General features: G+C 39.4%; 1 protein-coding gene across 2 annotated transcripts; it reads right to left on the bottom strand.

Annotated features, from left to right (window-relative positions):
• Positions 1–45,140: 45,140 nt before the first annotated feature.
• Positions 45,141–126,749, bottom strand: LOC126248645 (cysteine protease ATG4C). Of its 2 annotated transcripts, XM_049949828.1 has the most exons (8): positions 126,408–126,545; positions 117,933–118,150; positions 99,524–99,817; positions 91,937–92,141; positions 73,388–73,464; positions 62,492–62,698; positions 48,610–48,806; positions 45,141–46,254 (listed from the first exon to the last, which is right to left on the bottom strand). In XM_049949828.1, exons 3-8 carry the CDS (start codon positions 99,801–99,803, stop codon positions 46,078–46,080), a joined length of 1,143 nt encoding a protein of 380 aa, XP_049805785.1. In that variant the 5' UTR covers positions 99,804–99,817; positions 117,933–118,150; positions 126,408–126,545; the 3' UTR covers positions 45,141–46,077. The 2 variants fall into 2 exon arrangements, with proteins under 2 accessions (XP_049805785.1, XP_049805784.1); XM_049949827.1 differs by lacking the exon at positions 117,933–118,150 and having other exon boundaries at positions 126,408–126,749.
• Between the last annotated feature and the right edge of the window lie 17,430 nt (positions 126,750–144,179).

The following is a 144,179-nucleotide window of genomic DNA, read 5'->3' as shown; positions in this document are numbered from 1 at the left end:
AGCATAAGGGAACAATTGCCAGGAATGGGGGAAAGAAATACAGTAGAAGAAGAATCGGTAGCTTTGATGGATGAAATAGTGAAGGCAGCAGACGATCAAGTAGGTAAAAAGACGAGGGCTGGTAGAAATCCTTGGGTAACAGAAGAAATATTGAATTTAATTGATGAAAGGAGAAAATATAAAAATGCAGTAAATGAAGCAGGCAAAAAGGAATACAAACGTCCCAAAAATTAGATCGACAGGAAGTGCAAAACTGCTAAGCAGGGATGGCTAGAGGACAAATGTAAGGATGTAGAGGCTTCTCTCACTAGGGGTAAGATAGATACTGCCTACAGGAAAATTAAAGAGACCTTTGGAGAAAAGACAACCACTTGTATGAATATCAAGAGCCCAGATGGAAACCCAGTTCTAAGCACAGAAGGGGAAGCAAACAGGTGGAAGGATTATATAGAGGGTCTATACAGGGGCGATGTACTTGAGGACAATATTATGGAAATGGAAGAGGATGTAGATAAAGATGAAATGGGAGATATGATATTGCGTGAAGAGTTTGACAGAGCACTGAAAGACCTGAGTCGAAACAAGGCCCTGGGAGTAGACAACATTCCATTAGAACTACTGACGGCCTTGGGAGAGGCAGTCCTGACAAAACTCTACCATCTAGTGAGCAAGATGTATGAGACAGGCGAAATACCTGCAGACTTCAAGAAGAATATAATAATTCCAATCCCAAAGAAAGCAGGTGTTGGCAGATGTGAAAATTACCGAACTATCAGTTTAATAAGTCACAGCTGCAAAATACTAACGCGAATTCTTTACAGACGAATGGAAAAAGTGGTAGAAGTCGACCTCGGGGAAGATGAGTTTGGATTCCGTAGAAATGTTGGAACACGTGAGGCAATACTGACCTTACGACTTATCTTAGACGAAAGATTAAGGAAAGGCAAACCTACGTTTCTAGGATTTGTAGACTTAGAGAAAACTTTTGACAATGTTGACTGGAATACTCTCTTTCAAATTCTAAAGGTTTCAGGGGTAAAATACAGGGAGCGAAAGGCTATTTACAATTTGTACAGAAACAAGATGGCAGTTATAAGAGTCGAGGGGCATGAAAGGGAAGCAGTGGTTGGGAAGGGAGTGAGACAGGGTTGTAGCCTCTCCCCGATGTTATTCAATTTGTATATTGAGCTAACAGTAAAGGAAACGAAAGAAAAATTCAGAGTAGGTATTAAAATCCATGGAGTAGAAATAAAAACTTTGAGGTTCGCCGATGACATTGTAATTCTGTCAGAGACAGCAAAGGACTTGGAAGAGCAGTTGAATGGAATGGATAGTGTCTTGAAAGGAGGATATAAGATGAACATCAACAAAAGCAAAACGAGCATAATAGAATGTAGTCGAATTAAGTCGGGTGATGCTGAGGGAATTAGATTAGGGAATGAGACACTTAAAGTAGTAAAGGAGTTCTGCTATTTAGGGAGCAAAATAACTGATGATGGTCGAAGTAGAGAGGATATAAAATGTAGACTGGCAATGGCAAGGAAAGAGTTTCTGAAGAAGAGAAATTTGTTAACATCAAGTATAGATTTAAGTGTCAGGAAGTCGTTTCTGAAAGTATTTGTATGAAGTATAGCCATGTATGGAAGTGAAACATGGACGATAAATAGTTTAGACAAGAAGAGAATAGAAGCTTTCGAAATGTGGTACTACAGAAGAATGCTGAGGATTAGATGGGTAGATCACGTAACTAATGAGGAAGTATTGAATAGAATAGGGGATAAAAGGAGTTTGTGGCACAGCTTGACATGAAGAAGGGACCGGTTGGTGGGGCATGTTCTGAGGCATCAAGGGATCACAAATTTAGCATTGGAGGGCAGCGTGGAGGGTAGAAATTGTAGAGGGAGACCAAGAGATGAATACACTAAGCAGATTCAGAAGGATGTAGGTTGCAGTAAGTACTGGGAGATAAAGAAGCTTGCACAGGATAGAGTAGCATGGAGAGCTGTATCAAACCAGTCTCTGGACTGAAGACCACAACAACAACAACAACAAGAGGCTGAGCAGAGGGCACTTGTATTTTTGATGGGGTTACTAGTGAATATGTCTAGAAAGGCGTGTGAAGAGATCCTGGGCCGGCTGGAGTGTCCAAGCGGTTCTAGGCGCTACAGTCTGGAACCGCGCGACCGCTACGGTCGCAAGTTCGAATCCTGCCTCAGGCATGGATGTGTGTGATGTCCTTAGGTTAGTTAGGTTTAAGTAGTTCTAAGTTCTACGGGACTGATGACCTCAGAAGTTAAGTCCCATAGTGCTCAGAGCCATTTGAACCATTTGAAGAGATCCTGAGGAATCTGTACTCTGCTATTCTGTTGGCAATTCAGTATGAGGAAATAGACACAGCAATGGGGGTATGTGGTAAGCGGACAGTGTTTTCAACTAGCATAAGGTGTTGTAAGTGTGGTTTGTGACGTCTGCGTCTCCTTAGAGTTGACAGAACTCAGCGGTGATGGTTGTCTCAGTCGGTATAATGTAGAACCGCGTCTGTCGCTCACGACAATGCCACCCCGTAACTAGTACGAAAACACAAACTCCTTGCGTGGTTTGGATATATTTCAGACACTGTCTTTCGTGATTAATGTCAATACTTGATAGAGCAGTGCATCAGAATGTGTTAGCCGCTCTTGCTTCTTCTTTGTATTATGCCCGGTCAGATAATGGATGTTGAATATTAATAATATAAAGTCTTGAATCATCAATCCATCACCCAAGTCGTGGCCACATTATGGAATTGCGAGGATGTTAAGTTGATAAATTGTTATTCCGTCGTCAAGACGTCGCTACGTCATGTGTTCAATAACTACATGACATAATTCCAGAGATAACATATACTTAAGCAATGTTCAGAATGCGTCGTAATCCTGGGGAAAATCGATGACTGTTCGCTGTTAAATTATCATGAATTCACTTTTCACTTCATAATATTCCCACAGTCAATTAATTTTCACTAATACGCACGATAATGTCTATTCAGTTATGTAGGCGAAACAAAGAATTAAAGTTTGAATCCAATTTTATTGTACCTTGTAATAAATTATCCCTACGCTGAGCACACACACCGATTTCTCACTCAGGGAATTGCTTCCATTTGCATCAGTAATCCTGTCATTGACGACAACTTCTGACAACTCGGAGCAATTTCACATTCTTCGTGTTGGCTTGTACCTCGTAATCTTTCTTGAGGACTTAACTAAATAAAACTTAATTGTTGCAAGAATTACTTAGCACTAATTCATTGTCCACTAGTTCTATATAGAAAAATTCATAAACACTGTTGTAATGTCTTCCTGTTTTATGACTTATCCTAGTTTGCATACTTAAATCTAAACTTTTAATCAACTAAAATATTTCTTTGACTCTAGATGAGGGTACACCCCCTTTATCTTCTTGGTATCTTCATCTTCCGGCAGATAACTTCCTTCATGTGGAATGTTAATAGGTGTATATGGTCATTTATACAAATTACCATTTTCGATTTAATTTTCTTATGTACAACGATTTAGGATGATTTTTTAATAAAACACTATCACAAATTTTATACTGTACTCTTTTTGTCAAATTGACGTTTTCTAAGATTTGCTTTATGTTGTAATTTTAAATATACCTTTTTTATAACTTCATTACGATCTTTCGGTTTATTATGCAGCCGTGGTAAAGTACCAAGCCAATTATTATTTTTATTATTAAATAAGATCTCATTCAGCGAATACCCAGTTGATATATGAGGTACATCTCTTCAAAATCTTCGACTAATTCGATCCACCTATGGTGTTGATTAGGTACATAAGTTCTTATAAATCTATTCAATGCTATAAAAACTCTTTCTATTGGGATTCCTGACGGATTAAAGCAGACAATGAATACATGAGGAATCCCACGTGTCTTCATTGTATCCTTCCACTCTTTACTTCGAAAATATGATGCATTATCTGAAATCATAATTTCAGGGTTCCCTACTTTCACTAAATAATCATCTGTAATCTTTCTTACCATGGGTTTTACATTAGTTGTTCGCATGGTGTACAGCTTCACATATTTTGTGAACAGATCATACATGGCAAATATATATTTAAAATTTCCTTTAGCTATGGGAAATGCCCCGCACGTATCACATGACGCTACAATCAGTGGTTTCCTTGGTATTATGGGATGTAATACACATTTGACGCAGTAATTGACTGGCTTTGCTCTTTGACAAATTCTGCATCTCTTGAGTATCTCCTGAGCTCTTTTCAATAAACCTGGATAGAATCATAGTTGTTGCAATTTTTTTACACATTTGTGAGCTCCAAAATATCCCCATCTTACATGTGTGTGAACCATAATAAGGTCTCAATACACCATGAGGGAATACATATCTTCCACTCATCCTTCTTAGTTCTACGATGAAATAATACACCTGCTTGCACTTGGTAATGATTATTAACTTTATTATGAGTTCCTTCTTTTAAGTCACTTCTAATTTTTTTTCCATTTGTCATCTGATTTCTGCATTTGTCCCATTTGCGAACACATTTTGTTAACTTCTTTCCTATACGGAAGTGTTCCGAACATCATCACTTTAAAATCTATTACCCGTTCTTCTCCCACCTCATCTACATTTGTAGTTGGTAACACTGACAATGCGTCAGTGACAACATTATCCCTTTCTTTAACAGGCTTACAGTTATGTCACATTCTTGGAGCAATAACGCCCAACGTGTTAGTCGGCCATGTAGTATTCTACTTGTCATCAAAAACATCAGTGCTTTATGGTCACAATAGATTACAATTCGTTTTCCATATACAGAATATTGGAACCTATTAAGTGCCCAGATAATTTCTAGCATTTCCAACTCAGTTGTTCTGTACGATCGTTTGCAGCGTGATAAGGTTCGGCTAGCAAAGTTGATAATTTTTATAGTTTCTACATTATTCTCATCTTCCATTTGGAATAGGGTACCACCTTTTCCTGTCTCCGCTGCAGCTGTCGCTATGTAAAAGTCTTTATCCATTTGTGGAAGATGCAACAATGGAGCATTAATCAGAGCATTATGAATGTCGTCAAAAGCTTTACTGCAAGATTCTGTCCATTGCCAAGGATCATTTTTCCTTTACAACTGCAACAGATAATTCTTATTTAATAATTGTTGCGACATAAACTTTATAAAGAAAGATGCAAAACCCAAAAATGACTTTAATTGTTTTTTATTTTGCAGATACGAACAATTTTTTATTGCATCCAACTTTTTAGGGTTCGGTATAATGCCTTCTTGAGTCACAATATTCCCTAAGAGTTTTATTTGATTCCTACCAAATTTGTATTTTGATAAATTAATCGTGACCCCATGCTCAAGGAATTTATTAAATACACGATTGATTAATTCGATATGTTCGTCCCAGGTCTCTGTGGCGATAAGTAAGTCGTCTACATATACAGTGACACGTTCTAGTAAATCAGGTCTGAGCACTGTATCTAACGCAGTTATGAAAAAACCACCGCTAATATTAAGATCAAACGGCATTACCTTAAATTGGTAACTCCATCCCAGAAAAATGAATGCCGTATACTTTTTGGATTCCTTTGATGTTTTAATTTGTCAGTAAGAAGTTCAGAGGTCGAGGGAGGTCAAGATTTTCACGTCGTGAAATTTCTGCAATAGTACTCCTAAGTTCTCAGGACGAGTTCTTACAGGTTTGATAATCTTATTAATGTCGCGAGCGTCAAGAACTAGTCGAATGTCGCCGTTCGGTTTAGTCACCGCTAACAATGGACTTGAGTATTCGGAAGTTTAAGTCTCAATTATTCCCCAATCTATCACCTTTTTTATTTCTTTGGTCACAGCTTCTCTTTTTGACCAGGGGACTGAATAAGTAGTTTTACAAAACATCAAGTGGGGGTATGTTTGACAACAATAATCAAAATCCTTAATTACTCCTGGTTTCTTATTAAATACAGGCAAGTATCGATGCAATACTTCTCCCAATTCATCCTGTTGTTCTGTTGATAGGCATTCTGATTTGCATATTTTTTCTACGATGCTTGATACATCTATCTCAACATCAGTTTCTCTAACACAAGCAGTACCCTTCAAACGCAAAGCAATCACAGGCAGACAATTAACTGTTATATTTTGGCAATACTTTGCCAAAATAATCTTTTTATTTAATAAGGTTATCCTTAATGGTTTGCCTTTAACTATAAAAGTACGTACACTCTCCTTAATGTCAATTACTGCACCATAGTGGCATAAAAAATCTATTCCCCAAATACATGGCGTTGACATTCGCGATACTACCAGAAAGTGCATTCAATGGCTACTCCTTGTAGTTCTACAGTCATGATGCGTTGCGCTCTTGAGCTAAACGCCCCTGACACCGTGCAGCATGTTACTGTTAAGGTGAGTATTTTTCGTTGCCGACTAACCATATTCAAGCAACTCATCGTCATCACACTAAGTGTCGTCCCTGTATCTATAAGTACATTAATTGGTGTGTCATTAATTTTTATTTCGCCAATTGCTTGCAACGTATACCCACTCTCATTCATTTCCTGTTTTGGTTCCAACATAAGAGCTTCCCGAATATCAGTTTCCTTACTATATTCCAGGATATTTATTAACTCTCGACGTTTGCATCCCTTGTCAATACCAGCCACCCGAGGAAGGTCTAAAATGACTGGCATTAGTTTGACCGTCCACCTTTTAGGTCCCTCGACTGTTCATGCAGATCAACTACACTACTGGCCATTAAAATTGCTACACCAACAAGAAATGCAGATGATAAATGGGTATTCATTGGACAAATATATTATACTAGAACTGACATGTGATTACTTTTTCATGCAGTTTGGGTGCAGAGATCCTGAGAAATCAGTACCCAGAGCAACCACCTCTGGCCGTAATGACGGCCTTGGTACGCCTGGGCATTGAGTCAAACAGAGCTTGGATGGCGTGTACAGGTACAGCTGCCCATGCAGCTTCAACACGATACCACAGTTCATCAAGAGCAGTGACTGGCGTATTGTGACGAGCCAGTTGCTCGGCCACTATTGACCAGACGTTTTCAATTGGTGAGAGATCTGGAGAATGTGCTGGCTAGGGCAGCAGTCGAACAAATGGTTCAAATGGCTCTGAGCACTATGCGACTTGAGGTCAACAGTCGCCTAGAACTTAGAACTAATTGAACCTAACTAACCCAAGGGCATCACACACATCCATGCCCGAGGCAGGATTCGAACCTGCGACCGTAGCGGTCGCACGGCTCAAGACTGTAGTGCCTACACAGTAGTGCCACTCCGTCCGGCGTAGTCGAACATTTTCTGTATCCAGAAAGGCCCGTACAGGACCTGCAACATCTGAAATGTAACGTTCGCTGTTCAAAGTGCCGTCAATGCAAACAAGACATGTAACCAATGGCACCCCATACCATCACGCCGGGTGATACGCCAGTATAGCGATGACAAATACACGCTTCCAACGTGCTTTCACAGCGATGTCGCCAAACACGGATGCGACCATCGTGATGCTGTAAACAGAACCTGGATTCATCCGAAAAAAATGACGTTTTGCCATTCTTGCACCCTGGTTCGTCATTGAGTACACCATCGCAGGCGCTCCTGTCTGTGATGCAGCGTCAAAGGTAACTGCAGCTATGGTCTCCGAGCTGATAGTCCATGCTGCTGCAAACGTCGAATTGTTCGTGCAGATGGTGTTGTCTTGCAGATGTTCCCATCTGTTGAGTCAGGGATCGAGACGTGGCTGAACGATCCGTTACAGCCATGCGGATAAGATGCCTGTCATCTCGACTGCTAGTGATACGAGGCTATTGGGATCTAGCATGGCGTTCCGTATTACCCTCCTGAACCCACCGATTCCATATTCTGCTAACAGTCATTGGATCTCGACCAATGCGAGTAGCAATGTCGCCATACGATAAACCGCAATCGCGATGGGCTACAATCCGACCTTTATCAAAGTCGGAAACGTGATGGTACGCATTTCTCCTCCTTACACGAGGCATCACAACAACGTTTCATCAGGCAACGCCTGTCAACTCCTGTTTGTGTATGAGAAATCGGTTGGAAACTTTCCTCATGTCAGCACGCTGTAGGAGTCGCTACCGGCGCCAACGTTGTGTGAATGCTCTGAAAAGTTAATCATTTGCATATCACCGCATCTTCTTCCTGTCGGTTAAATTTCGCGTCTGTAGCAAGTCATCTTCGCGGTGTAGCAATTTTAATGGCCAGTAGTGTATATGAATTTCGTTTCCTGTTTGTGGATATGGATTGTCCACAACTACACCTCTTCCGTCTGATAACGGTATGGGTCTGTTGGACCCAGAAGATGCACCTGTATTATTAGAGTTTCCCCAACTTACATTGTGCATTGGACAATTTCCCCAATTCGATTTTTTCTGTGGCTCCATAGGAACGCAATTATTCATGCTGCCATCTTCACAACATTGATTGTTCGACGATTGCTGCCCCCCATACTTTCTTATCCTGTTGGTAATTACGACGTTAACTCGTTGCTCCCGCTCCAGGCACTTGGTTATTATTTCCTACAAAATTCCCTTTTGCATATTGGTAATTCATTATCCAATTATGATTTTTCTTTTGTCCGTGATCTAAATGATCATTACTGCTCTTAGAATTACCGTTATATCGGTTAAATTCTGGAAGATGACTGTTAATTTGATTGTCAGTGTTTCAGTTGTTATTACTAGCGTTATTTCTAGAATAATAAAAGTTATTGTTATTACTATGCCATTGTTTAGCATCCTCCATCAGCATGTCGATAGAATCGATTACTGATAGGAATTGCTCTATGTCAGAGTCGGGAACATGAATTAGTTTCTCTCGAATACTAAAAGGTAGTCCGCCCTTCGATATTCGAATCCCTATCTACTCGAAATCGGTTCGGTCCAATAACACGTCTTAATCAAATAGCGTTCGAAATACTGCCTAAGTGTTTCCTCTTTCGAGTTGTAAAATTCTGGTTGGTATACTTCCTTCCGCAGTTTCTCTTGTTTACTTAAGGGCCAATATTTAGCTAGAAATAATCTTTCAAACGGAGAACACGTTTTGCAGGTCTCGCTGACTTCAGCGGCCCATAACGCTACTTCTTCTACAATTTTCGATTCTGTAAACTATAATTTTTCATACTCCGTCCAGCTAGGGGGAAATATTCTCTTAAAGGAATTGATAAATACTCTGGGGTTGATGTAACTCTTTTCATTTGAAAATGTCGGAAACTGGTGGCTTTTCAGAATACTATGTTCTACTTTTAATGACGAAATGCATCCTCTCTGAACGTAAGGATCATCCTCCTCGTCTGATTGGCTGTTCGTTTCCCACTGTTCATACGTGCTATGTTGCACTCGCGGGCGTTTTCTCTCGCAGTTAGATTTCATATTGTTACGTATTTGTTCATTTTCCTCCTTGGAATTGCTTCCTGACGGTTGCCCGGAAGACTGAGTGATACTAATGGTTGATTGACAGCCTTTAGCACATTCCTCGACAGTATTTTGTCTTTAATTTGCTGACATTCTGATACAAAGGTCTCTTTCAGAGAATTATCAGTCGTCACCTGTCCCCAAACTTGCTTTTGGGCGCTCTCAATAGCTGAACGCACCTTTCTGTCAACTTCTATTGTTTTGTTTTCTGTCCATTCGGATAGATCTTATTCTAGTTTCCTAGTTTGATCTAGCATATATGTATCCAATTAACGATTTTTTCTCTAAATCATTCAAACGCCCAGTTAATCCCTCTATTCTTTCTGTGATACAGCTGTTATTCTCAGCTAAGGCATCAACGTTTAGACACACAGCCCCGGACTGTTCTGAAAAAGTATTGACACTTTCATTGATTTTATCTACATGGTCAATAATTCTGATCTCCTCCTTCTCTCGATTTGCTAACCTTGACTCTAGATTTTCAAACTTATGATCAACTTTACCCTGTTGTTCCACATATTTACTTTCTAATGCCTCTTGTTGATCACTAAATTTAGCATTAATAGATACTTGCTGCTCCATTAACCTAGTATCGATGTCAGATAACTTATTCTCTAACATCGCCTGCTGTTCCGCAAACTTACTATTCATGTGAGAGAACTTAACATTTAAAGTCTCTTGCTGTTCAGCGAACTTATTGTTAATATCAGAGAATTTAATATTTAAACCATCCAACATAGTCAATTTTGCTAATATAGGACTAAGGACATCTACATTTCCTGACCCCATTGGTGTAACATTTGTCATGTATTCATTGACTGCTTGCTCCTTCGGATCGGAATTATTACCATCAGATTCAAAAATTGGTTCAAATGGCTCTGAGCACTATGGGACTTAACATCTGTGGTCATCAGTCTCCTAGAACTTAGAACTACTTAAACCTAACTAACCTAAGGACATCACACACATCCATGCCCGAGGCAGGATTCGAACCTGCAACCGTAGCGGTCGCGCGGTTCCAGACTGAAGCGCCTAGAACCGCACGGCCACACCGGCCGGCTACCATCAGATTCGATTTCCTTACTTTCTAACCCAGAGCCAGATGCACTAGGGATGTTAATTGTGTCTGACTCGGCAAAAGATTCTATTCCCACATTGACAATCGTTCTATTGATTTCCTCATGGTCTGATACTTCACTCAATTCGTCACAGGATTTTGGAACAGTTTTGTCGAAATTGCTACGCAACTTTCTACCTCTTCTTGACATGACGTAAATTTTGTTAATTACTTTTTACTAATACCCACGCTAACTATAACCACAATTATCACACAATACTAAACTTACTATATACTTGACACCAGTACAATGAAATTTACACAATTACCAATTTGGTAAAGTAACGAATTCTATCGTACCTGAATATCACTTATTTTGAGTAGTGATTATACTTTGTATTCTGCTTGCGTGTTGTTGCAGCCTTGCTCACGTACTACCAGCAGCCGATGTCGCCGTCACGGCCGACGTTCTGCTCTATTCCTGTTCTCCGTCTGCAAATGTCTCGTCGCCGCGAAGCATCGACCCTCACGTTGGAGTCGTGATGGCGTCGAGCACCGCACGTAGTTTTTGGCGTCGTCAAGCCCAGCGTTGTAGACGCCAAATAATGTGCCGTCTGCGTCTCCTTAGAGTTGACGCGACACAGTGGTGACGGTTGTACCAGTCGGTATAACGTGGAACGGCGTCCGTCGCTCAAGACAACGCCACCCTGTAACTAGTACGAAAACACAAACTCCTCGGATGGTTTGGTCATATTTCAGATAGCGTCTTTCGTGATTAATGACAATATTCGATAGAGAAGAACGTCAGAATGTGTAAGCCGCTCTTGCTTCTTCTTTTTATTATGCCCAGTTAGATAATGGATGTTGAATATTAATGATATGAAGTCTTGAATCTTCAACCCATCACCCAAGTCGTGGCCACATTATGGAATTGCGAGGATGTTAAGTTGATAAATTGTTATTCCGTCGTCAAGACGTCGCTACGTCGTGTGTTCAATAACTACATGACGTAATTCCAGAGATAACATATACTTAAGCAATGTTCAGAATGCGTCGTAATCTTGGGACAAATCGATGACTGTTCGCTGTTAAATTATCATTAATTCACTTTTCACTTCATAATATTCCCATAGTCAATTAATTTTCACTAATACGCATGATAATGTCTATTCAGTTATGTAGGCGAAACGAAGAATTAAAGTTTGAATCCAATTTTATTATTCCTTGTAACTAATTGTCGCTACGCTGAGCACACACGCCGATTTCTCACTCAGGGAATTGCTTCCGTTTGCACCAGTAATCCTGTCATTGGCGACAACTTCTGACAACTTGGCGCAATTGTACGTTCTTCGTGTTGGCGTCTGTATGTTACCTATTCAAGGCTAATAATTATTATTCTGTCAGTGATCTTTCTTTTTCAATGCCCTTGAATGTTCGTGCTTATTCAGTATCACTAAGGGAAGTCCTATCAAAAATCTCTCACAATTTAACTTCGTTGCGAATCTCCGTATCCCTTTATCTTGCTAACGGTAAAGATGACTTTGCTTTAGTATGACTTCTGAATAATGCTTCAGTCTATACTGCAAACTTTCAAACTTGCGATTAGCTTAAAACAATTTAGTAGCGCTTACATGCATGCTACTATCGCAATAGTACTAGAGAAAGACTAGATAGCAACTGAAGCTAACATTTCCATTTCCGAGTTACATTGTAGTCACATCGAACTTCCTTTTCGGCTATAACTCTCTTCTATGGTAAATGTTATCTTTGGCCAGTTTACCATCTTGGCTTTAACCTTCGACATTAATTATTTTGCAATTCTTTCTTTCATGTTTTTGTTGCGCATCCTATCATTTTCTTTCTTTCAGTCTCTATTTAATGATAAATATTATTATTCACGTGACATTCCTGTTGATCAATTTATCAGAAGTGTAAATTTTGTCGTCAGTAGCTGCGGTCACTGTCAGGATGACTGATTTTCCTACTTCTTTTACAACAAAGGGTTGTTTATTTTGGTTTCTGTAATTGGGGTGTTACAGGTTGTATAGGATCTATCCTGAAGCAGTATTGACAGCCACCAGAGAATAGGGGTAGAGGTGGTAATCAGCAATGTGGAGGATGGAGGGATGGACGAGGTAATGTTAAGCAGCCATTTAACAGTAGAGGGAGTCCAAGGTCCACATAAAGGAGATCTGTTTAATTTGAGTGCTACAAATATGTATGCAGGGGTGGAATGTTCAGTCGTAAGATTAGTAGGAACTAGGAAATTTAAGTTTTTGTTGGACGCAGAGGTGCATATGTCCATGGCTGGTAAGAGTCTTGTAAGTCAAAGGAAGTTGAACCCACTATGTTATAGGTAGTGTGGAGTAGGCGATGGGAAGTTCACACCGTTGGGGTCAGTGCACACGGATTTTCAAATAGTGGGGGTTCAATTTGATCAGTGCATGGTGGCTATGCTACTTGTGAGTGAAGATTATGACATGGCTGTAGGGGCAGATTTCTTGTTTCAGCATTATGTCAAAACTGACCTTGGACAGTGAACTGTGGAGCTTAGTGGAATTTTATTTCAGTTAGAGGAAACTGTTATCAATGCGGAACTGTCACAAGGGGATTCAACATAATGAACAAACCAACTGAACAGCTTGCATTAGCACTAAGGCTCAGTTTACATGGTTGTGTGAGTAGTGGCACTGTGAAGTTACTTTGGGTGAATCTGGAGTACCCATGAACGAGGATAATTATAGTGCTATAGAAGTGAATCCAAGGAAAGGGATTTTGATAGAGAATTTAAGTGTAAACCACAAGCCACCAAGAGCATGGCATTATGCAAGAAAACTGAGCATTTGAAAGGAGTGGAGAAGGCGGAGACGGAAATATCGTTATGGGAATCTGAGGATTTGTTTTTTTGACAAGGGCCATTGCCAGCAACTACGATAGTTCAGCACAGAACGCCAATGGGGAACAAAGCACATAAACCCTCCTGTATACCCTGGTATTTTCAACAAATAGTGGAGTATTTTATTTACTAGCAGCTAGCTGATGGCATAACAGAACATAACAACAATGCTTGGGGAGCCAAGATCCTTGTTGTGCCATAAAAGTCGAAGGATATTTCAAATATATCTGAGACTTTAGATCACATAGATCACTTGAGATGGTGCCAATACTTTTTCACCATGGATACTGATGAGCTGTTATCATAAGGTTCTGGAGGATCATCCACAAACTGCATTTGCCCTGCCCAGAGATCACTGCCAATATAGAAGGATGTCATTCAGTCTAAAGAATGCTCCCACGCTCATCCCCAACTTCTTTACATTCAGTAACTGACAAAGTTCCTTCAATAAAGCTGACATAAAATTGGTGCCCTGGTTGGTAATTACCACTTCAGGTGCACCAAACTTCAGAATCCAGTTGTTCACCAACACCTCTGTGAACATCATTGCCTGCTGATTTGACACGGCTACCATTTCTATGTACCTTGAAAAATGGTCTGTTATTGTCAGAATGAATCTGTACCCTGCTGGCGTTTGAATGAATGGTCCCATGATGTCAATCCATGACACAGAAAATGAGTTGTATCTGCTTCCAACAGAAATTGTCCCTTTGTGCACACTGTATACAACTCCTCATACTGTGGTCTACATCATTCTTCCTTCCTTTCCGCCAGTACCTCTCCACCTCTCTGCTACTCATTGACCTACATCCACCATGACCAGACAACACATGATCATGTGCTTCCCTTAATACTTTCTCTAACTTTGCTGACACCTCTCATGGTCCTAACCTCATTTCTCTGCACAGAAGACCATCATATGTAGATAGTGTATTGAAAGGTTTGAAACCACCTAAACATCATCATAGTAGTTTCGAATCGCATGGAACAGCATAGACAGCATCTAAAGGAAGTGTTTAAAGGATGCAAGCAGCATGTTTGACATTGTGCCTGGAGAAGTGTCATTTTGAATTGGAAGAGGTGAGATATTTGGGCCATATTATTAGTAACAATGGAGTGCAGATTGATCTGAGGTTGGTACAGGCAGTGCAGAATCTTTCAGAACTGAAAACAATTAAAGAAGTTGAGTCCTTTCTCAGGATCTCGAATTTCTATGGAAAATTTGTGAAGGGATTTGCCACTGAAACAATTGTTATGAAAAGGTGTGAAGTTTGAGTGGACGGGGGGAGTGTCATGAAGCATTTGACAAATTAAAGATGGTTTTGCCAATGAGTCCAGTTCTTGTTTTCCCTGATTCTGAAGAGGAGTTTATTCTGACATGTGACACATCTAATCAGGTACTGTGGTGTGTTCTTAAGCAGGAAGTTGATGGGAAGGAGGTGGCATATGCATCAAGACAATTGAATGCAGCAGAAAGGGATCACTTGATGATAGAGAGGGAAATGCTTAATGGGTCTTCATATTTTAAGTGTTATTTGTACAAGAAAAAGTTTTGTGTGGTAACAGCCTACATCACTTTGAAATGGTTACTGGGACTAAAAGATCCATCTGATGGACCCACAAGGTGATCTTTAGGGCTTAGTGGATTTAACTACAAAGCCATACACAAGCCAGTGAAAAAGCAAGGTAATGCAGACACACTAAGTAGAAAAGTGGCAATGGTGAAAGTCTTGGGTCACGGTCTTGTAGTATGGCACGAAATGCGGGACACAGATGGTGACTGTAAGCAGTACCAGAGACAGCCACAGTTTAGCATGTACGATGATCTTCTATGCAGAGAAATAACGTTAGGACCGTGAGTGGTGCCAGCAAAGTTAAAGGAGAAAGTATTAAGGGAAGCACATGATCATGTATTGTCTGGTCATGGTGAATGTAAGTCAATGAGTAGGAGAGAGGTGGAGAGGTACTGGTGCATTGGAAGGAAGAATGACGTAGACCACAGTGTGAGTAGTTGTATACAGTATGCACAAAGGGACAATTTGTGTTGGAAGCAGATACAACAGCAGAGATTACCAGAAGCATCAATCTCATTTTCTGTGTCGAGGAGTGACATCATGGGACCATTCAGTCAAACACCAGCAGGGAACAGATTCATCCTGATGATAACAGACCATTTTTCAAGGTACGTAGAAATGGTAGTCATATCAAATCAGAAGGCAACGATGTTAACAGAAGTGTTGGTGAACAACTGGATTCTGAAGTTTGGTGTACATAAAGTGATAATTACCAACCAGGGTACCAATTTTCGTCAGCTTTATTGAAGGAACTTCATCAGCTGCTGAACATAAAGAGGTTGAGAATGAGCATGCTGCATCTGTAGGCAAATGAGATGCTGGAACTTGTGCACAGGACAGCTGGTAAGATGCTGGGTTACTATGTAAACTCACATCATCAGGATTGGGATGAATATCTGGGGTATGTTGTCTGCACTGACAACTCAAAAGTCCACTAGAATACTGGGTTGCCTACATTTGAGACAGCGTACAGACAGAAAATGCCACCTCCATTGGCCTGATAAAGTTAGGAAGGGCAGAAATGGGGAATCAGTGCGTGAGTTCAGAAAAGTGGTTTGGGAGGTGTGGAAGCAAGTGCAAAAGACAAATACAAGGGCTTCGGAAATGCAGGAGGAGGCAGTGAGATGAACAATGAGTTTGCCATAGGACAAAGTGGTGGCAGTCGATGATGCTGTCCAGCCCCTATACTACAAAAGAGAAGACCAAGAAATTCATCAACAGGTATCAAGGGCTGTATCAAGTAGATGGTCAACGTTGAACTTCAGTTGCCCACCAGAATGACAAATATGTGCATTGGGCATCTGTGGCCATTTAAGGGTGTTCAGATGTAATTCCAGCTATTTATTAAGTGGAAAAAGGAGAAGAAGAAAAAAGTAGAGAAAGGAGAAACAGAAAGACATGATTGGGCTAGAACATGAGGTGACATATGTGTTGAGATCCAGGAAATAGTAGGAAATATGTGTAATTTTTCCTATTAGTTATTAGTGAATGACCATTCCATTTTGTTGTAATTTAGTTATGTTGTTTGATTTTATGTATATTACAGAGCTTACTGGGTGCAGCAGTCTTTTGAAATGGGAGGAAGGGTGATAGTGATCCCTGTTCTCAGGTTACAAAAATGGGAATCTTGGCAGTGACACATCTTGTGGATGCCGTGCAGGTCCAGCACTTGGACAGAGGAGTGCTACACTCGAGGCAGGAGGTGTGGTGTTGAAGAGTCACCAGTGGGTGTGAAGGTTAGCATTGAACACATGGGAGATGCAGAATGTAGTGAGGAGATTGTAGGAGACACAGGTTGCAGGAAGCAAAGGACTGCTTGGGAAAGTAGCAGGGAATATTAGGAATTGCATTAGGTGTAAGGTATGCTAGAGGAACATATGGACAAATGGTGGAAGCTATACTGCATGCAAGGCAAAAAAGGGGTTGGTCAGATGCAGGTGGGAAAAGTTTGAAGACAGTGTTTGGAATGGCAGATGAAAGCAATGTTATGGAACAGAGCAGCATGGTTGAAACTATAAAGAAATTGGCAGAGGACAGTAAAGCAACAGGTGCATGACACATGACACAGATAAGAGTTTGTGGGGGGGGGGGGGGCTGTCCTGGCCTGAACAACACATAACAACTTCATAAGTTGGTGCAAAAGGTGATGGAATATGCTGAAACATTAGAAGATATCATGAACCAAAATCTAGGAGTTTTGCAGAGATGTTTGGAAGTGCTGGATATCAGGATTGTGTTGAAGAGACTTTTGCAAGGAGTAACTGACAGTGTATGGGATGTGCAGTGAGTAATGACAACCCTACATGAAGCTTTGTATCACACCTTACACAGGCAGCTGAGTACTAATTTGTTACCACCAGGCTGGTACTTGGTGGGATTACATAAAGTGAAAAAAGAACTGCTACCAGGGTTAAGTTTGGTAATGGTACCTAGCAAGAAAAACCTACTATTTTACTATCACGTGGCATCGGTGGAAGTAAAGACTGACCAAGCACAAGTATACATTCTTGTTTGATCTCCAGTAATGGGGAAGCCTGTGAAATTCCAGTGCTATACCATCCATCAACACCTAGTAAGTTGTGGAGCTTTGAGGAAGTCCAAGGAAGTAAGGACTGAGGGAATGTTAGTAATCTCAGCAGGTAGAGGCAGGTACCACAAAATTTCAAGGGAAGAATTTCAAAATTGCCACAGATGAGGGATAACTGTGTATCCATCCAGTGATACACAGCAATCCAAATTCATGTGCAGTGCAGATGTTTCTAGCTCGGTAAAAGGAGATGGATTGCCCAAGGAGTATAGTGAAACCCAAGCTGAGTCTACAGTGAATCAGGCAGCATTGGGTTTATCCCACCTACGGAAGTCTGGTGGAGTGGCAAGCTGCTATGAGCAGGGTGGATTCATGGAAGTTAGGCACATAGAACTTGGAGGAATTGGAATAGTGACTAATGGGCTGTGTGCAACATCAGAGGACCAACTTTTCATCTTCCAGCATCAATTTCAGGGGTCACACAATTGGACATCACGCAGCCACATCTGTACTGACTGGAGGCAATGTTAGGATTTTTACCTGAAAAAAATTTAATCTTTCTGACTCAGACTTGGAGCCAGGCCTAATACAGTCCATGGATCAATTCATTGCCAAGCAAGAGGAGTCCATCTCAGCTGAGCAACTGATGCAACATGTCACGTGTTACAGAGAAGGACAGCTGCGAGTAACAATCCTCCTGAGTGCCACTGTAACGAGGGACATAGTAACCCTGATTCTGTTATGCATTGCTTTCATTCTTATAAGGCAGAAAGTCAGAAAACAAAAGAAACCATCAATGTTACAAATCCTAATGGATTGGATACTTAGGGCATGAGAGGAGAAGAGAACTCCAAAATTCTTGGTGCCTAGTGCTTAAGTAACTGGGTAACTTTAGGATTCATGTGTGTGTGGGTGGAGCAAAATACCTCGAGTGTCACAAAATAACATATGTTATTATGAACACTTGTAGAAGCCATTGTTGTTGTTGTGGTCTTCAGTCCTGAGACTGGTTTGATGCAGCTCTCCATGCAACTCTATCCTGTGCAAGCTTCTTCATCTCCCAGTACCTACTGCAACCTACATCCTTCTGAATCTGCTTAGTGTATTGATCTCTTGGTCTCCCTCTACGATTTTTACCCTCCACGCTGCCCTCCAATGCTAAATTTGTGATCCCTTGATGCCTCAAAACATGTCCTACCAACCGATCCCTTCTTCTAGTCAAGTTGTGCCACAAACTTCTCTTCTCCCCAATCCTATTCAATACCTCCTCATTAGTTACGTGATCTACCCACCTTATCTTCAGCATTCTTCTGTAGCACCACATTTCGAAAGCTTCTATTCTCTTCTTGTCCAAACTAGTTATCGTCCATGTCTCACTTCCATACATGGCTACACTCCATACAAATACTTTCAGAAACGACTTCCTGACACCTAAATCTATACTCGATGTTAACAAATTTTTCTTCTTGAGAAACGCTTTCCTTGCCATTGCCAGTCTACATTTTATATCCTCTCTGCTTCGACCATCATCAGTTATTTTACTCCCTAAATAGCAAAACTCCTTTACTACTTTAAGTGTCTCATTTCCTAATCTAATTCCCTCAGCATCACCCGACTTAATTTGACTACATTCCATTATCCTCGTTTTGCTTTTGTTGATGTTCATCTTATATCCTCCTTTCAAGACACTGTCCATTCCGTTCAACTGCTCTTCCAAGTCCTTTGCTGTCTCTGACAGAATTACAATGTCATCGGCGAACCTCAAAGTTTTTACTTCTTCTCCATGAATTTTAATACCGACTCCGAATTTTTCTTTTGTTTCCTTTACTGCTTGCTCAATATACAGATTGAATAACATCGGAGAGAGGCTACAACCCTGTCTCACTCCTTTCCCAACCACTGCTTCCCTTTCATGCCCCTCGACTCTTATAACTGCCATCTGGTTTCTGTACAAATTGTAAATAGCCTTTCGCTCCCTGTATTTTACCCCTGCCACCTTCAGAATTTGAAAGAGAGTATTCCAGTTAACGTTGTCAAAAGCTTTCTCTAAGTCTACAAATGCTAGAAACGTAGGTTTGCCTTTTCTTAATCTTTCTTCTAAGATAAGCCGTAAGGTTAGTATTGCCTCACGTGTTCCAACATTTCCACGGAATCCAAACTGATCTTCCCCGAGGCCAGCTTCTACCAGTTTTTCCATTCGTCTGTAAAGAATTCGCGTTAGTATTTTGCAGCTGTGACTTATTAAATTGTGCTTAAGAGAAACCCATGTAACTAAAGAGTATGTAACGGCAGTTAGAGGTTGACACAAGGATCCGGTCTTCCCAAGGGGCAAAATAATGTAGTGACATCACCACGTAAACTAGTTTTACTGTGAATTTGTGGCAGTGGGTTGCAGCCATACCTGTGAGTTAGATGCAGGCTTGTTGATAATAACTTTGCGCAACGTGAAATAGCAAAGTATGTCGAGCTGACGAGGGCACAAAAGTTACCAAAACAGCATGTACATTGGAATTGAAAGTAGCTCTCACCACAAGATGCCATCAAAACCAGTGCACTGGCACTAATCTAATGTGTGTCAGTATGTGACTCGAAGAGCTACATTCACAAAACAAATGCTCACTACCAAGTATAAATAGGGGGTAGTCAAGTAATACCAGTGTCTTTCCATGTCACAGGTCTCTTGGACAACAGTGCTGTGCTACACAGGTGGCCCCATGAAGCTTTTGATGGAAGACCACAGCTCCAGTCTGTGGCAGGGCTACGGTTTGACCTTCTGTATTCACAAGGGACACGGAGCCAGCCAGCAGTGGGCCAGACCACGCCTTTCAGCAGCATGGTCGATTCCTGCCCAGAGACAGGGGTTGCATCCCACCTGCTGTAGAGGACTTCCTCCCACCAGCATCTGCCTTCCACCATCACAGGGAGTGCATTGGCATGGCTGAGTGCCACTTACCACCCGAGGATGTCATGCAACTGTCACTGAAGAGTTTGCTGCCCAAAATACATAAGAAATAGCTGTTTATGAAAGCAAGTTTGTATGATTCCTTTATTTTACATCCATTCATGAGACTATTATACCATAATTTAGGTGAAGTTGAATATAGGCATAGTAGGCACTCATAATTCTTTCCATATTAGCACAAGGTTTAGGAGCTCTCTTGACGCAACAACTTCTGCTATGCTTGCCATTAACATTAACACTACACTTATCCATTTTATGTCACCTTGCATCCATATAGCTAAGAATTTTATTTCTGTGCTATTCATCACTGGTTTATTCTTAATTGTAACAGCAGGTTTATGTGGATCTGTATTTTGATGTGTGTGAAAATTGAATATGAAAGTCTTGTTATCTGATAACATATGTCCAACTGCTAATTTGTTTTATGGTTCAGTTTTCTGATTGATAGGAGATAGCCTGGACAGTCCTCACTTTTTAGTGCTGTCTGGGGTAATGTCTGGGTTTAGAAAAATGTATGAGATTTTAGAATTTTATGACTGGTTAGGATTTGTTTTACTTTTAGACCTATAGACATCATGTTTTAAGCATTCTCTTACGGCTGTTCCCCTCTCACGTGACCTTGGAACAAATGCAAACGTCGATGGGGAGGAGTGCCTACTGGTTTTGCCACAACTTTTGAATTTTGGCAACATAACAGGGGCGCTGTGTTTAGATTGTTTTCATGTGTGAAATAACTCATCTACAGGTTTTTGAGCATTTTATCTCTATTTATTTTTTGTCTGAGCATTTAGCAACAGGCAAAAGAAAGTGTGTTTTTAATGTTAACCTGCAACAGGAATACAAATTTTGGAAAATGTGTAATGACAGTAACAACAAATGTGTTTATGTACTGAAGAATTTTCTGTTGCACATAAAGGAAAGGATGATATTAAAGACCTTGTGTAAATAGCTAAACATGGGAGTACTGTTAATTCTAGTGAGTCACCAATCATAAGAGGTGTTTTTTTTAAGAGCAAAACATGGAAAAAACAATGATCTCGAGTGTGCTGCTAAAGAGGCTGCATTTATATACTACAATGCGAGACATGAACTGAGTTTCAAAACATCAGACTGCAGATGTGAAGCAATTAAAAAAATTACATGACCTAGAATTTTCATTGACTAGAACCAAAACCCAGGCAATTAGAAGGGGAATGAAAATATGTTCAGAAAAGTTCAGTGATTTAGATAGACCTATTTTAGGAATTAGCTGTTCGCCTACAATGTGCACAGCTTGATACAAACATCATGTGATTCTGTATGCCTAGAAGTTATTGTTATACACTGAAGCACCAAACAAACTGATATAGGCATGCATATTCAAATACAGAGATATGTAGACTGGCAGAAGATGGTGCTGCAGTTGACAATGCCTATATCAGACAACAAGTGTCTGGTGCAACTGTTAGATCGGTAACTGCTGCTAAATGGCAGGTTATCAAGATTTAAGTGAGTTTCAACATGGTGCTATTGTCAGCGCATGAGTTATGGGACACAGCATCTCTGAGGTAGCGATGAAGTGGGGATTTTCCCGTATGACCATTTCATGAGTGTACCATGAATATCAGGAATCCAGTAAAACATCAAATCTCTGACATTGCTGTGACCGGAAAAAAATCCTGCAACAACAGGACCAATGACAACTGAAGAGAATAGTTCAATGTGACAGAAGTGCAGTCTCCTGCAAATTGCTGCAGATTTCAATGCTGGGCCATCAACAGGTATCAGCATGCGAACCATTAAAGGAAACAGTATTGATATGGGCTTTCAGAGCTGAAAGCCCACTCGTGTACCCATAATGACTGCATGACACAAACCTTTACACCTCACCTGGGCCTGTCAATACTGACATTGGACTGTTGATGACTGGAAACATGTTGCCTGGTCAGGCGCGTCTCATTTGAAATTGTATTGAGCGGATGTATGTGTACGGGTATGGAGACAACCTCATAAATCCATGGACCCTCCATGTCAGCAGGGGACTGTTCAAGCAGGTGGAGGCTCTGTAATGGTGTTGGGTATGTGGATTAGGAGTGATATTGGACCACAGATATATCTAGATATGTCTCTGATAGGTGACATTTACATAAGCATCCTGTCTGATCACCTGCACCCATTCATGTCTATTGTAAATTCCGACAGACTTGGACAATTCCAGCAGGACAATGCTACAGAGTGACTCCAGCAACACTCTTCTGAGTTTAAACACTTCTGCTGTCCACCAAACTCCCCAGAGACGAACGTTGTTGAGCATTTCTGGGATGCCTTATGGATTTTATGGACAACCCTGCAGGATTCATGGTGTCAATTCCCTCCAGCACTACTTCAGATATTAGTCGAGTCCATGCCATGTCGTGTTGTGGCACTTCTGCGTGCTCGTGGGAGCCGTAGATGATAGGCAGGTGTAGCAATTTGTTTGGCTCTTCAGTGTAAGAATTTATAAATATTTTCACAAAGAGTAATGAAAATTAAAGAGTTCTGTGAATTTGTGGAAACAGTTTATTAAAAAGTATTATCTCATAGCAGCATAAGGTTCCTTAGTTTGTTAGCTGCAATAGAAATAATTCTTTCCATTTTTATGGCCTAAAATCATACTTCTTATCTTATGACAAGTGCCCAAAGTTATTATTCAGTCGTTTTGAAAATCTACAAAGTGAAATGTTTTTCATATTTTTATATGGTACTCTAGATTTATTTAATAATGTAGTTCTGAAATTGGAAGGTAAATCTATTAAGCAACAGAAGCATTTCAGAGATAACCAGAAAGAAAAAAAAAACACAAATTTGTACCATCTTCTGCCAAAGAATTGCCTTGCACTCTAGGAGAAAATGATGAAATTCAAGAACAAAAATTCTTCTCAAACATAGCCAGTTCATATAATTCTAGTATCCAGTACTAGGAGTTGTGGAAAATGAGTTTTGATAAACTTAGTAAGTTTTAGTGCATAAATTTATGAAGTGAAATTGCCTGGTCTTATTTAGAAAAAAAAGTGCACTGGTTATTAATGAAATTATAAAAGATTTCATAAGTAATGGTGATTTATTTGATGAACAGCCACTAGTGAACCATGTAATTCAATACCAAAGGGTAGGTTGGGGTCCAAGTTCTGAAAAAGTACCAGATAGTACTGACGAGAAGTCTAAAGCAATTTTTGAGGGATTTCATGGTGTTTCGGAATTGCAGCTGGATGACATCAGCTTCTTGCCATGATATTTCAGGTGACAACCATTCATCCATCTTCAGATGAGTGTTTTAGATTGGAGATTACTAGTTCATGTCACTAATAACTTTATACCAAAAATTGGTGCAGGGACACATGCACAGAGGTAAACACTACATGAGTGCCCTCTGTCAAGTTTAGCACCATCTTTGAATACTGCTCCACCTATGGCATGCAGGCACACATGTAATGGTGATACCATATGCATACCCTGTGTCAGAATGTGAGCTTGCAGAGTTAAAATTCAGATATCACATAAATAAAAAAAATTAGTTGTCACTAGATGTGTCATTAGACATAATTTTTTTTCTTTCTGAAGATGTTAAAGAAATCACCCAGTCCCATGCCTTATCCATATGATTGCTGCTATTGGATTAAGAAACTCTTCAGCCAAACATGTTTTGACAGATGCCTTAATAGCTGAATCCCAGAAGGACCTCATCGAGGCCAAGACTTACTGAGCTGCAAAAGGCAAGTGTGGCGATCTTGTTCAATGCACGTTTCATGTACTGTGCGTGTAGTCTGACCAACACAATCTTTACCGTAATGGCAAGGTATTCTATAGATTCCAGCCTCCCACTATCCCAGATCATCCTTTGTCAAATCGAGAAGAGCAAAAGCTTTGTAGGTGGCCGAAAGATAACTTTAAGATAATGTTTCCTTAGACTTGTATCTGATTTCAACGAAATATTGCTGACGTATGGAAGAAATACCCTGGACTTGAACAGCTCCTTCTCCTCTTGATCCTGTGGGTGCTCATGTTACTTCCACCTTATAACTGTGCTTATCTGAGATAGGGAATATCGATCATCTTTGAACAGAGATTGTAGGTGTTCCAGGCCCTTCACAATGCTGACTCTGTCAGACACAACATGTGCCCAGTGCATAAATGTTTGAAGGATGCCTATAGTTTATGAAGGTTGGTGACAGCTAGATTCCTGCAAATATGGGTCAGTATGTATGGGCTTACAGTCAGGTTAAAAAGTGAATGAATCATTGGGGCATTCCATTTGCCATAAGTTTTAAATAATTTCAAAAATATGTCCTGGGTTGAACCCAAAAAATTATGGTAAGCATACAGATTTCTGTAATTTCTCACAATTCTTGCCATTAAGTAGAGCTGTTGTATCATCAGCAAATGACAGCTTTGACCATCCACATCAAGATAGTATATCTGACAGGGGTAGGAACAGAAGTAAAAGAATCATACCTTTTCTGAAGTGATCAGAGATAATTTTACAGTGCAGTTTGTAGACTTTTATTGGAGGGAAGCCCATTAAATTGATAGGGGTAAGGAATATCACTGTCTACTAGAGTAATGAATCTTTGAAAAATAGTGCAACTGATATTATTTTCTATGCACCCTCCTGGACAGTCTAACACGTTAAAGAGCCTGCTCCCAGGATGTGGGAAAGAGCACCTGATCCAGATTGAATCTGCCTGGTGGATCAACAAGATGGGCCAGTGTGAAAGCCAGCCTGAATGGAGTTTATAAGGGGTTTTTCCACATCCAATGAGGTAAATACCACCTGGCTCCTAAGTCCTGTCTCAATTACATGGCTCACAAACACTGAAACACATTGTCACATATGACCACACAAAGTACACTAGATGCAGACAGTTGGGATACACTCTCATGGGGAGAGATTTTGCAGTAGCTTTAAAATGCCTTTAGGAGTGGTGACCCCATGATAATAATAGCCTATATACAGGTATAACTGGTTCTCCGCATAACTGGAGAAGTACTATAGCAGTCTCAATATGGCATTAGCTGGATAAGGGCACCAGAATGCATGTATGGAATATCTTCTATGCAAATCTGCCAGAATGCAGACATTATGAAGAACATTATCAATGTGTTATGATCCAGGAAACATGATGGATATGGAATACTCTGTCAATACAAGATGTATAGCTTTCATGCAGTTGATACAAATCATGGAAAACACTAAATTAGCATTTCTGTTTACCCATTTAGACAGCTAATTCATTTTATGCATTTCACAACACTTAGAATCCAGTATTTAATTTTTTTAAAAAATTATGACTAATATAAGCAGAAAACCAATAGTGACCATTATATTCACCAACAGTGTTGGTTTCAGTGTACAGTAAAGGATTATTAAAAATCTAGCCATTGTGCAGAACACTATGACAATATACTAATTGCTTGTTCTCACATATTACTAAAGACTGGCAATGTGTTGAAAACAGTTCAGTGGGATTGCAGTTGGCTCAATTATTTAAATCAGGAATTTACTGAATAATGTACAGTAAATGCTACTGATATTTCCCATTCTGTTTGTATAGGGATGGATAAAAACAATGCTCAAACAGTTTCAATGAAACAGCTTTCAGGGACAGGTTTGCACAGTTTTGAAGTATCATACTGTGATGTCATCATTTTTTGAGCATCACTATACCAGATCCAAATAATCCTATTTTTTCTAAGCTGTATTTGTTGCATTGTGCTAAAGTGTACTCATAAAAACGAATGTGAATTTGATATCCATGTTCTGCTTAAATGATTTGCTGTTCACATGCACTTTTTTGTTAAGTGACTTCCGTTCACAGGCAGTGACTTGTGGCAACATACAACTTCAATAATCCCCCAAAAAACCCTAATAAAAAACCAATATGTTAGGAGAGTAGTGACCAACTATGTGCTAGTAAAGATTATAAAATTAATAACTGTAAGTGCAAATAACAACAAAAAATATGTATTTCATTGTGAGCCACTAACACTATGTTTCTGTTGACTACTTCCAAGACCTGCTTAACAATGATCCACCAAAAGAAACATTACCCTTAAAAAACCCACACCAAATTTAAATTCAGTAATCCTGACAATACACAAAACAGCAAATAACATCAGATTGTTAAAAAAACAATAAAGCCCCTAGTGAACAGTATTACTGCTGATATGTGGACATGAAGAGAAGGTAAACTCTTAAAGAGAATGCACACATAGTAAACAGAGGTCTGATGAACTGGAATGATTCCATATGATTGGAAATGTGCATTCATAAATCCGCTGCATAAGTCAGATGATAAGGCAGATCCAGATATTTACAGAGATTATCACTTTTGTTGATCAGATACAAAATTCTAAGTACTCTATATTACTAAGCGACTATCTCAGAACCCAGTACCATTTGCAGACTGTCTATGTAACAGCTTCCAGGGGCAAAAAAATAGTTTTAAATATTTCACATAATTACTCACCAAATTTAAAAAGCTGCCATAATCTACTCATTAAGAGGTACAATATTATGTTGAAAGTTTAACACAATGAGAAAAGCATTACAGTGAGTACTGTGTGTTTGCCTTGAGACAGCATAATAGACAGTGTGTAAATACATGGGCTTTATTCCAGTGTTTGAGAATGAGAGCACTTAGCAACTTCCAACAAACTTTGCACATAATTTTAAACCTCTTTTTCTTGCGGACAAGGTAGACACAAACCCAGCACCCTCCATAATTATTCAGATAGTTACAGACAAAAATTTAATTGTGGTGGGAGGCTGGAATTGAATAGTAGGAAAAAGAAGAGAAGAAAAAGTAATCGAACTTGTAGTGGGGGAAAGAAATGAAAGAAGCAGCCACCTACCATAATTTTACACTAAGCATAACTTAATCATCTCAAGCTATTGAATCATGACATAAAGTTGATAAGTGGAAGGCTTCAGATAGATTATACAGGGTGAACATTAATAAACCTGACAAACTGAAAGAAGGAAAAAAGGTCCAATGAACATGTGTCCAGAAATCCATTGTTTCCGCGGTAGATGGCAATGATGAATGAAAGTTCCTCCGGCCACGTGTCATGTGTCCATTGCGTGTTTCAGGCTGGGTGATTTACACAGCATAAGCAGCAGAATGGTCTAGTATTCATGTTGGGAACAAACTGAGATGGTAGTTTGTGTATGGACAAGCAGGTGGATATGGTTGAGAGGCAGCATGGCTATACCAAAACAAGTATCCTCACAGGCACCAGTCACATCCCACAACATTTCAAGCCCTTTTTGGGTGTTTGTGTGATTATGAGTCCTTTCAGATAGGTGAAAATGCTGGGAGGTGGCAGACTGTGTGTACACCAGGTTTGGAGGACCAAGTTCTATAGGATATTGAGACAAACCCTAGTGGCAGCTCCAAGCAAGTGTCATGCTAACATGGTGTAAGCCAAAGTATGATTACGTGTATCCTGCATTACAAATGTTACTATCCCTATCACCTGCTATGAGTGCAAGTATTATCAGGAGCAGACTTCCCTCTACAGGAAGGGGAGAGAGTATTGCACATTAAATGGGTAGATCAAATAACACATGAAGAGGTACTGAATTGAATTGGGGGGAAAAAAGAAATTTATGGCACAATTTGACTAAAAGAATGGATCAGTTGACAAGTCACATTCTGAGACATCGAGGGATCATCAGTTTAGCATTGGAGGGAAGTGTGGGGGTTATAAATTGTAGAGGGGAGCCAAGGCTTCAATACAGCAAGCAGATTCAAATGTATGTAGGTTGCAGTAGTTATGCAAAGATGAAGGGAGTTCTACAGAACAGAAAAGAATGAGAGTTGCATCAAACCAATCTCCAGCCTGTGAAACACAAAGACAGGAGCTTTCAGTAGCAATTTTAAAACTTGTGGAATATATATATTATATTTTAATAAACATAGTCTCTATTGTATTATTTTCAGGTCATTTGAGATTCATTTAACAAACTTGCAAACACTTTTTATGCTTAATTGCCAGGTTTCTTTTTACAAATTTTAAGCTCACGCTCAGTGATAGAGTTGTTCTTATCGGATCGACAGCAAATCAACACATACAACGATATACAAGCCGATGTCACAAGCTGAAGACGGAGAGAGTGAGAAAGTATATGAGGATATTGAAAGGGTAATACAGCATGTGAAGGGAGATGGAAATCTAATAGCTATGAGGGACTGGAATGCAGTTGTAGGGGAAAGAGTAGAAGAAAAGGTTACAGGAGAATATAGGCTTGGAATAAGGAATGAGAGAGAAGAAAGACTAATTGAGTTCTGTAATAAATTTCAGCTAGTGATAGTGAATACTATGTTCAAGAATCACAAGAGGAAGAAGTATACTTGGAAAAGGCCAGGTGATACAGGAAGATTTCAGTTAGATTATATCATGGTCAGACAGGGATTCCAAAATCAGATGCTGGATTGTAAGGTGTACCCAGGAGCAGATACAGATTGAGCTCACAATGTATAGTGATGAAGAGTAGGCTGAAGGTTGAGAGATTAGGCAGGAAGAATCAGTATGCAAAGAAGTGCGATATGCAATAACTAAGGAATGACAAGATATGCTTGAAGTAATCTAAGGCTATAGATACAGCGATAAGGAATAACTCAGTAGGCAGTACAATTGAAGAGGAATGGGCATATCTAAAAACGGCAATCACAGAAGCTGAAAAGAAAAACATAGGTATCTAGAAGGTAACTGTGATGAAACCACGGGTAACAAGAAATACTTCAGGTGATCGATGAAAGGAGGAAGTACAAAAATGTGCAGGGAAATTCAGGAATATGGAAATACAAATTGCTGAGGAATGAAATAGATAAGAAGTGTAGGGAAGCTAAGACAAAATGGCTGCATGAAAAATGTGAAGAAATTGAAAACGAAATGATTGTTGGAAGGACTGACTCAGCATATAGGAAAGTCAAAATAACATTAGGAGGGAGCAGATAGGTGGGAAGAGTACATTGAAGGCCTCTATGAGGGGGAAGATTTGTCTGATGTGACAGAAGAAGAAACAGGCATCAATTTAGAAGACATAGGGGATCCAGCATTAGAATCAGGATCTAAGAGAGCTTTGGAGGACTTAAGATCGAATAAGGCAGAAGGGATGGATAACATTCCAACAGAATTTCTAAAATCATTTGGGGAAGTGGCAACAAAACGACTATTCATGTTGCTGTGTAGAGTGTATGAGAGTGGCAACATAGCACCTCACTTTCAGAAAAATATCATTCGTGCAATTCTGAAGACTGCAAGAGCTGACAAGTGGGAGAATTATTACACAGTCCACTTAACAGCTCATGCTTCCAAGTTGTTGACAAGAATAATATACAGAAGAATGGAAAAGAGAAGGGAAGATGTGTTTTGGATTTAGAAAAGGTAAAGGCACCAGGGAGACAATTCTGACGTTGTGGTTGTGGGAAAAAAAAAAAGAGAGAGAGAAAAAAAAAAAAGAGAGAAAAAAAACGAGGCACATTTATAGGATTTGTTTGACCTGGAAAAAGTATTCAACAATCTAAAATGGTGCAAGATGTTTGAAACTCTGAGAAAGCTAGGGGTAAGCTATAGGGAGAGACATGTAATATACAATATGTACAAGGGCCAAGAGGGAATAATAAGAGTGGATGACCAAGAAAAAAGTGCTCAGATTAAAAATGGTTTAAGACAGGGATGTAGTCTTTCACCCTTATTGTTCAATATGTATGTCAAAGAAGCAATGATGGAAGTAAAAGAATGGTTCAGGAGTGGAAAGGATATCAATGATATGATTTGCTGATGACATTGCTACCCTGAATGGAAGAAAAGAAGAATTGCATGATCTGCTGATTGAAATGAACAGTCTAATGAGTACAAAATATGGATTGAGAGTAAATCAAAGAAAGATGAAAGTAATGGGAAATATCAGAAATGAGAACTGCAAGAAAATTAACATCAGGACTTTGGACATCTTGGGTTGTCAGGTGTTCTGCCGGATATCAGCGTCGTACTTGCACGACATTTCGGTCAAGTAGCTCGTAACCTTCATCAGGTGTGACCTGAGTCTCAGGTCGCACCTGATGAAGGTTACGAGCTACGTGACCGAAATATCGTGCAAGTACGACGCTGATATCCGGCAGAACACCCGACAACCCAAGATGTCATTAGATCGCCGGGAAAGCCTGAAGAGTTACATCAGGACTTTTGGTCACAAAGTAGATGAAATTAAGGAATTTTACTACCTAGGCAGCAAAATAACCAATAATGGACAGAACAAGGAGGACATCAAAAGTAGACTAGCACTGACAAAAAGGGCATTCCTGGCCAAGAGAAGTCTACTAGTATCAAACATAGGCCTTAATTCGAGGAAGAAATTTCTGAGAATGTACGTCTGGAGCACAGCATAGTATGGAAGTGAAACATGGACTACGGGAAATCTGGAACAGAAAAGAATCAAAGCAGATGAGATGTGGTGCTACAGACGGATGCTGAAAATTAGGTCGACTTATAAGGTAAGAAATGAGGAGATTCTGCACAGAATCGGAGAGGAAAGGAATATATGGAAAACACTGACGAGGAGAAGGGAAAGGATGATAGGACATCTGTTAAGACTTGAGGGAATGTCTTCCATGGTACTAGAGGGAGCTGTAGAGGGCAAAAACTGTAGAAGAAGACAGAGATTGCAATACATCCAGCAAATAATTGAGGATGAAGGTTGCAAGTGGTGCTCTGAGATGAAGAGGGTGGCACAGAAGAGGAGTTCGTGGGCGGCCCACATCAAACCAGTCAGAAGACTGATGACAAAAAAAGAGCAAGTTTGTCATAATTCAATTTATGCTTCATTCTGTTCCAAATTTATTGATCATTTAGAAATAGTAGCAGATAATAAAACTTGAGAGACTATTAAGTAAAACATATTTGCAATGACGACACTGTATAGCTTCATATTAGAGCTGTATCCACTAATGCTGTTGTGATGTAAATTAACATTACTTAGCTGGTTATCTGTTTTTGTTGTACGAAAAATGTATTGACTCTATGCTTTAAATAAGTACATTTAATACAAACAATTTATTTAAAAAAAAGGGGGGGGGGTTGATACTGTGATATCAATAATAGTGATGGATCCTCTAAATGAGACTTGGAATTGCAGACACCACATTCAGACACCTGCAAGAATAAAATGAAAATAATCATAAATTGTTATTCTATCATTGAAGGAGAATGTTATAACTACTAACAATTTGTCATTACATTATTACAATCATTAAATCTATTGACATCAACAAAAAATTTTAAAAAAATGTCATCAATCTATAGGTTTGTTAGATACACTACTTTTTCTAGAAATGGTCCTATTGGAGTGGTGTGACCTTGACTCCCTCTAGCCCACGAACTGTTTTCCCCAGCCAGTTACAGGGAGTTGTAGAATTCAATGTGAACTACTTGAACTTGTTGCATGCATACCAAAATACCATCAGAGGTGCAAGATGTGTTAACTGAGAGTTACAGCATAACCTTTGAGTAAAAACACAATAGAGGCCCACAATTTGGATAGCACTTATGGACATTCCATTCAGAAAAACAATGCTCAGATTTGCAAAAATCACACTATGTTTTTAAAATTTTGGACTTTTGTGTGAGCACTTCATGAACATGATGGTAAAAACTCATAATGCCCACAAATTTTCTAGTATCTTATAAATTTCACTGTTGTATTTCTTGTTGTTCATAATAGCTATTTTTCCATGGCTCCTATTTTCAGAGGTACTTTGAAACACTTTCAATATGACTATTCAGACTTTCCCAGTAGATATGTTCAATATAGCTTGGGATCTGCCACCGGATAACAATGTGTGTACCCCACATTTCCTCAAGGCAGCTGCTCAACATTGTCAGGTGGTTGTTGCTTATTACTCATTGCTGCTGGCTAGTAGCATATAAAGCAGCCCAACAAGTCAACAGTTGCAAAACATTATCTTTTGGAAATATGTGGCATGGAGTATGACCTCAACAGAGTCCTGACTCCAACATCACATTATTGGGCCTGTTATCAAGGAATCTATTGAGATATGCACCAGGGACTAATCGCTTTGATGCTGGGTACAACCATAGCAACGCTTGGGATCACATACTTGGTTTCATTAGGACAAAGAATGAGACTTTCACCACGGGGTGTATGAAGCTGCTGATGCCATCACATCACCACGGGGAGGGGATGGCATAAGAACCGGATGACGGCAACGGAATTGACCACTAAAAGAATGTGCCCTTTTGTCACTGACAGTTAGCAGCACACTTATGGACTGTTTTGTTACAAGACTTGATAATTAAACTGTTTCACTGTTTGTTGTGGTTAACATGTATGTTTTGTGAGCATGTGAACCAATGAACTCATGAACAAGCTGCAAAAACTTCAGCATGTTCATTAAACTACATTATACACTCCTGGAAATGGAAAAAAGAACACATTGACACCGGTGTGTCAGACCCACCATACTTGCTCCGGACACTGCGAGAGGGCTGTACAAGCAATGATCACACGCACGGCACAGCGGACACACCAGGAACCGCGGTGTTGGCCGTTGAATGGCGCTAGCTGCGCAACATTTGTGCACCGCCGCCGTCAGTGTCAGCCAGTTTGCCGTGGCATACGGAGCTCCATTGCAGTCTTTAACACTGGTAGCATGCCGCGACAGTGTGGACGTGAACCGTATGTGCAGTTGACGGACTTTGAGCGAGGGCGTATAGTGGGCATGCGGGAGGCCGGGTGGACGTACCGCCGAATTGCTCAACACATCGGGATGTTGTCGCCAGTGGTCGGCGGAAGGTGCACGTGCCCGTCGACCTGGGACCGGACCGCAGCGATGCACGGATGCACGCCAAGACCGTAGGATCCTACACAGTGCCGTAGGGGACCGCACCGCCACTTCCCAGCAAATTAGGGACACTGTTGCTCCTGGGGTATCGGCGAGGACCATTCGCAACCGTCTCCATGAAGCTGGGCTACGGTCCCGCACACCGTTAGGCCGTCTTCCGCTCACGCCCCAACATCGTGCAGCCCGCCTCCAGTGGTGTCGCGACAGGCGTGAATGGAGGGACGAATGGAGACGTGTCGTCTTCAGCGATGAGAGTCGCTTCTGCCTTGGTGCCAATGATGGTCGTATGCGTGTTTGGCGCCGTGCAGGTGAGCGCCACAATCAGGACTGCATACGACCGAGGCACACAGGGCCAACACCTGGCATCATGGTGTGGGGAGCGATCTCCTACACTGGCCGTACACCACTGGTGATCGTCGAGGGGACACTGAATAGTGCACGGTACATCCAAACCGTCATCGAACCCATCGTTCTACCATTCCTAGACCGGCAAGGGATCTTGCTGTTCCAACAGGACAATGCACATCCGCATGTATCCCGTGCCACCCAACGTGCTCTAGAAGGTGTAAGTCAACTACCCTGGCCAGCAAGGTCTCCGGATCTGTCCCCCATTGAGCATGTTTGGGACTGGATGAAGCGTCGTCTCACGCGGTCTGCACGTCCAGCACGAACGCTGGTCCAACTGAGGCGCCAGGTGGAAATGGCATGGCAAGCCGTTCCACAGGACTACATCCAGCATCTCTACGATCGTCTCCATGGGAGAATAGCAGCCTGCATTGCTGCGAAAGGTGGATATACACTGTACTAGTGCCGACATTGTGCATGCTCTGTTGCCTGTGTCTATGTGCCTGTGGTTCTGTCAGTGTGATCATGTGATGTATCTGACCCCAGGAATGTGTCAATAAAGTTTCCCCTTCCTGGGACAATGAATTCACGGTGTTCTTATTTCAATTTCCAGGAGTGTATGTTGTAGATAATACACATGAAGTTATTTCTCTCACCACATCCTGTGAAAACACACAGAAAATGAATTTGGAAATGGTTACTGTGAAAGAAATTTGTGTGAGAATTCTCTTTCAGGTTGTTCAATATTAACAGATTATAGACACCTCATCAATGCCAATATATTCATTCAGTTCTGAGAAGTTTGTTCATCAAGCAAGTCAAATCTTGCAAATATCGCTGGAGACGAATTTCAAAATACAGACCCTCCTGGAATGCACTTAATTGAAAACAAGGCCTCAAATATTTTACACAAAGATAGAACTCTCACTTGAAAAATTTGATGAGCCTTTTAGTGGAAATCTTAAGCCTCTGGAAGTGGGTTATATGCTAAAAGTAATATTCTTCACAGGCCACTGAAAACAGGATGAGGAGGATTTTTAAGCAAGCATTTAGCATGAGGTAAGTGTAGTTCTATACAGTATTTTGAGATTTATTCAATTATAGCAGTTTGAATTTTTCAGTGTACCAGTTCTCACGGAATATCTCCACATAACAACGCTATTTATTGTCAAGTTTGTGTCAATATTCACAGGCAGTTTTCTGATAAAAATAATTAAAAAAGAAATTAAGAACACAAGAATGTCCTAGATAAAGGATGGCTTAATATAAAAACTTACACACTTGCAAGTGTTAATAATTATTTATCAAGTGTGGCGTCAATAACTGTCTAAAGAAATACAATAGAAAAATCAACAGTGAGTGTTAAAAAAAGAAATAACTATCATATGAAAAGAAGGAATGAAATAGGAACCTGGTCTATATGCCAATAATAAAATTAATAAAGAAACATAGTTTTTCAAAAATAATACTCAGATTGGGTTCATATTGAGAAATTGTCATTTGTACGTTCAAGGTGATTATAATTAAACTTTCGCTACTTGAGATGGCCCCAGTGAAAAATAAGTGATCGTAGGATAATGGAACTTTGTGGAAACATTTGTAAGGACATGCAGAACAGAAATAACAAATAAACCATTGAAAGAAACATTTTAATTTCCACATCAGAGGTTAGAAATCTGATGATTTTGTTGGTTATGTAGTTTGGAACAATCGGTCAATGATTTGATTTTCTCCACGTGTTACAGCATAACTGATTGATCTCCCAGACAATGTGATTTGGATCTCCATTGTGCATCAAAATCGATGAGTCCAAAGCCCCTCTCTCTTGCAACACTTGATCACTTGTTGGTGAAGCAGATCACAGTAATGTGCGCTGTTCACGCTGCATGTTCTAGGTCCTTGTGGCTCAAGTTACTCAAAGAAAAATGGACCCAATATGAACTGCACCATTAAACTATACCACACAGTGACTCATTCACTATGCAGGTGAACTTCATGCATGTTTGTTGGCGATGACGATTCCCAAATGCAACAGTTGTAAGTGTTTACTGGCTCAGTGAGCAGAAAGTGTGCTTTGTCACTCCACAAAAGGTTTGAAGGGCACACTTCACCAACTTCAATTCTTACAAGAAATGCAAGAGAAAAGTCTGCTAGAATGTCTGCATCATGTGACAAAAGCTGGTGATTAATGTGAAGTTTGCAAGGATACCATTTCACAATTGTTCACAGCACTCTTTGAATGGTGGATCAGAGAATATTCCGCTGCTGTAACAGCTCGTGCACTGCTTGGATATCACACATTCCATCCAACATTCTCACCCACGGCAACAGTAACTCCTTCAACAACCTGTGGTGCAATTTACCATCGGCCTCTCCCATGAGCAAACCGAATCATTGGCTGATTGTTCTAAACTGCACAACCACCGAGATCACCAGATTTGAAGCCTGTCATGTGGAAATAAAAATGTGTTTCCTTCAATGGTTTACCCATTACCCTTCTCCCGCATGTCCTTACAAATGTTTCCACAAAATTTCAGTGTCCTATGACCACTTGTTTTTCATGGGGTCCTATCAAGCAGTGAAAGTTTAATTATAACTACCCATTATTACTAAATTAAAGTCCCCTGTTGAGTTTTTCTCTCTACCTGGGGAGGCTAATATCACGAATATTGTAGGGATTTTGATACGGTTTCCATTAATAGATACACTAATTGTTGAGGAAAGTTTGTGTATATAATTTATTACTGCTACTTGGGTGAAGCACGGGTTATGTAAAACACACACACACACATACACACACACATATCACATCACATCCACTAGGTAAAAACAGGCAGCACAGTGGCAGAGCTGTCATTTCCACGCAGGTGATTCACGTGAAAAGGTTTAAAATGTAGTTATGGTCACAGACTTTGAATGCGGAATGGTAGCTGGAACTAGATGCATTGGACATTCCACTTTGGAAATCGTTAGGGAATTCAATATTCGAAGATCCACAGTGTCAAGAGTGTGACGAGATTATCAAATTTCAGGCATTACCTCTCATCATAAGCGATGCAGGGGCCAATGACCTTCATGCTAACGATCGAGAGCAGCAGCCTTTGTATAGAGTTGTCAGTGCTAATAGACAAAGAACACAGCGTGAAACAACTACAGAATTCAATGTAGGACGTATGACAAACATATCCGTTAGACAGTCCGGCGAAATTTGGAATTAATGGGCTATAGTAGCAGATGAACGACATAAGTGTTTATGCCAACAGCATAATATTGCTTGCATTGCCTCTCCTGGGTTTGTGACCATATCAGTTTGACCCCAGAAGACTGAAAAACCATGGCCTGGTCAGGTGAGTCAGTTGGTAATAGCTGACGGTAAGGATTGAGTGTGGCGCAGACCCCACGAAGCCATGGACCCAAGTTGTAAACAAGGCATGGTGCAAGCTGGTGGTGGCTCCATAATGGTGAGGGCTGTGTTTATGTGGAATGGACAGGGTTCTCTGGTCCAACTGAATCAATCATTGGCTGGAAACAGTTATGTTTGGCTACTTGGAGACCATTTGCAGCCATTCATGGACTACCTTGTTCCCAGATGACGATGGCATTTTTATGGACAACAATGCACCATGTCACCAGGCCACAACTGGTTTGAAGAATGTTCTGGACACTTTGTGTTAATGATTTGGACACCCAGATCACCAGACGTGAATCCCACCAAACATTTATGGGACGTAATCGAGACTTCAGTTCACGCACAAAATTCTGCACAAGCAACACTTTTGCAATTATGGATGTTTATAAGCAACATGGCTCAGTATTTCTGCAGGGGACTTCCAACAACTTGTTGAGTCCATGCTACCTACATCCAGTTGCTGCACTATGCTGAGCAAAGGAGGTCCAACACAATATTGGGAGGTACTTCATGACTTCTGTAACTTCAGTGTATATGCAGCTCTTTCATAAAAAGAAATAAGTAGATGGAACATAGGTAGAATGGAAAATGTAGTTTCCACACGATCACACTAAACACACACACACACACACACACACACACACACACACACACACTGTGTGTGTGTTTTTATATAGTTCATTTTCATGCTATCATGTAAGAAATATTAAAGAACAGTTACTGGATGCCACTGTTCAGTCTGCAGTCCACAGCAGTGAGCACAAAATGCAGATAGTTATTGAACATAAAACTGTGACTACACATCTATACATTTAAAATTAGTTCAATAGAAGTTACAATAAATCAAACAACATGCAACAGTACTGACGCAGCCAAATATTCACCTGAAGAAATTCTAGAGAAACAGCTGTAGTCCTCCAACAGCTGCAGCAGCAGCAGCAGCACACACAGTTCTGTATAAGGTCCATAACCAATGTACGAGTACATTTTAGGTTACCATGGGAGCATAGTCAGAAATGCATCGAATGTGATGTAGGTAAATGCTGTAGGTGAAATTAAGTGGTTCGGCAGCCTTTATTCTATGACAATACAAGTATGATTTGATGCAAGTTTGGGGGCAGAGACAGGCGAGCTGCAGTGGTACCATCAGCAGCAGTTGTTCTGCTCCTACTACCTCCAGTATATCATTAATATCAATAACCTCAGGTATTACAGTCATTGCTCAGTTTCAAGTAAAGAACTTGAGAATAACTGCATGATTTTACACTTACAATATCTCAGCTTGTCTTCCAGAAGAGTTTCATTAATATTACACACACCTTCACCAAATAACACTCCTTAATTTCAGTTTTCTGCCTGCATCAATATTTGAGAAATAATGAGATGCAAAGTTTGCATTTTGTGTAATAGTCAATCCTGGGCCTATACGAATCTGTAAACTGACATGTTAGCCTATATTTGTAGCTTATTATTCTGGAGCAACTCATCCCTTCAGTAAAGTCTGTTTCGTACCAATAATGCAATATGCCATTCCATCATTATCTTTTAGAAATCTTTGACCAAAACCTTTCAACTGGGAAGCCACAATGATGGGTAACTCCTAGCTGAATTCCAGTGAGACTGTGAATGTAACTAGAATGAATCGTTCAATCTGCAGCAGATCGTACACTTTTTGAATCTTACTGGTATATTAAAACTGTATGACAGGCTGGAACTTATGACTGGGTCAAGGCTGACCCTAGTACAAAGTTTTAGCCTGCAAGGAAGTTTTTGTAAACATGACCACTCTCAGACTTCTGAACTATCTGTGAAGGCTGGCAGCATAGTAACTGTGGTTAATTGCACTCTGTTTAAATGAAAAGTTCAGAAATCCAGACTCTTCATTCCATCATCTTTCCGTGCCACATTTCATCGATATGCTAGACATATGTGCCTAATGGAAGCACTTTGCGTTCCACTGTTCATCCTAGATGCAGTGGGCCTACAGTGCTCAAACATTGGAAATGCAAATGTGCCATTAGAGGTCGATTTCTGCATAGCCAATAGCATGCAAAAAAGAGAATGCTTAACACTACATTAGCTTAGTGGTAATGTACACCTGATGTGAAGGAAGGGGGGGGGGCAGGTAAAAAACCTGTAATATCCTACTCATTGATAAAGCGAGAGAAATTTCCTCTTATGAAATAAATCTTTCTTCACTTACTCAATGACATGAATTAACTTATACATGCCAAAACAACTTAGACAAAGGACGAGTAAAGTTTATCATTCTGTTGGCAACACGGTCATTAGAACAAAAGCTTGGATGGGGAAGGAAATTGGCTGTGCCCTTCTGAAGGAACCATCCAGAATTTGCCTTACACTGATTTCAGAAAATGAAGGAAAATCTAAATTTGGATGGGAACTAACTGCTGTCCCCCTGGAATATGAGTCCGGAGTCTCACCCCTTCATGAACTTGCTTGGTAGTAATCTTTGGGTTGATGACTTCATTACAAGATGTTATATTGATATCAAATTATTGCTGTAATGTTGTAATTTTAAAATATATTCTGATTTTTTGCTAGATATTAATCCCTGTGATAGTGAATCAGTTGTTATTCAATTGTGTAAGGTGGTCAAAAAAACATTCACATTTCTCTCATAAAAGTATCAGAATTTAGCATATACTTATAGATAATATTTCCCGTTACATTCCTGAGTGGCAGTCGTGCCACAATAAAAAAAAAAGGATTCTTTTTTAATACACACATAGCAACTGCAAAGACCTGCACCTTTGGCATAGGAGATACGTGTTATGTAGAATACACACTAACAAAATGTTACACAGGAAACAGCACATTTCATGTACATTGTAATCAACTACAGTATAACTCCGCTTTTACATTCCCGGAATTAACATTTTCCTGCCGTTTACAACATTTTTTATCAGTCCCGTCAAATTTCCTATGCCCACAATGTTAATTTGCACCTCATTTTGCGTCAACATATTTATAATTTTCCTGTGATTTACAAATTATGAAAAAATGTTTTGAGGAGAAAATATGATGCTGGCATAATGTTGGCCGTCCACAAGTGTTTACAAATATTAAGTGGTTATGTTTCCTGACACCAGTGCACTCTATTCAGTGGATTTGAACGGGTCAACGAGTAAAAGTTGTAACAATTCGTGCTGTATCTCCTGCCGCTGCCAAGCTTTACTTGGCATGGTGGCTGATGGGAGTAACAAGGTTCGTTAAAATGAAGATATCATGGCCAATCACAACAATTTCCAAACTGTCTCTACTGTGCAAATGCAGTTTCGTGATTGTTGTGATCATTGTGATACCTTTGTCAAACTATATTTAGCGTATGGCCACGTGGAGCACTAATTGACACTGTCATTCACTTTGTGTTGCTCAAATGTTTTTAGTGTAAACACAGCGCCGGTTACGTATTGTATTCATGCTGAGCAAAACGTGTTTCGAGGTTCTCTTTGTAACGTGCAGTATTTACGTATGTATTTTTTGTAATGGTACACAAAACAAACAATGTGAGTGATAGTTTGCGTGTGTGTGTCTGTGTGTGTGTTTGTTTCTACATAAATGATGAGGCACAGTACTTGATAATCTCAAAAAGATGAGTACAGTGCAAGAGACGCAGAATAACACATTTTCAAACACCATACAACATACTTATTTACATATTTGCACTTGACAATGAGAAAAAGTTCTCAGAATGTATCGTGCTAAGCATGAAAAAATACGTAACTGGTGCAGTATTTCATTACTTAAATAATGAATGACAGCTGCTAGCTTTCCAAAACCATCGATTATGAAGTTTGAAATTAAAAATTCTCAAAACACATCATTAAGCATGAAAAAAATACGTAACTAGTGCAGTATTTCATTATATGTGTTGATGGCCATGTCAGCTGTCTTCAGGCTGCTGCCTCGGAGTGTAGCGGCAGTGGGGAGTCTGGTGCGTCGCATGGTACACCCCAGGTGTTACATGCTTCACCAATTGTCCCTGCTGTCGAGACATCTTCGCGGGTACCGGGTGCGGTTGTGCCACCCTCTCCCCAAGGGGAGTGGCAGGTTCAGCGGCGTTCAAGGCGCACGAGGCGGAGGGTCAATGTGGAGGCTGGTCGTGTGGCATCGCCCGCTCTGCCTGTGAGTGGACATGTGTCCGCTCCTTCAGCAAGGTCCGAGCAGGCACACTGGGGGACGGGTTTATTAGTAATTGGGAGCTCCAACATTAGGTGGGTGATGGAGCCCCTTAGGGAAATAGCGAAAAGGTCGGGGAAGATGGCCAGTGTTCACTCTGTCTGCTTGCCGGGGGGTCTCATCCAAGATGTGGAGGAGGCCCTGCCGGCGGCGATAGAGAGCACTGGGTGCACCCGACTGCAAATTGTTGCTCATGTCGGCACCAATGACTCCTGCCATCTGGGTTCAGAGGTCATCCTCAGTTCATACAGGCGGTTGGCGGAGTTGGTGAAGGCGGAAAGCCTCGCTCACGGGGTGGAATCTGAGCTAACTATTTGTAGTCCCAGTGGAAGGCTTAAACCAGAGGCTCAGACGATTCTGCGGAGATCTGGGGTGCAAATTTCTCGACCTCCGCTATCGGGTGGAGAAATGCAGGGTCCCCCTGAATAGGTCAGGCGTGCACTACACGCAGGAAGTGGCTAGAAGGGTAGTGGAGTACGTGTGGAGTGTACATGTGGGTTTTTTAGGTTAGAGAATTCCCTCCCTAGGCCCGACAAGACGCCTCCTGAGATGCGGCAAGGTAGGATTAGGCAAAATGCAACAGGGAATAACAATATTAATGTGCTAATAGTAAACTGCAGGAGCGGCTATAGAAAGGTCCCAGAACTGCTCTCATTAATAAATAGTGACAATGCCCACATGGTACTAGGGACAGAAAGTTGGCTGAAACCAGATGTAAACAGTAATGAAATTCTAAACTCAGATTGGAATGTATACCGCAGAGACAGGATGGACAGTGAAGGGGGAGGCGTGTTCATAGTGATAAGAAGTGCAATAGTATCGAAGCAAATTGACGGAGATCCGAAATGTGAAATAATTTGGGTGAAGGTCTCAGTTAAAGCAGGCTCAGACATGGTAATTGTATGACTCTATAGGCCCCCTGGCTCAGCAGCTGTTGTGGCTGAGCACCTGAAGGATAATTTGGAAAATATTGCGAGTAGATTTCCCCACCATGTTATAGTTATGAGTGGAGATTTTAATTTGGCGGATATAGACTGGGAGACTCAAACGTTCATAACGGGTGGCAGGGACAAAGAATCCAGTGAAATTTTTGAAAGTGCATTATCGGAAAACTACCTTGAGCAGTTAAACAGAGAACTGACTCGTGGCAATAATATATTAGACCTTCTGGTGACAAACAGACCCGAACTATTTAAAACAGTTAACGCAGAACAGGGAATCAGCAATCATAAAGCGGTTACTGCATCGATGATTCCAGCCGTAAATAGAAATATTAAAAAAGGTAGGAAGATTTTTCTGTTTAGCAAAAGTGACAAAAAGCAGATTACAGAGTACCTGACGGCTCAACACAAAAGTTTTGTCTCAAGTACAGATAGTGTTATGGATCAGTGGACAAAGTTCAAAATCATCGTACAATATGCGTTAGATGAGTATGTGCCAAGCAAGATCGTAAGAGATGGGAAAGAGCCACCGTGGTACAACAACCGAGTTAGAAAACTGCTGCGGAAGCAAAGGGAACTTCACAGCAAAGATAAACATACCCAAAGCCTTGCAGACAAACAAAAATTACGCGAAGCGAAATGTAGTGAGAGGAGGGCTATGCGAGAGGCGTTCAATGAATTCGAAAGTAAAGTTCTATGTACTGACTTGGCAGAAAATCCTAAGAAATTTTGAACTTATGTCAAAGCGGTAGGTGGATCAAAACAAAATGTCCAGACACACTGTGACCAAAATGGTACTGAAACAGAGGATGACAGACTAATGGCCAAAATACTAAATGTCTTTTTCAAAAGCTGTTTCACAGAGGATGACTGCACTGTAGTTCCTTCTCTAGATTGTCGCGCAGATGAGAAAATGGTAGATATCGAAATAGACGACAGAGGGATAGAGAAACAATTAAAATTGCTCAAAAGAGGAAAGGCCGCTGGACCTGATGGGATACCAGTTCGATTTTACACAGAGTACGTGAAGGAACTTGCCCCACTTCTTGCAGTGGTGTACCGTAGGTCTCAAGAAGGGCGTAGCGTTCCAAAGGATTGGAAAAGGGCACAGGTCATTCCCGTTTTCAAGAAGGGATGTCGAACAGATGTGCAGAACTATAGACCTATATCTCTAACGTCGATCAGTTGTAGAATTTTGGAACATGTATGATGTTCGAGTATAATGACTTTTCTGGAGACTAGAAATATACTCTGTAGGAATCAGCATGGGTTTCGAAAAAGACGATCGTGTGAAACCCAGCTCGCGCAAGACGATCGTGTGAAACCCAGCTCGCGCTATTCGTCCACAAGACTCAGAGGGCCATAGACACAGGTTCACAGGTATATGCCGTGTTTCTTGACTTCCACAAGGCGTTCGATACAGCATATGGACTATCAGACCAATTGTGTGATTGGATTGAAGAGTTCCTAGATAACAGAACGCAGCATGTCATTCTCAATGGAGAGAAGTCTTCCGAAGTAAGAGTGATTTCAGGTGTGCCGCAGGGGAGTGTCGTGGGACCATTGCTATTCACAGTATACATAAATGACCTTGTGGATGACATCGGAAGTTCAGCGAGGCTTTTTGCGGATGATGCTGTGGTATATCGAGAGGTTGTAACAATGGAAAATTGTACTGAAATGCAGGAGGATCTGCAGCGAATGGCAATTGAATCTCAATGTAGATAAGTGTAATGTGCTGTGAATACACAGAAAGAAAGATCCCTTATCATTTAGCTATAATATAGCAGGTCAGCAACTGGAAGCAGTTTTTTATTATTCTTTTGAGCTTTTCCTCATTACAGAGGCTTATCTCCAACATAATAATTTACTTGGAAATTACAATACAAACAATAAACATTCTTAAACTATATTTTCAAAATATTCCTCCAGATGTTCCGATCTTGTGTGTCCTCTTCCTCTGCGCCCATTTTCCTCATTGTGTGCTGTACATTTTGGAGCCAGGTGGTCATAGGTCATCGTCTTCTTCTTCTCCCCTCCGGTTCCCACTCCAGTATCAATTTCGGTATTCTGGTTTTTTCCATAAATTATCTGGGAGTACGCATTAGGAGTGATTTAAAATGGAATGATCACATAAAGTTGATCGTCGGTAAAGCAGATGCCAGACTGAGATTCATTGGAAGAATCCTAAGGAAATACAATACGAAAACAAAGGAAGTAGGTTACAGTACGCTTGTTCGCCCACTGCTTGAATACTGCTCAGCAGTGTGGGATCCGTACCAGATAGGGTTGATAGAAGAGATAGACAAAATCCAATGGAGAGCAGTGCGCTTCGTTACAGGATCATTTAGTAATCGTGAAAGCGTTACGGAGATGATAGATAAACTCCAGTGGAAGACTCTGCAGGAGAGACGTTCAAGTAGCTCGGTACGGGCTTTTGTTGAAGTTTCAAGAACATACCTTCACCGAGGAGTCAAGCGGTATATTGCTCCCTCCTACGTATATCTCGCGAAGAGACCATGAGGATAAAATCAGAGAGATTAGAGCCCACACAGAGGCATACCGACAATCCTCCTTTCCACAAACAGTACAAGACTGGAATAGAAGGGAGAACCAGTAGAGGTACTCAAGGTACCCTCCGCCACACACCGTCAGGTGGCTTGCGAAGTATGGATGTAGATGTAGATGTCGATGGCGATTTAAATAATGAATGACAGCTGCAGGCTTTCCAAAAACATCAATTATGGCATTTGAAATTAAGTCAAACATTTCCACTTCCCAGACAGTTATCAATTCCAGTTACATCAGCGGTTTTTGTTAGATAATTAACCTTTATTAGATGATAAAGTCCCTGACAAGTCTTTTGATGCCTGTTATGTACATATATCATACATGAAGTGCCATGGTGGTATACTATACGTAACTTTTACAGCTTAAAATGTTATTTCCCACATTTTACATTTTCCAGTGTTTTACACCATTTTTTTGAAGTCCCTTGAAAAGTGTAAAAGTGGGGTTTCACTAACAGAGATATGTAATACAAATGTTGCTGGTATTAAAAATTTATACAACAAATAAAAGAGATAAATAGATTATAAGCTTTACTTTCATTCAAAAAATGTAATACTGATAAATTACAAATAAATTAACTTGCATTTTTGTCTTAGGAGACAGACACACACACACACACAGAGAGAGAGAGAGAGAGAGAGAGAGAGAGAGAGAGAGAGAGAGAGAGAGACTAAAATATTAAAATATATACCTTCAGATTCTCTGTAGTTACAAATAGTAAGTGTAAAAATAACAATTATAGGCCTAACACAAAAGATCACATCATATGGATTCAATTACTAGCACTAAAGTAAGTACATATATCACACTTATCTTTTTAAGTATCTGCAACAATCACATGAAATGAACAGGTCACTGTATTAAGTTGTTAAGTTATATCTATGTAATAGCCTACACAATCAACTTTTTACAACAATGTATCAACTTCCAATTGTCACAAAATAAAACATACTTTATCTAAGCAAAGACATTTGCTTTTAAACTGCAGTCTTATAGATTACACAGTAAGTAACACATTTAGTAACTTGGAAGCTGAGCAATACAGATAATTTTATCACTTTTTCTTATCCATTATGGTATTACCACATAATGTGAACCATAAAAAATGATGGGATTTATATCAATTCAGCGAGCTTGCAGCACAGTTGATAATTTTAGCAAACTTACAATGGTAGATTAAATAAATACAATCACATATAAATAGCACACCAGTGAAATATCACAGAACTTCAAACTCTTCACTTTCAAAATCATCTTCACTGTCATGTACAGAATCTGTGAGTCTAATGCTGTCATCTGGGATGCAAAATTTTGGAGCTGACATGACGTCTCTACTTCTTCCACTGCAGAATATAAACATGGGGTATTCAGCCTTTTCATGAGGAGGAATTAAGCACTGTGAACAAAAAAACAAGTAATAGACTTTTGAAGTTGAACGTACATTGAAACATTTTATTTTCAGATATTCATCAAGCTTATATTGAACAACAGAAAAAAATGGCCAATCACTAACAGTAAGGTAAAAACAAATTTCAGAAATGAAAATTCCTCAAACATGAGCTAGTAAAACGGGTATGATAGCTGAACCCAAAGGGAGAGACACAATGGAAACTTTGTTTCGCTTTATATTTACATATTTATCCACTCATCTTTCGTGTCTGGCAATAACTTGAATTTTGATTTCTATAGATAACTTTTTTCTTTTCCCAACAAAGCAGCTAACTCCTTTCTCTGCAATATTATTTGTTCTGGAATTTACCTATCTATTACAAGACTATCACTGAAATTTCACCTTAGCTGCATCTCTTACTACTTCTTACCACTTCTCCAACACACACTACATGTTTCTATACACTTGACTTCTATCAGACATGAATGCTGTCAATATTCCATATTAGTCATTGCATGGGCAAAATTGATTCCACATGCATTCACAAGAGTGCGAGATACAAAAACTTGCCACTTTATCCCAACATAAGCTTCCACCACGGCAGTCAGTTTGAGTATCTCACGTGAGTGACTATGTCAGTTACCTTGAATATACCTATATAAACTGTTCTTGATTTCATAATGGAGTGGAAACAAGGTGGAGTGCCCAAAACTCAAGAGAGCCCAAGCCAACCCACAGTCTGACCTGTATCAATTGTTGAGTGCTCAGTACGTCATCCAGACAAATTGGCAATCTTACACTGCCATGCTCTCAAAAGAATTTCCCACTATATGAGCAGTTATTTCAAGTATTTGGTGCAGGTGGTGTAAATTAAATTTACATAAAAATGTAGCTTTAAATTGGCTGCACAAGGTATTGATAAAGGTTAGATTCTGTTTTATGTGGTACTTGAAGAGATGTTATAGAACTGTGAAACCATGGGAATTGTGTGTGCAGTGATGAATCATAGTTTCTCATGCGGTATTTTAATACAAATACATGGGTTTGTAGGTGGTCTTAATATCATCTATTGCTCATTTGGTACCTACAATTAAATTTACAAGTTGTAGAGTTAGATTCTGTTCTTGTTGGTTGTGGAGAGGGCTTTAGGGGCTTCTTTTGCCTCTGTAACAGTGCCATAGCAGAGTGTTACAAGACTACTCACACCAGCGAACCAAGTGGTACACATATCACTATGAAAGATAACTCACTGAGATAGCATGATTAACTAACTAATTTCAGGGTAAACTGTCAATTGCAGAATGAACTGTGCTCAATGCTGATTTAAGCTTAGGAGTATGGAACCACCACCTTATCACCAGACCAAAAGCCTCACACATGGCATGTTCCCTACTGATGTTCATTAAAACTCTAGCAAATATTACTAAGTGAAACAGTGTAGTGAGGAAGTTGGCTACAGAACCATGATTGTACTCGGGCATGCACCTCTTTGCCTGAAGCAAATTGACAGTCATAAATGTTTCCAGGGCACCAAAAATATCGAAATTGCTTGGGAAGATATCAGGACAACATTTTATTGTGAAAATTCAGGTCTTTGTTTTCAACTAATTTCTTTTCTTGTTAGACCTGCCACATTGTCACAAAGACAGTTACTGCTAACATTCAACTATGCTGAGATTGGATTTCATCTTTAAATTGTGTAAACTGATAAAAGCAATAAAATAACTAACTAAACTTTTGTATAATAAAGAACAAAACTGCAACAATTTCTTTGGCTAAAGAAATTATAAAAGAGTCGAATGAAAATGATACAGCCGGAAAAAAGTAAGTAAACTGTTTTTTATTTCAAAAGTTATTACCACAACTGTTAATACAATTATCCCACTGAGAGAATCGACAGTACCTTAATGGAAATTTTTTTTGTGTTTCCTACAAAACCATGATTGTAGCCAAATGTGCACTTCTTTGTCTGAAGCAAATCAAAGGGCAGATGTTGCCAAAGTTGTTTTGATTATTGCTGCAAAAGTTTCATTGAGAAGCCCTTGCACATCTTTCACACAGTTCCAATCTCTTCAAACATGATTCCCATATTTTTGGAGTCCTGAAGTCATTCACGACTGTCAATTTGCTTTGGACAAAGAGGTGCACATCTGGGTAAAATCATGGTTCCTTAGGTAACTGCAAACATTTTTCCATGAAGGCACTGACTATCTTGTAACATAGTTAAATAAGTGTATCAACAGTTACAGCAATTACTTCTGAAATAATGAAAAGTTTACTTAATTTTTCCATCAGTCTTGTTTCCATTTGACTGCCCATTATGCTACTTAGAAAATAATATGTAAACTATATTGGCCTCACCGTCTGCACATTCTGAACAAACTTTTCAAGGTCATCTTTAGTTTGGCAGTAAAATCCTATGCAACACGATGGATCCATTTTGGAGAGATTCAGTTTCCTTGGTGACCTACAGTGAAAACTAGAGAGAGGAAACTCAGCTTTCCATACATCAACCATTTCTTGACAATAGTGTGGATCTAGATGAATCAATTTGTCATCTAGAAAGATCAAAATACAACATTACTATTACTGTTATTATAATAAGAGAAAGTATCTCTAGTTTTAATAAAAGTTGCAGATCATTAAAACTCAGAAAAACTTTACTACTTTTTCCAATTCAGAGAGTAACATAATGGAAAGTAAGTTGTATAGGGCCAAGGAATATGATAATACAAGTAATTTCAAGAAGACAGTTCTGACTGATAAAGAAACTGCAGGGAGCAGTGTGGACAAGTTTTATCACAGGTATCAGCTTCTAACGAGTCTAATAAAACATGTTAAAAAGAGGGTGAAAACATTTTACACGGCAGCCGCACTAGACACAACAAAGAGGTTAGAGTTTAATGCATCATCTACAATTAGGTCACAGAACAGAACATTAGATCAGTTGAGCAGGAGTATCTCTCAATGATGTTGAAGCAGTAGCATAAAGCAATTTAATGAAACTACAGAATTTGGTTAAGATCAATTAGAAATGAAAGGTATACCGTTAACTATGATCCACAAGTGTATGAAATGTCAGTAATTTATTGCATACATTTAAAAATAATATACAACATGAAACATTCTTAAATCTAGGTTTTCACTCCTACTTATATGGAAGGAAATGGATTTTCTATATCAAATTAGCTGACAGTTTTCCTATCATAGGATTAGTCATTTTTGGGAGATATGTTACGTTGGGAGGAAAGGTAGTAAATTAATTAAAATAATATTGTGTTACAAGAGGGAACAGAAGCAATACCATACTGCCTTGCTGTAGTCTTAGACCAATAGAAATTGAATTTGTCATTTGCAAATCCACACAAATAATTACATATCTTACTTGCATGCAGAATCTTGCTACTTTATATTTGAGAGAAATAGACTGCTTCTGTACTGAGTGACAACTTTAAATACTTTTTTGGGGCAACATACACTAAATGGAAAAAAAGAAAAGAAAAACAGGTACTCTTTGGCTTCATAACTCACTGTCAAATCATAATGGGTAACAGCAGTGGAAACTGAGGTAGGAACAATACTCACTACAATGAAATATGAGGAAAACCAAAAGGGCACACCCCTGAAAGAAGGTAACCGCCTTTGATTTGGAGCCATCTGGAGGGTTCTTGCCACAGGCTCCACAGCCCTAGTTGCTGATTTCTGGGCTTGCATTGCGGCTAGAGAATTGTAGGGCTCCCTTTCATAGTTCAGGCGTGTAATACACAGAAGAAGCAGCTACTCAGGAAGCAGAGTACTTGTGGAGTGCACACAGCTTTTTTAGGATAGGTGATAATAGGTTGAGGTCTTCCAATGAATGCCCATCAGTCAACACACAAGTTACATCAGATCGCATATGACTTCGAATGCCAAGTTTTACTAGAAAACTGTCTAAACATTCGTAATGAAGTCTTCAAATTTACCACCATCCAGGAAAGTAGTTGCACCCAAATTATATTCAGATCAGCGAGCTGGATAAAACACGGAGTAGAAAAGCTCTGAAATATTTAATGAGGCATGGCGTGTATCTTGGAAAGACAGGTTAGACACTGTATGAGGGAGAGTATTCACATGTAACTGACAAAACTATTGTGTATCGAAGTTGAAACAACCTGACTGTGAAGTTATCTGCTTACGACTAACCAGCCCAGGAAAACTCAATCATCTCGTGTTTTTACAGACCACATGATTATATAGTAACAGTTGCAGAATTATCCACAGAAAGTCTGCACTCATTACTGTGTAAATACTTCTGTCATGCAATATTTGTTGCGGATGACTTCAACCATCTATCTTGTATTGACTAGCACATCCACAGATTCAATGAAGGTGGTAAGGACAGATATTCTTGTGAAGTAGTTCTGAACACATTTTCCAAGAACTGTCTGGAGTAGTTACTTTGAAAACTCACACCAAACAGAAATATTTTACACCTCGCAGCTACAAAAAGGCCTAACCTTACTGACAGTTTCAGTATAGAGACAAGGATTGGTGATCATGCTATAGCAATGAAGGTTACTTAAGTAAATACAGACATCAGTAAGGATATGGAGTTTTTATGCTGGAAAGAGTAGATAAGCAGTTGCTGGCATCCAACTTAGGTAATGAATGGAGATAATTTACTTTCAACATGATGGACAAAAAAGAACTGGAGACAGAGCTTAAACTAACTGTAAATCATAATTTAGATAAATATATGCTGAGTCTGTGTATTAAGGGTAGTTTAATAACAAAATTCAGAAAATGTTGAGGAAACAGAGTGTGCTGCACTCTCGGTTCAAAAAATAACACAGAAATGGCGACAGGCAAAATTTACTAGGAATTCATGCACCTACAAAGAGAATGATGCATGAAATATACAACCTATGCCATCATTTGCTAGGAAAGAGCTTGCTGAGAACACAAGAAAATTATGTTGCTAGATAAAATCATTATGTGGGTTGAAGATTTCTGTTCTGTCAAATAGTCTGATGTGACAATAAGAGACAGAAAAAGGAGAGCTGAAGTTCTAAATTTTTAATTTTAAAACTAATTCACGTGGGAGGATAATACAAATATACCATCGATTAACCATTGCACAGATACCCTTATGGAATTAACCACACACAAGCGTTACAAGATTTGCTTTACACAGCCACACAAGGGTTACATTTCACTCCCTGGCACTGAGAAGCAACTGGGATAGCTGAATACATAATTCATCAGGTCCAGATGGAATCCCATTTTATTTTACACAGACCACTCTTCAACATTGGCCGAGAACTTAGCTTGCATTTACTGTGAATATTTTGTTCAGCAGGTGACTCCTATATGTAAGAAAGGTAAAAGAATAGACCTGCAAAATTACAGACCAATATCTTTAACATTGGTTTGCTGCAGAATTCTTGAGCACATTCGAAGTTTCAATTTATTAAATTTCCTCAAGACATAAGATGTCCAAAAATCTGCACAGCTTTAGAATCCATCATTTGTACGAAACTGACCTTGCCTTTTTCTCACACGATATCCTGCAAACCACATTCCTACATTTCCAGAAAGCATCTGACACTGTACACCACTGCAGACTGATAACAAAGGTCTGACTGTAAGTAATGAGTACTCAGATATCTGAGTGGCTCGAAGACTTCTCAAATAAAAGAAACCTCTGCACTGTCCTTGATGACGGATGTTTATCAAAACGAATAGTTTTCTATTGAGGGCAAACACAGCTGAAGTAACCCATGTTTCTGAAATAAACCACTTTCAGCTGTATATGAACTTTTACAGGAACATGACCGGTTTTGCGATTTCAAATCACATCTTCAGGTGTGTGACCCCAGTAGCTGAATGGTCAGCATGACGGATTGTCAATCCTCTGGGCTCGGGTTCGATTCCCGGCTGGGTTGGGGAATTTTCTCTACCCAGGGACTGGGTGTTGTGCTATCATCATCCTCCTCCTCCTCCTCCTATCATCCCTCATCGACTGCAGGTTGTCAAAGTGGCATCAAATTGAAAAACCGGCACCCGGTGAACGACCTGCCCGATGGGGGTCCCTAGCCATACGATTAAATAAATCATATCTCAATGTGAAAATACATCAGTAAAACATTTAAGGCCTGATATGGGAAAGAGGGAGACTCAACCTTCTCAAAATAAAACACTGTTACCTGCAACAAGCAGGGCGTCTTAGTTCAAACTGGGCTTAAATGTTATACTGATGTATGTACATCTGAAGATGTTATTTGAAATCATGAAACTGGTCATGTTCCTATAAAATTTGATATACAGCTGAAAGCGGTTTATTTCAGAAACACGTTGATCAGAAATTGTAGCATCAGGAGTGCCCCAGGAAAGTGTGATAGGACCACTCTAATTCTCTATATACATAAGTGATCTGATGGATAGCAAGGGCAGCAGTCTGCAATTGTTTGCTGATGATGTTCTAGGGTACAGGAAGGCATCATCACTGAGTGACTGTAGGATGATACAGGATGACTTAGAATATCTATTTGGTGTGACGAATGGTAGCTTGCTCTAAACGTAGAAAAATTTAAGTTAATGCAGATGAATATGCGAAAAGAATTCTGTAAAGTCTGAACAGAGTGTTAGTGGTGTGCTGCTTGACACAATCGTGTTGATTAAATATCTAGGCATAATGATGCAAAGTGACAGGAAATGAAATGAGCATATATGATCATTAGTAGGGAAGGTGAATGGTTGATTTTGGTTTTTTGGGAGTATTACAGGGAAGTGTAGGTTATCTACGAGTGCTGCCTCATTTGGCTGGATTAAAGTAAAACATTAAAGACATTTAAAGGAGTGCTGCTAGATTAGTTAATGATAGGTTCGACCACGATACAAGTATTACAGAAATGTTTTGTGAAATCATCCCTGGAGGGAAGACAATGTTCTTTTCATGAAACACTATTGAGAAAATTTTGAGAACCTGCAGTTGTGGCAACTGCAGGAAAATTCTACTGCTGCAAATGTACATTCCGCATAAGGGCTGCAAGGCGAGATAAGAGAAATTAGGATTAATATGGAAGCATATAGACAGTCTTTTTCCAGTTGCTTTATTTGGGAGTGGAACATGAAAGTGAATGACTAGCAGTCACACAAGTTACCCTCCGCAATGGATTGTGTGGTGGCTTTCGGAGAATGTATATTGACATAAATACAGAACACCCACCATGAAACTGTGGCCGAGAGCAAAGTTGACCACCTAAACGCGTATCACAGGATATTCAACTTCAATGCCAAGTCCGATGCTATCCGGACTCAATTCAAAATGGATTTAATTACAATCAAAAGTATCTTCCTGGAATTCAGCTCAATTAATTTAGAGAAACCTTAATCTTGACAAAGATTTGAACCTCATTCCTCCAGTAATGTCTCCAATAACGAACAGTTAATGGGTGGACTGGTCAGCTCCAATCCCAACCTGAATCCCACAGATCAGGTTTGGGATACTCTATCTAGATTCATGTCGTTGCTCATGTTTCTGCTTAACAGCTCCTTCTGCTCCAGAAATTAATTTCTGAACAGATAGAAATTTTGATTTCTATGACTGGGGAAAACATCTTGCTTACAAATCTGTACAGCAGCTGGTTACTGAACCACTGATCAAAATCCATTTCCCTGCAACACAGAATGTTCCACTGACACACTGCTCACTGAAGCATGCACAACCCTTATGTTTACAGAGGACTGGTGGCTCTGACTAGTCCCCAGCTTGAGAAACCCTGGTCTGCCAAACCTGTACCCAGTCAACTGCCACTAAACTGTGAACTTGGAACTGCTTTGAAGTCACTGTCTATGACAAAAACAGTTTGCTGCCAAACAACAGCTTCAGATGTGACAGACTCTTTGCTGCCCATCATGGCTCCGTAAGACAAAAGCTGGTTCACAGTAACAGAATATTCAGGTGATGGGGCACACTTACAAACTTTCAAGAGACGATAGAAACCAATGTGCCAAACCTCACAGAGAGGAGTAGAAACCACCTTCTCGGGTAAAACATAAAATCATATCAGCCTCTTTGGTGTGGTCCACTAGTACCAGAGGCAGTGTGTCAGCAAGTTTAGGGTTTCACTGTAAGATGCCAAATTGAGGCAGTGCAGAAAGATTATTTTATTTATGCAGAAGGATGTCGGTCACCATCAGACAGGCACCAAACTGACAATGGAGTGGATTCTTACTAAGTGTGGCCAATGTGAAGCCAACAAAACAGTAGATTCTCTATGAGAAACACAAAGGGAAGACTGTCACGTGGTCATGGTCCCCTTTATTGCTCACAGTTTGTTCAGAGAAACCAGGGCACACCACACTGTGTTCCAAGCCTTCAACAACTGGTGGTTTAGTGTCGACCGAAGGTCCAATTCTGGTACCCTCATTTAAAGTTGGCATCCTGGTAACCAAATTGTCCAATCAGTCAGCACGTTTGTTCCCTGGGATCCCAATGTATCTTGGGGTCCAGACAAAAGTGACTGACTGTCCAGCTTGTTGGAGGTCAGAAAGGAGATACTGAATATTGACCAACAGGCACTGGTTGTTAGCCTGAAGACTACTCAAGAACTCACTGCTGATTAATAAATGGCTCACCGGAGCAAGAACAAACATGACAGAGCTCAAGGGATGGTCTCCAATTCTGCACTGAATACACTGCATTCATTTGGCAGGGAGCATAGTTCACTGAATTGTGCATGTATGTTGACAAAACCAGTTCATCCGTCAACAGTAGATCCATTAAGCTTATGCCACTTCTGAACCTGATAATGCCTCAAGGACGGCCAGCAACAGGCAGCAAAAGACCATGGGGTCAACAGTCTTTCAGTGCAAAGGATAAGTTGAGACAGATCTGAGAATTAGGTACATACCATGGGGGTGTGCACAATTGCTCCCTGACAAGAGGCAACAGCAGAGGACATTGGAGTTCAGAGCAGAGACGCAGTATGCAAACTGTGATCGTGACTCCAGTCCTGGGTCTGTTTGTTGGATGTCAATCTACCTACCAGGAAAAAGGAGACGGCAGTTTGGTGCTCAGGGGAGCAATGAATGTTTACCACATAGTTGAGCAGCATGGCCTGCACCTCAATTGTTATGGAAAGGGGAGGCTGGTGAAGCTTATAGGTGACAGTGTAGTGGGTGGTGGTGGTGGTGGTGGTGGGATCACTCATGGAATAATTCCTACAGTAGTTGGTGTTAGAGCTACACCTTTTTTTAGACTGAAATCAGCTGATAGGTATACCTGCTTAAAGGAAGTTCCTCTAATTAAAGAATCATCTTTAGAGGACGTTAGGTTTCCAAGTAGAGAAGGAATTAGCATATTTCATCAAAATATAAGAGGTACTAGAGATAACGTTAGTGAACTGCTTATAGATGTTGACTTTATTGGTATATCGGAGCACCACTTAAATAATTTGACAATTCAGAGGCTTCCTTTACCATGATACAGATTAGCTGGCTATTTTTCAAGGAGTTCCTTGCAGAGTGAGGGAGTGGCCACGTACATAATGCACAGGTATTTGAATATTGTGCAGGGAGAGTTGAATTTAGTGAAATTCAACTTCTAATTGTTGTTGTTTGTAGATTGCCTAACTCTGACTTCAGAGCATTTCTTCTCAAGCTAGAGTGTTCTTGGTTCACTTTACAGGAAGTACCAAAAATTTGTTGTATGTGGTGACTCCAACATTAATTTGTACATGAGTGTGCAAGGAAAAGGATATTGGTAGATCTCATAAACTCATATGATCTAATGCAGACTGTATTTTTTCAAAATAAGATGCAGGGGAACAGTAGCACAGCCATAGAGAATACTTTTATTCATTCTTCATTATTAGATGGGCATGATGTTGCTAAAAGGGTGAATGGCCTTTCAGACCATGATGCATAAATTTTAACACTAAAAGGCTTTTGTACTCAAACAAATGTCACAAATAATTACAAACTATGTAGGAAAGATAACCCAACAACAATAGAGAGTTTTTAAAACCTTGTTCAGGAACAAGAGTGGCAGGTTGTTTATAGTGCTCATAACATAATATGATAAATATAATGCTTTCCTTAAAACATTTCTCATGCTCTTTGATAGTTGCTTTCATTAGAATGTTCTAAACAGGGTACTAGCAGTAGTAGGCAGCTCAGATGGCTGAGTAGTGGGATAAGGATATCATGTAGAACAAAGTGGGAATTATATCAAAATGTTAGAAGTAGTCACAATCAAGCTACAGTAGCCCATTAAAAACAGTATTGTAAGGTGCTTAAAATGTTATTTGGAAGGCAAAGAATATGTGGTACGTAAATAAAAAAGCTGATTCACAGAATAAAATTAAAACCATGTGGTCAGTTGTGAATGAAGTGTCTGGTCAGCATCACAAGGTCAACGATATAAAGTCAGTTTGTAGTAAAAATATTCTGTTACTGGTAAGTCAGATATATGTACAGTGTTTAACAATCATTTTCCGAGCATTGCTGGTGAATTAAATAAAAACTTAGTTTCTACAGGGATTCATATAACTCTGTTGGCAAATGCCTTTCAGAGATTGATATCTGACATACTCCTCTGCGATACTGACAAGGGGGAGATTGAGTCAATAATTAAATCACTGAAGACTAAGGACTCTCATGGATATTATGGAGTGCCTAACAGAATATTAAAGTACTGTGCTGCACATGTTAGCCCTGTACTTACCCATATTTGTAATTTTTCCTTTAAGACTGGTCAGTTTCCTGAACGATTAAAGTACTCGGTAGTGAAGCTGCTTTATAAAAAGGGAGAAAGGGATATGCCATCAGTGTTTGCTGACGTTATTGAAAAGGCTGTGTATGTAAGGATAACTGATCATTTTATATCACATAATTTGCTGTCAAATGTACAGTTCGGCTTTAGAAGTTGTTTAACAACTGAAAATGCTATATTCTCTTTTCTCTGTGAGGTACTGGATGGATTAAACAAAAGGTTTCAAATGCTAGGCATATTTTCTGATCTAACTAAGGTGTTTGGTTGTGTTGATAATGAAATATTGCTCCAGAAGTTGGACCAGTATGGAATATGGGCAGTAGCTCACAATTGGTTCACCTCTTACTTTAATTACAGACAGCAAAAGGTAATTATTCACAGTGCTGAGAATGGCTGTGATGTGGGGTCTGAGTGGGGTACAGTCAAATGGGGGGTGCCCCAGGGATTTTATTTATATACATGATATGCCCTCTAGTATTATAGGTAATTCCAAAATATTTGTGTTTCAGATGACACTAGCTTGGTAGTAAAGGATGTTGTATGCAACATTGGCTCAGTTTCTAATAGTGGAGTTCATGACCTAAGTTCATGGCTCGTAGAAAATAAACTAACACTAAATCACAGTAAGACACTCTTTTAACAGTTTCTAACACACAATTCAACAAAATCCGACATTTTAATGTCACAGAATAAGCATATGTGTAGTGAAATTGAAGAGTTCAAATTTCTAGGTGTTAGGATAGATAGTAAACTGTCATGGAAAGCCCACATCCAGGATCTTGTTCAAAGACTTAATGCTGCCATTTTTACTATTAGAATGGCATCTGAAGTAAGTGATCATTTGCTTAGTTTCATTTGCTTATGTCATACAGTATTGTATTTTGGGGCAATTCTTCCCATTCTAAAAGGATATTTTTGTCTCAGGAACAGGCAGTTCGGGCAATAAGTGGTGCAAGTTCGCGAACCTCTTGTCGACATCTCTTCACTAGTCTGGATATTTTGACATTAGCTTCTCAATATATATATTCTTTACTGTCATTTCTTGTTAACAATATTAGCTTATTCCCAAGAATCAGCAGCTTTCACTCAGTTAATACTCAGCAGAATTCCAATCTGCATTTGGATCGCACTTCCTTAACTCTCATGCAGAAAGGTGTGCGGTATACTGCCGCATCCACTTTCAATAAGCTACCACAAGAATTTAAAAATCTTAGCAGTAATACACGTGCTTTCAAATCAAAACTGAAGAGCTTTCTCATGGGTCACTGCTTCTATTCTCTTGAGGAGTTCCTTGAAAAATTAAGCTGATTATTGTTGTATATTGTTGATTGCGTTTACTTAAGCTTATGGCTCGATTTTTTTTTTTTTGGGTTCACAAACATTTCATTTTTATGTGTTATTTCTTTTATGTTGTAATTTGTAATTGCACGTACCAACATGTTCCATGACCTTGGAGATTTGCTCCTCAACTTGGTCCCACGGAACTAGACGTGTAAATAAATACATAAATAAATATAAAAATTGTTGACATTTGATCTGTAGTGGAGGGACCCCATTCTCCGCATACAGGCTGGTCAAAAAGACACCTGTCGCAAGTCTGACCCCACAGTGGTGGATTAGGTCCAGCACCTGCAATGCTGAAGGTGATGCCGAGCCATATGCCAGACTTCCAGAATAAAGACAGGGCAAGATCACAGTTTTCTAGAGCTGCAAAAATGTAGAGCAGTTTGTGCCCCAGCTAGTGTTACTACGGGAGCAAAGAGTATAAAGATGCAATAAGCACATTTACTTAAGCTGGGAAAGCCATGTCAACTGGGCATCATAGACCAGTCGCAGAAAGAAATAGACTCCAGCCCAATGGGCAATTGGTTCTCAAGGTAGAGTTCCGATTGTGAATGGACAGTACCATGCCGGTAGAAGTGCATGACATGCGTCTTGGCAGCTAAAAACAAAGTCATGGGTGAGAGCTCATGACTATGCCTTTTGTACGGCACCCTGCAGTCACTGTTCAGTGACACCCAAAGAGGAGCAATAGTAAATGCAAAAATCATCGGCATACTGAGAGGGTGACACTGTAGACCCCACAACTGCAGCTTGATCATTGATAGCCACTAGAATAAGACACACACTCAATACAGAGCCCAGCTGGGTCCCATTCTCTTGTATATTGGGTGTATTGCAGAACTCTGATCCATAAAGTACGGTGTGACAAGAAGTTCGGACAAAAAATGTGGAGCAGGTTAAGGTCATATTGGGTAATGAGATGCCATGTGGTGTCAATGCCTTTTGCAAGTCGAACATGACAGCTATTAGGTGTTGATGTCAGGTAAAAGCTGACTGGGTAGCTGACTCCAGGTACCAACACAGCCATTGACTTACCATATATTCAAGCAACTTGCAGGGAACATTAATGAGACTAACTGGGCGACAGCTGCCCATGTCAAGTGGGTGTTTACCAAATTTCAATGCCAGGAGTGTCACACTTCATTGTCATTGAAATGGAACTCATCCTCGCTCCAGATACAGTTTAAAATGGCAAGGATGTGATATGGCAATTCACTGATAGGTGTTTGAGCAACTGACTGTGGATGTGGCCTGGCCATGGACCTGTGTGTTTGGGCAAACGGCTAAGTCACTTGGGAACTCCGACTCACTGGATGGAGCATTGTTTGCCTTCAGGTGAAGGGAGGGGGAGGGAGACGGGGGGAGGGGGAAAAAAGGAGTGCCCAATATCCTACGAAATCCTAAACCAAGTTGAAGCAAAGCTGGCAACAGAGAGACCATACAGTGGAAAAGCAAAGAAGAAAAAAGAATAGCAGAAAAATGGACTTGGAGTATGGAAAAGGAAGGTGTCCTGCAAGTGTTGAGAGCCCAGTGTTGACGAAACACATACAAAAGGGATCTGAGCCCCCTCGGGGCAGGGGGGGGGGGGAGGTTGTATGTAGCCATGAGTACATCACTACGTAAGCTCTGCTTTTAGCAGTTTTGTTTTGTTAGAATGCATTTCTCCTCCAGTAAAGATGGTGGTGATTTGGTGACTTGGGACATTTGAGTTTCTTGGTATGTCTCTAGAGAAGAATTTGTGGCACTTTAGGGTTGCATGGTTTATTTTTCTTTTCTTTTATCTTATCTTATTTTGTGGGATTTGTATTGTTTGGTGAAAAGTGATTTCTCATAGCTCAGAAGTATGATGGTCACACTTGCCAGTCAGCCAGTCAGCTTCCCTTGAAGTCATTCCAGGAGACAAAAGCAGTGCATGGTTGGCTTTTGGGACTGAAGGGACCAGACTACTAGGGCCATCGGTCCCTTTTTCCACAAACTTGAAACACCCACAAAGAATAAGAAAAAGCAATGGAGATGACAAGAGACAACATAGGACAGGAAAGACACAGACAGTGACCAGAAAAAAGGAATTAAAATCCCACCGAGTATGACAGTGGTTGGCTGACCATAGAAACAAGAAATGAAAAGCCAACCATCAAGAAACGTACTGAAAACCCCAGTCTAAAATCGTAGCCCAAAGGTCAGACTAAAAAAAAAAAAAAAAAAAAAAAAAAAAAAAAACACACTTAGATCAAGTGATAAAAACCCCCTGCACGAATAGAACTCAAAACTAAATCTGACGTCATCTGATAAAAGTGCAGGAAGCATATCAGGCAGTGCAAACATCTACCTGAGCGGAGTTAAAAGCGGGCACTCCAACAAGATGTGGACCACCGTCAAAGCTGACCCGCAGCGACATAAAGGTGGGTCCTCACGGCACAATAAATAGCTGTGTGTTATCCACGTGTGGCCAATGCGCAGCCAGCGGAGGACAACAGAGTCCTTGCGAGAGACCTGCAAGGAGGAGCGCCACGTACCGGTAGCCCCCTTGATGGCCTGAAGTTTGTTGGGTGAAGGAAGGGTGCGCCATTCTTCACCCCAGGTGCGAAGTACCTTCTGCTGCAAAACTGACCTGAGGTCACTCTCCAAAAGATCAATCTCCAAGGCTGGTCCACTGACAGCCTGTTTGGCCAGCGTGTCAACAGGTTCATTTCCGGGGATGCCAACACGACCTGGGGTCCACACAAAGACCATACAGCGGCCACAGCGGGCAAGAGTATGGAGGGACTCCTGGACAGCTGTCACCAGACGAGAGCGAGGGAAACACTGGTCGATAGCTCGTAAACTGCTCAGGGAGTCACTCCTGAGCAGGAGCTGATATACTCTAGGGCGGGAGAGATGGCGACCAGCTCGGCAGTGAAAACACTGCAGCCAGCCGGCAATGAGTGTTGTTCATTATGATCCCCTAGAGTAAAAGCAGTGCATCAGATGATCTTAGAGGTCTAGACTCTCAGGAATAAATTGATGAAGAACTTTGAACCACTGCGATTACATTAAAGTGGCTTCAAATCAACAATGCAGGAAATTTTTTTAAGAAAACTGTGATGGGCACTTGGTGCCTTGTGCAGAACTTTTGTCAGAGTGTAGCGGAGCTTATATCAAATTGTTTAATCATGGCATTTCCAATGTGAGAGGACTGATTTTATTAAATACAGGTACTGAATGAGCAGTATGTGTGAGGCTTTTCAGAAGACAAAGGATACAAATAAAAAAGTAAATGGCAATACCATTATCCTCATTTTGTCAGCTTCCCATCACTCTGTGCTACAACACTGGCTCTTTCAATTAAGTACTGTGTGCAAGATTTCATTAGGGTCTTAGAATGTCCCCTAATCTACAGAATGCCATTGTGGACTCCACACTTAATATGCCCTGATCACTTTCAAATTGATACTGGAAAGCATATGAAGCAGTCTAATAGTGACTTTACTGTTTAATTTTGTTATTTGTTAATTACAAATGTCTGCTTGTGTCTGTGTATGTGCGGATGGATATGTGTGTGTGTGCGCGCGCGCGAGTTTATACCTGTCCTTTTTTCCCCCTAAGGTAAGTCTTTCCGCTCCCAGGATTGGAATGACTCCTTACCCTCTCCCTTAACACCCACATCCATTTGTCTTTCCCTCTCCTTCTCTCTTTCCTGATGAAGCAGCCGTTGGTTGCGAAAGCTTGAATTTTGTGTGTATGTTTGTGTGCCCATCAACCTGCCAGCACTTTCGTTTGGTAAGTCACATCTTTGTTTTTAGATATATTTTTCCCACGTGGAATGTTTCCCTCTATTATATTCATATTTGTTAATATAAATACACAAATAAACAAACTCCTGCATTAAGGTAGTTAAATACTTTTTCCACTTCTTCAACATTTCTTTGAGTTGAGAAATCTTTTGCACAGATTAATTAATAACTATAAATGTTTAACTCCTGCAAAATCAAACTTTTAATATTTGTCAAATATACAGAATGTTCACATAAGAGTTGTACAATCAGTGCAATCTTTAACAGCCACCTATGGCAGAATATTTAGTTATCAAAAACCTTGTAACACCACACATGTATTTATGTATGAAAATAACTTGATCTGTTATAATGATCTCTACAACTTTACCTTGGAATCCAACGAAGTACAGGGAATGTTTTGGTCGGCCTCCAATTATTCCAATACAATTATCCAAAGACAGCATGGCAGTAAGACATGGTGCATATATATAATTCAGTTTTTCTGCACCAAGACGAACTGGTATTAACAAAATTAAAGACTTCCAGGAGCCTTTACCATTTGCTTCACACTGATCTATCACATCTTGAAGATATACTGCAAACAAGCAAAATAGTACTCTGGTTGACTCACCTCCAGAAATAATAAAAAATAACAAAAATGTACAACCATCATAATTATAGTATAGTATGCAAAAAGTTAATCTTGTACTCAGTGTTAGATGACTTAATAACAATGGAAAAATAACAGGAAGATGCTTAGAAAAAGATCAGAAATGGACATAAGAGAAGAAAGGCACGACTAAAGGTGGCAAAGACAGTTCAACATGATGGTTGGTAATGTTCTAGGCAGCGGGCACGTAGTCGTAAGCAGAGAGACTGCGACAAAGTAAGATGTATAGCTTAGGATTAACTAAGTTAATTAGTGTTAGCCAAGGAGTGAGAGGCATATATATGATGTGAAGCTCATTTCCAGCTGCATATTTAAAAAATACAGCTATTCATGAAAGAATTTCAAATAACTCGTGCAGAGAAATGTATGTTCATGCTATCTCTGTACGTTACAATTTAAATTTTGTAACACTGTACCATGTTGGTTGTAGTAACCATTTACCTGAGCCCATCAATTATAGCAGAGTATAATGATGGTTCTGCCAATCCAGAATACTGAACAGGGCCAGCATGTGGGTCGTCACATTATGTGAGTTCACAAATTGCTCTGTTTTATATTAACCTTCCAAACTGTATATACCAAGTAGGTACAATGACCAAAGTTTGTCACAGGGTCTGAAAAGAATGTATAGATTAGTTAAATGATGATAGGCCCTATTTGAGTAGCCCAAGGAGGACATTTTGCAGAGCAAATTACTGCACTAGCTGAATAATTCACAACTGACGTAAGGAGGACAGTGACTAGGTGTCTGTCCTGGTGAGGTTGATCAAACCTGCTGATGGTCGGTAATCGAAACTAGTTTGAGACAGTTGCTTTCAAAGTCGTAGCTTGAAACGCACAAAATAAATGTTCAATCATCATGGTGTTTTGCATATGATGAGCAGTTCTTATCACATAAATCACTCAGATGAGTACGTGAAACGATTCTCTGCTAAGTTAGTGATTATCTGAATTTGATTACTTTCAGTGTGACACTTTTTATCTGTATCTCATGTATTTCAATTATTTAAGAAGCTATGTACATTTCTGTTAAATATAATTTCTATGACTTTAAAGAAAGGAGGTTCTCATGTGAAGTGATGTTAAAATTGAAGTAATTCTGTTCGTTTCTTGTTAAGACTAGTTTTTTCCAGATTCATTTAAATATTCTAGTACAAGGAAAAATTTAATGTCCGGTATGCTGGCCAGAACCAGTATGATTTCTATCCAGTTGGAAGAAGTGTTTTCACTGCAATACAAACTACACAAGCACACAAAACACAAGAAGCAATATCAAAGAGCATACAGACAGATTGTTGACAGGATTAAGGTTATTGCCGATATTTGTTTTATGGGCAATAAGGCCATGGTCCAAGGCATAGTTCTCTGCCTAATGTTACGTCTTCCAAAGTTTAAAACATCAGCGGTGGCTTTAATAACTCAAAAAGCTGTTACGGTGCCACACAAGTTCAGCAAGCTTAACTGTTTATATGAATCCACACAATGGTCAGTTTGTGACATCATCTAATGACTGCCTAAGATCGCAGAGTCATGTCAACTTCAGTTATGGAGCTTGTAATGGCCAAGAGTTGCCACTGTTTGTTTTATTTATCACTAGGGCCCACATCTTGTCTATTTTCAATACGACTTCTTTTCTGTTAAAGTTGTTTTTGTGCTTTTGAATTTCTATGGTCCCTCTATACATCACACTGTAGTGATGATTAGATCTTGCTAAAAACACAGTGTCAGAGAAACTAATTTGGTGGTTCCCTGGTTCCAGTGAACGATCTGCTACCGCCCATTCACTCATCTTGCCCAGGTGACAATTACTCTTGTGTGCCATATAAAAATTTGCAACAACTTACTTTCAAAGGGAAAACAAATTTTATGAGCAAACTTATGGTGTGGCTATGGGGAACCCATTCAGTGGAGTTGCAGGAAAATTTTTATATGGAAAAATTTGAAGAGACAGCCCTTCAGATGGGGAAGAAGAAACCCTCATGTTGGTTTTGGTATGTGGATGATACTTTAGTTACATAGCCTCATGGAGAAAAAGAATACTTACAATTTCTAAATTTTTTGGATAATATTGATTCTAATATAAAGCTCACTAGGGAAAAAGAGAAAGAAGGTCAAATTTCATTTTTGGATGTACAGGTACTTAGAAACCTGATTGAACTTTAGGGCATAAAGTCTACAGCCCAGTCACATGGATATATACTTCACAGAAATTCTAATCACCATCTTAAGCAGAAAAGAGGAGTTATTAAAACATTTGTAGACTGGGCTAAAAGAAGCTGTGAGCCACAGCACATGGAGGCAAGCTTTATCACTTGAGAACTGCCTCCAGAAAATATGGCTGTTCTTACAACAAGATAAACAGAGCACTACATTCTAAAAGGCCTAAAGTTCCTAATGAAAAAGAAGCATTTGTAAGAACTGTCAAAGATTGCATCACAAACTACTCAGAAAACACTGTATGGACACATTGATTAATCTAACAAGAAAGTTAGGCAAATATCTGGAAAATTGCAGAGGATCTATGCTCATTGCTTGCCACACCAGGAGAACATAAAATCCGTTGCACTTGTGGTCAAGTGTACATAGGAACTACAAAAGGATGATTAACACTTGCCTTAGGGAAAGAAAGAGCAATTGTTGTCCGGGCAAGATGGATTAATCAGCAAAAGCTGATCATGCACTAGAACCAGGGAACCACCAAATTTGTTTTTCAGACACTGTGGTTTTATGCTAAGACGTACAGAGGGGCCACAAAAATTCAAAGGCACAAAAACAAATTTAACAGAAAGAAAGCAGGATTGGGAAAAAAGCCAAGTTGTGGGCTTAATGCTAAATAAAACAAACAATATAAATATTCCTTTTTGCAAGCTTCATGACTTAAGTAGGCACAACTCTGTGACCTTACACAGCGGTCTTATGACAACACAAACTGACCGTTGCATGGTTACATATAATCAGTTCAGCTTGCTTGAGAGTAACTGCTTTATGAGTTGTTAAGGTCTCTGATGATGTCCCCAGCACTGGAAGACAAAACATTAGGTATAGTGTCACACTTCTGACCATGACCTTATGCCCATAAAACCAATGTCAGCAACAATGCAAATACCATCCGCAGAAGTCAGCATTATACAATGATTAAGGTTGTCTGAATTTTACTGACATCTAAATAAAACTAAAGGGCTAACAGTAAATGGAACAATCATGGGGGAGCCACAAAAAGGGAAAAGCTACTTAGTCATTGCATGCATGGTGCACAGGGTGCCACAAAAGGAAACAGCAATTGAAGTAAGAAATCTGAGACAGACATTTGCTCTGTTCCAAATGATTTACATCTCAACATCCAGCATCTTACAGCATCAGCATGGTGGACTAGTAACTGATATTTGCTGACTAGTATTACAGACTTTCTGTGAAGAAAACCTTTAAGGTGCGTCCACAGGATGCCTTTTTTCTATTCAACTTTGCGCACATGCTTACATTTTCAATGTCGCAACTACGCACTTGCCTTTATGCATGTGTAATTTCCACTAAATGGAGGCCATATGTAGTTGCACGTTGCTTCCTGTGATTGGTGGGAGTTAATGTATGTTGACTCCAAAGAAAACAAGCTGAAATTTATAGAAGATTACAGACAAAGAAAAGTTATGTGGAATGCTGCTTCTACAGTTCATTTGAATATAAGTCCGAGATGAGGTGCCCTGAGCGACAAGTACTAGATAAAAATTCTCCAATCATATTACTGCAAAGACATGGATACTGTAAGTCTCAAAGTAAGAAAACAAAGAAAAACCTGCCCACTATTTTATGAAAAGTGTATATGAAAACTGCAGATGATGATTCTTGATATGGTGACTTAACAGAACAGCTGGGGAGGCTGACATCTGAACAACAGAAATGACAGTGAGTGTAGCTCCTCAAAAAACAACTAGAAACTCAAATGAGGGACAATGATTTATGCAAGAAATACAAACTTTGAAAACACAACCTCAGTTCTAGTGGATTCTTGTGTCTGGCATTCCTGAATTTGTCTAGTCTGAGATTGTTAATCTAAATATAATCTTTCAAAGATTAACATTGTGTAAACAACTTTGTTATAAAATAAAATACAAATGACACATGGAAAGTTAGTTAACCTTATCATAATGACTAAGATCCTCAGTCCTTCAGTACTTCTCAATTTTAGGAATAATCACTGAAATGTTTAGTTTTGAAACATGAAATACTTAGTTCAAACTAGTATATAATTCACCAGTTACCAGCAAACTAAAAGTTATTGCCAGTCTTATCACTGCAGTTTCCCCAAGAAGAAAATCGAATACCTAAAACCTTGCTGTGACCACCTCCTGAAATTTGCAAACAAAATGTTGTCACTTTGTATTTCTTTACTCATATTATATAGATACTTTTTTACCCACAGCCACCTTTGTGTTTTCTATTGTGTTGCCTTTTCATCACAATGCAGCACAAAATCCTAAGCATGAAGGGAATACATAGCAGACTGCTTGCACAATAAGGCAATGTGTGGACACGAGAAAACCCACGTATATATGTGTTCTTCTCATTAATTTTCCTGCATGCTCTTTGTCCCATGTCTCTCTGATTGTGCACAACGAATGAAGCATCATGTGGTCATACCTTTAAACTCAACAGACTAACAGCTGAAAAAAAGTCAAGCACCCAGAAGGTACATTTTTGTGCAGGGCAGTTATATACATTTTAAGGCACAACTGCACTCCAAACTAAAGCCAAGATTCCCCATCAGCTGATGTTCAAGTAGCTTTAGAATGGTGAAATCAAGTTTAAGAAGTCAAAAACCCAGTACTTCGATCTCTATTTCCTTTCCTGAGAAGAGAAAGGGAGCATGTTAATTGCCTCAGGAGAGGAAGAAATGGACAGAAGTTGCATCTGACTGAACGCAACAGTAGTAGTGAGTAGGCACTTAAGATTAATTTGCAGAGTTCTCTGTATTTATAATGTAATTTTATTTTATTTTCTGGCAAAGTTAACATCCCTTGAGGTTAATATAGTATAATGAGAGAAATCATTGTGCAGTTTTTTTCTATTCACAAAAATATTTTCTGATAAAACAGTCTTTGTCAGTGAGCTACTCAATGTGGCCAAAAAGTTCCGAGACCGACTTTATTCCTGTTGTACAAACACCACTAGTGCAGTACCTATGGTGGCAGTTTGAACTAACAACTGCAAACAACAGATGTGCATTTGATCGGACTGTTGTGAGCACGCAGTGCTAAGTAGTGGATGTGTGGCCATACGGTGCCAACGTAGTGTCACAAATTGCAACTGAGTAACATCTTCAAGTCAAGTGTTCAAGGCATTTGCCAGAATATTTTGAAGAAAAGAAAAGTGTGTAAAATTTGTTCCACACAACTTGACTCCTGAACAAAAACAATGCATGGACAGCTGCCACAACATGGCTGAAATGCAGACTGCAGATAGTTCTTTTCTGGAAATCATCATGGGTGATGAGACTTGATATTATCCATGTGAACCTGCCACAAAATGACAAAACCCATAGTCACATGAAGGGCAACACTTTGACGCCATAACCGACATTCAAGCCAAAGTGATACACGAGTTGAAAAACATACCAAAGTAGAACTTTTATGACAGTTTCACGTCATTGTCTGAAAGTTCTGTGCATTGTGCACAGCTGGGGAAGTATTAAAAACACTATCGTAATGTTTCTTTATTTTTTTTTTTATTAATTGATTCTCAAAACTTTTAGGACTGACAGGGTATACTTTACAACATTTCTTGCTATTAGGCCGTAATATGCATTACTAAGATGATACAGTAATTTTTCATGTGTTTCTAGGAAGTAAATTAAATATGACAAGATAAAATTTAATGACTTGTAAGGTTTTTTCACTCTTCTAAAAAATGTTATTTTTGACACAGAGTATTTGTAACCAGTTCATCACATTATGCACAAACAAAAATTAATTTATCAGTACACTAGGCTCCACTGAAATTCAGAATTGCCACAACACACTTGCATAGATATTGTTCACCCTGGCATCCAGCAATTACACATATGCCTCACCTCTGAGTGCAACGTCAAGTATGACAAAGCAGGCCATACACTCATTTTTGAGAACTAACTGTTCTCATAACTGACAATATACCAAAAACTCGTTTGAATCACAGTTTTGACAGGCCATCACGATGATTATGCCACCTGCAGAAAGAAATTATCAACCAATGCAAACATTTATGACTCTCTTGTTCACTCTGTTTGAGATGGAGATGCAAAACAATCATAATTTCCATACCCAGGTGTAAGACCTGCCCAATCCACCCAGCCAGCACTTCCTCCTATTCCAGTCCTGTCACAGGCTAATCCTATCCCAAAAGATGCTGGACCACCAGTGAAAGCAGTAATGGCGTACCAGCTCTGCTGCAATCAGTGCACGGCTTTTTTATATTGGTATGACTACCAAGTAGCTGTCCACCAGGATGAAGGGCCACCACCAAACTGTGGCCAACAGCAAAGTGGACCACTCTGTGGCACATCATGCAGTCAACATAATAAGCTTGATTTCAATGGCTTCTTCACAACCCAGGCTATCTGGACCTCCTCTCCACCACCAGCTTTTTTTGAACTGCACATATGGGAGTTATCCTTATCACACATTCTCCACTCCCAAAATCATCTTGGCCACGACCTACACTAACTTACTGCTCCCACAGCCTCCACCCATCAGTTTCCACACCCTCCATCCTATCACCTACTCCAACTCACATCTCCTCACCCCCTCCCTCCCCACCACTCTGAGCCACACACTGCCAAAGCACACACTGGTCTTTTCCCATTCTCTGCTCTGCTCCTTTATCACTCCCTGCTCCCCTCCCACCCTTACCCACAGCCTCACAACTATGTGCCTGGCAGCCTTCTCCTTTCATCACCTAATCCCTGTGTGGTCCACCAGACAGTGCCGACTTCTTCTCTCTTGCTATCCCTCCCCCTTCCCCACCCCACTCCGGACTACTTCTCCCATTTGACGCAACACAGTTGCATTCTCGCAGAAGATAGCGGTCATGTGTGTGAGTGGTGTGCTTGGTTGTCTGGAGGGGAGGGGGGGGGGAGAGAGGGAGAGGGACTGGACAGTCTATTGTATAATTTCAACAGATTTTCAATTTAGTGCTAATTCGAAATGTTGCTTTCTATTGCATTCTGAACTATATGTATCAATTTTCTCATCTATGTTCACAAATTAACTGTCCAAAACATCTGCTACACATGCCATAATAATGCTATAATTCTTAGCAAAGCACTATCTTTTCTATGGTTAATTTCTCTGTTTCTCTTTTTAAAATATTTATTATTAGTTCTGGTTTAACAATGTTTACAAGTTTCTATGATCACACAGAGAGTGCCCAATTCTTTTTCTTCATTCTTCTCTGCTCCTCCCTAACTCTTCAGGAACAGTCTTATTTCTTATTAACAAATGAGTCTACCAAATCCAAATATTATGTAGTTGTTCCTGTTTTCTTCTTCCATTTGGTACCACATACATTACAGTCTTTGGAAGTCTATTTCTTGCACTCTTTTGATGAGCTCACACAACTTTAAGTGTTTCTGTTGAATAAAATTAATCACAATTTTGAACACTGATTTGGACTGATTACTTAGATTCTTTTATTTTTATTTTCTTGCTATCACTACTGAACACTTTCAGAAATACATCTCTACAGGTTCGTAATTTTGAATTTAGTTACCATTTCTTTGTACAAATTTCTGAGCCATAAGCAATATTGCTTACTGTTATAAAAATTCTTGTTCTAATATGATCCAGTAAAACCCGAACTTCCATGTATTAAACAGCTTCAAACATCTGATTACCTTAGAAATGAATTAACGTGTTAAATATTTGATGTTAAACATGTAAGTGAGAAAAGTTTAGAAAATATTTGAAACTATACTTAAATTTTCTCAGACATCATTAAATGCTCTCATTATGAAACACTGGCTGAACATATTCTGTGTAATTTGCACTCCATTTTAAGAAAAAGTGAAGTTTTTCACACATCTTAGTGTTTATGATGTCACATCTCCCGAACTATGTCTCATACAATGATATAATTTTGCAGATATATTGAATAGTATACGTGGGTACTGCCTGCAAACTAACTGTGTTGTAAATAGAGTCGGTTATGAAGTAATAAATTAAAATTTCATGGCTGATGGTGAAGTTTTACTGGATGAACAGTTAAAACGTCATAAGCGATAAACTTTTTTTCCTTTCATCATTTTGTGGAGGGCGTCACCAACAAAGTTTCATACAGGTTTGAAATTATTTGTAAAGCTTGTTGGAAGAAGCTAACTGCTCTCATTCTCAAATACTATACGAATAAAGGCCAAGTATATGTGTGCGTCAGTTCTGTTGCCTCAAAATAAACACAATTTGTAACTGTAATACTTGTTTTAGTGTACCAAACTTTTAATATAAGATTATACCTCTTAATTTCATGATGACAGCATTTTAAATTTTTAAATCCTGTCAATAATTAAAGGAAGTATTAAAAATCAAATTTTTGTTGTCCCTGGAAGCTGTTCGATAGACAGCCTGCCACTGGTAGTGGGTTCCAGGATAGTCTCTTAGTAATACAGACCTTCCCTGTTTATCCCACACAATTCCTTTTAATAAATAGTTCTTGATCTAATTAATTTACCTTGTTTCCTATCATTTGTCATTTCCACTTCTAAGTATTTATTTTTATCAGTAGCTGCAACTGTTCTCATCACTTTTTCGAATACAAAATTGTCATATACTCCACCAGTTACCATGTGTTTTGATGAATCTCCATATTTCTTAATTTTTTTTTCTTCCAGTGTTGTCGAATTTCTTCTGTGTATATTTTAAGTCGCATGGATGAACTCTAATGTCCCTGACAGCCAGTTTGTAGCTTGAAATCCAGGTGATAAATATTTGATGTGGCTAGGATATGCCTGTAAGATGTGCTTACCCTACCACAGGGCAGGACAACCTGTTAAAGGGAGCAATGCCAGATACTAACTATGCTTTAATACTGAACATATGTTTATGTGGGCTGGAGTACCAACCGGTTGTCCATCATAGATTACTTATAGTTGGACTGGAAGTCTTTCAGGAAGATTGCAGAAGAAAGTTTCAGTGGTGGAAGGAATTATTTGCTCAGTGAGACCTTTGTGGAAATATACTATCCAAAAATGACCACTGTCAAACTGTTGGTAAGGACAAAGTTAACCATCCCATGGCAGGACAAGCTGCTGAGCACAACATGTTTAATTTCAATGGCTGGTCCACACCCTTTGCCATCTAGATTCTACACACATGAAACTCATTCTTACAAATATCCATTGATCCCACAAGCCTCAAGGTCTCAACCTCTACTAGCCCATGTCCCACACCCACCACTGTTCATTTTCCTGTGCCTCCCCCTTCACAGAGTTAATCTATAATCACACTATTCTCTCCTTGGTTCCATGTTCCTTTGTTTCACCTTTCTCTCTCCCTTTTCCCAACCCACTTCTCCAGTCATCATGTGTCATACACATCCATCCTTGTGTGCACGAGAGCAGGTTCACTGGTGATACATTCCTATCACTTTCTTTTGCTGCCTCACCCTCTCAGCCATTCCACCACTTACAACCCCTCATCCCTCTGAACTTCAGCCTGGGACACAGTAGCCATGTGTGTGTTTTAATTCTAAAGAAGTATGCTGGATGTAAGCTCACAAATTTTTGATTTTGTTTACATACATATCCACCATTCAACAACTCAACACTGAACTATAAGGTGAGTTGCCACTTTGAATCTTTCCACTGTCTGTATTCCATACATGACTTTGCAGTTTCATATAAATATCACATTTGTAAACTCTGTCTGAAATGCACAAATCTTAGCCTCCTGTACAATGAGCTTTCTGCATTTTTTTTGGATAGTATATTTCCACAAAGGTCTCACTGAGCAAATCATTCCTTCCACCACTGAAACTTTCTTCTGCAATCTTCCTGAAAGACTTCCAGTTCAACTATAAGTAATCTATGAAAATATCCACATTAGTCATAAGATCACTATAATATTAGGCTTTCATTTTCCATAGGCAAGAATGTCATTCTAGGCGGAAAACTGCTACAGATTGCCAAAGGTTAGGAGAGATACTAAATATGCTCTTGTGAAGAAAATCATTCTGGCTTTTGTACTGCATGCTTTCATGGAATCATGGGAAATTTAAACTGAGGTTTTCAAATTGGTTTTGATTGCACACTTCCTGCCCAAAAATCCACAGTTTACTAGCGTTTAACACATTTAGCAGAAACCTTTAAGGACTACACTTGTACCCTAAAGACAAAACTCATAACTAATTTACATTCAGTGAAGTCAGAGAAGCAATGGTTCCAAACAGCAGCATTTGCACAAAAATAAATAAAATACTGCAAACTTGTGCAAAATGTATCTCTAATGAAATTATGTTATTTACACTTGATACTATGTGAAGGACTAAAGAAACTATTCAGCATTCAATTAATATATATTTATGATTTTCTTGCTTTTGCACAAGCATAGGATAGTTTTTAGGCCAGTTTAAAAAATTATACACTAAATTTACCTGCACAATCCTGGGCAACATACACCGTCAACTGTTCAAAGTCACTGGTTTCTCTGGTGGCCATATCCACAGCTTTCCTGAAAAAGAAGGAAATAAATTGTAACAAATAATACAATTTAATGCCATGAATTACCTCACATTAACAATTACTGAAACAGAACTTGTGGTCCGTACAGTCCAAGCATTACAGTTACGCTAAAAATTGAACTAAACAAGATTTGCCCATGTATCAACATGCAGCCCACTTAAAAATACACTAATGTGCAAAGACCTGTTTTAACCATTAAATGGACTTAATTCCAACTCTGTCCTTAACAATTATACACTGAAGTGACAAAAGTCACGGGATAGTGATATGTACAGTCTTAGACACAAAAACTGAATGCTGACTGGCCGCCACAGAGACCAAGTCAGTCTGAGTTGTTCACTTAAGGTGGCCAATAAAACTGACCGCCCCTGACAACACTAAGTCCGGCCAACTGCACAATCTGGCAACACTGTAAGATGCGGAAGTGTTGTCTACTTCCAAGATGTGTAGTGCGAGCCTGTGGTCTAGTGGTAATCATCGCGCATTCTAAACTTATGGTCGCGTGTTTGTGTCCGACTCTATCTTTTTACCACATTTCGGCCATCGTCTGAAGTTATGAGTCTGATTGAACATTGAAGATAATTCACTTCACATTGTACACACCGGTAAATAACAAATACTTCCAGAAAAAATTCCACAGGACAGCTTGTGGCTGCGTCACGAACAGAACAGCTTACGCTTGAGCGTTTCCTCACGCTGCAGTGCCTACCGGACACCAGCCAGACACCACCCACCGCCTGAAATCGGGCGCCATCCAGGTGAACGCGGCATGATGCTGCCAGTGTATGTATCAACTGTCATTTGCGAATTTGAAGTTCTAGTTATCATCTTGCAGTTAAGTAATGGACTTTGCATACTTGAAACTTATGAACTACAGTTAAGAATTGTAAACTTGGGTTGCAAGTGGAAAAAGGTGTAACATCTGCAACACAGTATTTACTTCTGTTATAATAGAGGGGTGAATGCAGAGAAGGCAGCTCGAAAGATTTGTACTGTGTGTGGAGCAAGTGCTTTTGGGAAACATATACCAAAAAAAAGATTCTTGATTCAACAAAGATCGTTCTGGCACGAATGTCTTTCCACATTAGGGAATCCTGACTACTGATGTAAGTGATGGATTACCATTTAACCATCAAGCGACATTTACTTTCAACAGGCAAGGTTCAGAAGTCTGGTTTAGGAATACTGCATGCTCTAATTCTAAACAACGAAAGTCAATGGAGTGACTGTTATTGCAATTTTTCTCGAACGTCATCAGGTCACTCACTGTGCATTCCTATGCAATACTGTTACTGGTGACGAGTAATGACGCTTTTATCGTTAACTTCCTAAAAAGAAATGAAAGGCTGAACCCTACCAAAAGACGTAAACTTAAGCAAAGGGAAGTGTGAACATAATATTTTCCATCCCAGAGCTCCAAAAGTGTGTTTTGCACTACGAATTCTTCCGCAAGTGTGTGTCCACCATAGCTAGAATTTCTTGCCAACAATTGAGACACCTTTCAGTCGCAGTGCAAGAAAACTGACTGACAAAACTACATCACATGTAATACTGCATGATAACGCACTCTGTTGATTTGAGAAACAAAACTATCCAGGAGATTGATAGGGAAGTCATCTCTCAGGCACTTGTTCCTCTGATCGTATACTCTTAAAATTTTACCTTTCCCACTCTTCATCGATCAACCGTCAAGGCAATTCATTTCTACACAAAAATGTTCTTCAAACTACACTGCCTTAATGACATCGTTAGAACCAGTAGGTTCTACAGGCATAGAATTTGCAAACTACTTTAGCATTGTCAGATTGTTTTATATATTGTGAAAGAATACACTGTTGTTGATTAATTTCTCTTTGATGATTACTGTTGTGTTCAATAAACTAATGGAAAACGCAATTAAAATATTCACTGTAATAATACAAATTACACTCTACTTACTACAGAAACATCATGATGACCGTCTATCTTAATAAAGCATTACGTGTCTGTAAGATGATTGTGGCTATTTTAGCATGAATTAGTAGGATATTACTGACTTTTGACTTGGAAAGGGTCTGTATTTACTTCATATTCTGTATCATACTCAAGTATTAAGAAAATGTGGCAGTTCATAGATAAAATTATGTATTCATAATAAAGAAAAATATGTGGGCAGAAAACAAAAGTGGCATTATGAATTTTGTAGTACCATAAGGTTTTCGCTCTGACTAAGGTGTACTGAAAGTAGCAAGACGAATTTTGCTCGAGCATTGTCTTATGACTCCCTTATTGAGTTTCTATCTGCCTGGTTATTGCTCTGCTACAAAAGAATTAAAATTTTGGCTTTCAGGCAAACGAAGGCAGCTTGCACCTGGTACACAAGTACATGGAGCTAGCAAAGAGGTGTGGCAGCTGTATCTTACTTATTGGTCCAGTAGCTGCTATGATAGACAAATCACAGCATAAGAGATTAGAGTAGTTGTATTTTCTGTGCGGAATGACTTTCATGGACTATAAAGCATTAACTGACATCCTTATATCACATCTCAAAAGAAAATCACTCACGTTACTCAAATGAAATGACAAAATGATATCAAGTGAATTCAGCAGGATAGTTCTGTGCCATCAAGGAAGTAATTCATTGGTCACAGAGTTGCCAAACATATTCTGCATTATTTCCAGGTTTCAGTTATACTACCAGGTAAGATACCAGCTGATGTATTCTGTGAGTGACCTTGGAAGATTCACATTTCTGTAACTAGGTTTAGCGGCTAGAGCACAATTACTTGTAATACATCGATGCACTGACTCCAAACAAAATGTCATAAATTAACAACTGCAACAATTCTTTGTGTCTTACTGTCTTAATCGGACCGAAACCTTGAAAGCGTATTGACCAGAGGCAATTCACAATTTTGGAGCTTCTCCAGTGGTAGAGTTGGCAATGTATCTTTGCTATACAATATTGTTATTGAGATCACAGTCATTGGCACACCCGCCAGAACACAGGAATGGCCTGACTTCTTTTTGTCAGCGTTTCTGAAGGATATTCTGTCATTGCTCGAAATGTGAAGACTTAAGGCAAATTCGAATATCCCATATGGCGAAAATCTGACGTTTCTATTCTTCCAGCTCTAACAGTTACAAGTGGCAAAAAAGTGCCTGTGAACCAGCAGTTATTAATGCAGTCATAATTAGGGGAATCTGACAAACTCTGTCATCTGATAATTGTGAAAAAATACTTTTTTCATCTGCACAGTATTGCAGTATGAACCCAGGGGTTTCGCAGGATTCCCATACTTCATTTCTTTGTGATCATTTTCAGTGACAGTAGAGGAGGGGCAAAACCATCTGACTTGAAATATACTTTCCCAGAGAGATTTGAATCTTTGGCTACCGTTGCAGTAGCACATCCAGTGAGGTATCAAGAATGTGAGAATTCACTCATTGCTGTAGTTTAGGCTAGGGCAGAAAGAAGCAGGTTTCCCACAAAGTAAACAACGAGACACTGTAATTAACACACAAAGTAACCATCTCGCAAACATAAATTTTCCAAATTGCTGTCACTTATTAAACATAAATTGTTCAGAAAATTACAACTATATCTAGCGAAATGAGTAGGTTAATGCAGCTCCAGTCTGTCACAACCACTGAGTTGCCAAACATATACCAAACAGCACTTAAGATAGAAATGTGTGTGTGTGTGTGTGTGTGTGTGTGTGTCACTACGAATTGAAACAGACAGTCTTGTTAATCAATTAAATATTGAAGGGCATTAAAATACAGCAACGGTGGCAGATGAAAATTTGTGCGTGACCAGGTTCAAAACTGGATTCATGGTCTGAAAGAACAGACACCACACATATATGCATATACAGGGTGTTTTAGGAGGAACAGTACATAAATTAGCAGATAGTAGTATAGAAGAATTGCATAAAAAATTCCATATAAATGTGTCCATTTTTTATTGAGATGAGAGATACAGCTGTTAGTACATAACCCTAACAAAGCAAAGGCAAATGAGGACGTTCAGAGTTGATTTTTGAAAACTTCCCCACCAACTTCAATGCACTTTTGACTCCTCTTGGTAACACCACATGTAGCTCTTCTGAGGTCATCTTTGCATTCTTTTATGAGGGCTGCACTATTCTTAATCCGAACGATCAAATCGGCTCTTGGGTTTACTTTTTCTTTGTAGACTTTGCCTTTCAATCATCCCCACAGGCAAAAATCCAAAGGGATAAGGTCTGGGGACTTTGGTGGCGAAGTAAAGTGCCCATATCTACTGATCCATCTTCCGGGAAATGTTAGGTTTGGATTATGTGTCACCTGACAACTAGAATGTGCAGGAGCCCTGTCATGCTGGAGGAACATACACATCCTTGTAGCCACAGGAACCTCTTCCAATAATGCTGGAAGCTCATTTTCAATGAAGTGTAGACAATGGGGTCCTGTAAGGATGAACAAATGAAACAAAAATGCATTGAACCCAGTTGTGTGTACTCAATAAAAAATGGACACATGTTATATGGCATTTCTTCTGAAATTCATCTACACTACCATCTCCTACAATATTTACTATTCCTTATGAAACATTCTGTATAATTATTCAGGTCTCAACAGACCATTGAAAGTTTTCAGTGCTAGATGCATGTCATTGTAAGAACCTTTGCAGGAATACAGTGTGGCTGCAAGCGAGTGGAATAATGGACTGGGGGCTAGCGCGTATGTGGTATGTGGCAAAGGTGGGAATTTGCATCTGATGAGGAGCATGTGTAGATAGGTCCTGCAGGCAGGTTGGCCGTTGTGTCCCGACAGTGCAATGGTTAGCGCATCTGCCTCGTAAGCAACAGATCCTGGTTCGAACCCCAGTCGGGCACAAATGTTCATCTGCCGCCATTACTGTATTTCAAAGCCCTGTGACAGTGTGGATGTCTGTCATTCGATACTTAAGATACAATTGTTTTCTGAGGCAATACAGGTGATATCCAAACATTTGTCTTGTTACCAATGTCACGGGACTTCGATGGCATCCATTCATTAGTCATTGCTTTGTGATGGTGCTAACCAATGGCATATACATGCGAATCAGATTGCAGAGCACATTTAGTCAAATAACGAATGGTCAGTATAGAAGTATTTATGAACAGTAGAAGCAGGATTGCAGTGAATTGATCACTTATCCAAGTGCAACATAAAGTTCTGTGTAGTGAGTTATTTCAGCTGCATAGCTGATGGTAATATTTGTCAAGCAATTCACTGCAGAATTAAAGTAATGTAATTAATGCAAACACAGTTGTTACCTGCAGTGATTACAAGTTGCTGATGATTGTCAAGAGTAGCGGGAAGTGCCTCATGAATGTGAAGTTTCATTTGTGCTACACCTAGGACAGAGAGAATCCTAAATAATGGTAAGGAGTTACCCAGTGAAGGGAAGAGTATACATTTTGTCTCGAGTCCATTCAGTTTGATATTAATGTAGTTCCTGATGGTTTCACACTAACACTTTCTTTTGGCTATCAGAATACTCATATGGGAATTATCACAGTGTAATTGCTAGAACACTGGGTGGGTGGTGTCCCGGAGACCCCACTCATACAATGTGGCAAGCATATGATGTCACCAGGTCGTGTTGTATGCTTTATGCAAGTCAAAAAAGATGGCAACCAGATGTTGACATCTAGAAAAGGCTGTTTGGATGGCAGACTCAAGGGGCACGAGATTATCAGTGGTAAAGCGACCCTTGCGGAAGCTGCCCTGACATGGAGCGAGTAAGCCACCTGACTCCAGGACCCAACGCAACACAGCCGCTGACACACCATATGTTTCGTGAAAAAGTTCGAAAGTGCTGCGAGTGATAGTGATAATTTGGAACAAAAATTAAAAAAAGACAAACCAGCTTTTTTTTAAGATGAAGGGACACAAAGAAGATGACTGTTTTTCAAGAAGCAGCTAAGTGTGCAAGATCAAAATAATGCTGACAAAGCTGACTGCTATTTCTCTATGAATGAGCCTGCTCCAACATTTTGCGACTCACATTTTTTGGTGCACAGACAGTGATTGCCCATCACACAAGTGCAACGATGAAAAAGTATTCACACAGAAAGGACAAAACATATCAATGACAAGATACCTGCCTGGGTTGATATCAAGGATCTTCACGCCATAAGATGCTATTTGGGTATCAAAGTAAATCAATCTGCTGACATAATTACATTACATCAAAGTGGTTATATCACAGAAGTTTTACACCGATTCAGAATGGATGACTGCAAGCCAGTAAGGACTCCACCGGCGACTGAGAGCAAGTTGGATGCAACAGCTATGAACATGGAAGATGGCACTCATGACCCATTCAGAAGGTTGGATGGAGCACTGATGTAGTTCACTGTCAGCACTTGACAACAAACGCTACGCAGTCAATAAGCTAAGCCAGTAAAATAACAGCCATAATTTTGTTCACTGGTAAGTGGCTAAGGAAATCCTTAGATTCTACAAATGGACCATAGACAAGAAACTGACCAAAATCATGTATAAGGAAGGTATATTCAGTTTCACACATGCTGATTGGGGAAGTTCTGATGCTGATAGGAACTCATTCACAGCATAAAACTTCACCTTGTCCAGATCAGCACTCACACTGTATTCACTGTAGCAGACAGCCATTGCTCCTTCATCAACTGTAGCTGAGTTACACGTGCCTCACCAAGGCAGCAAAGGAAGCAATCCACTTTTCAATATTCACATGAAGAAAGAGGGTTAGGGAAACTGTCATACATCATCTTGTTCAATCATAGTCAGTCAGGTCGAAAGTTTGCACATAACCTAGATTTCACTCACAGCTGAAGCACATTAATATAAATTATTACTTCATACATTGAGCTCTACAAGAGTATCTCCTGAAATTGGAATACCAGCCAACAGAAGGTATGGTGGCAGATGTACCGATTAAGGCTCTTCCTACACTGAAGCACGAGAAATTTGTTTAAGGACTTGGGCTTCAACCCTTGATCCATAAACTTAAGACTAATTTCTTAATTTATTTCTGTCTCTAAAAACTGAGTGAGGATGTTGACATGCAAATTTTATCACCATGTAATATCTTTGGTGCCTATAGGAATTGCTGTGTGAATGTTTTTAAGTCTGTTGTTCTGTGGCTCTCAAGTCTGTGTTGTTAAATGTACAGTGAGTTACAAATAAAGTTGTTCAGTATTTGTGTGTTGTGCCATAATTTTCAAACCACATCTTGACAAGAACAATGCACCAGCCCACAAAAAAGGCTTTGGCAATGGCAAGCAAGACACTGGGAATCCCAAAATTCAAAAGAAAATTTAAAACCTACCTTATTAGTGACTCCTCCTACAAATTACTTGAATATCTAGATTCAGGAATTTCAAATTTTTGTTAGCTACATGGCAAATAGCAGTGTTTGTTATAAAGCTGTATGACAAGTAGTAGTGTACTATAACCAGAACTCTGTATTTATAAATGTAAAAATATTTTTCTTGAAAAATATCATTGCAATGAAGCAAATATTAAGCTGCTGATTGCAGTTAACAATAGAATACCTACAGATTTTCAATAACATGTACAAAAATATTGAGGGGGGGGGGGGAGGGGGGAGGTAACCTTGCAACCACAAGAAAATTCTTTAATTATTGCTGAATTTTATTAACAACAATTTTTAAAGCAATACTAAAGTGTAAATAGGGTGAAGAACCTGAAAATATCGAATGCAGAATTCGTTGTGAGAACTCAGTCTACTAATAAGTGAATGACAGTTTATGAACACCTCAATTAGATTAAAATTTAGGGATTAAGTTTAAATAAAAAAATTTAAAACAATTTTAGAATATGATAGGAGAATTCATTAAGAATAACAGATTTTGAAAATTTTAAAATATAAAATATACAACTAGATTACAATATTAATATAATAAAACTGAAGAGGCAGCAGCGTTTTTTGAAAGTCACATCATTTTTACAAATTTACTCAATGATATTTAGAGACATAAGCATGAGCAGCATAAAGTAGTTTAGTGACAGTTCATTGTTTATACATCACACAGGTTAAGTTTCTATGATGTCTTTGTCTCAAGTTAATATATACCTTGACTTGTTCCATATCCCTGATGCTTGTCCGCGATGGGATCTGTTGCAACGCAAATAACTTAGATACCGCTGGGTAAAATTATGACACCTTCCTTGGTTGGCACAAGAAACCAGAGTAACAGGGAAAGTCAGTCGACTGAGAAGAAGTTACACCACAGCTGATTGCTCGTGCAGCAAACATGGCTGTGGAAGCACTGGGTTGGTTACCACATGTTGTTGCCAAGCAGAGGAGCTAGGAGCATAAATATCATTGATGCAGCACAAAAGCAAAGACATCATGGTCTAGATGGCCACTTTTTTCATATCAGAGCCATGGAGTTCTTGTTGCTTTCATGATCGGAACCTATGCAATAGTAAAACATGTACCCACAGAGCCAGTATAAAGCACCCTCATTTTTAGTCAAAGGCATAACAGTCTAGCAGCCACTGTCTACAAGGAAAGGTCCTAACCCAGTCCACTTGGCGATACAGTTATACAGTAACCGCAGGGGTACTGCTGGCTCTAAGTCCAGTGTTGTGTACTTAGTGCCTTTCAGCTGGTTGGCCATCTGTGGGCCTACATCCAGTTGCTGTTAGCCTTCTGACAGCTGTTTGAGACTAGGGCAGTGCAGCCAGGAATGTACCTGTACCTATAAACCACTGCTTTCAAGGGCAGGCATTCCTGCTGAGGGCTTTCTTCCTCTAGAAGGACCACAGCTGGGTTCCGCACCTTCCGGTGCCTCCTGCCCTGAGCTGCCAAGCTGTGCCAAGATGGCGTGCGCGCGCGCACACACACAAACACACACACACACACACACACACACACACACACACACACACACACACACACACACACTGTATGTCAGTGTTCCTGCTAAGCCACTGGCATCACAGTAGGCATCGTACCACCTGCTACATCACAGCCTTCCCACCTGCTGCCTTCAGCACACGCTCAGGAGGGCATTGCCACAACAAAGTGTTGCATTGAGTGTTGTTGTGTGTTGTGTGACTGCTAATGATGTTTCTCTGAGCAACCGGTGGTAATCATCCTGACAACAATTCACTGACTCAACTCAACCCTCTTACTGTACAGGTCATGCAACCCAAGCCTCTGCAGATGGATGGAACATGATTAGTAAATGAATGAATGAAAACTGAAGTATTTGAAAGATCAACTGCTGGAACTAGATTTTACATCCTCTGAATTTCACCTACCTGTTGCCACAACCAAGGAAATTTATGACTGGAGAACATTTTGAGTCCAACAGGTTATCAATGTTGTGAATGGATATTTTGCAGATTTACCAGAATCACACTTCAGGGATGGAATCTAGGGTGAAAATGGTAGATAATGTATATTGTCGTAAAGAGGATTATACTGAAATGTATATGATTTTTGACTGAAGTAACTGTCTTTCACTTTCAGGTCAAGAAATTTTCACAATAACCTCATGCTTACTTAATCCCTCTTTTCTCAAGGACTCAGCAACAGAGCACATACACGGTATTCATCTGTAAAAACATCACCTAATGTCACGCGAGTATTCACTAAGCAGTAAAATGGCAAAGTCACATGAGACATCAGGGTCACATAAGTAAATTGAAACCAACTGCAGCTGAATAATTTTTATGTTGTCTAATTAATGTGGCACTTGAGCCAAGTATTGGTCTGCTGAGCATTTCCCAGTGATTCTGTTTTAAAAATAGAACTCTGCCTTCACAGTACACAAAAGAGCCACCACCATGTTCTTGACATACCAACAGTTTCAAACTGTGACAGATTCTCCAGTTTTGAATACACATATCTTGTTTTGAAAGTTGGTATTTTATTACTATAAAGCCAGATTCTATAATTTTAACAATGTGGGTGCAGACAATGCTTAAAGGAACCTCCATCTAGTTACATTATCCCCTACATTTGATGTGAGGCTCAAACAGCTACCAGATCTGAATTTTAATACACATAGTGCAAGCCAGTCAAAAAAGAAAAAAGGTCCCAGAGAAAATATGATTTTTACACTCAGCTTAAAAAAACTACTATGGGAATTGTGAAGCAGAAAGTAAGTGTGACAAGCGTTATTTTTATATGACAGAAATATAAAAACAAATGCAGGTAGTAGGCAGTTATTTTTTGGGTGATGAAGCACTGAGAAATTACCTCCAATACTTATCTCAACTGGAAATCTTTCATGATCACAAATCATCATACAGGGTGCTCCATGCTTCAAAATGACATCTTCTGCAAGGAACGTCACAATTTTCAAGCTTCAGCAGGCACAGCTTTGGTGACTGTGTAGCAGGTGAGGGAGCCAGTGTAGACTATTATTCAGTTATTACCAATTTGGTGGTTCAAATGGATCTGAGAACTATGGGACTTAACTTCTGCGGACATCAGTCCCCTAGAACTTAGAACTACTTAAACCTAACTATCCTAAGGACATCACACACATCCACGCCCGAGGCAGGATTCGAACCTGCGACCGTAGCGGTCGCGTGGTTCTAGACTGTAGCGCCTAGAACCGCTCGGCCACCCCAGCCGGCACCAATTTGGTGGAATGGCACTGCTGCTGGTGAAATTAGTACCAGATACCCGAGAGGTAATTGCTGCACATGCTTCTGTTGCTGGCACCCCTCACTGTGACTCACAGTGTCTACAAGATCGGTAGAGACCTGGCCAGTGATACCTGCATATGAGCCTGTCTAGAGTCTTCGCAAATAGCAGGTGATAGATGTTTGAGCATCATGGATAAGTTCAGGTTAGCTGTCTGTAGATGAGCTGGGATGATGAGCAACCATTTCCACCCTGTCAGACCATAGTTCCACTGATACAATGTTTCATCAATTTATTTTAATTTTACTTTGGTTACTCAATCATTCTCCAAGGCTCCACAGCTATCCGCAAAGTTAGACTCCACCTCTGTTCAGCAGCAATGTCATTTAATGTAGCAATGGCTGAAATTGTGTCCGCTGTGTTCTGCCAAGGGATTCCTTGAAAGGCAGGCAGCATCCTTGTGTTTGTGTCCATTTTTGTAAACCATTGTGATGTCATACTGCTTAAGCATCAGTGCCCATCTTGCCAATCACTCAATGCCTCCTTCAGGTTAGTCTACAAGCATATGGAATGGTGGTCTGTCACAATGGTGAATGGTTTGCCAAGTAAATACAGCCAGAACTTGTAGATAGCACAAATGACTAGAAGGTACTCTGGCTTGATTGTAGAATAGTTTTTGTAGGACTCCATTACTCTGGAATATTAATATCTACTCTGGACCTTGAGTTTATGACTATCGTTGCCGGTTTTTATTCAGTGCTCTGCTCACAATGAACTTGGCATTGTTTATGTTTAGGGCTTACACATTCATATCCAGTGTGGACATTTTAGGAAGGATATGCAACCATGTTTTCAGTACCTTCCTGAATTCATACTAGAACTGCACCCACCTATACCATGTGATCTGGACACCTAGCTGAAAATGACTTACAAATTCATGGCACCCTCCACCGGCAATGCTGGAATTCAATAGGGTGTTGGCCCACCCTTAGCCTTGATGGCAGCTTGCACTCTCGCAGGCATACGTTCAGTCAGGTGCTGGAAGGTTTCTTGGGGAATGGCAGCCCATTCTTCACGGAGTGCTGCACCGAAGAGAGGCATCGATGTCAGTCAGTGAGGCCTGGCATGAAGTCTGTGTTCCAAAACATCCCAAAGGTGTTCTATAAGATTCAGGTCAGAACTCTGTACAGGCCAGTCCATTACAGGGATGTTATTGTCATGTAACCACTCTGCCATAGGCCGTGCATTATGAACAGGGGCTCGAACATGTTGAAAGATGCAATCGCCATCCCCGAATTGCTCTTCAACAGTGGGAAGCAAGAAGGTGCTTAAAACATCAATGTAGGCCTGTGCTGTGATACTGCTAGGCAAAACAATGAGTGCAAGATACCTCCATGAAAAACACGACTACACCATAACACCACCACCTCTCAATTTCACTGTTGGCACTACACACGCTGGCAGATGATGTTCACCAGGCATTTGCCATGCCCACACCCTGCCATCAGATCGCCACATTGTGTACCGTGATTTGTCACTCCACACATTTTCCCACTGTTTAATCGTCCAATGTTTACACTCATTACACCAAGTGAGGCAACGTTTGGCATTTACTGGTGTGATGTGTGGCTTATGAGCAACCGCTTTGACCATGAAACCCATGTTTTCTCACCTCCTGCCTAACTGTTACAGTACTTACAGTGGATCCTGATGCAGTTTGGAATTGCTGTGTGATGGTCTGGGTAGATATCTGCCTGTTACACATTATGACCCTCTTCAACTGTCTGCTGTCTCTGTCAGTCAACAGACGAGGTCAGCCTATATGCTTTTGTGCCGTACGTGTCCCTTCACATTTCCACTTCACTATCACATCGCAAACAGTGGACTTTGGGATATTTAGGAGTGTGGAAATCTTGCATACAGATGTATGACACAAGTGACACTCAGTCACCTGACCACGTTCAAAGTCCGTGAGCTCCACGGAGTGCCCCATTCTGCTCTCTCACGATGTCTAATGACTACAGAGGTCACCGATATAGGGGACCTGGCAGTAGGTGGCAGCACAATGCACCAAATATGAAAAACATATGTTTTTGGGGGTGTCCGGATACTTCTCATCAAATAGTGTATCACATTTAGCGTCACTGTATAGTTATGTCTAAGCATTCTTGTCATAGAATGCCCAGACCTGCAAAAGATATTAGAGCCTCCCTAACAGCAGGGAAAAATCTTTTTTTGCACCTTTTTCCACAAAAATTTGCCATCTCCCTGAAGTACTTTTTGCAAGGGACATGTCTTGGTATAGAAGTACTTTTATGAATCACTGGTAGTGCTAGCACATTCCAAGAAAACATCCCACATCACGAACGTGCTGAGTAGGAAAATCTATGACTGCTCTTATTTTCTCTGGGTTGGAACTGACTTCATCACCACTCACCACGTGTCCCTTTCACGACCCCCAATTACCATAACTGCAGTTTGATTTCCATACAAGTTGTAGATAACTTTTCATTGCCTGTATTTTTTTGCTGCTACCTTCAGAATTTCGAAGAGTGCATTCCAATCCACATTATGAAAAGCTTTACCTGGCTCTACAAATGCTATAAACATATGAAACTTCCTGGCAGATTACTCGGACCAGTACACAGTTTCAATCTGCCAGGAACTTTCATATCAGTGCACTCTCCACTGCAGAGTGAAAATTTCATTCTGGCTATAAACACAGGTTTGTCATTCTTCAGTCAAACTTCTAAAATAAGTAGTATGGAGCAACATTGCTTCTTGAGGTTCCTACAATTCTTCGCAACCCCAAATGATCTTTCCCGAGGCCAGCTTTTACCAGTTTTTCCAGTCTTCTGTAATCAATTTGTGTCAGTAATTTGAGATCACGGCTTCCAACACTGGTGGTGGTTTGGTAATAGTCACAAAAGTATACAATTTTTGTGCTGAGTCAGGTACGTAAAAATTAGTCTATGAATTATAAAGAGTCAGCTAGAGGAAACTTATTCTGTTCAGCTGTATTTCAAATTTAGCCTTGCTGTCAGCCAGTTTATGGTACATGATCAGAGAATTTGATAGTAGTATTACTTGCCTCTTTCTGAGATGAATCCAATTTTAATTAAAAATAGCCAAGGTATTTTTTTCCCTTCATGTACTGTCATTATTGACATCAGTACTCTGAATTACTAACAAAAAATTTCAGCCGAACATATGTAGACTCCCTCACAAAGAGCCTAGTCATCCATGGTACATTTATTTGTTCCACCAGTGAGTCTATCAACACCTACACCAACACTCTTACCCAGCCCTCCTCCCCCCCCCCCCCCCACCCCTGTAAATACTTAACAGATCTTACACACAAATAAATTTCCCTGCCAGTACCCTCCTCTCACTCCAACTACTGCCGCACCCTCTTCCAAAATCGAAAACTTAGAAGTACTCTTCTTGTATGCAGTACCAGCCAGGTCAACATCATCTCAATACTTTACTCTGTGAAGGCCATGACTTCCTGAAGCTGAGCCCTGAAATGAGATCATAGCTCCCAATCCTATCCACACCACCAGCTGTAGCCTTCTGTCACCATCCTAACCTCTGTAATATCCTTGTCAAACCATGTGACAGTCCCAGACCACTATCCCTAACCCCACAATTGTTCCTGCACTACACTGCATTTTATATATGAAAGACGATCACCATGCTGTCTTCACTATACTGCATTTTATATATGAACGACGATCACCATGCTGTCTAAGTGTATAAATGAAACCAGTGTCCAGTTGTTGAGCATGCTCTGCAGTGTGACTTATGCGACCTGAGTGCCCAATACACCACACTAACTATTTGCATCTCTGAACTCCTTATATGGAAACTTCTTTCCCAACATATCCCTCCATCCAACAACCACCCTTTTGGACTTAATCTCCATTAACATCTCTCTCTCTCTCTCTCTCTCTCTCTCTCTCTCTCTCTCTCTCTCTCTCTCTCTCACACACACACACACACACACAAATTATGTTATTAATTCCTTTTCTACCTAAAAAATACACCCTTCCCCCACCCCATTCTTCTCTGTCTCCATTTTAGTTTTTAATTTCAGTATTCGTTTGATTTCTCACTTCTCCTCTTATATCATCCTCCTTCTTCTCCTCACTCTGTCCTTATATAACTGAAGTTTCCATAATGCTTACTAATATACTATCTTTGGTCTCCTACTCTCTTTGACACTTCCCCCTTTTACGGTATCTTTGTTTTCCATCATCCTCACAACACGTTGGTTCATCTCATCACGGGGCATGAGTGGCCTGCTGCTCCTTTCTAACTTTCCCCCAACCTATCTATCTTTGCATAAATGTGTGTATCAAAAGCACTGTTATTTCAACTCCTGAAGACAATTGTTGGAGAGCCATCTCTGTAATCTTAAAGTGTAGGAATTACATATACCTGTAACTGTGACAGGAGAGTTCTTTGGTGATCCATGATTAGGTAGAAGCAGAAGTTTTCCTGATATAGCATGAGATGCTGACATATCAGTAATCAATATTTATGCTTCTTTTCAAATATGCCAGGTGATTTCACAATATAACTTACAATCTATTATAAAAAAAAGTTATTCCATTGTTACTTCCTATTTCTCCTCTATTTGCATGTCATCTCCTTCACTAACAACTTCAAACTTCTCTCCTTCCCTCCTGTAAGTACGAGGGGCATTTGAAAAGTCTGAGAGATGGCACCACCGGCGCCTATCGAGGTCATGTTTAGTTAGTAGAATCTTTGGAAAGAACGCACACCAAGTTTCAGCCTTATTAATCTATTTCTTTGTGTCTGGCATTCGTGTGAATCAAGGAAATCGAATGATTGTCAAAAAATGGACAAAAAAGAATTTTGTATGGTGACTGAAATGAAATGATTGTATGGCATTGTTGGCTGGGAGGCCCCATTCAGGGGAGTAAACATTACTTTATGAAAGGCAAAACACCTCAGGAAGCTAAAGAGAAGCTTGATAGACATTACAGTGATTCTGCACCTTCGATTAGAACAGTTTATAAGTAGTCTCAAAATTTTCGGAGTGGCCATATTGGCACAAGTGATGCTGAATGTTCTGGACGCCCTGTGGAGGTTATGACTCCAGAAATCATTGATAAAATCCATGATATGGTGATGGGTGATAGAAGAGTTAAGGTGCGTGAGATTGCTAGTGCTGCGGGCATCTCGAATGAATGGGTACATAATATTTTGCATAAACATTTGGACATGAGAAAGCTATCCACAAGATGGGTTCCGCGATTGCTCGCACTTGATCAAAAACGAAATCATGTGAAGTGTTGCAAGGATGGTTTGCAGCTGTTCAGGAAGAATCTGGAGGACTTGAAGCGTCGTTTCGTCACTGTGGATGAAACATGGATACATTACTATACTCCTGAGACCAAACAACAATCTAAACAATGGGTTACCAAGGGAGAATCTGCACCAAAAAAGGCGAAGATCATTCCTTCGATTGGAAAGGTTATGGCGACTGTCTTTTGGGATTCACAAAGGATAATCCTAATCGACTATCTGGAAAAGGGTAAAACTATTACAGGTGAATATTATTCATCGTAATTGGACTGTTTGAAAACCAAGCTGCAAGAAAAATGCCAGTGATTGGACCACAAAAAAGTCCTTTGCCTTCACATCAATGCACCAGCACACACCTCAGCAGTTGTCACAAAATTAACGGAAACAGGATTCCAACTCGTTTCACAGCCCCCCTATTCTCCATACTTGGCTCCCTCGGACTACTATTTGTTCCCCAATTTGAAGAAATGGCTGGCGGGACAAAGATTTTATTCAAATGGGGAGGTGATTGCAGCAACTAATAGCTATTTTACAGACTTGGACAATTTCTGTTATTTGGAACGGGTCAACAAAATAGAACAGCAATGAACAAAGTGTGTGTCTAAAAGGAGACTATGTCAAAAAATAAAAAAGGTTTACCCCAAACATGTAAGTAGTTTTTATTTTTGCACAGACTTTTCAAATGCCCCTCGTTATCTACATTGTGACTTTTTCCTTCTATGTCTTGCCTTTTGGTTGTGACAGGGCAGAGCAGGCCAGAACGTACCAAATGTGACATTTTCTACCTCTCTTGTTTGCAACCTTATTAGTTTCATAAGTTTACCATTTTTTTAGCAATACAGGGGAACAGTGAAGTTTAGATGGGTATATTAGTAAATGATGACAAAGTACTGAATCAAGCTGGGGAGAAAAAGAAATATATGCACAACAAAAGGAAGGCATCGGTTGATAGGATGCATCCTGAGGCATCAAGGAATCATCAGCCCAGTAATGGAGAGCGTAAAGGGTAAAAACTGTAGAGGGGGACCAAGAATCAACTACAACAAGCAAGTTCAAATGGACGTAGTTTGCAGCAGTTGGTCAGAGATGAAGGTGCTTGCTCAGGAGAGACTAGTGTGGAGAGCTGCATCGAACAAGCTCAAGTGCCCACCTGTGGGGAGCTGGGCATCCACAGGCTGAGGTGGGCACAAAGCTCACATCCAGTCACTCAAGGAGATGAATGGTAAATTGGATGATCATATGCCTTAGTCAAGCAGCTGTGGGCAGGAGTAGGTACATGCCTTCTGGCAGGTAGCCAATCACCTACATCTTCTCTGTGGGCACCCAGGCCCCATGGGGAAACATTTGCTGAGCCTGCTTTAGATTTCACACACAATGAAGAAGGGGAGATGCTCAACAAATCAAGAAGTTTACAACAACACGTTCCTTCTCATTACATCCCATCTGCTTCAACCAAAACTGCTACATATAACGTAAGCCCAACCCACAACAAAATAATCAGGTTTTAAGTTCTATGCCTCAATTGGTAAAAACAGAAACCTTATAGGATCACTTTGTTGTCTGTCTGCCTGCCTGCCTTAACACCAGACTAGTGGTATCAAGTCGAAACTTATGTCACATACTAAGGTCTACACTCCCTTGGTGGTGTCAAAAATTTTAGATTCTAAGTCAGTATAATCAAAAGATACAGCTATGCATGTCACATACTTTGATATTCAGAAAGTCAGTCATCAAAACTGATAGATGAACTATCTATACATATAACAGTTCTGATGGTCTAACAGTAAAGCATGTGCCTGGAAACAGAGATATTGTGGGATCGACTCTCGGTCGGACTACCGATTTTTCAGTCTTTGTTTTAACCTAGCCTTCACCTGTCGATGAGGTGAGGACTCACCAGAAACAACATGTAGTTTGGATTCTGCATTAAACTGTAGGACCCCTTTCCCCGGTTACATAAGTGAGGTAGAATAGGGGCGCACAAGTTGCTAAGGAGCATCCAATAGAAAAACTTGCACCAGGCCATTATGCCACACAAAATAATTGTTGTTTTTTCCTTAGAGCACAAGGGCTAATCACACTTGCCCATTTTTTAAAAAATAAATAGTACAGCTTAAATTGCCAAAAAGCTGCTACATGAATAATATTCTCTATGAGTTTTGATCCTTGGGACTACCATCTCCGCAATGTAAAAATACAAATGCTTAAAAAATAAAGTTCCTTGGCACCATATACAGAAATAGAAGGTACATTTTCAGTGCATGGAGTATAGTGGACCTGCTAGCATACAGATCTTCAGCAAAGAACAGAAAAAAAATTGTTCATATAACAATATAAAGTGAACTGTGTCTAAGTCCTCAAACAGTTCTCAAATTTACAATTGGCATAAAAGTAAAAAGACTGTGCTATTCACTTGAAGTACACATGCACTACGCGTGTCAATTTTTCCGTAACATGCAGTACTATAAGAAATGTTGATCTGTCTGCTGTATCAATGTACACTCACTTTAGCAAGTGTGCCACTGAACCAGGACCATACCAGTCTCCTGGCTTCTTTCCAGATACTTCCCCCAATGATACCAGTGTATGAATTGATAGAGGACTCATTTGTGATGGGGTATCACCAAACCACTTGATAATCTTTCGATGGTTCACAGCATCCCTGTATTGTTTTTCATTACTAGGTCGCTGGTTTGGATCCCATCGCCAGCCTGAAAAGTATTATTTTGTCTATAATAATGAACATTTGTTAATGCTAAAATGTGGATAAATTTAGAGACCTAGGTTACATGTGTAAAGTTTGAAGAGAAGACTTCTATTATTTCTGAGGCTTAATAATTTTACACTGATATTCACTGCAAAATATTCATGCATTTCTGTTCTATTATTTTCCTGCATGTGGATTTATTGGTAAATCCCAAAGGTCAAGAAAACATCAAAGTTGCATATGTCATCTACTATATCAACTATAAGCTTTAGAAGACAACAAACATACATAGCATACATTTTCTGCTGTCTCAGCATTTACTACATGTAGCATATTTCTAATCCATCAAGAGTGCCCCTACAATCTCCTGTTTCACAATGGAGAAGTTTAACACATATGTACTCCTGTTCATTTTAGAAGCCAAAAAGTCTAATTTACACCTTCCATTCTTTACAGTTCCTGTAATTTCCTTTGATATGGGTATTTGTTAACACAGTTTATGCTTGCAATAAAAAACACACACTGTTGGTACAACACTGTAAAATCAAGGTCGTTGCAGACAGTGGATGATTATGAGGCTAATTCTGCCATTGTACAGCAGACACAACAAAGAGAACTGTGCCACATGAAATCTTTGAAACAGTAACTCCATCCTTATAAGATGTGTTTAATACAGTATGAATGTTCAAGGCTACTCATCAGACTGCAAAAATAGAAGTTTTGTGGAAATCTCTCAGCTGTGAACAAAATAAATGTACATTATCAATCCAAAGCAGAGTTTAATAATGTAGCAATTATTTTGTACACCACGGTGTCATCGTATGATAGGGCACTTATAAAGGACATCAGCACCTGTGTGAAAATATTTTGAACTGCTGCATTTGCAGACCCATTTCCCTGTCTCCCCAAATGCCCTGGAACCAACAGAATGGCACCCTTTTCTTCTGCCTCTGTAACTGGAGGAATGAGTCCCAGATGTTCTAGGCTTTATCTTGTGGAATAATGCAATAGGCAGCTTGAAGAGGGTATGGTGGATGAGAAGCATATGAAGAATTTTGAAGCATAATGTCATCTCATTCAACAATGCTGCTGTTTCTGGCATATTCTCTCTCTCTCTCTCTCTCTCTCTCTCTCTCTCTGTGTGTGTGTGTGTGTGTGTGTGTGTGTGTGGTACACATGTAATAATGTTTTACAATGTTTTATAAATATGCTATTTCTGCATGTTTTACAATCAAAGAACCCACTGATGATGGCGATACCTGTCACAAACTAGTTTGGGAATAAATGAATAACAAAAGTGTTTTGCATTAAGGTAGACCAACAATCACATATTATTGTTTTTGTATGCAAACATGGGCCAATGGAAGTTTCAAGATAAAAATTACTGTCATCTCATTCACTCTAGTGCCACCAACATTGAATTCGATGCAATTTACTTGCAGTGATTTCACTTGGCAAAGGAATATTGAGAATAAGTTCAGAGAATACTACAGAGTATATGATTGGATCACCCTGTTTAGGTCCAATTAGTGTAAACAAACACTCAAAGTTCGTAAGACATGAACTTAACAATGTGGTCTGGTGCAAGATTTCTTTTGAATCACAACAAATTTAAAACAACATTGTGTCTACTTTTCAAACACAATGGTGAATGACCCCATCCTCAGTTACGTGCAGCAATACAGTCCACACTTAGTGCCAACAGGTTCCTGCTTAGAGCAAACCCCAAATAGCCTAGTTGCCCATGCCAATTCATGAATTTTTTTCCCCCACTACGGGGTAAGCAATTGCACGGAACACTGCTGTGTGGTGCTGACAGCAGGCTGGATGTATAACACACCATGAAGATCTGCTGCTGGATGGCAAGTGCTACCTCACAAACTACAGCACAGAGATTGTGAACTGGACTTGTGTTGTATGTTGTTGTCAGGTGGTAGGAGACAGGTGTTGTAAATCACAGTGTGGTTAATTGTCCAAAATCCTAGCACATGTATTCCAAGGAGAGTGAAGCAATGTATACCCCCTCCAACATATATTTCACATACTACCAAGATGATACAATACTCACACAGACACTGAGCAAGTCATTCTTCCCACCCATAATTCATGATCCATACACAAAAGGGGGGAAGGGGGTGTGATGACAGTGGTACCTTCAGCCAAACACTGTAAAGTTACTTACGTGAGAAGTATGAAAGGCATACAAAACAAACATTGACAACTGTCAGTATGTTGTGCATGGTCTCCATTGAAAAATGAGCCATTTGTCATTCTACACAACATACTATGAGTTCTCTGTGGACTTTATATAGCCCTGTAAATGTAGATGTCTCCAGGTCTCTGACAATAGTCAACCCTGCTCTCACATGGAAAAGAGTCTTCCCTCCATTAATGCCATGTGGCTAAAGAAAGATGATTCCCAATTTTCAGTGTGTGAAGTACTCTGCCATTGTCTGGGTGACATCTTGTGTTTGGAGATTTTTGTGCTTCAGTACAAAAATTACTGATGTGTGCAAACTTACAAAAAATCGTTCTCATATTTTTTTTAAGAGTTAAAAGGACAATTTACTGCATGAGAAATCTACCTGTGTTTTATTTTGCTATTCATTGACCATCTGTCTTAGTGACCTGAAAATCTAAGAGTTTTTCAACAAATGGTTGGCATTTGAATCGTCTCAAAACTGTGCACTAATTGTAACTGAAGAGTGGCACTTTTCTTTGTAAAACAGAACATTCTGGCTGTGAAATTTGCTGATTATTTTGGGGCAGATAGACAGATGAATGATACAGTGGATCATGTTTACAATATGATCCATCCAGTCCTGAACACTGTCTAGAGGTACAAAAATAGCCATTTTGTTCTGCTGAGCATCCACAGCTGTGGCTTCCTTTCAGGGCTTTAACTACCCGACAGCTACAGCTAGTTGACAAAGTGGTCACTGGGGTCCAAGTCATCAACCATTTCCCATTGAGCAGTATCTGTATGTGCAGACGAGCACAATGTGAAGTTAATATCAGACAGTAAAGCACCTAAGTGTACGTTACAAACTGTAACTACAGACATTGCTATTTGTAGTCATATCAAACAGTGAATCATGTTGCAGACTAAGAGAAACTTTTGAATGACAAAAAACAAAGAGACAAGTTACCAGTGAACTTAAGAATAGGTAATTATTATAATACAATGATTCTAACATGAAATGAATCCATTTTTGGTTATCATGGCAGTTTTCATTTAGTTCATTGAGCTTTTTTAACGGATACATTTTGATAAAACAATTACGTCATTTGCAAGCTAAAGATTTTAAGACACACTTATGTGAGAATCGGCAACAAAATTTATCATAAAATATCAATTTGAAATCATTTTTTGTAGGACACTTCATTAAAGACTGTTGTTGGCCGCAACAGGTTCCGCAACTGCACTCAAGTGTCCCATTGTGCAAATCATTTTAATTATCAGAAGTTCAAGAACTTCTTGGACTAGAACATTTACTTATTACAAATCAAATTACAGCTTCTGTCTTTTATTTACATCATCACTATCATCAATGGAATGAGCTTCAGCCTCGTATGCCGCATTCAACAAGACACCTGTAGCTGCACGATATGTCTCACAGTGGTGAGCACTTCCACTCCCAGAGCCCTTGCTTCCTAGAAAAGGAGCAAAATCTTGCTTCCCCATAGTGTGAAATGGTTCTAGTTTGGTCCACAAGACTGTGCATGAAGTGTGGTAGGACACAAACAATCTGTTATTAATTGTTTGGCAGTTCAATACTGGATATTATTTGATGTTGCATCCTGAACAGTCTTCATTACATGGTTGGTTTGTTCTGCCATTGCCTGTAGATTAGATCACTTGGTTAACTTGTAGGCAACATACTGTAACAAGGTACACACAGTGTGTCAGGATATATTTGCAATAATTAAAAAGGAAGAATGTGAATTAATGTGTTACCATTACACAAACAAAAGAGCTTAAGAGATTAACCAGAGGGAGAAACTGGGTATGGCAGCTCATACAGAAGACAGCCTGCATCTCTCCGAAGCAGGTCAAAGTCCTCCGTTTGATCATTTGTAGGTCAGTCTGGTGTGGCAGTAGAAGACAGCAACAGGAACTCTGCAGTTTTGGATTTCACATCTAAGAAATCATTCACACAGTAGGATCACACAGACATACCACTGTTTGACCACCAACCTCTGTTATGTAGGACATAGAAACAGTTTTGCCCTGGCACTGAAAGAGTTGAAGACAGATAAGTTTCCAGATCGAGATGGAATCACATTTTGATTTTACAGTTGGTACTCTTTGGCGTTGGCTCCATATTTAGATTTCATTTATCATCAATATTTTGCCCAGCAGAAAGTCCCAAGTGAATGGAAAAATGTAAAAGTGACTCCCATACATAAGCAGGGTACAAGAATGGAAACAGAAAATTATAGATCTGTAACTTTAATGTTTACTCAAAAACCTTTGAGCATATTCTATCTTTGTGTAAAACAAATTTCTTTGAGACAGAAAAGCTTCTATCCACAAATCATCATGGATTTCAAAAGCGACTCTCATGTGAAACTAGGACTGGCCTCCTTGCACATGATATGAACCACAGGTGAAGAGCAACAGGCAGATTCCATATTCCTGGACTTCGAGAAAACATTTGACACAGTGCTACTCTGCAGACTGTTAACAAATCTTTGAACATATTGGATAGGTTCCCAGATATGTTAGTAGGTCAAAGACTCTAAGTAACAGAACACAACACGCTGCACTGGACGACTAATCGTCATCAGAGAGAAGGTTATTGACAGGGGTGACCCAGGGAACTGTGATACGACTGCTCTTGTTTTCTTGATACATATATGATTTGACACACAGGGTGAGCATCAGTCTGTGAATGTTTGCTGATGATGCTGTAGTGTATGGGAAATTGTTCTCCTTGAGTGACTGTGGGAGGATGGAGGATTAGTTAAGTTGAATTTCTATTTTGTGTAATAAATGACAGCTTGCTCTAAGTGTATAAAAATGAAATTTAGTGCATATGTGTAGGTAAAACAATCACGTAATGTTTGAACATAGCATTAGCAATGTACCGCTCAACATAATCACATCAATCAAATATCTAGGTGTAATGTTACATAAAATATCTAGTCATAACGTTGCAAAGCAATATGAAGTGCAAGGAGCACAAGATATGGCAAGATTAGCGTAGACCATTCTCACCTGAAGATGGCAGCCAGATGAACTGTGAAAATATTGTGTTCAGATGGTATCATGATCTGGCTGGAGACATGACAAGAATATCAACAGGTAATATGTCAGAAACATTATGTAGTCACATCAAGTACCTCTATGGGGTGGAGATGCTTGAACTTTTAAGGTAGTTTGATAAACATTGAAAGAATAAGGGGAGCTGCTGACTGCCCTCACTTCTATGATGAGCCGCCGTAATACTGGTATCATACTGTACCTAAATTTGCAAGATTTGTTCATTATACTGATATCAAAATTGCCAATAATATTAAAAAGCATGTTAGTTTTGTCCTAGTAAGGGAGTGCATTCATTTTACTTACAGGTAATGGATGTTATATACAAAGATTTTATTTCTGCATTTGGAGGCTTTATCACTGCTGCCAGCTGTGTTTTGGGAATGGTTGGTTGGTTTTGGGGAAAGAGACCAAACAGCGAGGACATCGGTCTCATCGGATTAGGGAAGGAAGTCGGCCGTGCCCTTTCAGAGGAACCATCCCGGCATTTGCCTGGAGCGATTTAGGGAAATCACGGAAAACCTAAATCAGGATGGCCGGACGCGGGATTGAACCGTCGTCCTCCCGAATGCAAGTCCAGTGTGCTAACCACTTTTGGGAATGAGTGGAATGGGCCCACAAGAGTGCTGTCATTAGGCAACCTTCAAAATTTCAATGTCTCTGGTTTCTATCCCATGACATGATTAACCTCACGAGCAAAGAATTGGATGACATCATATTTATCAGTTTTCGAGAAAAGCCTAAGTTTTGCTCCTCCTCTGAGGAGTCTGTTCATCAATAAATTTATTTGCTCAGTGGAGCAAGCAGTGTTCAGCTCTCCACAGGTCCGAGCAGAAGAAATCAGGCAAGAGATTTTGAGCACGCAGATGGACTCTGAGGCCACAGGGCAATATTTCCTCTCTTGAAAACTCAATTAGTGAAAAATTAGACATGGAAATGATGAAGCTTTGTCATCATGTATTGATGTCTGTATATTTTTTATTAAATGACAAATATTTTGAACACACTGAGGAACTGGCTATTGGGAATCCATTATACCCATATTTGCCAATTTACTTATGGAAGACTTTGAAAACAGGACACTGAGGACAGTGTTTTTGGAATCTACCATTTTTAGAGAAATAATGATGATGCATACAGCTTTCCTTTTCTTACATGCTCTGCGAACTGTGGATGAAAGGCAACAGGCAGATTCCATATTCCTAGATTTCTGACAAGTATTCGGCACGGTGCCCTGCAGCAGACTTAATGAAGGTATGAGCATATGGAATAGGTTCCAGGTATGCGAGTGGCTCATAGACTTCTTACATAATAGAACCCAGTACGTTGTTCTCGAGGGCAAGTACTCATCGGAGGCAAGGGTACAGTCAGGAATACTCCACAGAAGTGTGATAGGGCAATCAATCAAAAAGTTTCCATTCGAAGGCTCTTCAGTCCATAATCAGTATGCCAATCAGGCTACATCACCATCAGCATTGAGGATAGCAACCAATGGATGCACCAGGTTGAAGATACCTGTTTAGTGAAACATTGTATTGCTCCATGAAGAAGTCTGTAACTGCTTACTGCACATCCTCATCTCACACAAGTCGTCAACCCTTCAAGACCTTTTTTAAAGGACTGAAGGCTTGGCATTTGCATGAGGAGACATCAGGAGTATAGGGCTGATGCTCAAGTATCCTCCATTTGAGTCGGTATGACTTCTGTGTTAAGACATTTGCGATACAAGGATGTCTGTTATAAAGTAGCAGCACCCCTTTGTTTTTGACGGACATGCTGCCCCATACAAATTCTCCATTCTCCAATGGATGTATACTGATGTTTGTCCTTCAGCAGCCACAAAAAGAATAACAGCATGATGATCCTGTTTGGACACATTTGGTAATAATGTCACCACAGTTCACATTCCTGCATTTACTGCACACACGTCATAAACACATGAATGCTTATATACCAACATCAGAGTCGTGTTATGTTGCATATACACTGCAGCAACAGTATAAAATGGAAATTCTTTGAACACTCCTTATATTACCTTATTTTCTATATACAAATTTATGTACCACAAAGACTTGAACATTTCATACTTGGATTATAAATAAAACAGAAGAAAATATTACCTCTTCCAAGAAAATGTGAAACAAGTGCCTGGGCTAAAAGCATTTGGCCACTGCGAAGCATGCAACCCCAGCCACAGTCTGAGCTAATGTTCGAACCATCAAGACTGGGGAACTCCTTTCTGTATGTTAGCCAAATGCGGCTCATGAAGTCACTCTTAAAGCTCTCAATTCCTTCTTCTTTCTCATCGCTTACCAGTTGTTCATCACATTGGTCAGTCTTACGATGGTAACATCTTCCTAAGAGCCACACTGGAGAATCTCGTGAAAAGTTGGTTTTCATCTTCACATTAAGACCTTCAAAAAGACAAAGAAATGATTATTGAAGGACGACTCCAGTTTCAGAACTGAACACCGAGTTATAACTATATAATATCCAAGTTTTCTCAATGATGTTCTCTCTCCCTTACTGCTCACAACTGTTTTCACTGCAATATAACATGTAATACATCTAAATATAATCTGTAATATTAAATATACACATAGCAAGCTTTAAAAACTGTCAAGAACTTGCAGTGACAATATGTGCTGTGAACTACACCTAAAAATGATAAGGTTGCCTTAGGGTCAATTTACAGACATACTATTCAAGTATATCCATGATATTCATTTAATCACCAAGTTTCTCCCAATATCAAAGGTAGAATGACCCATTTTGTAATATTCTCCACATTGTTTTCACAAATACTGAACCCTTTTACATTTTGAATTACAAAGTAAGGTGCTGATGTTACACAGACTAGCATAAAACGTGTGTTTTGTGCTTGAATGACTGCCTCCTAACAACATTTACTGAGGTGATGAAAGTCATGGGCTACCTCCTAATATTGTGTCGGGCCTCCTTTTGCCCAGAGTAGTGCAGCAACTCTATGTGGCATGGACTCAGTCATTGAAAGTCTTCCCAAGAAATACTGAGCCATGCTGCATTTATAGCTGTGCGTAATTGCGAAAGTCTTGTCGATGCAGGATTTTATGCATGAACTGACCTCTCAATTATGTTTAATAAATGTTTTATGGGATTCATGTCAGGCGATCTGAGTGGTTAAATCATTCCCTCAAATTATCCAGAATGTTCTTCAAATCAATCGCGAACAACTGTGGCCTGGTGACGTGGTGCATTGTCATTCATAAACATTCCATTGCTGTTTGCGAACATGGAAGTCCAAGAATGGCTGCGAATGGTCTCCAAGTAGCTGAACACAACCATTTCCAGTCACTGATCAGTTCACTTGGACTAGAGGACCCAGTCCGTCCCATGTAAACACAGCTCACAACATTATGGAGCTGCCACCACCAGCTGGCACAATGCTTTGTTGCAATTTCGGTCCATGTTTTCGTGGGCTCTGCACTACACTCAAACCCTACCATCAGCCCTTACCAACTAAAATCAGGACTTATCTGACCAGGCCACAGTTTTCCAATTGTCTAGGGTCCAACCAATATGGCCATGAGGCTAGGAGAGGCACTGCAGGCATGGTCATGCTGTTAGTAAAAGCACTCGCATCGGTGGTCTGCTCCCATAGCCTATTAATGCCAAATTTAACCACACTGTCTAATGGATATGTTTGTTGTACATCCCACATTGGTTGCTGTGGTTATTTCACGTGGTATTGCTTGTCTGTTACAACTGACAACTCTACGCAAAGGCTGCTGTTCTCAGAAGTTACGTGAAGGCTGTCAGCCATTGTGTTACCTGTGGTGAGAGTTAATGCCTGAAATTTGGTATTCTTGGCACCCTCTTGACACTGTGGATCTCGAAATATTGAATTCCCTCACAATTTCCAAAATAGAATGTCCCTTGTGCCAAGCTCCAACTACTATTCCACTGTTAATTCTCGTCATGTGGCCATAATCACATTGGAAATCTTTTCACATGAATCTCCTAAGCACAAATGACAGCTTTGCCAATGCACTGACCATTTATACCTTGTGTATGTGATACTACAGCCGTTTGTATATGTGCACATAACCATCCCATGACTTTTCACCTCACTGTATATGAGGCTCAGTAAAATTATCACCAATCACACTTTAAAAAAATTTGATTTTAATCAAGTGGTTTTAAAACTGCATATATCACAATGAATCATTTGCAAGTAATTAATTACATTACAGACCAGAGCATCAAGTATGACTCACCACATTATCTAGACATTCATAGATTTTGATAAAGCTTTTGACTACTTCAACAAAATCGGTATTTACAGCCCTTGACACAATATATACACAAGAACAAAGTTGACCACCCAGTGGCACATACTGGTGAGCACAACACTTTTAAGTCCAATGTCATTTGGATACTTCTCTCTAGCACAAGCTCTTCTGAACTACATAGATGGGAAACTTCCCGGCAGATTAAAACTGTGTGCCGGACCGAGACTCGAACTCGGGACCTTAGCCGGGCAAGTGCTCTACCAAAACATCATCATCGTCATCATCCATCACATCTAATCAGCTCCGATATTCGTGTATGATATGCTTAGCCCATGCACCTGCCACTCCTCCTTCCCACTTTCCTAGCCAGCACACCTGATGGCTCCCTCCAAGCTACTAGCCACAAACTACTCAGTAGGTATCCCTGAACAACCTCAAAGTTTACCCTGTTAATATATTGGCTGTCCACAAAGCTCTGAGACTAATTTTATTCCCGATATATACAGGACATCAGCACAGTATCTATGATGGCAGCTTGAACTAACAACTGTATACAACACATGTGCTTTCAAACAGTCACTTGTGAGCAGGCAGTGCTAAGTAGTGGATGTGTCGCTGTAGTGTCAATGTTATCGTGTCACAAATTGCAATGGTGCAACAAACTGAATGCCTCTAGGTCAAAAGTTCAAAGCGATTCTCCAGCATCTTTTGAAGAAGAGAGAAGTCTGTCCAACACACAATGACCCCTGGAAGAAAGAGAGAGAGAGAGAGAGATATGTGGATATCTGCCATGACTTGATTGTAATGAGAAACGTGGAAAAAAGATTACCACGGGTGACAAAAATGGGTGTTACTGATATGAACCTACCATAAAACGACAAAGTGCAGAATGAGTCTCTGGTGGCTCACCAAGACTGAAGAATGTGCGAATGTTACACAGAGTTGACAATCATCCCAAAGAAGGCCTTTTCTGACAGTTTCACATGGCTGTATAAACAGTCTGTGTGATGTACTCAAGTGGGGGAGATCAAGAAGAACACCTGCAGCACCATCAGGATAATCATAAATTCAGAACTGAAAGAGGAGTTAAGCAAAGAGGTTCAACATCACTAATGTTATCTTCGGCAGTTCTCGAGGAAGTTTTCTGAAATCAAATTGGGAAAACTTAAAACAAATGTGTGTTAATGGAACGTATCTGAACCACATTTGTTTTGCAGGTGTTAATGTACTGTTTACTTCTAGTGCTGATACATTATGACAAATAGAAGAACTTAACAGAGATAGTTTGAAAATAGAACTGAAAATAATGTACATTCTGAATGAAAATTATAATGTCAATGAAAAGAAACTTTACAAATTAACAAACAAGTCATGGAACAAGTTGACGAGTTTTAGTATTTGGACAGTTGAACACAACTGGCCAAAAAGTAAAAGAAATACAGAGAAAGTATGGCTTGTAGTGCATCTGGTAAACTAAATACGGTTTTCAAAACTCAATTATAAATGTCTCTGAAATGAAAAGTTTACAATCATGTGTATTACGAGTTATGACTTATGATAGTAAGGCATACATTTTCAGGATTGAAGAGACAGGAAAAGAAACTGATGGAGTGTACGATGCAATTACAATAAACAATGAAATGGAGATGGGCCCTATTTGCCATTCCTGTGTAACCTGATGTCTTCTTGCACTTGTGGGAGCTCTCTTCACCTTCATAGTTGTGTTCCCTTATGATGTGAACTGCAGATGGCATAGGGAAGGGGGCGGGGGGGGGGGGGGGGGGGGAGGAATGAGGAATAAGTTGGGGATGACATGCATATATGCCATGAACTTATGTCTGATACATGAATTACAGTCATTAACATCTGTTTTATGTGCTGATCCACAGCTCAGTGCAGCTACATGATGTACTACTTTGTACCAGTGTTACTTGTTTCCCTATCCTTTCAATTCACAGTAGTTATAAGGGAAACAATGACTACCTGTACTACAGTCTCATCTCATCATGATACATATATATTAGGAAAAAGAAACAGGTTTTTACACTGCATTAGTGGCCTCAGAATGTAGTTTATTATGGTGAAATTCTTGGATAGATGTTTCACTGATTTCTCACCACTTGATGCTAAATGTATATGCCACGTGACTCGGGCCTCCCGTCGGGTAGACCATTTGCCGGGTGCAAGTCTTTTGATTTGACGCCACTTCGGCGAGTTGCGCATCAATGGGGATGAAATGACGATGATTAGGACAACACAACACACAGTCCCTGAGTGGAGAAAATCTCTGGCCCAGCCGGGAATCAAACCCGGGTCCTTAGGATTGACATTCTGTCGTGCTGACCACTCAGCTTCCAGGGGCTGACACCACTTAATGCTGACAAGCTACAAAGAAGTGAAGACAGCAACAAAATCTTTGTGCAAAATATTTGTGACTTCTGTGACATCTCCATGACATAATTCAGTGAACTAAATAAAGTACTACATGGGCTCCTGGTAACTCCTGATGAAAACAGAGGAAGCTGGTTAAAAATCCTTGGGTGTCAGCTCTAGCCATCTTGTAAGGTCCCCATGAGATTTTGGCAGACTCATTGCCATCTTCACGTGGTTCCTGATGATTGCTGCTCTGCTTGTCTTGGTCTCCTGTATATGTTGGCTGTTACCTCCTCCATCACTCCACTCCTGTCATCAGTGCAGTCATGGCACTGATTGGTGGTGATGGTGGGGCTGGCAATGCCCAGTTGCGAACTGTGGTCTCCAGTGTCCATGCTGACACTTTCGGGTGCAGATATCACTGTATGGGTATGCTTAGCTGCTTCTCAACTTTGTGCAAGGTTTGACACCTGACTCAGATGTAGGCTGCTATCTTTATTAATTAGTCCATCTTCAGCCCCAATTTCAATGAGCTCTTTAATCACACAATCTCAGAAGGAGGAAGATTGCCTAAGTATCTTGGTTTTGCTGTACTCTATAATATGACCAGTTTTTATACAGTGGTCAGCCATGACCGATTTAGTGGTGATGTATGCGTTGCTGCATTGACAAGGGATTTGGTAGACCCCAGATTTGCATGGCCTAGCTCATTCTTTACTGAACCTAGTAGTGTTGAGGTCTTGGGTGGGGGGCAACGTACACATTCGATACTGTGTTACTCCACCCGCTGTAGTGGCTGCACTTAAGCAGCAGGAGCAGGATGACCGAGGGGGTAATGACCAACATGTATAGGACGCTGACATGAGCAGAATATCAGTCATGAAGAACCACCTGAAGGTGGCAAAGAGTCTGTCTGCTGATATATCAAAGAGAACTTACAATTTGACATGGCTGGTCAACCAAGAACTGTAAAAGTTAGAAATACCCAGGGAAAATATTAGACTGCTTGACTGAGGAAGCTGTCGAAAGCTTTAGTTCACACACAAATATCATGCAGCAACAAACACAGTGAGCATAATTCGTTCCACAATCTTACTCTTAGTGCAAAACACTCATTAAGCAAAACAATTTATCCCATATAAATTAATACAAAATACGATAATGCATTTAATGTACAAAAAGTACTTAAAGTTTTATCATATTCATGCCATTTATTCAAAAAAATTATATGTACAGTATTATGTACTTTATTATTCATGATAAATAACTAATTGTTTTTTACTAGGAAGCTATCTACAGTCATTTGTTTCTACTGACGCTTTAACTCTTGGCGAAAATGTGACACAGAATTATCATCAAATAAATTTGCAGCGTGTGTAATCACTGCTTTATTGGAGTGATGATTTTCAATGTATGATGCAACCGATTCCCACATTATCATCAAATAAATTTGCAGAGTGTGTAGTCACTGCTTTATTTGAGTGATGATTTTCAATGTATGATTCAACGATGCCCACACTTTCAGCATTTCTCTTATAGTGGCGGAAGATTGCTGCTTTGTTGTTACCGCCTCCTCCTCCTCCTCCTCCTCCTCCTCCTCCTCCTGCTGCTCCTCCCAAGAACTCCTCTCAGCAGCTTCCTGCTGTGAAACACACTGCAACTCCATAAGCTCGCCAGTGACCATTTCTTGGCTGTGATCTTCCACGAGCTCATTGATATCATTGTCATCCACTTTTAGTCCCAAGCTCTTGGCCAAAGACACAATGTCGTTGACTACAGGCTCCAAAGGTACTGACTGAAATGCCTCAGAGTCATATTCGAGAAAGCACTCCAGCCAAATCTTCTTCCAACCAAAAGTGAGAGTTCTCTTGGTAACCCCTGCCCACGCCTTTTCGATCACCTTGACACAGGCGACGATGCTGAAGTGATATTTCCAAAACTTTCTAGGAGTGAGATTGTTAGCCTGAGTCAATGCAAACCAATGCTCGAAGAGTGCATCAGAGTAGCGTTTCTTAAGGTTAGGAATAATTTGCTGGTCCATAGGCTGGATAATGTAGTGGTGGTAGATGACAGACATTAGATCCTAATGAATTGAAATTTCTCAAGGTCTTATAGGCCTGGAGAATGGGCAGGAGCATTGCCCATAACAAGCAAGACATGGAGTGATAGACTCATCTCAAGCAAATATTTTTTCACAGAAAGGCCAAACACGTTAGTGACTCAATCAGAAAAAAGATCACAGGTCACCCACGTCTTGTTGTTGGACCTCCACATCACATTTAGCCTGCCCTTATGGACTTTACACTGCTTGAAGGCTCATGCAGTTTCCGCATGGTAAACCAACATCACTTTAATTTTCAAATCGTCGCTTGCACCGGCACAGAATAGCAGTGCGAGATGGTCTTTCATGGCTTGTGACTGGGCAATGCATTCTCCTCTGCCATTACAAAGGTATGCTTCAGCATCTTTTTCTGGACTAGACCAGTCTTGTCACAATTAAAAACCTGTTGTGGCACATAACCGTCAGAATCTACAACCATCTGGACGTTGCTGATGAAGTTCTCTGCTGCCTTTGTGTCGGAGCTGGTTGCTTCACCGTGCCTCACAACACTGTGGATTCCAGTTCTTCTCTTAAACTTCTTGAACCACCCACAGCTTCCCTTAAAAACTTCTTTGACCACTAATGAGGTAGTGAAGCTGCTTTGTTAGTTGCTCCTATAAAAGGCTATGTGCAGAAACATTTTATTTGTTGCCTTGCTTGCACAGGTACTACCCACACATGAGTAACAGGATTTGTACAAACCAACTGTTGAGGGGCATGCCTTGTGAACACTGCAGCAAAGCAATAAAAAACTTCCATACCAATGGCATTAGAGAGCGCATTACTATGCAACAAATGGTACTCAAGGACATTTTCTCACAAGCTGCTACCTACAATCCACTCAGTGGCTCAGGCATTTCCTGGTAAAAATTCACAGGGTTCCACAGTTTTAATTCTTTCTGATCAATCAATCCATTAGTAACTGACCTTAATGATTTTATCATGACAACACTTCAAAAGTATAGGGTATTTACATACACTAATAAACAGTACTTTGAATTTGTTTATGCCTTAATGATATTCTCTCTAACTGACAAAGAGAAGGTCTCCTACAATTAGTCCTGCATCAAAGCAGTGGATAGGTGAAAGAGCCGCAACTGATATGGTATAGAAAAGTGGCTGTATTGAAGATATCAGAAAATAAAAATTTGAAGTTACAGCTTTGCAAATACACTGCCCAGTCACATTAATGTGACCACCTATCAAGAGCCTTTTACAGCACAGATCACTGCAAGCCACGAAGAGTCAATGAGGTTCTGGAAGGTACTGACTCCAGTACCATGGCTAGCTGCACTAAGTTCCTTGGTTGAGGATCCCTGGTGTGAACAGCCTGATGGATGTGGTCCCACACATTCTCAAATACATTTAAATTCAGGTGGCCATGGGTGTATGGTAAACTCATCCCACTGCTCTTCAAATCACACACGTAAAACGCGAGTTGTGTGACAAGTTGCATTGTCTTGCTGGTAGATGCCATCATGTCAAAGAAAAGGAAACTGTGTGTGGGGAAGGACATAGTCTCCTGGGATAGATGCACACTTGTATACGTTTCCTTTCAGACGTTTCAGATTGTACAAGCCACCGGCCATTTGTTGATGGAGCATAAAACATGATTTATCCCAAAAGGCACCCTGTCATCTCTCAATGGACATCCACTTGCAGTACTGATGTGTAAGTCCCAGTATTCATCGCCGATGAACAGCAGTCAGCATCGGTGCACGAACCACGTGCCTGCTGTGAAGACCCATACACAGCGATGTTTGCTGAACAGTCATTGCTAGTGCCTTGGTCCATCTGGACAGTCAGTTGCTCAACAGTTGCCCATCTATTCACCCATACACATCTCCACAGCCATCATTCACCACTGTCACTAGTGCACCACAGTTGCCTTGGTGCTAGATTTGAATAGCGCCATTTTGCCATGCACGGAATACCTCGTCCACAACATAACAAAGTTTACAAACACAGCTGTTTTGGAAATTCTTCCTCTCTTGCCTGAAAGCCCATGATCATGCCTGTTTGGATATCAGATAAATCACTGCGTTTTTGCATTATAACAACTGCACTATTTTCCACATCCCCTATATACTGTCCACTACTAGTGTTGCCACCTTCCGTCTGGGAGTGATTATTGCGAGTTGATGTTTAACATAGGTGATGTTCACTTTAATGTGAGCAGATTGTGTACAAGGCATCTGAGAAAAGTAATGAGACTGGCAACACTGTGAGCAGTCCGACAATGCTGTGTTGTTCTACTTATGTAGACTAGTGTGTTCATCCTTTCCAGATGCTCAGTCCAAGTTTCAACTCCATACAGGCATCAATTGATGTCTGAGAGCATCATCACTGAAGTTGTGTGTTATAAAGACAGAACAGTGGAATTTAGAGTGACATCGTGTGATATAGTTTTGTGTTAAACTTGGGGACTCTGTGAGCATTATATTTGAAAAGTTGGAACAGGTCTATGGGGAACATTTCTTATCAAGAGCACAAATTTTCCACTGGCAAAAATCATTTTTGAAAGGCCGAGAACATGTTGAAGGTGAACCTTGCTCGGCAAGACCTTCAACTCCAAAAACCAATTTAAAAGTCAAAAGCATACATGGTCTTGTGAGATCAGATCAACCCTTTACTAATAAGGATGATGGGTGATCTGTTAAACACTTTCTCAATACATCAAATTGTGGCTGAAGGTTTGCACACGCAAAAGGTTTGTGCCAAACTGGTGACAATGCCCCATGTCACACTGTGATTTTCATCACGGAATTTTTGACCTGTAAGACATTACTGTTGTTTCACAGCCCATTATTCACCTGATCGGAATCCTTCTGACTTTTTTCTTTTCCTGAAATTGGAAAATATCTTAAAAGAATGTCATTTTGGGACTCTGGAGAACATTCAACAGAATGTGACCAAGACGTTAAAGGCCCTACCAGTTAAAGGATTTCGATGCTGCTACGAAGACTGGGAACAACTACTACACTGGTGTATAGCTGCCAAGGGGGACTACTTTGAAGGAGACAATACTGTTGTCTGAAAAAAATAAAAACTTTGGTAGATAAAAATCAGTCATTTCTTTTCTCTCACACCTTACACATTCTTTGTGGCACTTGCAAGTATTGAAATACCTCATTTACGACATTAAAGTGCCAAAGAAACTGGTATAGGCATGCATATTCAAATAAACACATAAACAGGCAGAATACTGTGGTGTGGTCGGCAATGCCTATATAAGACAACAAGTGTCTGGCGCAGCTGTTGGATCGGTCACTGCTGCTACAATTGCATGTTATCAAGATTTAAGGGAGTTTGAACATGGTGTTACAGTCGGTGCATGAACAATGGGACACAGTATCTCCGAGGTAGTGACAAAATAAGAATTTTCCCATACAACCATTTCACGAGTGTACCATGAATATCAGGAATCCAATAAACCATCAAATCTCTGACATCACTGCAGCCGGAAAAAGATCCTGCTAAAATGGACCAGTGACGACTGAGGAGCGTCGTTCAATGTGACAAAAGTGCAACCCTTCTACAGATTGCTGCAGATTTCAATGCTGTGCCATCAACAGGTGTCAGTGTGCAAACCATTCAATGAAACAACATCAACATGGGCTTTCAGAGCTGAAGGCCCACTCGTGTACCCTCGATGACTGCATGACATGAAGTTTTATGTCTTGCCTGGGCCCGTCAACACTGACATTGGACTGTTTTATGACTGGAAACATGCTGCCTGGTCGGACGAGTCTTGTTTCAAATTGTATCAAGTGGGTGGATGTGTATGGGTATGGAGACAACCTCACGAATCCATGGATCCTACATGTCAGCATGGGACTGTTCAAGCAGGTGGAGGCTCTGTAATGGTGTGGGCACTTGGAGTGATGTGGAATCCCTGATATGCCTAGATATTCTTTCTGATCACCTGCACCCATTTATGTCCATTGTGCATTCCGACAGGCTTGATGACAATGCAACACCCCACACATCCAGAATTGCTACAGAGTGGCTCCAGGAACCTCTTCTGATTTGTGCAATTTTGTCATATGATGACATGTTGGAGACCGTGGCTGTTTTTGAAGACAAATGTTGATGGTGTTAGGACAGCAACCAGCCACAAATTTACTTTGAGTTCCTTTATTTAAAGGAAACCGTTACCAGTTTCGAATCGTTGCAATTCATCATCAGACGGTTTACACGCTTTCTTTCTACATTTGGTGTGTTTTTATAGATTAATTGTCATGAAACGTCTGTTTCGAGTGTTTGTTTCCATAACGTTCATCCAATCGATGTAAATGCATTCACACTGCAAGTGTTCTCACTGTACACTTTAGATTTGTCGCTGAGATCATTCCAACCACGCACCACATGTTTTGGTACATACATGTTGGAATGATACATACATGTACCAAAACATGTGGTGCGTGGTTGGAAAGATCTCAGCGACAAATCTAAAGTGTACAGTGAGAACTATTACGTGTGCAACAACGAGGATGCAGTGTGAATGCATTTACATCGATTGGATGAACGTTATGGAAACAAACACTCGAAACCGACGTTTCACGACAATTAATCTATAAAAACACACCAAATGTAGAAAGAAAGCGTGTAAACCGTCTGACGATGAATCGCAACGATTCGAAACCGGTAACGGTTTCCTTTAAATAAAGGAACTCAAAGTAAATTTGTGGCTGGTTGCTGTCCCAACACCATCAACATTTCTCTTCTGATTTGTAACTCTTCTGCTGACCACCAAACTCCCCAGACATGAACATTATTGAGCATATCTGGGATGTCTTGCAACGTGCTGTTCAGAAGGGATCTCTACCACGTCGGGATTTGTGAACAGCCCTGAAGGATTCATTGTGTCAATTCCCTCCAGCACTACTTCAGACATTAGTCGAGTCCATGCCACATCGTGTTGCGGCACTTCTGTGTGCTTGCAGGGCCCTACATGATATTCGGCAGGTGTACCAGTTTCTTATGCTCTTCAGTGTATATTGGAGACTACATAATTGAAAAATCTGGAATTCCCAAGGAACAACTAGCAAGAAGTGGAAACAAAGCGAATATTTTCTGCAGGTAGCTTCTGTTGCAAGAGCGTCCTCTGGAAACAGAAGATAAATTGTACCTGAGGACTTACTGATGTGCTACCTGGCATTGTGTAGCAGCTTAATGGGTTCTGGGAGCTCAGACGCTGTAACAGATAGCTTGGATAAAACACCACCAGCTGGAAGTGAATTTTCTCACAATTCTGAAAAATGCACAGTTGAGGATCGCCAGGGGATAGTCTGTCTTCAAACATTTGCAGAGAAGAACATCTACATAAATTATATGGGACTGTTATTAAAAATTTCAAGGCAGGCTATCAGTTTACTGTAGGGAATGATAATCACATGACTGTGGGGAAAGGGGGGGGGGGGAGATGGGAGATGAGGAGACGAAGAACACACAGTGGTAGTGATTTCATGTGTAAATAGGTGCTGAGAAAAAAGCAGATCACATGGACACAGATGTGAATGAGTGCAGGCATGGGCAGTGAGCAGCTGTCTGACCTTGAAATGGTAAGACACTGAACTATTCTGTTTAAATTACAAGTGCGATGGACTAGCAAATACTGAAAGACATTATGGTGAATGAGTAGAACTAAGAAAAGGCCAACTGGGTTGTCCTAGCATGCTAGAGAGAAGCACACTACTGTTTAGACAGGTTTCCATTGCTGAGGTTTCATTCATAAATGTGACAAAATAATAATAGTAATTTTCCAACTGGACATGGAATCAATTTAATTCAAACAGAATAAATGTTATTCTGTATTTGCATTTCTATTTTTATTTTTGTGTTCCCTTGATTCTTCAAGCATTTCTGTATGTTTTGTTGCTGCCAATTTCGTCCTATTGATGACCTCACAGTTTCTCACTGATCTGATAAATAAATCACACATCTTCTGGAATAAAATAGTCAGAGTCTATGAACGTCCTGAAAGCTGATACCTCTTGGCTCAGTGTTTTGAATGTAGTGAGGCTGCTGACTAATGTAGAATCTACAAGTCACTAAGAGAGCCAACTTGTTTTAATCAACATATATTTTGATTGACCCTCCATCTTTCTGTCACCAGGCTACAACACTGGGACAATTGCTTATGTTATGATGATGATACACTTTAAACAGAAGACATGATTTGGAACAGTTACTTATCTTACAATAAACTATCTGACAATATGAATATAAAAGACTGTGTTAACTCAACAATTCACCCAATTTACAGCCTGAGTCTAACATTGTTTGAGTTTGTGGTACCATCAAATGTACTGAAATAAAAATTCACATGGATATAACAAATCTAACAACTTTAGCTCCCTTGGGAGGCCAGGCTTTGTCAGTCCCAAGTCTGGATAAAGGGGGAGTGATGGAGTAACACCACGTTAAGAATCTCCTGGTAAAAGTCCTGACCTTGTAAGATTCTCTTGCTAAAGTAATGGAGATGCAACCATCTCGGACATTGGGACCAGCTTCTCACAGAGCGGAAGCAGCAGGCACACTTTGTACAAATCGTGGAGATTGACACATCAAGTGTAATGCTACCTGCAGTCGTCAACTAATGGCTGTACTACTGTAATGTGAAGACTAAAGGAAACCACGTTATTTTTCTCTAGTACATGCAGTTCTCTGTTAAAAATGTTATGACAACTTCCTCTTGGGTACAATAGTTTCCCATTTGGATGTCCAGATGGGGATTACTCACAAGCAGCTATCAAATGAAACAGAATTTTGATTATGGGGGTAACACACAATGTTAGAATGTCAATGCAGAGTGGGGAAACTAGAAAATCTAAAGGCAGAAATGCCAAGAATGAAGACACACGTAAGGAATCAGTGAGATGTGATGGGCTGAAGGGAAATATTTTTGGAGTGGAAATCATGTGATTAGTCACACTGGGACAGATAACGGTACAACAGGAGTAGGAATAATCATTAAGAGCAAAATTAGCAATAGCATAAAGGGTTATCTGCAGCAAACAGAAAGAGAACTGATAGTGAAATTGAATGGATATCCAAGAGACATGGCAATCATATTCATGAACTAAAATATCTCAAAGAAGGTGATAATTTAATCATAATCAAGTGCCAGAATGCAGGCATCAGTAAAAAAAATGAACATAAAAAGCGAGAAAATTGGGTCTTGGCAAGCAAACACAGTAGGAAGGTTGAGTAGCAGAATTCGGTACTACGCACAAGTTAGTAGTTGTGAATATACAAGTTGGTTATACTTAAACTGATGGTGTTCTGAGTGCTGCAGTGTATACATTGTACGATATTGAGATGTTGTACACATGTTCATTAAATGGTGCACTCATTGACTATGCTGAAAAAAATAATAGTTTCACTTTCTGCCACATAGTGAAAATATGGCATTCCAAACAGCCAATATGAGAAATGTTTGTTGTTTTGACTTCAGTGTGCTGTTTGTCAATTGGTGATACTTGATTTCTTTTGTGAAGTGACTGTTGGTGCAAAGTGTTAAGAAGATTGAACTTTTCCATGGCTATTGAGAAATAAGACTGGGCACTGCTGGTAGAGTTGTTTTATCAGAATGGCAGCAATATCAGTGCTGCATAATGGGAATTTCACCAACAGAAACAGTTCCAAAGAGGCCGCACATCAATAAATAGGCTAAAGAATATAATCAACAAATTTGAAGAAACAGTTGAATTAGATGGTGCAGCAAGGAGGAGGTGGCCCATTCCCATGGCAGCTGGTCGAGAAGTTGCTGTAGCTATAGTGACCGTGCAGCACAAGCTTAAAATTCTGCAACCAGTGCTTGAGATGTGTCACAGGAATTCTCTCTCCCCTGGTCAACAGTTAAAAGGATTTTGGGTACATTTTACACTGGCATCCATACAAGATTCAAAAGGTGCAACAAAGAAAGCCCCAAGATAAGCTACAAAGTCGTGACTTTGGCCTTGGCCTTAGTTTTTGAGCACGCACAGAAATGGATGACATGTGACCAGGCATATTCTTTGGACGAACTAGGCCCATTTTACTCTACTCGCTTCCGCGAATGCACAGAACTGCCACATATGGGGTTCTACTTTGCCGCATTGTGCCGGAATATCTACTGCACTCAGCTTATGTGACTGTATGGTTAGGTGGTGTGGTTTCACAAGATCCTTAATTCTCGGTCCTTTTTTCTTCAAGGGCGTCACATGGGCCTGTTTAGTGAACTGTGCCATCTGCAAGTTAGAAGGACCTCCCTGTGCAAAACATGATTCCAGCTTTGCAAGACCACAGCTGTGTCCTCATGACTATTTTCAAGCAAGATGGGGTGACACCACATGCTGCTTGCCAAGTGAAAGATTTGCTTCAACAAACATTTGGTAACAATCAAATTATTTCTAGGCACTTTCAAGATATTTGGTCTTCCTGATCACCCGTCCTAAATACACATGACTTCTGGTTGTGAGGATATCTGAAAGGTTGTGTCTATTACAGATGTTCTGGACTCCTCCTGATCTGAAGGATAGCATACGGCAACATCTCACTCCAATTACACTGGATATACTGCAAGCAACTGTCCACCATGACATTGTTATGGAAGCACCATGTTGCTGACTTGGGAAACCATACTGAACATGTGTCGAAACTTGTGAATATATTCTAATAAACGTGCCACCACCATCACTGTCATGTGTCTGATTTTCCCTCCCCTTCTCCTGCACCCACACCATATTCTGACTGCTTGCGGCACATTTCCACCTGGTGACAGAAGTGGAACAACTGTTTTTCTCAGTAAAATCTGCGAGTGCACCAATTAATGAACACACCTATGATGCTTTGGTGCCTGTGATGTATATAGCCTGTACTGCAACATCTGGAACACGGCCAGTTTAATTATCACTACCTGGTACTTTACAAGTATCACTTGAGGTGGTGGTACACATAAAAGATATCAGATGATCAGAAAAGGTATCGAGAGTTACTACTTCTTATATTTTTTCTTTTTGTGAGAAAACAAATAGTGAAGAATCAAGTTAAAGTCTGCAAGAGTTATCTGGGCACTGACTTGATAGTGAACATAACTTCATACTAGAGAAATACCACTTGGAAGCAAAAAAGTTAAAAAGACTTAACGTTTAACATCCTGTCAACACTGGAGTGATTAGAGATGAGGTACAAGCTTGGATCTGGATAGCATCCAAGGAAATCATGCTGCCTGCTTTTCGAAACAACCATCCTGCCATTTGCCTGCAGCAATTTAGGGAACCTAAATCTGGATGGCTGAAAGATGATCTGAATTATTGTCCTCCCAAATTAAGAGTCCATTGCCTTAACTACATTGTCACCTTGCTCAGTGAAAGAAGTTAAAAACTCAGATGTCCTGGAACAAAATGTAACAAAAGAAATAATGACACTTTGAGGAGTTACACAATGCAGAAAACTAGAGGAATAGTGTTAGAGGAGGAATAGTAAATGCAGCAAAGATAGTATTAGGGTTGAAAAAGGCAGTAAAACAGAAGCCACACATAACATGCAGAATAGAAACACGGTAATACAGATGCTGCATACCACCCAGAAACAATCACTTTGTGGAGCCCATGGAAAAGGCAAATGAGTAATGGAAGCAGCAAAAACAGTGAAGAGATGGAAACAATACTTAGAAAAACTTAATAGTGGTGCAGAACAAATTTGGCTAAGGTGCAAGAAGACGATGTGGAGATTCAGGATTCTGTCCGAAATTCAAAAAGCTTTGCACAAACACTACATATTCCCAAAGAAAGTGAAAGAGGATGGATGTGAAAATTATCACACAATCAGTTTAGTACCACATCCACCAAAAATATTCGTAAGTAGATTTTACTGAAGAATGAATGGTAAAATTGAAAATATGTTAGGAAAGGACCAGCTTGGTTTAAGGACAAGCAGGTGCACCTGGAAAGCTATTTTAGCACTGTGGTTAATTAATTGCCTTTACGAAAAGCAGAATACAGCAGTCGGCACAGACAGAATGATAACATTTTTTCAATGCAATAGGGTCCGCAGCTGCAATGAATTTTTTGAATGATTTCTTGAAGCCTTCAGCTGCCATTCTCTTTATTTCCTGTACGATATCATAGGAGCAATGACGTATATGACATAATCTGTTACTAAAAAATCATCCATAAAATACTTGAAAATTGCGTAAGGCCGAAATTGCACAATCATACAGGAAATAAAGAGAATGTCAGCTGAAAGCTTCAAGAAAGCAGTCAAAGAATGATAACCATTGATGTTTAAGGAAAGTGCACAAATGAAAGTCTTATTTAAGAAGGGACAAGTTCTATTTAAATTTCACAGTTTATGACAGCTGCAGAAGAACCACAAAGGAATGCAGGAAAACCTTTCCATGAAGGAAAGATAGTGTCATTTCTAGACATTGCATTACTTGAGAATTACAAAAACTACGATGATATCACTTTCTGAGGATGGGGGGAGGAGGGAGAGGGGCAAAAATCATTGGAAAAAAAAAATAAAATTGGGAATCCTTTTCAGCAATTTTGAATACCAGTATTGTCATTTGTAAACATTTCGACACAGCATAAAAGTCAATAAAGAAGGGTCAAGTGAACCTGAAAGTTTTTTTTTTGAAGTTGCGCTAATTGTGGCGAATTTAAAGTACGACAGAAAACTAATAACAACACAAGATCAAATAGCAGAGTGGAGAAAATACATTATGAGAAATGATCCATTTGCAATTTAGATATTTATGTCTACGCTCTGCAAAATAGTGTAACATGCCTGTAAAATAACATTTTCTGTGTAACATATTATCTCCACTTTCTCATCCACAGATGTAGCAACAGTAAAATGACATCTTACACATCTAGATGACAGCTGTTATTAGTCAAACATTCCCTTCAGGATCTCCATATGAGGGGCCGATTCCTTTGAAAACTGCTTCCTGAAATTCTCTAAGGAGATTTTTTTTTTTTTTTCAAGATTCTCAAACGTTTTTTTCCAACAACACAAGAAGTATATTTTTAAATGTAAATTGCTGTATAAGACAGGAAGTTGCCATCAGAATGAAAACAAGCTGAAGCAATTGAAGATAATCAGAGGGACATTATAGTATAAATTCAGAAGGCTATGAACTACTGTGCACAACAGCAGTATTCCTTTACATATTCAGCCTTTAATGCGACATATTTTTCCAAATTATGGATGACTTCACAGAACTCTTGGCTCTGGAAGTCTGCATTTTGGATTTTCAGAAATTTGTTACCTAAAAAGTCACATCATCATCCTGTAAATGGCTGACACACAATGGTTTCTTCACATGAGGAACGACAAAATAATCATTGAGTGCTGTGTCAGATTAATAAGAGGATGAAGCACACAATGGAAGAACCGTGGAACACCGTAAGTATGCTTTAGCCCTTTACCGTGTAATTTAGTTTAATGTGAGAGACAGATTTCAGTCAGCAATATCAGTGGTAAAAATAACGTAGTGGACCTCCTTTCCATTCAATATGGCATGAACATAGACATCAGGCTATATTAAAGATCAGTGTTTTACCACAATTTTATTTCACATTCAAATTTATTGGCATCACCAATTCACAACCAAATCATCATCTCCCAACATAAGATAGACTTGAGCTACGCTACAGATCAATCTGTTAAGATTTCAAGGATGGGGTGCTTGTCCACTATCACACACTCATGAAGTGGAACTTATCACAGCTCTCCATCAGCAAATGATGCTGATGACATTGGTTCTTTTCTAAAAGTAACTTAACCACTTACCACAGTATTTTCTTGTATCCCTCACGCTGCCACTGCCTTTCTAATCAACAGTCACCAATGTGTAAAAAGACAGTGGATTTGTGAGGTATCAACAAATGGAGCTACAATTCAACACCATCATCTACAATCATGAGCAGTTCACACTCTTCAGCGATGACACTGTTGCCATAAGAGGTTTATGTTGACTGACACACACATCCTTATTTTCAGTGCTGGAACTGAGAACAGGAATGGGCACTAACTAATCCATAGCTCTTAAATAAGTTCCAAATTTCACCATACAATTTAATGAACAGTAAAAACAGTATAAACAATGAGGCATATTAAGAGCCATGAATCTTTATCTCTGATATCTCCTTAGAAGAGAGTAATTAATATTAATTTGAAGTCTCTTATTTGTAATACATAATATACAAGTACAATTTATATGAATATCTAAGATCTCATGAGCACCTGTCCATTAATCATATGGATAACCTCTGTACAATATGGTGAATCAAATAACATATAACAGCAGGCTATGTTCTTTTTGTTACAATGCATCATCATGAATGGGAGACGCACACTTTAAATAACACACATTTATACACCTAATCCTATAATAAATATGTAGCTCCAAGTTCTGAATTGACAGAAGTGAAGTCAGTAATGTTTTGCATATGGCCACTGTCAACACAGTAATCAAAAAGTACGGTGTGCAGCAGTACTAAGGCAGCCAGTGCTGAATCACATTTCATCTTTTGTGTTGGACTCTACCAGTTTGTGTTAGGATTAGTAATTAATCACTTTCTTGTTGATCACAGGCACTATCTATGGCTTCTCAATAGAGGAGACGGGGATTAATTGAACCCTTAGACACTGCTTTGGCAGCTAACAAGCAAACTGTCCTGTCACCTTCCAACCTAATGTTGACTTCAAGCTACAATACTGATTAGTCTGTCACCACAACCTACACCAAAGAATAATACAGACATATAAAAGTTGATGCGTGCCTTTTTGGAGGTCGCCACAACCACGATGTCAAAGTGGGACATCATCATATTGACCTGGAAACTGTGTCGGACACATTTCTAGGAATATTATTTCACTATTCATAAAAAAGGTAATACTACTTTCTGATATGGTCACATAAACAAGTGATGAGCAGACAAGATAGCTGTACTGCAATCTGGACTATAGTCCTCCCAGTGTGACCATCACTGTGTTACATCACTCAGTGAAACAGGAACCTGGAAAGTTCCTTAGATAATTCATAATGACTTAAGCTGCATGAAATTAACTAAGAGTTACACAATAACTGATTCCAGATTAACATCAATTCAACCCCCCCCCCTCCACTCTCTCTCTCTCTCTCTCTCTCTCTCTCTCTCTCTCTCTACACAAGGTAAGTGACCTTACAGGCAAATGATCCACGTAATAGATGATGGTTCAAATGGCTCTAAACACTATGGGACTTAACATCTGATGTCATCAGTCCCCAGGTAAGAGATAAAAACTACCAATTTGCAGAGGTTTATGACAGCTGTGAAGAGAGTTGCAGGTTTGCACATTGTGTGAAATTTAAATGCATCTGTCATAACATAAATCACTATAACTCTGGATGTAATCCAGATACAGTAATGAAACTTATATTATTGATGAGCTAATGAGTAGAGCTATACATTGATTTGCAACATGGTAGGTTTCTATGAATTTTCACATTCAAGGTTATTGGCCTTAATCTTTGACCATGAATATCTCAAAAGACCCCACTTTTAATTTTTATGAAAGAAAAAAAAAGTATTGGTCCAATATGCTACTATATAAAAAAAAATATATCTAGATGGCTCACCAAATGCATCATGCCCAAAAATTTATTTCATCTGCATCACTACACTGACAAAATGCAGTAAGCAGCTAAGTATCAGAGCTTTTCCGGAACAGCAGACAATAGCAGTCACCATTATTCTGAAAATTTCTTATTGTGAACAGTCAATCAGAGAGGCTTTTACTTTAACCAGTCATTATTAGTCTGTTTCATAGGTGTGGCCTGTTTACTCAAACTGCTGTGTACACGTGCTGTGAAGCAGTATTTATTAGTAGTTCCTAAAAAAAAAAATGGATTTCACTTCAAAATTATCCCACTGCAATCCATTTAAAGAAGAAGAGCACACAAGAGTACATAAGATTTTGAGGAACATTCAGCAATGGATGGTAAATGTATTGCTAAGTGGAAAAATTTGCAGCAAACGTAGAAATCAAGTATCACAAAACCTATCAATCTCTACATGTGCTGCCTCAGCTGTGCTAGGTACTTCCAGATAAGATGTTAAGTGAAGATGAAAGAGCATCACATCTGGATTCTGTAAATATTAACTTCCAGTTTTTAGTTGAATCTCCAGTGAAGAAAAAAGAGGTTTCATTGTGAGAAAAAGCACCCAAAGTAAAAGTTGAAAAAGATTGCCTCAGTATTGAAGCATACTTATGTGCCACAATTGTAAAAAATAAGTGCGTGAAAAAAATGGATAAAGAGAAATCATAGCCCAACTGAAAGATAAGTTTCACAATACAGAATGTATATGTAACAAAATACAAATTTTGACAGTACTTCCAAAGACCTCGGGTATAAGGAAAACCACAAAAGGATTTTCCACTCTGGATTACTTTGTACAAAGAGCAAAACAGTGAGCAGCAGGATGTCATATTCATCTTTAAGATCTGCAGCTCTTGCCTTTCTTTCTGTGTTTGCAGTTAAATTATTGGATACAGGTCTGCCTTTTATGCAAAAACACTTTTCTTTTTAACCAAACATGTTTTGGCATGTCTGTGTCATCCTCAGTGCGTTTTGTTTATCAAAAACGTTATTTTACACTATATGGCTTTGCAGGGCCATCTGTATGGTGTCCTGCACTGATAGCTTGTCATGTTTTGTTGTGAATGATACTCCTTTTGCATTCTGAGGGCACTGCAAACACATACATTAACGTATCTTGTGTGCAGTGCCCTCAGAATGCAAAAGAGGAGGGATCAGTCACAACAAAACATGACAAGCTATCAGTGCAGGACACTATATAGATTGTCCTGCAAAACCATATAATGTAAAACCACGTCTTCAATAAACAAAACCCACTGACGCTGGCACGGGATTATGGAAGTGTCCAATTCCACCCATCTGCTTTGACCCATGAAGTCATCAATATGGCGGAAACTGCTATTCTGAGCGTCTCCAATATGGCGCCTATGATGTCAGTACATACACACGGCAACAAACCCAAAACTACGTATAAGTAAAACAATAACATCTCCCTCCAAAAATACAATCAAACTAACGGGACAGCCACGGGAAATTGGAGGGTTTAGAGAGGGGGCAAGGTAAATATAATAGTAAAAAAACATCACGATCCCAAAACACACAAAATGACAAAAAACAATTACAAAATCTACATGAATCTGACACTTCCCTTGACCTATATAGGTCAACCATAACTACTGATACAAAAAATCCAACATCTAAAAAACACAACTCCTCAAAAAGTCAAAAGCCAAACATCCCTACATAAATTGAAACACATTCAATACACAAAACATTACAACACGAGGAAAACACACACACACACACACACACACACACACACACACAGAGGGCGCCATCAAACACAACAACATCTACAAACACAACCAACTTATGAACTGTGCGCCATAATGTTACACACCAAAACACCCTTACATCATGGCGTCAAAGCAGATGGATGGAATCGGACGCTTCCTTGTCGAAACGTGTTTGAGTAACAAGATGAAACAGTGTTTCGCATAAAAGGCAGACCTATATCCAATACAGGACATACACTCCTGGAAATTGAAATAAGAACACCGTGAATTCATTGTCCCAGGAAGGGGAAACTTTATTGACACATTCCTGGGGTCAGATACATCACATGATCACACTGACAGAACCACAGGCACATAGACACAGGCAACAGAGCATGCACAATGTCGGCACTAGTACAGTGTATATCCACCTTTCGCAGCAATGCAGGCTGCTATTCTCCCATGGAGACGATCGTAGAGATGCTGGATGTAGTCCTGTGGAACGGCTTGCCATGCCATTTTCACCTGGCCCCTCAGTTGGACCAGCGTTCGTGCTGGACGTGCAGACCGCGTGAGACGACGCTTCATCCAGTCCCAAACATGCTCAATGGGGGACAGATCCGGAGATCTTGCTGGCCAGGGTAGTTGACTTACACCTTCTAGAGCACGTTGGGTGGCACGGGATACATGCGGACGTGCATTGTCCTGTTGGAACAGCAAGTTCCCTTGCCGGTCTAGGAATGGTAGAACGATGGGTTCGATGACGGTTTGGATGTACCGTGCACTATTCAGTGTCCCCTCGACGATCACCAGTGGTGTACGGCCAGTGTAGGAGATCGCTCCCCACACCATGATGCCGGGTGTTGGCCCTGTGTGCCTCGGTCGTATGCAGTCCTGATTGTGGCGCTCACCTGCACGGCGCCAAACACGCATACGACCATCATTGGCACCAAGGCAGAAGCGACTCTCATCGCTGAAGACGACACGTCTCCATTCGTCCCTCCATTCACGCCTGTCGCGACACCACTGGAGGCGGGCTGCACGATGTTGGGGCGTGAGCGGAAGACGGCCTAACGGTGTGCGGGACCGTAGCCCAGCTTCATGGAGACGGTTGCGAATGGTCCTCGCCGATACCCCAGGAGCAACAGTGTCCCTAATTTGCTGGGAAGTGGCGGTGCGGTCCCCTACGGCACTGCGTAGGATCCTACGGTCTTGGCGTGCATCCGTGCGTAGCTGCGGTCCGGTCCCAGGTCGACGGGCACGTGCACCTTCCGCCGACCACTGGCGACAACATCGATGTACTGTGAAGACCTCACGCCCCACGTGTTGAGCAATTCGGCGGTACGTCCACCCGGCCTCCCGCATGCCCACTATACGCCCTCGCTCAAAGTCCGTCAACTGCACATACGGTTCACGTCCACGCTGCCGCGGCATGCTACCAGTGTTAAAGACTGCGATGGAGCTCCGTATGCCACGGCAAACTGGCTGACACTGACGGCGGCGGTGCACAAATGCTGCGCAGCTAGCGCCATTCGACGGCCAACACCGCGGTTCCTGGTGTGTCCGCTGTGCCGTGCGTGTGATCATTGCTTGTACAGCCCTCTCGCAGTGTCCGGAGCAAGTATGGTGGGTCTGACACACCGGTGTCAATGTGTTCTTTTTTCCATTTCCAGGAGTGTATATTAGCAAAGCCAAAGCCCAGGTAGGGAGACAGAGGGGGAGGGGGAAGACAGAGGGGGGAGGGGGGAGGGGGGAGGGGGGAGAGAGGGGGGAGGCAGAAGGGGAGTGGGGGGAGGCAGAGGGTGGTGGGAGATGTATTTCAACATGTACATGATTTTTACTGTGATCATAATATGAGCCAAATGATGCCAAGAAGAAATTACTGTGCCTGGGGGGGGGGGGGAGCGGGGGGGAAGCAGAAGCAGCCACAATTGAACATACTTATGGAATTGTATGTGTATTTTAAAGATAAATACCCACATGTAAATATTGTATTCTCAAAATGTTGTTATTTCCTGCAAAGTACTGTTTCTTGCCTGTGCCAACGGGACCCGTGCTATTTGTTTGTGTGTGTCACACCAAAATTTTCAGTTAATGGATGAAGAGTGTAAATAACAAGAACTAATGATATGTGAAGAATACACAGTACTATCACAAAAGCACTGTGTAGCATTTAATTACATGCAATCCTGCACTACCAGCATGTTTATTATGTGCATGTCCCTATTGCCCAAGTTTGTCAAGACTAACCAAATAGACCGAGCGAGGTGGCGCAGTGGTTAGACACTGGACTCGCATTCGGGAGGACGACGGTTCAATCCCGCATCCGGCCATCCTGATTTAGGTTTTCCGTGATTTCCCTAAATCTCTCCAGGCAAATGCCGGGATGGTTCCTTTCAAAAGGCATGGCCGACTTCCTTCCCTAATCTGATGAGACCGATGACCTCGCTGTCTGGTCTCCTTCCCCCAAAACAACCAACCAACTAACCAAATAAGCATTTGAATTGTTTAGTACGAACTGCATTGACAAAAATATGAAGTTCTAGAGACTATAACAAAATCAAAAGATTATTTTGTTGTGGTGTTTGCATTGAGTTTACAACAGCTGCTACCATACTCACGTATCACATAGCAGCAGTCACAGTTCTTTAAAATCACTGAAGAACAAGTCAGAGCAAATCAATATATAGTTGCTTGTGATTTTCTAGAGAATTACTCCATCAATCAGGGTGAAGTGCAAGGATTTCTTAGGAAAAGGGCCACAGGTTACAATTCACCCACTTGTAGCTTGCTACAGAGACATAAATAATAATGAAATATACCACATGTCATATGAGGAAATATTTGGTTCCCTTCAGCATGATAAAGAGTTAGTGTGTGTGTGTGTGTTCTTTCCACAACAATCTCATCAATTTCTTAAAATGTCATTTTCCAACGTGAAAGCACCTTTACTACTTTTCGGATGGATGTGCTGCCAATACAGAAACAAAGAATTTCAAGAATCTGTCCCACCATCAGGAAGATTTCGATTTTTTTTTTTTTAATGATAAAGGACCTTGTGGTGGTGTTGCAGGGGCTGTAAAGATATTAGCCATACTTGTCAGCCTCAAGCAACCTCATCAAAACCACATTTTGACACCATGGTAGTTGTTCCAGTGGTGCATAGAAAATATTCCTTCATGTGTCTTCAAATATACATCAGTTTCCCATCATTAAGACATCGCCAAGCTGCAGAAATGTTTCAAGAATACAACTGCAGGTACTCATAAGCTTCATCATTGTGTAATAATAATTACAGTTATAGTAAAAACAAAAGCATATTCTGCTTGTTTACTGAGAAGGGAAGAGTCACTGATTGCTATGTGGAAAGAAATACTGTTCACCTACATACAAAGATCTGCTGTCTGTATGTATGACAATCATTGGTGTGATTGATGCATGTCTTACAAACTTATGAAGAAACAGATGAAGTATGGGCCAGCTTCATGGATCCTCATGGACCACCTCCATGATTTCTGTTTCCTGCCATAACAGTCAAAATTGTGCTGTCAGATGTGACATTCTCACAATACTTGATCCAGTGACACCAACTGGAAGGGCATTCATTCACTGTCACTCTCCCACAGATTTGGTGAACATCAACCATTTATAGATATATGAAGGTATGTTCAGTCTTTGCAACTAAACGAAAGGCAGTTTGTTTTTTGCCATTAACCATTTAATTGGAGACTTGTGAAACGAGATGTAACCACTTTTTATCGCCCTTTCATTGACGCTACGCTGTTCATAATGCTACTATAATTTAAACCATACTTTTGGGTAACATTAATTATGAACTGTATTTTTAAAATTTGTGTTTCATGTTTATGTGCTATCATCTGCATTTTGATTGGGCATTGATACCTAGAAAATAAATTTTTGGGCATGGTGCATTTGGTGTGCCACTTCGATTTTACCACGTTTATTGTAGCACATTTGAGCAATATTTATGATATTCAAGGTCAAATGTAAAGGTCAATGGCCTTGAATGTGACAAATTCTTAGAATCCCGCCATGTTGCATATCAATGTAAAGCATTACTCATTAGCTTTTCAATTATACAAGTTCCACTGCTGTATCTCAATTGGAACCCGGGTTCAAGACATTTATGTTGAGGCATACGCATGCAAATTTCACGTAAGTTCCAAACTTTCCACACCTGCAACTTTCTTCACAATTTCTATACATCTCAACAAACTAGTAGTTTTCCATCTCTTATCCTAGATGATTGGACGCACCAAATTTGAAAGAAATCCAAGATTGTCACGTTGAAAACGTTACTTTTTTGCGTTGAAGCGACACTGTATTACCCATATGCAACCACACGACACATACAAAAAAAGAACAGAAAACTGCAATGCAATCAACACCATACATAATTTTAGCTCCCAAACATCTAATAACGCCCGAAGGAATTGAAATACATATCTAAGAATTAATTATGAGACTAGTACGGACCGGACAATGGTGGAGGAAGAACTACATTATGCCATTGTTGCAGGAACCGTCCCGGTAATCATCTCATCGGAACACTCAAATCTAAACCAGTCTAGCCAGACAGAGATGTCGACATCGCTCTTCACGAATAACAGTATCGAGTTTTAACCATTGGTCACAAGCAAGCCACAGTAAGCAATAGCTGTATTACTTCGTCAGTTCTGTGGTAGAAGCAACTTCACGAAAACATAGGGAAGAATCACCTAACTGAACGAATGTCTGTTAGTCTATCCTCATTCTGTCATTAACGTTTCCTCCTCAGCTTATCGGCATGTATCAATGGTTAAAAAGTTAACAATTCGTTTCTACAATACATCTTCCAAAAACTCGTTTATGGAAGCACAGACGTAAATAAATGTAACTGCATCTTACCATATTTCATGTTGTACCACATAGCAAGCAACTTTGTTTTAACTTTGCCTTCACCTTCTGCCAGCTCATTGTCTTCCTCGGCACCTCTGGCCTGCGGAAATGTAATCCGTCCATCCTCCCTAATACCAGACAATAAACGTTTACTTCTCGTGAAATAATCTGTATTCATAATTACAATAAATTACAACGGCATCAAAAATAGGAACAGTAACTCCATTATGTATCTGAATTGAGAATTTCTCTTTTTTGTGAAATTCAACAGCAGCATATTGACACAATATTGACCACTGCCTTCAATGACATTTCCAGCCTACCACAACACGCCCTTCCTACATAAACAAAACTAATGGGATTTGCAAAGAACTTCATTTGGCAAAGACGTTGAATTCCAAGAAGCGCCTCTTTTACAAACATAAACGATGTTATTGATTGGAAGGCGCACGCATTCACGGCCGACTGTGACGCGTCTCTCGCCTCAGTAAAATAAAAGAATCAGCCAAGGGTAGAGTAGTCATAATTCCATCTTTGGGGCTGAATAATAAAATTTTATGAAGTTTGGAGCAAAATAAAATGCAATTCTTGACATATAGTGCATATAAAAAGTATTTGCACACCAGACATTTTTTATCTCATAGCTTCCTTAGGAAACAAATCATTTGCTAATAAGAAAATACACTGCTAATAACAAATGTAGAAGAATTTATTTACTATGTGAAACAGAATAATAATCAAAATCAAGCATTCTGTGTCAAATAAAATTTAACTTTAGAGCCCCACTCGTTTTTGTCCTACTAGTATTGTAATGAGGTGTTGGGTTGGGTTGATTCTGGGCAAGAGGCCAAACTGTGAGGTCATTGGTCTCATCGGATTAGGGAAGGATGGGGAAGGAAGTCGGCCATGCCCTTTCAAAGGAACCATCCCGGCATTTGCCTGAAGCGATTTAGGGATATCACGGAAAACCTAAATCCGGATGGCCGGACGCGGAGTTGAACCGTCGTCCTCACGAATGGGAGTCCAGTGTGCTAACCACTGCGCCACCTCGCTCGGTACATTGTAATGAGGAAGGACGGTTGGAGTTTAACGTCCCATCGACGGTAAAGTAATTAGGAATGGAGCAAAAGCTCGTATTGGGGTATGAAGTGGGCCTTGTCCTGATTAATGGAAGCATCTCGATGTTTGCTTTAACCACAGAAAATGTAAATCTGGACGACTGAATGGGAATGAGAAGCACTGTCACTTGAATGTGAGCCCAGTGTGTTAACCACTGCGCTCTCACACTTGGTAACAAGTATTTGGAAACTGCTACAAGGAAGAAAGAATCATGTGGCATTGTTAGCTGGAGACTGAAGAGGTAGATTCAGCTGCATAAATGGAAAGGGTTTTCTGTCTCTGTGCTCAATGTTTCGATTTCCTGATGATGTGAATGAGTTGTATACTGTGTGTATCTATTGACTGTAGGTAACTGTTGTGGATATGTGTCTACAATCCAGTGTTAGATTTTTGTTGTATGGTGATATAAGAAGAGAAAAGGTAAAATCAGGTGCTGACACTACATATGGACTATTCATCTATTAATCGTAATTATATTTGGTAATTGCTTAGGGATACACCAATATTTCTTTTACATTAAATAATTTTTACATAAGTGATTAACCTTACAATTAATTATTTCAGTTTTTGCAGTTTGGAAACTAAAGAAGGAAGAAAGAATAATGTAGCATTGTCTCTCTAACACACATTATTACACAAACAAGTTCTCTTGTCCCTAGTACTCATCGTGTAATGTCAGCATAAGTCAGAACATTTCATGTCGACTGTGTTTCTCTTACAATTGTGGCAAACATCGGTGACTTAACAACAGGAGCTCCTAAGTAATGTGGCAAAGTCTTGTGCTGTGTGTGTCAATTCAGAAATGAATAGCGTAACAAGTGTGTATGAATATGAATGTCTCTATGATGTACTTTCACCAAACCTTGTTACTTCTGTCGTAATTTATATCATAGCTTCTGATAAGTAGCAGCTGCATGGACCTACGAGTTGTCAAACTGGAGGGAAATAAGTAACCATTCCCCCTTTCTACAGCCCTCACCACACTGCGACCATGTCAGCTTCCTCTGCTCTCCTCCCCCCATGAGCCAGTCAGACTTTCACCTGTAAACAAGCCTTATTGTTGTGTCCACTTTCCAAACGATTGTGTGTAAATATGCGCTAAGTTAAAATCATGACACCAAAGACATCACGTGAAGTATGGAAATATTTTGGGAAAAGTGACAAAGGTTTATGTAAATGTAAGCTGTGTTTCTAGACCACGAAAAGGTTGGTAAATACACCAAATTTGATGAATTACTTGAAAATTAGCCATGTGTTAACGAAAAACAATCATGTAAGTTCTCCGGTAGTCTATTTCCCAATACATCATAAATGTTAAAGAAACAACAAATAACACAAACAGTCCACTATGATTTACTGTAACTAAAACTAAAATATTTGTTATAAATTTTAAAATATACCATGAATAATAAGTTAATGATTTTCATATTGCTGTACATGTGATAACTGAATGCTACTTTTAATTCAGCACTAACATCCATGATAGCAAAAAACTACTTACCTGCTATGATTACCTAATGGTTGTTCATTTGCACACTTGTAAATAAACCTTGTTTGAAAGAGCGGCACTATAAAAAATATGTTGCAATAAATAAGGAATAGTAAATAACATTCTAAGTATCACTGATAGTAATGTTTGCAGACATTCTGTTACTGGTCACAGTTCTCTGTAAACAGCAACTCCTAAATTGGAGGGTAGTCTTCTAAGGACTGTACTAACAAGGGAACCTCCCCATCGCACCCCCCTCAGATTTAGTTATAAGTTGGCACAGTGGATAGGTCTTGAAAAACTGAACACAGATCAATCGAGAAAACAGGAAGAAGTTGTGTGGAACTATGAAAAAAATAAGCGAAATATACAAACTGAGTAGTCCATGTGCAAGATATGCAACATCAAGGATAATGTGAGCGCAGGAGCGCCGTGGTCCCGTGGTTAGCGTGAGCAGCTTTGAAACCAGAGGTCCTTGGTTCAAGTCTTCCCTCGAGTGAAATGTTGACTTTCTTTATTTTCGCAAAGTTATGATCTGTCCATTCGTTCATTGAAGTCTCTGTTCACTGTGATAAATTTAGTGTCTGTGTTTTGCGACCGCACCGCAAAACCGCGCGATTAGTAGCTGAAAGGACGTGCCTCTCCAATGGAAAAACATTTGATCGCAAGGTCATAGGTCAACTGATTCCTCCACAGGAAAACACGTCTGATATATTCTATACGACACTGGTGACGGCATGTGCATCACATGGCAGGAATATGTTGTCGACCCACCTAACTTGTACACTTGGCGAATGGGAAAAAGATTCTTCTACCTTGCCTGATTTAGATTTTCTTGTGGATGTGGTAATCACTCCCAAAAAAGTGATGAAAACACAAGAGTTTGTCACATAAACTGCAACAAATGAATGCAACAGTTTCACAGTCGCACAGTTTTCCCTGTGCTCTGTCAAAACATACGCTTTTATCGTTTTCAAATTTTTCCGAGTGTACACCGTCAAATCCTGCATATGTCCAACCAAATCTGAACATGTCCTGGAATTTTGGAGAGCGAATTTGATTATTTGTGAGTGCCTGAACTTTGATAATTGACACACGATCACGTAAACAATACTTCTCTGTGTACCTGTGCAGCTTCGCAAAATCATAGAATCTTTTCACAAAGTATTTCACTTGCCGAAAACCAAACACATCTAACGGTTGCACAAGCGGCGTACAGCTGGAGGAATGATAATCACGTCCACTCCCACACTAAAATTGTCTGAAAATAAAAAATTAAACTTTTCACTCGAGGGAAGACTTGAACGAATGACCTCTCCTTCCGCAGCTGCTCATGCTACCCACAGGACCACAGCGCTCCTGCACTCGGTCTATCCTTAATGTTGCTTAACTTGCGCATGGACTACACAGTTTGTACATTTTGCTTATTTTTTTCATAGTTCCACACAACTTCTTCCTGTTTTCTCGATTGATCTGTGTTCAGTTTTTCAAGGCCTAGCCACTGTGCCAACTTATGACTAAATCTGAGGGGGGTGCGATGGGAAGGTTCCCTTGTAAGCTACCTGCAGATATGGAAGTGAACTGTCTGACTGCTGGTTTATAACTATTTGAGTGTTTATGGCACATCACGTTTTGGTATCATTGCAGTTTGGTAGCAGTTGGGGCCCATTGCTGGAGTTGCAGGCAGAGGCAGCTGCCAGCTGTGTAGGAAACTCCCTGAGAAAGCTGGCTGCATGTAAGTCTTTTGATTCTGTGAAAGTAAACAGCCTAGCAGTTTTGCCTATATCCATACGTGGGCAGTGCGGCCTGATTCGTTTGGTTTGCTGCGGTTTCATGTGAATATTTAGCCTTCAACACGTAATTGCCAAGCTGCTCTATGGCTATGTCTGGTACCCATTTTTTTCTGACACTTGGACATTGAAATGAATAACAGATCAGTCAGCTAAAATACTTTTTGTTTCAACTGTTGTCGAGACTCAGCATGTGGATGCATGAGTGGGTTTAAAATTGACATTAATATCCATTGTGGCGTTCCATGGAGTTTCTCTATTGTAGAGTCGCTCTGCACTGGAATAAGAAGATCAATAAAGCACTGTCTTTATTGTATTGTTGAACAAGCTATGTCACATGTGACTTATGACTTAAATGTTCATATAAATCTTTCAGTTGGTCTACTGGCTCAGGACGTAAAGTTGCAGTCCTGAAGTGTGAATGTGAAATGTTGGTTTCACAAACGTGTTTAAATTCCTTAGAAGAAAATTGTGTGCCATTGTCAGTGACAACCAATTGTGGTCGTCCTTCCACAGAGAAGACCTTTGACAAAACCTGAATAGTCTTCATTGAAGATATTGATGGCATCTACATCACAAACGGAAATTTAGATAAAGCATCGATGAGGATATGCCAGTAGGTTTTGAGAAACCGTCTCACAAAATCAGTATGCAGACATGAACTGGCTTCTGATGCCTATGAACACACAATGTTTTCGACAGGGAGCTTGCTGGTATTCCTGACATAAACAGCTTTTAGCCATCATAATTTCAATGTCTTTTTCAATATTCTTCCAGTAGCAGTGCTCCCTGGCAATGTGTTAGGTATGAACAATGTCTGCTGGCACTGATGTAGCATCTGCAATACCTTATATTTACGCACTACAGGAATAACGGCTCGTGCCTTGCTTGACTCTGTATGCACCAGAACGGCACCTTTGTACACTGCGAGTGCATGCCTCATATTGCAATAAAATTTAATCTCTGGTTGTTTAAGTAACTTCTTATCATTACATCACTCCATTTGGATATACTGTTTGACCTTAGACAAAACAGCATCTTTAGGCAAACATTCGCCAATTACATTAGAGGTTACTGGAAAATTTTCCATAGTGTCTTGATTACTACTGATAAACAAACATAAGGTAGCAAGTCAAACTTTTTGTTTTGTCCTGCTGGCAGTCATGAAAGAAAATACTTATAATTTTGTAGTCGTAATTCAACAGAAGAAGAGGACAGCGCTGCAAACGTTGAGCTGTCCATGTAGGAACAGTATTGTGCGGTCTATATATTGTGGTCTGTGGAGAGGATGAATTTACATCCGTAAATGCAATCATGAAATGTCTAGGTTGCGAATATAATCGCGAAAGTCTCTTTCTCGATCTGACAGTAGTTTCTTTGTTCCACAGTCAGAGTTTTTGAAGCAAACAGTATTGGTACGTGAAAACCATGATGCTGATGTGACAAACGGTGCCTACGCCACAATCTGAAGCAGCAACTGTGAGCACTTTGCTCAGATCACACGTAGTAAGATATTTAGTGTCAAGAAAACATTGTTTTAATTTGTTAAATGCACATTGGCATTCACTAATCCAGTTCATTTATTGCCTTTCTGTAACAACTTGTGCAGTGGTTCACTGATGGAAGATGCATGAGGGTGAAACTTCCAATACTAATTTATGTGTCTCAATACAGAACGTAATTGCTTGGCATCAATGGGACCATTAATAGTGTCAATATTTGCAGGAGTCAGTTCGCTGCCATGTGCACACATGTCTCGTAAGTATTGCACTTTACATTTAAAGAAGATGCAATTGTCTACATTACATTTCACATTTACTGCTAGTAGATATATTGTGTCATTTCAAGTGCAACATAGTGCAAATTGTAAATATTTTATCAATAATGGAAAAACTGAAAATATCACGAAATCTAAAACAAGAAACAAGATTTTGCCAAAAATTTGATTTTAATAACAAATAATCAAATTTATGCAAACGAAACTCAATTGTCATTTTCTCAAGCATTGCAACGGTTTTTTTTGTTTTTTTTAAACACTACATCATTTATCAAGTTTTTTTACCATTAATTTATAATGTTTTCGAAGTTTTTCCAAAGATTTTTCAAATATGTTCTAAATATTTCAGAGGAAAATAACAAAACTTCAAGCATAAAATCTAGATACAAATGTTTTGAATCATACCCTCATTTTCACCTCTTTTTTCTCGACTATATGGATAAAAAAATGGAAAAATTCAGTAAAATGAGAAATTTTTTTTTCACTTTATTAAAAAATTTCATATTAAGTAATAAGGTTAAATTATTTTCGTAATTACTAAATTAACTAATTTTTTCACAAAAATATTTGTGTTCATCATTTGATTCTTTTACTAAATTTACTGAAACTTTGCCGAGATTTGAGGATAAATTTAAATGCATCAATAAATCTTATTTTCAAATTTTCTTTTTTTACCAAAACTAACACATCTATCTTCATTATGTAGTATTAAATCTATTTGTTTTTTACTATAACCAAATCCTTTAATGAATAAATTAGAATCGTACCCTGTTAAATTATATAAACAAATAGGTACAAAATATGAATGTTTCAGTTATAAATTACAGCTTTTACATGTTCGATTAATATATTTCCTAGTTAACTATTCATGATGAACTGTTTTGTTATTTTGTGAATAATGACATTGACATAATGACATGATTTTGATTTATTATGTCTTGATCGTATGTCATTTATTAGCGGTTTCATTCCTTCAGTTTTAGGACACATTTTTCAAATTTCTTCAAGTTCGTTTTTCTTACATTCGATATCTTTTTATGTCACTTTCGTTCTCGATATCCAACTGGATTTTTATAATGTCCATTGATATATTTAATTTAATAATAATTACCACATAGATCATGTTTTTGATATTTCATTATATTTGTTTTTCTGGATCAGGTGAATGGTTATGTTTTTAAAAATCAAAAATTTAAAAACTCAGCATAAATAACAAATGGAACTTTCATTGTATGTTGAATATTATATATATATATATATATATATATATATATATATATATATATATAGGAATTTTTAACTGGCAATTAAACTTATAATGGTTTATTAATTGAACAATTTGGAATGTGAACATCTAATTTTTTTAGTAGTAAAGAGCAGTAAACACATATTACAAATAAATTTTGCGTCCTTGTGTTTCTGTAATTTGGTTTGAAACAAGTTTGGATAAATCTTTTATCCATCAATAAAGTGACATATTTTCGTGTTTAAAACATAATAGGTTGATATTCTAATCTTGTTTGCACTTTGTTATTTTAAATGGGTATACTTGATGTTTATCATCAAATGAATAAACATTGATTGACAGATTAATTTTAGCCCAGTGTTTGGAATATGGTCGATCTCAATTGGAAATTTTCAGTTTGTAGGTTTTTGGTCGTTTTTGGGTCCAAAATTTTTATTTTTACTAATTCTTTGTGGATGTTTCTTTACAGGATATAACGCAGTTTTTATTGACCACAAAAATTTTCTCATTTTTTAACATTAACAAAGTGGTTTTAGGTTTTAAGTGTTTTTAGGTAAATCGATTTATGTTGAACCTCTTAATGGATTATATTTATTAATTGCTATGTGTAATCCAATAGACTTCAACCAGGTCCTCGAGCCTCAAGCTTACACACGTTATATAATTTTTTATTTCATATATTTATAACATTGTATTAAATCTCTTTCATTCATGATTGTATAACTGTGTATGAGAATTTTAAATTCCGTCGTTTTTCCAGATTCTGATACTTTCATCTTTTAATCACGAAACACTATAACATATACTGTCAACAGATTGTGTGAATTTAAATTTTCTATCACTCTTACCACTTTTTAGGTTCCAATGAATTAAAAAAATTGGATCAAGGAGGTCAAGATAATTCTCTAAATTTATAGTTTGTAATATATTTTCCAATACTTTATTAACTAGATACTGATTAACTGTTTTCCCGTTTTTTGTTACCAGATACATTGGTTGAGAATGGAATATTACTTTCAATTGTTAAGTTTCATCATTTTTAAAAATTTCATCATTGTTTTTTATTTGAAAATGAGGTATTTTTTCCAAATAATGTTGAGCAACTCTGACCTGTTTCGATTTATCGCCATTTGTATGGAAAAAATTAATTAGAAAAATAAAAATGACAGAATTAACAATTATTTAAAAATAAGAAAAATAAAGCTCAAGAGAATCAAAAATTATTATGAATTACTTCAATATAATACAAATGTCAATTTAATTTATTTAAAGTTATAGATAAATTTGATGTCAAGATATGGAGACTATTTTTAACTGGGTTCAAGTTGATTTTCTATTATGTGATTACTTCATTATTTATATGTGAAAAAATTTTAGTAGAAAAATAAATAATGAGATTTAAGAACAGATTAAGAATTATGATAAATTAATTGAATGTGAGATAAAAATTAATTTAATTGTGTGCCAGATGATTTTTAACATAAAATACTTTTTAATTACCCCTTGGAATAATACTTATATTTTCGACATATACACATATTTTTTTATTACTATAATGTTTTTATGATATTTCTTAAAACATTGTCTCCATATTGTCCTATAGCCATCTTTTGTATATTTCTGTAAATTAAAATTATCAAGTGATTTGAGGGCATCATAGATTTCGTACTTTTTAGCATTAATGTAGTCACACCAGTTTTTTTGGACATTTAGGTTTTCTTTGTCAGTTTCACTTTGACGTACAAATATTTTAGTAATTAAAACAATAGGGCTACTGATATTGTGATAAGCCTTAATACCAATACATTCTTGCTTTAATTAAATGCTGCTTCTGCTTATTGTGCAAGGTTCTCATTTTCTCCTTTATAAAACCATTTTATAAATATTTTGTTCGATTTCTACATATTTTTTCTACAACTATTAAATGAGTCTTGTACACCACACTGAGGCAAATTCAGTAAATTTAATATGTCTTTACTTAAGTTGCCTTTTATTTCAAAATTAAAAGTCATCCAAAATATCATTATTACTTCTCTGACTGCATCATCACTTAATTGTCTATTTAAATTATCTTAGGTGTCCTTGTAACCAAAATTATATAAATAATTTATTGCTTTACTCTCGTCATCATCAGCTATTACTTTTACAACAACAATAATAAAAGTATCTTTATTTATGTTTATTTAAAATATAATATGGGTTGTGCTGAAAATTTATGAATCAGATTTAGATAAAAATAATTTTAGAAAAATTAAAAGGTATTAAAAGGAATCAAAAAACCATATATCTTTGTTTATGAATCCGGTTATATTACAGAGGAATCAGGTTACTGCTTTGCAGAGTGTAGTGATTTGTTACTCTTACATTGAGATACCGATGTTTTTAATGAATCGAATTTAAATATTTTAATTTTGTGATAAAATAAGAGTCTAAAAATTAACAATATAAAAGAAAAATATTTGTAATGAAATTGTTTTCTTAACGAATGAAGTGTATCCAGTTTTCAAATAAATCTAAATCAACAACAATGTTAAATATATTCAACTTTTTCAACCAAAACATTTATCGATAAAATCTAGAGACATGGTTTAAAGATATGTGGATTCCACTATTTGAACAAATAAAGTGGATTAATTACAAATGATATTTTGTCATTTATATATGATGTTCCAGGTAGTAAAAATTTATTACTAGAATTATATCAATAAATAAAAGAGATTAAGCAAACCTTCTTCACCAAAACGGTAGTCCATTTGCTGAAATAAAGCAAACTTGTTTTAGAATATGAAGCTATTCAAAATGAAATTAAAATTTTGAAAGCAAATACTCTTGTTCAAAACAAATGGATTTTATTAACAGTTGATAATTCCAAATAATTGAAAATGACGTTTAATACAGAACAATGTAAACAAGTAAAGAAATATTATTTTCCTATAGAAAAAATTTTGATAGATTTCATAGAATATACGCAAAATATTAATCATTACAACTCGTAATTGGAGAAAAAGAATTATAAGAAGTGAAGGATAAATGTTATTGCACTAAGTAAGATTAATAGAACTTGTCGAAAATTGATCAAAATGATATCATATATGTTGTTAGTACAAAATTACTGCAAGAAGATCATTTTTATAAAGTTAGTGTAACTAATCTACAATAAATACGAATATCACTACATGAGAAGTAGTGTTAATTATCGTCTTACACCAATATTATTTAAAACAGCTTTTAAATCGCAATGATGAGGAGAAAGTAAAGAATTATATAACATGAATTTTGATAATAAAGAATACTATTTAGAAATTTTTTATTGGTTTAAAAGTGTTTCATTATTAAATGGACTAAAAATAAATGATAACAAAGTAAGAGATAAAATATTTAACAAAATATTTATATCTCCTTGGAAAACAGAACCATTAAAGTACCTTGAGAAATTACAGCTACTTGGTAAGTTAGTATTTGATAATATCAGGTTTTACTAAATAAAACAAATAATAAAAAACGTTACTCAATAATCTGTAAAAGATAAAATACTGGCAAGGATTTAGAACAAGACGTATATGATAATTATTTAAAATAAACAAAAAGAAAGCTGTATTACCAAGTGAGGTGGCGCAGTGTCAGCACACTGGAACAGGACGAAGGTTCAATCCTGCGTTCAGTCATCCTGATTTACGTTTTCCATGTTTTCCCTAAATCGCTTCAGGCAAATGCCGGGTTGGTTCCTCTGAAAGGGCATGGCTGAATTCCTTCCTCGTCCTTCCCTGATCCGACGAGACCGATGACCTCGCAGTTTGGTCTCTTCCCACAAAACAAACCAACCCAAAGCTGTATTGAAGGTAACAAATTTGACAATAAAATTAAGTACGGATATTTGTCTGTCTATTAAAATAATCATAAACAAAATATTTCATCACTGTTTAGATCAAATAAATAACTGATGAAGTCATCAGTCTATTTGTTTATTAATCTAGATACTTCGTCTTCATCATCATCAGGATAAAATATGGACAGAAAAAGAAGAGTGTAGATTTTTTCATCTATAAATAAAACTTTTTATAAAAGTATTTTACTTAGCCAAGTATTATCTGATTTATGAAATCTGGAACCTTTAACAAAAGATTTCTTACCTTACTTTTGTAAAACTTTTACTATCAGATATGTTTTGTGTTTTGTACTTTTTGCTCAAAAAAATTTCCTTTTATACCATTGTTTGTATGTAATTGGATCTGAAAGTATAACAGCTTCAATTCCAAAGATTTCCAAAGCTTAATAACTTTCAAACTTGCTTTTCTTCAGGAGCATGCACTGCCACATCTCAGCTTACAGGAGCACGAAACAACATGAACTGACTCAAGTGTTGTACCTTGGCTCATTAGAACAGGCCTCAGACTGGTTACTGGAAATCTTTCCCGATTTTGCAGGATGTTTCCGGTTTCCCTTCAAACTTTGGACTTGCTGGTAACTCCATACTGAATGATGTTGTGCAGCTTCTTTTATGAGTCACAACCTGGCAAGGCTCAACTTGCTTTTTGTGGCAGACTTGGTGAATAGTTGGTACCACAAGTCATTTAGTGTGTGGGATATACACTACACAATGAACTAATAAACTATTCATCAGCTATTATTATTTCTTCACAGGTTTCTTGAATGTACCAGGTGCTGAATTATTCTTAATAATGTAGCAGAAACCCGTTTTTCCTTAACAGAAAAAAATTGATGTTGTATCTTACCCATTAACGGCGTCAGTGAGCAGCATATTTTCACTGTCGAACTGTAGAATGTGGTCAAAAACCACTTGTCTTCTGTATTCTACTTCCCAGCTTTAGAAAAAGAAAGTTTTAGAGGCATTTTCCTAAACTAGCTATGACCACAAGAAGGTAACCATCTTCTCCCACTGTGACCATACACTTCCAAAAGCTTCAGTTATTGAAATGGTAGATGTTACAATCATAATGGCAGCATCTTCTTGTACCTGGTCCAACTCAGTGCTACACTCTCTAAATTCCTTCCTAAAAGGTGTGATCGTGCAATTCTTCTTTCGTTCATTGAACAAGAATTTGTCCTGTGGTTTACCGTCTCTGATTCAACTACAACTGGAACCAATGGAATGTTTTCTAGGCATATGAAATCTCTTAACACTCTTTGTGCTACATTTCTCTCCCATGCAAGGGTACCCATCAAATACAATATCAAATTGGAATTCAAAATGATGCTGCAGATGAGAAATATGACTTTGGGCTTTTGATTTGAAGGTGAAATTTCACTGCCAAGTTAATTTGTGTATGAGATATCCTCCATGAACGAAAAAAATTGTTCTGTGCAGTTGAGTTCACGTCCTTTACTGGAACAAAGGCTTTGTAGAATGAAGATTTTGTTCTGTTTCACATGGTTTTTTTCTGAGAACAGAGACATTGGATAAGGAGCAAGTTCATATTTCAGAAAGCCTTTTAATTCTTCTTTACTTTGTTGCCTTAAACAAATGTTGTTCCAGCAATATATGATCGCTATGCTGCAAAGTGAGATGTTCATTTACAATGTATAACACAATATGTAATATACTTCTACTGTATAAACAGAAACTGAAATAAAGGTGCTCAAAAACTTGGTATTTTGTCATTTCATGCTAAGTTTGAAACATAGTTATTTTTTGACAAACTGTAGCACCTTTGGTATAGGATGCAGAAAAAAGTTGTAGTCATCAGATTTATAGAGACGACTGTGATATTTTATGAAGGAAATAGATGTCAAAGTGTCAGGTGCACAAGAAACTAAATTTTTTTGAAAAAACGTAATTCTTAAGTTTTTTGGTTACAGAAAATTTAGTCACCATAAATTTTGTTGCAAAAGTTGATTTTCCAATCTTTCCAATTATGTGAACGAAATAAAAAAAATTAAATCTTGTACCCCACCTTGTATACAGTTTTTTTCGAGAATTTGATTGGACTAATGTAGTTGTTCCAGTACTCTCCCAATGCAAGCCGGAATGTGTGCCGGTGGCAACTTGAACTGCACTAGTTATTCTTATCAGCTGTCGTTCTTGTGTTGTTCAAGTTGGGCCAAGTGTGCCACCAAGAGTTGCAGGGTTGCTGACAGCTGTTACAATAAGTGTGGGACTGGCTGCAGGACGAATGCCATTTTGACTATGTCTGAAAAACATGCTCAGAACAGCTTACAAAATTCACAAAAATCTTCCTGGAAAGAAAGCGGATTAATAATCCAAGACTAGAAGAATCATAGAATAAATCCACTCAGTGTTACCATAAAAATTAATGAAAATGAAAGAACAATAAAATTTTTCCTTGTTGGTAATTTTGACCTTTATCTCCAGTAGTATTTCCTGTTATTCACTGTATAATGTTGACAAAAAGACTATAGGTTTGCACTGATTAACAAGTTTCAGGTTTTCTCATCGCCAAGTGTTGAGTATTGGCGAAAAAGCGTGAACAATCTTTTGTTTTTCCACGTCGTTAAAATGTTGACGGGCAAAATTTGTTATCAATTCTTAAAGTTTACTTCTCTTATTTAGAATGTTGTGAATGTAGTAACTGAATGCTACTATTACTTCAGCCCAAACATCCATGGTAGCAGAAAACTGATTTCCTGCTAGTGTTTCTTAATTGTGTCTGGTATGCATGCTTGCAAAGCAACATTGCTTGATAGGGCAGTACTATAACAAAGATGTGGCAACACAGTAAGAAATAACAAATATCGTCTATTAAGAATATGTTACAAAGTGATACTTGACCTTGGTATCATTCTGTGTGTGGCACTTTATATCCTATACCTAATAGAACGAAATGTGAATAACTTTGATATCTCTTCGCAATCTATGATTTTGTAAGTATCACTGATAGCAATGTTTGCATACACTCTGTTACTGGTCATAGTTCTTCATAAATAGTGACTGCTAAGTGGGAGGGTAGTCTTCAGAGCACTGTTGCAGCCACTGAAGTGAACTGTCTCACAGCTGGTTCGTGACTGTCTTTTGTTAGTGTCTGTGACATGTAGTGTTTTGGTGTCTGTCAGCAGAAGGATTTCCCTGTCTGCCAGTGCATGGTGGACGTGAAGCAGTTCACAGTTGACCGCATTCCTTATTGGCTGTCTGCACTATGGGCAATCGTACACGACACACCGAAGGAAGGCAGAAGAGGTTCATGTTTTGTGATTGCCATCTGGAGGCTGCTTCACAGAGCTGAGAGAGACTAGGCTGTGTGGCGGCGGCCTGTGTTGCGATACATCTTGCCAGATACACAACACTGCTGCTGCTGCAGCTGCTGAAATGAATTAGTTTTCTATTTTTTTGCAAAATATACGTTGGATACTTTTAGATTTCAAAACATAAGCTGGACAAGTTTGCTTGATGTGGATATTGCAGACAATCCTTTTTCTGCACCTGGTCCAGCAGTATTGATGGATGTAGCAAGAAATGTAAGTGAAAACAGCCAACAATTTCTGGAACTTTGAAGAGACAAAAAATTTAAGTAGGTAACTTACTAATCATAAAATCATAGGTTAATCAAATATACAGGGTGGTCTACTGATCGTGACTGGGCCAAATATCTCACGAAATAAGCGTCAAACTAAAAAAACTACAAAGAACGAAACTTGTCTAGCTTGAAGGGGGAAACCAGAAGGCGCTATGGTTGGCCAGCTAGATGGCGGTGCCATAGGTCAAACGGATATCAACTGTGTTTTTTAAAATAGGAACCCCCATTTTTTATTACATATTCGTGTAGTATGTAAAGAAATATGAATGTTTTAGTTGGACCAATTTTTTCGCTTTGTGATAGATGGTGCTGTAATAGTCACAAACATATGGCTCACAATTTTAGACGAACAGTTGGTAAAAGGTAGGTTTTTTAAATTAAAATACAGAATGTAGGTACGTGTGAACATTTTATTTCGGTTGTTCCAATGTGATACCTGTACCTTTGTGAACTTATCATTTCTGAGAACGCTTGCTGTTACAGCGTGATTACCTGTAAATACCACATTAATGCAATAAAAGCTCAAAATGATGTCCGTCAACCTCAATGCATTTGGCAATTCGTCTAACGACATTCCTCTCAACAGCGAGTAGGTCGCCTTCCGTAATGTTCGCACATGCATTGACAATGCGCTGACGCATGTTGTCAGGCGTTGACGGTGGATCACGATAGCTAATATCCTTCAACTTTCCCCACAGACAGAAAACCGGGGACGTCATATCCGGTGAACGTGAGGGCCATGGTATGGTGCTTCGACGACCAATAAACCTGTCATGAAATACGCTATTCAATACCACTTCAACCGCACGCGAGCTATGTGCTGGACACCCATCATGTTCGAAGCACATCGCCATTCTGTCATGCAGTGAAACATCTTGTAGTAACATCGGTAGAACATTACGTAGGAAATTAGCATACATTGCACCATTTAGATTGCCATCGATAAAATGGGGGCCAATTATCCTTCCTCCCATAAGGTCGCTGATGTTCCACTTGTCGCAGCCATCGTGGATTTTCTGTTGCCCAATAGTGCATATTATCACGGATTACGTTACCGCTGTTGGTGAATGACGCTTCGTCGCTAAATAGGACGCGTGCAAAAAATCTGTCATCGTCCCGTAATTTCTCTTGTGCCCAGTGACAGAACTCTACACGACGTTCAAAGTCGTCGCCTTACAATTCCTGGTGCATAGAAATATGGTATGGGTGCAATCGATGTTGATGTAGCATTCTCAACACCGACGTTTTTGAGATTCCAGATTCTCGCATAATTTGTCTGCTACTGATGTGCGGATTAGCCGCGACAGCAACTAAAACACCTACTTGGGCATCATCATTTCTTGCAGGTCGTGGTTGACCTTTCACATGTGGCTGAACACTTCCTGTTTCCTCAAATAACGTAACTACCCGGCGAACTGTCCGGACACTTGGATGATGTCATCCAGGATACCGAGCAGCATACATAGCACACGTCGTTGGAAATTTTGATCACAATAGCCATACATCAACACGATATCCACCTTTTCCGCAATTGGTAAACGGTCCATTTTAACACTGGTAATGTATCACGAAGCAAATACCGTCCGCACTGCCGGAATGTTACGTGATAACACGTACTTATACGTTTGTGACTATTACAGCGCCATCTAGCACAAAGCGAAAAAAGTGGTCCAACTAAAACATACATATTTCTTTACGTACTACACGAATATGTAATAAAAATGGGGGTTCCTATTTAAAAAAAAAACGCAGTTGATATCCATTTGACCTATGGCACCGCCATCTAGCTGGCCAACCATAGCGCCATCTGGTCTCCCCCTTCAAGCTAGACGAGCTTCGTTCTTTGTAGTTTTTTCGTTTGATGCTTATTTCGTGAGATGTTTGGCCCCGTCACTATCAATGGACCACCCTGTATAGTTTTTTCTCTCTTTTTTCAGGTGATGTGAGTAAGCAGCGCTCATTTGCAAATGCAGTTGTATACATGATCTGTAAAGGCAATTTGCCATTGTGCACTCTTGAGAAAGAAGCGTTTAATAAAATTATGAAGGACACAGCGTCTCTACATAAAATATCGAGTCATAAAACCATTATAACTTTGACTAATAAGAAATATTATGTCCTGCCTTGAGTGGCACATGAAAAATGTAAAGCTATAGACAACATTACTTTAGTCAAAGTAATATATGGGTCCAAACATTTTCCACAACTAGTTCATTGGCCTTACAGTGCTCTACATAGGCGAGTGCACCAAGGTATGGTACTTTATATATCCATATTCAAAGAGGTATATGACAGTATTAATAATACTGTTCTATCTTTAATATATTGTTAATCGTACGCACAGTCAAGATTGAATTTATGGGTGGGAGGCTTCAACAAATGGACATCTTCAGCAAATGGACCTGTAACAGAAGACAAAACGGCGCTTAATTTGTTGTGTGTTATCATTGTCATCATTATAGTCAGCCACTTCCATGAATAAATGATGTGGTATCTCAAAGTACTTTCTCCATGAGGAATGGTCTTCTGCGGTATTCAGCCATTTGACTCCAGGAATCTTCCACAGGTCTTTGTCCCATCGGTCTGAAGGTTTTCCTCATGATCTGTCTGTATATCTTGGACATTCCAGCACCTCCTTCATCCATCATTTATGATTACTTCAGGCAATATGGCCAACCTATTGCCATTTCGTAGTGGTTGTTCTTTCTGGGATCTCCTTGAGGTCAGAAACTGATATTATGTCTTCTGCCCTTCATTTTGTCTTTCGCTGTAAATCCCAACATAAACGTTTCCATATCTAACTGTGTGATTCTACCAAGAGGACCACATGGCAATCGGATTCTTGTAATTTTTTATATTTATGGTACGTG

This window comes from Schistocerca nitens, chromosome 3, assembly GCF_023898315.1.
Source record: "Schistocerca nitens isolate TAMUIC-IGC-003100 chromosome 3, iqSchNite1.1, whole genome shotgun sequence".
NCBI lineage: Eukaryota > Metazoa > Arthropoda > Insecta > Orthoptera > Acrididae > Schistocerca > Schistocerca nitens.
Note: the sequence above shows the minus strand (reverse complement) of the source record. Positions and strands in the feature narration are given on the sequence as shown.

Coding starts and splice junctions, on each gene's coding strand:
- LOC126248645 (XM_049949827.1), bottom strand. CDS start 126,576: ATGAATACAGATTATTTCACGAGAAGTAAACGTTTATTGTCTGGTATT. Junction 99,818..126,407: donor GTGGTACAACATGAAATATG/GTAAGATGCAGT, acceptor GTCTTTTTGAAG/GTCTTAATGTGAAGATGAAA. Junction 62,699..73,387: donor TGTTGCCCAGGATTGTGCAG/GTAAATTTAGTG, acceptor GCTTGTTTGCAG/TATATCTTCAAGATGTGATA.